A 128,857-nucleotide genomic window follows, 5' to 3' on the forward strand; every position below is an offset into this window, starting at 1 on the left:
TCATTTTACCCATCCCTAGACAGCAATGAGATTACAGTAGAGACGTAGTAGCACTCCTTTCCTCATTTGAACAATCCTGTAAGCCCACATATGAGAAATATAAATAATGATGCTTGAATTAGCAAGCACCACTAAAAAGACTGACTCTGGAACAGTTGGTGGAGGCCGAAGGCTGTGGGAGTCTACAGAGGTCTGGCACGATGTTTTGCCAGAATCAAAAAGACTAGGCTGGGAAAGACAACGGGAGGATTAGTGCATGCCAGCACACAAATGTCTTCCCACAGTAGAGAGGGAGTGGGCAGCCTTTAAAATCATGCTGTTCAAAAGACCATCTTTTTCAATACAAACGGAGTCATAAATGTTAAGAAGCAGTTGCAAACATCTGAAGTCTGAGGTATAAGGGACTCTACTTGGTCTAGATGTTTATTCGCCAAACTCGCAATGCTTTTTTGTCTACCAGTTTCTTTGTCTGTAGGTATGTGTGCTTCTTTTGTTCTGTGTGTGTTGGTATTTCTTGGAGCGCGCACGTGTGTGTGTGTGTGTGTGTGTGTGTGTGTGTGTGTGTGTGTGTGTGTGTGTGTTTGTGATGCTTGTCTGCCTCCATGTAGGAGGTTCTCAGCTTGTCAGCCATCACCTGCCTGTGACAGCCAGCAAAAACTGCATGGCTCCAACCTGCAGATACAATTAAGAGATAGACTCTCATGCTTCCCAGCTGTGATGGAGGCTGAGATGGAAGTTACGGTCTGACAGCAGGGAGGTCACACCGACAAGAAAAAAAGTCCCTCCACCTGTTGGGGAATGAAGAAAGAGGGATGAGAAGAATGAAGACAGATAGGTGATAGAGAATGATGAGGACAAACAGGAAAGTGTGACTGACACTGGCTAGTTTGTATACAGGTCTTGCTGAGACTGGGAGGAAGACAGGTCCGGCTTTGAGAAGACAATTAAAAAGAATCCTATTTTCACACAACCTCTGATGGAATTTGTTCTCATGACTTTCATGCAATATCGTCATGTTAAGTAGGGATGCTCGATCATGCCAAAAATCATAGTCACGATTATTTTGGTCAATATTGAGATCACAATATATTGAGAACAATATTGAGCACGATTATACAGACTCATAGAAACATATTGAATTTATTGAACTTTTATAAAAAAGTTTTTTTTAACAGTGGATTTCCTTGAACTTGAAATGTAAACTGCACTGGGTAGGGGAGGAGACTACTGTCATATGATAATTATTTTGTTACGTATGGTAGTAAAAATAAAGGAAAGCCTCTATCACCACCATTTACAACAGGGATGCTCACACATCTATAGAATGAGATCTACTTTTTCATCATGTTATTGCAGCAAGACCTACCATCTACCTTGGAAGAATGGTTACAAGATCTCAATAAATAATTCAAGACTAGTAAACAGTCTATAACAATAAAAAACAGCAATGAATAAAAGATTACAAATAATAGAACAAAAAATACAAATTTACATTTACACTTACGAGTCCGACATTTTAATACAAATCTCTGCTTTTAAGTTCACTTTAGACATCACTCTCTGTGTTTACATGAACACTTCACCAACATGGGCATTTTGGCGTAATTACGTGCATGCTCAGCACACACATACGTCACCTGTCAATCAAACAGGGCACAGCCGTTACTAGATTGCTAGCGACAAAGGCCTAGGCTATCACAAATACAGCCGGTTATTTTTTGGTTATTGGCATTTAAATCAGTCTGCATGTCTGGTCGGGCAAGTAAAATTCTCTTTCACTTGCTCCTTCAAAAATCTACTTGTCCGGGGACAAGCAGACAAGCGTTAATGTTGAGCCCTGATTAAATATTGTTTTCAACATTCTCCAATAAATTTTTTCTTCTTCTGCAGTATTGCTCCAAAAGTAAATGTACTTTGTTTTAAAGTTTTTTTTTACAGTTTTAGATTTATTTTGGAATAAAGCCAAAAAAGTCTGATCAAAATCGTATTTTGTTTCAGTGTATAATGGGCGAAGACTACACTCTCTCACCTTTGTTCACTTCAATCCATCTTTATCTCACAAAAAAAAAAAAAAAAACTTTCTCTTCTTTATAGAGATGCATATCTCTGATTTTCTTCATGATAAGACATACACAGTGAACGTGACACATATCATTATGACATAAGCATCAGATTATAATGTAGCTGCAGCAAATGCGCACGTGTGACGAGCATCCCTGCGCCAGAGTGTGCATCAGCCGAGAGAAGATTCAGTCGCTTCCCCAGTCACTTCACACAACTCATAGACACAACACTGACCACAGAGAGAAATGCCAGTTTCGTAGTTTATTAAAGTATTATTTGAACTTTAATAAAGGATGCTTTAAAGATATAAAGTTGGGGTGTTTCATTGCGAAATGGAATGCGGCACAATAATCGTTTCTCATTTTCATAATCGTTGGAAGCTAAAATCGTAATTTAAAGTAAAATCTGATTAATCACCCAGCCCTACCTGTAAGTTACAGGAACAGTCCCTTGAACAAACATAAAGTTAAGTGTTTTGCCAAAGGGAAAAATGGGAAAAGGGTCAGTGATGTGATGCTATTTGTTTTTATTTTTTGAGTGCCTTGATTGCAATTTCCACTTTGTCCATTTTTGTGGCCAGAGAGCAAGCGAAACATTAGTGTTTGCTTTCCAGTCATCGACCTCCTTCTATGTGTCACAACATGGTTTATATATCACTCCGTTGATGAGGGTGATCAGCTTCAACTGTTTCCAGTCACGTTGCTCTGACCTCATCCAGGTGTGAGTGATTACTGATAGCTGTATCTATACATACTGTATATATTGTGTTATATATATATATATATATATATATATATATATATATATATATATATATATATATATGAGAGAGAGAGAGAGAGAAGATAATTAATTAATAGACCACTGCAAAATGATCAGTTACTCTTCATTTACTGTTTATGTGTTTGATTAAAATGAAAAAATAAAATAATAATATAATAATCTATAAACTACTGACAACATTTCTCCCAAATTCCAAATAAAAATATGGTCATTTAGAGCATTTATATGGTCAAAATAACAAAACATATGCAGTGTTTTCAGACCTTGAATAATGCAAAGAAAACAAGTTCATATAAAATTTTTAACAACACAATACTAATGTTTTAATTTAGGAAGAGTACAGATATCAATATTTGCTGGATTAACCCTGATTTCATGCGTCTTGGCATGCTCTCTACCAGTCTTTCATATTGCTGTTGGGGGATTTTATGCCACTCCTGGCACAAAAATTCAGGCTAGTAGACATTAGATCTCTCCTATGATAGAGCCGCGGAGGTTGTTTTCTCAGTAAATAAAGGAATCTCTACACACACACACACAACAGTACCTCTTGATGCTATTTGTTGTACAAAACAACCCCAGATGGGACCTGTGATAGAAATCAATCACAGTTCTTTTCAGCCTATGTTAGGTGCATTTTAATTACTGCAGAAGCGTGTCAAGTCTTAACTATCACCAAAACGCAGAATGAGACATTTTTATGTGGAGTTCAAAGCAACGAATCATGAACACGGCTTCACGATTGCTGTAACAAAGTGGATAGCCACAGTCTACCGGCAGATTAATATTGTGGAGGATGAGAGTTTAAGAGATTGATTGCCCATTGCAATGAAAATGCAACCTATATGGGGGACCAGTTCTTTCAATTAATCAAACTCACACTTAGACTTTGGGAAACAATGTTACTTGACTTGGTGACACTTTCTATCTTTATACTGTGAAAGGCTTTGTTTGGAAAATGTTAATAAAGCATTATATTGTTTTGTTTTCTTTCCTAAGATGGAAGTAAATGCACTGTGACAGGAAAATAAGTATGTATTGTGTTTAATCATGATTAACTACAAAAAGTATGCTTAATCATGTTTAAACTTTTTAATCATCTGTCAGCACTAGTTTAAATACATTCAGCAAAATTCCACTGACTATGTTTCCTGTTATGGACTTCAACACTGCAACCTTTTGGTTACCAGCCCAGATCTCTATCCACTAGGATATACCTGCTGACCAAAACCTGTGTATCATTATGTTTCAAAGCCAGCATACTTTCATATTTCTGTAAAATGGACAGAGAATCCATACCTTAGTCTTTATCATGGCACTCGGTCAATCATTGATGGTAGCTATAATATGGAATCCATTTAACCCAACAGATGAGATCAAATTAATTTATAGACATGAATTGACTATGTGTTCACAAACAAACCGATTGTCTCATTCATTTTGATGCACTGGAAAGCTTGCCTTTCTGTTTGTCCTTGCACTGGTCTTTGACTCAGAGCAGGTGAATGGGCTGCAGTAACATACACCAGTTATCTGTGTCCAGTCTCTCAGACAGCAGCTTGTATTTTGCCCTTGGCCACAGTGAGTCAAATCCGCTGCATCTATTATTTACTGAGGGGCCCTTTGTCTCACTAACACTCAGTTTGTACTAAAGACTTTCTGCCTGCAATAATATGGAATGGAGTTGTCAGACATTTGTCTACTTTGCAGCCAAAAAGCATGAAAACCAGGTTGCGGGATTTGTCTTATTAGCTGGATGTTATTATTGTAAATATATTTATCTATTGAATGTGTCATATCTACCCCTTGATTATTGTTCCAGAATAGATTTACCCTATTCTGACTTTTCTGAGGTTTACCTCAGAAACAAATAAAACATAATAATTGTGCAAAAGAAATGATTACACATGCAAATACAACAATGACTAAAAGTATACTTTCTCTTCAAAGCATGCAGTCATGAGTAATGAGATCTCATTCAGTTCCATTCTGTGTCATTTGAGCCATTGAGTCTGTTTCATGTACTGGTTGCCTTATGTAATTATAGTGAACAATCTTCTCTGCCCATATTTGGATGACTTCCACCTCTGGTTGAAGCGATCTGAACCCTAATACCACTGGTTTAGCATTCCAAGACGTTGGACAATATGCTACATTATTGTACATACATCGGCGCCTATTCACAGCAGTTAGTTCACAGTTTCACAGTAGTAAACAGGAACTTCATCTAGATTGTTGTTGCGAAGTGGTTACTTATTGGCCCAAGTCAAAAGAGCCAACAGATCTATGAAATTCTTATCCATAGATATAATATTGCACTGGATCCTCTTTCAATATAAACATTGTTTCATTGCCTGGCAACCATAAATTGTAAGTGTGATTGCTTTGAAAAGTAATATTTATTTTCCAGGATGATCCAGGAAAAGTTTTGGGGTTTGTTCAAATCCCTAACCTTAAGTATGAGCACTAGCAATAGTCCGTTGATTGTTTGATCATTAGTTTTCACATGATTGATATTTATAATAAACCAAACTCTCTGTCTTTCATTTTCAGGATGCTGGGGGAGCTCCGCTTGACTGGGCTACAGTCTCTTCTGGCTGTGTGTCTTCTCTTCATCCTAGAGCATGGTGAGTCATTCTCTCCTGAAACTGAGCATTTATATATCCTTATCTGTCTGTGATTATATAAGTGTAGGAAGCACACTTATCGATGAAAGCATATCCTAAATTGTACAATATTTGCTGCTAGATGTTGCAGGCCATACAATGGTTAGAATAAGGGGACTTTACCGCTCTTGGTTCCCCAGAATAGAAAAACTACACCCTAGTTTTTGCCTGTGCCATATAGATTCATCTCAAGGCCAAAGTGTTTAGTTTTCTGCATGCCGCTACAGTCTGCATCTGTAAGTGTTATTTGCACATATGTCTTCCATTTAGTGTGCTAACAAAATTATCACAAAGCAGTCGTAGTGCACTTGTTTTGAGCCGAGACGTACTGGCTCATACTCAAAAAAGTATACTTTGAAAGAGTGTGAGGGGGAAAGCCATGTGAAAAAACAGAGTGTACCATTAAGACTTTATCCTTTTATCTTTTGGTATTAACCATAGCACACTTTTTCCTGACCAGACACTGATGAGCCTTTTTGGACATCGGTGGCAAATCCCCACAGCTGGATTATACCCTCTGTTGCTTCAATCTGCAGTAAATAGAGAGCCCATGAAGAGCACTTTTACCTGCAGAAAGCCTCATTTCCTCACATTGCCACCAAAAGACTTGTCATCACTCACTCTAATGCCTGCACTGGCACTCAGCAGCGGTGATATTGTGCCCACGTTCCTGTGCATAAAAAAAGAGATGCTGACGCAAAGCTCAATCTCATGAGCCATGCAGAAACTCTCGCTTGGTGCTGTGTGACAGTACAGCAAGTTCTACACTGTCAAATTCATGTTATACACTGGCCAAGCCCTGCTAGCCCTACTAAGTCATGCCTTTGGAGCAATGTTAGTCTCCTCAATGGAATCACTGATGAAAAATGTTAGTTGACAAGAAAAACTGCATCAGGATGATTTTAATAAAAACATACTGTTGTATTAACTGTGAACTAACAATGTTTTTTCAGAATTAATTAAAAATAAATTCCAGTCATAATAGCTGTGTTGGGGATTTGAACTTTGTGAGCTGAGCATTGGAAAACTGAACCCCTCTTGACATATCATAGTAAATGAAAGTGTGCAACATGATTACATGGGAACTTGACATTTTGCTACTGAACGCTTCAGTACCCCGACTCGACCCCATTCTGCCGAGATACTGACAAGCACCATCTCACATCATACATATTTGCAACAATTCAAATGTGTTTACACATTAGTTTGTATTAAAGAGTTACACAGCACATACAACTTCAACATGACACCAATAATTGATAGTTCTCCAAAAAAAAGCCAAGGTTTAAGCCATCAAGTAATCCATATATGCACAAAACAAAACTTTCAAACAAACAATCCATATGCTACAAACACTCATCGTTAACAAAGCAAAAATACCAATGACTAACAGATGAGCTTCGAACTATAAAGTGCCTCAAATGGGGTAAAAAAAAAAAGAAGTCCTAAACCTCCATGAAGGTAGAGAATTAAGTTCCTACCGTTTGTCCTTCTTTGCTTCCTTAAATAGGTGAACTCTTGTATTTCTTAAGCAGAGCGCCCCCTAATGCTCAAGTGAGTAAAGACAATGCTGCACCGAGAAGACTACTGGTATATCACTAACAGGAAAACTGTTACAATACATTCCTGTTGACTATTTTAAATAATTTACAACTAAAAGTAACTCAGCTCATTTTAGCACCAGTCTGGAGTGATTAATCACATAATTTTTCATAGATAATCACAATTAATCACAGATTATAAAAGTGCTGAAATTTGACTATATATACTCTATATAATTTCCTGTAAAAATGCATTGCAGTGCGGGAAATGTAGTCAAGCCTCTGGACTTGATGTATTTGTATGTGCATGGGTGTTTGAGGTAGGAGTGAGAGGAAAACAAGGAGATATTGAGCACAGAAACCCTGGGCTTGGTTAATATTCATGGCGCTATCAATATAGTGGGAACCTCTGGGGGTTTTGGTGTAATCTCATGCAAGATGGTTTGAGAATGGGAATGTCATTAAAAATGCTCCTTGTGTCTGCATTGAATATACATGTTCATTTTTAATCCGATGATTTCAGCATCTTATGATGATTTTAGAGAAGTCATATCTGTGTTGGCAGAGTAGGAGATACACCAGTGGAGTCCAACTTAAGACCAGATCACACTTGTTAGGAACCAAACAAATAGTCCTTCTTAATGTTCATGATTTAGTGGAGATGGCTATCGACTCCCATAGTGAAGGTTTGCTTGTATTATGAGTGGTTTTGCCCAATTAGACACCACAGGACTTGCGGAAGCACAATCTTGCCCTGTGGTTATGTTACTGAATGAAAGAGCAGGGGGAAAAATACTGCTGTTACATTTGGCATGGCACATTGACAAAAATGGCCAATTTGCCATGTGGTAGCTTGCAAATGTTTGGCCACCCTCGACACATGGAGATTTGTCAAGGCACTAAAGAGTAGGGATGGGAATCTGATTGAATTTAAGGATTCTGAATGGTTCCATTAACAATACTTTTAGTACTTTTGAGGAAGAAATATTTGGAATAAGAGATGCAATTCTTTTTGGATTTATTGTCATTAGCAGCCTGTTGGCAAACGACAGAACAGATTTTTGCAAAAGGTGTTTAATAATGATATTTTATTAATTAATTCATTTTAATAAAATACCAATACAACAAACTTAAAATTTTTATCCTTAACTAAACATGGACATATCAACAAATGCCCAGTAATCACACTTATTTAAATTTACAAGCCTTAAGTACACATAAAGGCCAGTTCACACAGGCAGCAACACGCAGTGCCAAAGAGACAATATCTCGTTATTTTTCAATGAGAGCCGAGTGATTTCCAGCAACACGAGAGTCAGCGGTTGCTGGCAACAAGATGTAGGCGTGGCAAGCAACAGGACAAAGTTGAGAAAAATTTAATTTAAAGGGATAGTTCACCCAAAAATGTAACTTCTCTCATCATTTACTCACCCTCATGCAATACCAGATGTGTATGAGTTTCTTTCTTCTGCTGAACACAAACAAAGATTTTTAGAAGAATATTTCAGCTCTGTAGGTCCATACAATGCAAGTGAATGGTGACCAAAACTTTGAAGCTCCAAAAAGCACATAAAGGCAACATAAAAGTAATAGATATGACTCCAGTGGTTTAAACCGTGTCTACTGAAGTGATCTAATTGATTTTGGGTGAGAAAAGACCAAAAAGTAGCTCCTTTTTCGCAGTCAGGTCACTCCACTTAAATATCATGACACACCGTTGTTCCCCTACACAATCGCCAAACAGAAAATTTACAAAGTTATCAGAAAGATCGAGGAGCGCCTACAAATGTGGGCAAGTTTTGAGTCGCTCTTATTAAGATGACATCTCCTCACGTGGCACCCACAGAGAAAGCTGCGAAAATATTGTCAGATCAAGATGAGTTCAAGTAAGTCAGGAAAATAGTTAAGATGTGATGTAGCGGTGAAGATTACTGGAACTGTGCACATTCTGTCTATCAAAGTGGCATAAGTGAGTAAGTTGCTTACAGACAACCGCTCTGACTGTTGTACTGTCATGCAGTTTTTTCATAGTCCAATCTTTAATAAATAGAAAGACAACAGTTAGTATGATGAATAATGGTCAGCTTGACACTAATTTATTGATCTTATCTGTAGTGTGGAAGCTATTATTAAAACTTTTACCATGGCAACCAATATTTTCTGCCAATATATATATATTGCTGAACTATGGTTGTCATGGTACATGTTTTTAGTAGAATATATGATGCTTTTTAGAGTCTGTGAAATAATAATTTCTATAAGAGTCTGTCTATATCAGAATTGTTTTAGTTCTAAAAAGTGAATAAATTAAAGGATATAGCAAATACAGCATATTGCATGGTTTTTTGTGTGTGGGTCACAGGTAAACACATCATTTCTAATTTGGGTCCTGGGCCGAGAAAGTTTATGATTTACTTTCTGATTTAAAAGAACCAACTTATAAGAGACATTTGTTCAAGAATCAGGCTACACTGGTCGCAATGTATGTTTCACACTATAGATTTAAAAGAACCGACTCATAAGAGTCGTTGGTTTGTGAATCGGACTACATTGGGTGTGCTGAAGTACTGCTGAACTGTAGCGCAGGCAACAACATCAGAGTATTACATTTTTTTTGTATGTGTGATTTATACTTTTTATTCGCTTTCTTTTCTCAAGGTACAAACATACCAGTGGTGGCAGGAAGTTACACACAGAAAGGAAAAGACAGAAAAGAGATAAAGTTATAACAACAACATCTTTGCAATGACATCTTAATATAGATACAGACAATTAATAATATAGTTCTGATTAAAATTGGTCTCCCATTTGAATGGTGGAAGAGAACCAATAACTGAACTTAAAGTCATGCAATTTTTTCGGTTCCAGTATTTTTTTTTAAATTGTAATCAGTTCTGAATAAGAACTGGCTCTCAATTCCCAGCCCTACTAAAGAGAAATACACATTCAAATTAGTAATTTTGTCAATATTGTTGACAGAAGAGATCTTTGCATCATTTCTTGGTGTCTCTGTTGCCACGGCAATCATTAAAGGACTGTGATAATGAGGAGGGCGGAGCCGGGCCGTGAGGACACATGGCCATCCCTGAATCAGGCTAGTCAGCCTAGAGGAGGATAAACACGAGCCAGAGGCGCCAGCTCAAGAGAGAGAGAGATGCACGAGGCAACGCTGCATGTGTATCTGGCCACTGTAACAGTATAAGGATGGGCAAGGAGGAGGCGGGAACAGGCTAAAGAGTCAACATAAAGGTTTAATGATATAAATTAACTTAAAACAACATAAAACATAAACAAACAGACACCCATGCAGCATGGCCGCGTCGCTCTCTCTCTCTCTCTCTCTCTCTCAAACTGGCTCCTCGGGCTCGTCTTTATCTCCCTCCCAGCTGATTGGCCCAATCCAGTCCCGTCCTCCTATTCATCACAAGGACGTTTTAGGAAGTAGCTAACATTCACCGCTCACATTAACATTAGCAAAGGTTGTCTGTGTGTGGGAGTCGATGTGTCTTCCTTTTGTTCAGAGGAAGGTCATGTGAAAAAGGTAGGCGGCTGATGTCTATTTGACAGTATTGGGATCATTTAAGGTCTGTTAATGGGGAACAGAATCACCACAATTACAATGTCATTTTTTGCACTTACACTAAAACACATTAATTGCTTTGTTCCTTTTGGTTGGAGTGGTAATAAAAGGCCCATCACTTCATAAAATCCCTCAAATATCACTATAAAAGACGACATGGTTATTGTCAGCACAACCCCTGCCTTCAATCGATCAGTCTTTTCTTGGCTGCTGGGTAATTGAAGACAATGGGGCCACTGTCAGCAAGCAGCCAATTACATTAGCCTGCAGAGAAAGAAAGGGAGAAAGAAAAAGCATCCAATGTTGTCCATATATTGTGGAGAAGATTCATCCAAGTGATGTTGCCTTGTGTTCCCTCCTCTGGGTAGATAAAGGCTTCTGACAGTACTTATGCATTTCAGGCCAAGGAGATGGAAAATGTGACAATAGTCAACAATCACAATACATCCATATTAGACAAGAAGTGGCGAGTTTGGTCTCTCTCCATCTTTATCCTTTTGTATGTTTTTCCTTCACAAAAAGAGTGCATCATGCACCAGCTTTCTTGTTAGTGCAGCTTACACCCCCATAACCCCCTCAAAACCTTTAGTATTTTCACTCTATATTGACTCAAGCTCAGCTGAATGAGGAAAGATTTAAAACAACAGCAGATTTTCAAACTAAAGGGCGATCTCTAGGGGGTTATGCTTGTAAAAACATTTCCATCTAAATGCAGATTTGCTATATCTTCTACAATTTCACCATGCTTCAAACATTCATTATTTACCCATGTAGGACCAAAGCTATTTTTGTTCTTTGCTCTGAGGCATAATTTGTTTTTGTTTTAAAAGCATGTATGTGCAACTGATTTATTTTTATTTAATATAGTAAATTGGACCAAGCTTGGAACAGAACACTACAGACAAAAGTTAAGAAACCATTTTTGCACAAGATTGGCACAGTTTTATTTTTAACTCTATCTGGAGAGCAGCCTAATTCACGTACATATATTTTAAAATGAATCTGAGCAACCTGCATTAATGCAATAAGGATTCCTGAGCACATGGGACTGCGTTGAGTGCTTGGGGAAACATATTCATGCTCTGGAGTCTGCTAACGCTCTCCTGAAGCATGAATTCAGGCAGCATGAAGGTAATTCCAGCAGCTTTTCCTTATTACAAGCACTACTTCCCTGGAGATGGACGGAAAGGATGGAAAATGTGGGGTAGTATTGGAGACAAGTTGTCCTGGTGGAAGAACCAGAGAGCAGGATTCCATCCCTCCCGAGCCAAGTTATGCTTTACAACAAAACACTTACAATTGCAAATCCGTTCCACTCTCTTTCACCTTTTGGAATCCCAATGGATGACAATAAACCCTAAAGCCGGACCATTCTGTGACCACCACCGCTGATTCTGGATCCTCAACATGAATCTAACCTTTAGAACACACTCAAATCGAATAACTCCTATTGGTTTACTAATTCGCCACACTTCCATGTTTTTGAAGATGGTGTGTCTTGATTGAACAAGACAAGATTGAACTCCATTTTCCTCTCGCATTGGTGTCAAGCACTCTCTGGGTAGCTTTTTCACCTACAGTTTGTACAGTCCATTCCTCTGAGGAAAGAAAACTTCAGTGGATGGTGGATAAGTGGTGTTCATCAGCTATAGTTAGAAGAGTGGGCTGCCATCATCTCTACCTATATAGTCGTTACCCCTCTAAGTGACTGTCTCTTTCAGGAGATGACATAATCCTTCATGCTTTAGCTAAATGTCATCCTGGATGAGTTAACACTTTCATACTTAATATTATAATGCACATTATAGTTTGTCACCTAAATTAGATAATGTTGTTTGAATTCATGCTTAGCAAGATTCAGCTGTGTTTGAAAAGTTGGACATGTCAGAGAATTTTAAAATTGGGGTTTCCAATAAATCATTTGAATCATTCTCAAATCAATCCGAATGATTAATATAAAATATCACCATAATCTAATATTGGTAAAAAGTAGCAGCAACAAGTTTTTTCTTCTCTTCTAACATTCAAAGAAAACTAGATTTATTTCTAAAATGGAATCCCAACCTCACTCTCAACTTCCTCACCAAATGATCAATGTGTGGTTTAAATATCAGACTATTATCTAATAAAATACCTAAACATTTAATAACTTGAACATTGGACACAATCTCAATTTCAGCACCCTTGTACAGTCTTTATTGGAATATTGAGATATTTTGGATTTAGTAAAAATCATAAATGTGGTTTTGGGTTTTAAACAAATTTTAAATATTGAAGTTGGGTTTCTATTTTTTCAAAAACTAATTGTAAATTTTCCAAAGCAGTTTTCAATTTAAAAGCAGAACAATAAACAACCATAACATCAGCATAAAACTTTACATTTGCATCTTGAACATTACATGGCAAATTATTAATATAAATAATAAACTAAAGGGGATCCAACACTGAGCCTTGTGGGACCCCTTTACAAACAGATAAAACATCTGGAAATGTTATCATATTTAACACACTGTGTTCGTTCTGCAAGATAATTAATAAACCATCCAACTGCTTGTTCAGACAATAAAAACTTAGTCAATCTTTGTAGCATTTAATTGTGATCCACTGAATCAAAGCTTTACATAGATCTATAAAAAGAGCACCACAATGCTTCTTTTTATCAAGTCACTGAATAATATCATTGCAGTTATCATAAAATGATGCTTTCTAAAACCTGACTGAAAATTATTTAAAAGAGCAGAGCTTTCCAAATACTCTTTTAGTTAGTTACCTGTCAAGGTCTCCAGGAGCTAGAACTGACAGATTTGATATTGGCCTATAATTATTCATAAGTGAGGGCTCATCGCCTTTTAACAGTGGACAAACAAATAATTTTTCCAAATTCTAGGAATTGTATTACTGATCAAAGTAAGATTAAAAAGATAAGTCAATGGCTCTGCGATATAACCTGCAGAAAGTTTTAAGAAGTAAGGATCCATACCGTCACTCCGTGACCTCTGTGTGTGAGACGTCACTGATGTTATAAAAAAAAAAAAACTTCCTCATTTCTCTTCTCATGACTGATTTCAGATCAGAGGAAACAACTACAGCCTGGTTACTTGTTTGTCGGAGCCACAAATTAGTTAGTCCTCCACGGGCTGCTGTTAGCGACCATTAGTTTTTTTTTTTTATGATGATGATAAAGATCAACGAAGCTTGTGTTAAGAGCGAGTAGCAGCCCTAGAAATTAAGTGGCGCAAAGCGCAATTTGAAAATTTCCTGAGAAATAGGTTATTGCGCTCCTTTCAAGACATTTCAAAAGTAGGTCTGTTTGCAGCGCAAAGTAGAAACTCTGTTCATGCATTTGCAGTTTGGAGATTCCACCAGCAGTTGATAATAAAGTTAATGTACAAACATATGAAAAAATATAGTGGAACATCAAATTATGAACATGACAATCACTGTTGTACAGGTTTTATGAAACCAAAATGTATGAGATTTGGGTTAAACTATCTCTAGGTCATGGTTTCTTTTTTATTTATTATTATTACGTTTAAATTTACAATTGTATTTATGATCTAATTTATATTGGTATTTTTCCACCTGTTGTCGTAGAGCGATAAGTCCAGGATGGCTGCCGTACTGCATGTTGTGTTGGTTTCCAAATGTTTAACATTGGAAGACTGAGTGTTTTATGTGTTTATGAGCTTAATATGTCTCATGGATGTTACTGGACTGAAACTGCTTGATGAAAAAGACTTCTTCGGAAGCCGTTTACCTGCCTATGAGTCTTATATATTTGCTGACTATGATTGGACATCTCCTACTGCAGTTCAAGCTAGCATCCTACATATCTGTCTGTGGTGATTCCTGATTTTATGGTCCGATTTTCTGGTTATGAACTTTTTTGTAAAAGTTGGCACATGAAGCATTCCTGTGAGTGTCTGGTATTAGTCACGGAAGGATCCGGATTTGAGAAATCTGATTGTTTGTGGCACCGCTAGTCAACGGTGCCTTCCAAACTTAATCTGCATCGCTCCTACAGTAGTCTACTCTGCAACGAAGGGAGCTTGAGACATGGCAAAATGTGAATTGCAATTGTGTCGCTATTGCAGTTCCTTCTGATGACAAAGGCCAAATCTCAAGAATCAAGGTTTGGGAAAAATGATTTATCATGATTATCTACAGACATTACTTGGACATATTTTATACAAACAGACTCTTAAGTATGTCAATGAAGGACATAATCAGTTCTTACTGCCTGTTATGATGTGTCATTATGTGTTAATACATAATTTCATTTTAAAGGTGGGGTATGTGATTTTCTTTTTTGACCATTTTTTCAAAATAACTTGAAATCCTATTCCTAACCCACTTACTGGCTGTAAATTAGAAGCACTGAAATGAAAATTAAGCAATTTAATCATCTGTGGAACGGGCAGGACTCGAAAAACTCCAGCCGATCATTTTCAAGACCATCTAGAATCATTGGACAGAAAATGTGTCAATCAAACGGTCGTACCATGCCCCCCTCCCCCCACCACCCTGGCGCGCGTGTCCCGTTCGTCATCAGCTGCTTTCAGATGGAGCGGCATTTACTACACAGAGCTGTAGTTCATCACTGACAAGCTGGGCAATTTACCCTTCATTATCACGGCCCAGCTTGTTAGTGAACTACGGATCTGTGTAGTATACGCCGCTCCATCTGAAAGCAGCTGATGGCGATTTACTAATCAATTAATGCACTTTATGTTATGTGCTTTACTGACGAGATCGCATAACAATCTCATCTGATAACGTTATATCGGTCAGCCCTATATTTAGCCATAAACTTTGGTGACAACCAGGACGTCCAATATATTTTTATATATTTTATATTTATACAATATATATTTACATTTCAAAAACATCAATTTTCTAACAATACTAATGATTTATGTGACTGTTGAATGTTAATAATATCTGGTGCAACTTACCGCTGAATGTTGTGCCATGTTGACGGTCTTAGCAGGTAAATGGTGACGTCATGCAGAAACTCCAACCTATGCTAGCCTGGCTCGCTCTCGCGCATCTGAGTTTTCGCTCGTGCATGATTGCGCGTCCATGTTTTTCGAATGGGTGGAGTCAGGGCCAGCGTTGGAGGAGAGAAGGTAGGACCTTATGAGTTGTGTATTTTCAAAATCTGCCGGCCGTTTTGCAAATCACATACCCCACCTTTAACAGGTAGATTTTTATGAAACTCCACGAAATAAACATGAAGCTTAAGCTCTTAATTGCTTTACTTTTGTTGATTCTGGTAATGTTAAACCAAATTCTGGTCCTGAAACACAGTATTCAAACACCTTCTGATTTTAAGACAAGGTCTGGGCTGGGAATAATTAATTTAAATGTTCGCAGCCTTTTGCCTAAAATGGATATGGTTTGCATTTGGGCTCAATTAATTGATGCTGATATTATGGTGATCTCGGCGATTTAGTGTAATTTTTTATTTAATACATTTAATAAGCAATCAGTGACAGTGAGGTTTCAATTTCAGGGTATCAGTTAAAGAATACTGACCACAGGCCCGGTTCCAGATCAAAATCACTGAGGGTGCCTCTGAAAATAGTGGGGGTACACTGTATGAAGTAGAGATGTATCGTAATTACAATTTTTTTAAAAAATATATATTAAATAATTTTTAAATGCTACTAAAACAATGTAAATAACCATTTTTATGTACAAAACATTTACTTTTTTTCACATGATCTGTCACTGAAAATGACAGCAAAATTGTGCACCTGCAGATTAGGACATACTGAGTTGCACAATCATACATGTTTATACATTTTGATGCAGAAATTTTGTGTTCACAAAATGCATGAATTCTTTTGTGTTTGCTGGGATTTAAGGAAATCTGCTTGACGATTTTACAGTATTAGTCTTACATATTCAATTGAGCAGAAGTGTGCAACAGTTTGGGTACAGGGGCCACATCAGCCGTTAAGTTGATCCTGGAAGAGAGAAGATAAAAAGGTCTGCATAGTTGTATCTTTAAGCCCAGAAGTAGTAGTGCACTCACGCACTCAATGAGTGATGCACAATTTTCTGAAGTGTACATAGACTGATGGGACCATTCTGCGATTGCTTGAAGTTTTGCTGCTACTTTTCTATCATGTGTTTGAAAAAATTAATTAAGAATGAGTATGTTTATTTCACCATACTTAATTGCAGTGGTAATTTAGTATTCAATTTAACACTACATCAGGAGTCTGGTTTCATTTTAAAATGAAATATTCTGAAATTATAGATTCTACAGTCTTATTTTAATGTTGGCCACCAAGTGGACCCATTTACATGTTTTATTCTGAAAACATTATCTGCTCATTTACACGCTCGTGGGTCATGATGTGGGTCTCATCAATGGTTTATTTGGCATCCCATTCAGCACACAACTGAATAAAACAGGCTGCATAAAACTGATAAATGATTACTGCCAGAGTAACATTCCCATACAGGTGTGAGGGACATCAGCATTTCAAAATGCAGTTAACATTTTCCTCTCTCACTTGGATTTGCCCATGTGTCCCATCCGTGTGTGAATAATGCGAACATCTATTGATATTTTACTAAAGTTCAACACTGAAAGGGTTTGCTCGCAGAATTGGCACTAAACTACACAAGCAGCCTCACAAATGGACACGGAGTGGCTGCATCACACTTTTCTTTGAGCAAAATATTGCACTATTGAGCGATTAGGTGTTTTTTCTATGAGGAGAAAGCACGCTCTTGCATACAAATTGCATAAATTAAATATGACATAGGGTGAAAAATTTCCTATTTGTGCATGTATAAATCTATGAATGGGGTGTTGCATATATTATCTGGCAACCCTGAGCATATTAAAAGCTTGTGGATGCGCGATAGGTCCCAAAGCCAGATAAATGAAATCTAATAAAAAAAACATTCATTATAGATCGACCCACAGGCAGCAGTTTGCCCTGGTCTGCAATTGGGGGTGCTCTAAGGTTCGTTTGATGGTGCTTAGCACCCTCAAGCACCCCTGTAGAACCGGGCCTGGCTTACCATCCACGGAGAGGCGATGACATAGCTATTTATGTTCAAATTAAGTATTATGTCAATGTCTTATCAAAGAAGTCTCTCTCTAAGCAGTTTCAATTGCTTCTGTTAAATGTAACTATAAAAAGGATTGTAGTCTATAAGTTTTAGGCTGTTATAGACCACCATCAGCTGTTAAGGAATCCCTTGCCTCCAACATTCAAGGCAAAATAATTGTCATTGGTGGTATGAATTGGGATTGATTGACTGCAGCATCAGACGTTTATAAATCATTATGTGATTCATTGAATTTTACATAATTAATGTTTTCTCCTACACATCCAAACACTAAAGATCTGACAAAATCATCTCTTATTGACTTATTTTTAACAAATACTGAGGCTAGGAAATCAAACTCAGATGCACATTGGTCACAATGTAGAGATCTTAGGAACAAGTTTACCGCACTAATTAGAAAGACTAAGGTGGATTATTATTCAACAGATTCTATAGAAAATTTATGTAAACCCCAAAAGTTTGGAAAACTATTAAATCACTGTCATCTAATAGTCCTACCAGTTAACCTGAATTTATTGAAGATGGCTCTGTTGAGGTGTGCAAGAGGGTAGATATGTTGAATTGTTACATTTTGTACCATCTGGATTACTTTCTTCTCATGTTATGGATTGTTCTGTTTCTCATGATATTAATGAAACTATGAATAGGCCTGTGGAAGTTTAATTTTGTAGCCTTTTCAGAAAATGCTAACTTTGTGGCCTTTTTAGAAAATGCTAGTTACGTATGTAACTGGTTATATGAGTAGTGGATAACCATCAGGGTGTTGCTTCATAGTGGATGTTCTCTTGCAGTTCCTGCAGATCGAGAGCTGTATACCAAAAAGGTCACTCCGTGACCTCTGTGTATGACATCACTGGTGTTATAATATGAGGCGTCACACAACAGACTTCCTCAGATACCTGGTCTCTTCTCACCCACTCCGCGTGACCACATAACATAACATAACAGCTACATACATACATAACTAGCATTATTTTTCGTACTTCCTGACTGCCAATGAGCAGCCCAGGATGTTGCAACACCTCTAATGGAATGGCCTATGGCAGGAGCAGGTAATGTGTAATCAGCATGTTCATAAGCTCTCTGTATAACCTTGTAAGGGGGTTAAGATGGGCAAGGAGGAGGCGAGAACCGGCTTGTCAATATAAATCATATTTAATTAAACTCAAAACCAAAACACACAAACATAAACACACACATGACGGACTGCAGGCATGTTAGCTAGGTTGCTCTCTACCACCTCCTCCAGCCTAGACAAGGTGCAGACTGCTGGGCTCCCTGTGTTCTCTGTGTCTCTGAACTTGAAACTGTTGAAAACTCAGAAACAAAATCCTTACACACTGGCACAGAGAAATCACTAGCCACCGTTCCTTGGGCGCTGGGTCCTGCCCCATGAGCAGGCCCAGCTTTGCAAGAGCTATCATCATAGCTGTCTGCAGGGGGAATGTATGGCTTTTTGAAGAACCAATTTCCTCTTGCATCGATGTCAAGCACTCTCTGGGTAGCTTTAACACCTACAGTTTGTACAGTCATTGTTTGAACAAATTGTGCATCAGATAATGACAATGAGAACAGATTGCGCTGAAACTTGGTATTTTTGAAACTTGGTATACAAAAAATGTGGGAACCCTGGAAAAGGCTTCCAATTTGATGACATAAGGTTATGTTTATATTAGGAACAGTCTGTATAAAAACAGCAGATTTTGTTAACAAGGGAGCACAAAGCAATTTATTTGTAGTAATGCAACAAGACTTGCCAACATCACATGAGACTCCTAAGCAAAGACATGAAACATTCAGCATTCCACGAGCGCGTAGGATATTTTTAACGCAAGTTTTATTGCGTTATTGATTCTCATATGTAAGAGCAATATACAGGATGACAATGAAGTACATTTAGAGCCCATGCAATGCTAGTTGTTTTATGGTTAACATGCGCTTGATGACAACCATAACGTCTATTGTTGCCTGCAGAAAGGCTGTAATCGAGTGGAGGACATGGAGAATTATGTTTCTAAGAAAGATGGAGCATAGCAGAGCATCCATTCAAAGCCATTTGAAGTAAATGGAAAAGAAAAAAAAATGCGTTAAGCCAGGATGAAGCCATTGCCACCACCCAGCTGTCCAATCTCTCTCACTTAATTATGATGGGGAGTTGCTGGACCGGGAGAGATGCAATTTCCCCCTCTCCTCAACTGGTAGAAGACTCCTTTTTTAACATTAAATCAAATCAAATAATTGTGGGGCAGGTCCAGACACAAGGTGCTGAATGAAAGCAACTCTAATGAAAATAAATCAATGAATTTTTGCACTCTTGTTCTGAATAGTTGGTGCCCTCTCTTCTTCAGCCATGTCCTTCATTCAGTCTGGGTTGCAACAATTACACTCTCACCTTCCTATATGCAAGATAGAATGAAGAGTGCTTTGTGCATTGTGATAAGCTCTCATGCAGGTGTACATAATTGGAATTGCATTTCACATGCGGGTGAGAATGAACCATCAAACCCTGTTTTGTCTATGCCACCTATTGATTTATTCCCCTCCGAGGCAAAAGGGATTATTACCAGTGAAATAACTCCATTGAGTCATTCGGTTATTGCTGGTAGGGTTTGCTGAATTGTTGCACTGTAAATTCACTGTAAATACAGAGAGTATAAATAATATATTATGTACTGTTGTATGTTGTATTGTTATTGAGTGTAGCAAAACAACTTATGTCTTTCTCAAACCACACAAATCCTTAGTTATGTTTATATTACTCCTCAGGATCAATAATCAAGCTTCAAATAAAGGAGCTTGTTCCAGAAAGTCAAGCTTTCTGTAAGGATTTTGTTTTGTGTATCACTGGTTATGGCCAATGTTGGGAAATTTGAATGGAAAACTACACTACTGCTGACTATATATTGCACAAAATACACTGTATACTGTTTGCTATATTTAAAAAAAATGGTATGTAAAACAATATGAATTATGCAATGATAAAGGATTCAAGCACACAGTAGTATGCTTCATTGTTGTTAAATTAATGTATCATGTTGCATGTTTAATTCAACATTTTATCCTCTAAAAAATACAGATAAAAATTATAGCATTTTTAATCCTTCAGTTTTGGAGAAAATTCCAAATAATCATTTGGTTTTCAGGTCAGAAAAGTTCAGATCCACATCCACTCCCTTTTTATTATAAACATGAACATAGGCTTGTTTGGAACACTAAACACAAGCTTTTTAAAATAGCATTTCCTCTGGAATGAGCACCACCTAGATACCAATGGTGGTTCTATTCTTTTACAGTAAATATTTAGAGTATACCCTTCATATTGAGTAAGAAAATATATTAATTAGAGTACTTGTAAATGTTATCTATTTGAAACAATTTCATGGTTTTTATTCAAAAATATTTTTATTTCAGTGCATAAACGTTTGCCTGGTGAAAAAAAAAATCCCATAGAAACTTCAATTCAAAAGGTCCCCACACATTTCTTGGGATTAGAATGTCATAGACTCTTGAGGATGGTCACTTTTGAACTCCAAAATGGGGTTGAAATCTCCAAAAAATGGCGGGGTTACTCAACAAAAGGTTTAGGTTAGGGTCTCCGTATATTTTAGTTATATCCTTCTTAGCATGACATAATCTTATGGAAGCGGGACTGAAAAACCTATGTAGACCTCTACTGTGGGCTTTTGTGGGCAGGAGCGGGACAATACATCAAAGTTGCGGGCAGCGGAACAAAATGTGACATTTTTGCGGGAGCGGGACAGAATCTCGTAGAAGCGGGTGGACACGGGTCTGAAAAATCTATCCCGTGCTGACCTCTAATACAGTATTCCACAAGGTGTTCTCTGTTGCCTACTGCACATTTTGACAAATGTACAGTAGTAGTAAATTCTGATATTGGATGAATACAGACAATTAGCATACTATGCACAAAATACATAAACTCAGCAAAAAAAGAAACATCCCTTTTTCAGGACACTGTATTTTAAAGATAATTTTGTACAAATCCAAATAACTTTTACAGATCATTATTGTAAAGTGTTTAAACAATGTTTTCCATGCTTGTTCAATGAACCATTAGCAATTAAAGAACATGCACCTGTGGAACGGTCGTTAAGACACTAACAGCTTACAGACGGTAGGCAATTAAGGTCACAGTTATAAAAACTAAGGACACTAAAGAGACCTTTCTACTGACTCTGAAAAACACCAAAAGAAAAATGCCTGCTCATCTTTGTGAATGTGCCTTAGGCGTGCTGCATGGAGGCATGAGGACTACAGATGTGGCCAGGGCAATAAATTGCAAATGTCCGTACTGTGAGATTCCCAAGACAGCACTACAGGGAGACACGAAGGACAGCTGATCGTCCTTGCAGTGGCAGAACACATGTAACAACACCTTCACAGGATCGGTACGTCTGAAAATCACGCCTGCAGCACTGGTACAGGATGGCATCAACAACTGCCTGAGTTACACCAGGAATGCACAATCCCTCTATCAGTGCTCAGATTGTCTGCAATAGGCTGAGAGAGGCTGGACTGAGGGCTTGTAGGCCTGTTGTAAGGCAGGTCCTCACCAGATATCACCGGGAACAATGTCGCCTATGGGCACAAGCCCACCTTCGCAGGACCAGATAGGACTGGCAAAAAGTGCTCTTCACTGATGAGTCACGGTTTTGTCTCACCAGGGGTGATGGTCAGACTCGCGCTTATCTTCGAAGGAATGAGCATTACACTGAGGCCTGTACTCTGGAGCGGGATCGATTTGGAGGTGGAGGGTCTGTCATGGTCTGGGGCAGTGTGTCACAGCATCATCGGACTGAGCTTGTTGTCATTGCAGGCAATCTCTACGCTGTGCATTACAGGGAAGACATCCTCCTCCCTCACGTGGTACCCTTCCTGCACGCTCATCTTGACATGACCCACCAGCATGACAATGCCGCCAGCCATACTGTAGCAGATTTCTTCAAAACAGCAATCGAAATGTAGTCAAGTCAATAATTTCTGGAGAATTAGTTTCTGGTTTCAAAAGAAGATTTTTATTATAGAGTAACAAAGCCGAGGTGGTCCATGGAGCATCTGAAATTACACTTCAGAATCGTGCATTTTTATACAGTTTCTGCTCACCTTAACTCTTTTGGGGCTTTTCCACTGCACGGTACAACTCGACTCAACCCAACTCTGCTCGCTTTTTTGAATCGTAGAATAGATTTTTTGAATACCAAATCTGAAACAAACACTAGTATCTCTCCTCCTTGTGCTTCAGTTCCAGTTACCTCTAAGAAAAGAGAGATTTAAGCCATTTTGACCTCACTGTAATAATCAGGACCATTAACTCAGTGCTTGCGCTGAATTTGCCAAACTAAGTAAGTCTGAAAAGGCTAATTGGATAAAGGAAAAAGAAAGGTGTTGGAGGTGTGGTTGTAGACACAGCCCTGATAAGTGAACTCTAAAGAAACCTTGTTCCTGCTGTGGTGGGCAACATCTCGATGTGCTACATGAGACTGCAGCTACAGAACCCCTATTGTCCTAAATCTCAGCACACCCTGTCGCTCTATCTACATGGAATAATTAAGCCATTCAGTGAGTGATGTTGAAAATAGGCCCTGTCCAGCTCCACAGTGGGAGGATAACACTTAATACATATGCTTTATTGGATGATGGATCTGAAAGGACAGTTATATTGGAAGCAGCAGCAAAGCACCTTGGCCTGAAAGGTACTAATGAAGTATTGACGCTGAGAACAATCAGATAGGATATTGTTCAGCAAAATGAGCTGCCATATCCTTTTGAAGTGTCTGCCATCGCAAACCCAGGGGTTTAGTTCCAGATCCTAAATGCCAGTGAGCTGAATTTAGCACAATAACCATGTCCAGCAGACACTCTACAACAACGATATGAGCACTTGAAATTCTATTGAAAACTTTCAACAATATGCATCCTATGGTGCTCATTGGAATCATATCATCCACATTTGATAACCCCAGTCAAACCTGTTCAGTTGGGTCCACCAGGCATTCCAGTTGCTGCTCGTACTCTGCTGGGATGGATAGTTCAGAGTCCTACTACCTTCCTTCAGCACCCTATAGGTGAAAGCTCCTGTCTGCACACCATATTTCTTTCCCCTTTTCAAACCCTACCTCAACATGTGGAGCAAGTGTAGCAGCTTGATTCATTGCCTTTCCAGAATGCCAAGGAGGTAACTCACTCCATGCATGATCAAACTGCTGTTGAAATGCTTGAGAAAAGAACTGTTTGTCACAGTGGATGGAGTATGTTGTTATGTGACTCCCCTTATTTGTCGTAAGTATGCCGCACATCTCCAAGCTTCCCCCACTGCTGTGCCATGGAGCCACGGAATGCTGATTGAGCCATAATCCTGAGCAAGCTGCCATATATCACATTGAAATGTAAAAGCTGGAGATAGCTGGTTACGCTGTGAAAATCACCAATGACAAAGTCAGCAAATCCTCAGAATCTTGATATAAACCCCATCACATAGTATATCACAATGGAAATGCTAGCTTAGCTTTCAACTGCTCCTTCTGCTATCAGAAAGCCTGTCTGAATGATAACCTGCTGCCAGTCCCTACCCTCGGTCCATCGCTACTTGGGGTACTCCTACGATTCAGAGAGCATGCAGTGGCTCTCTGTGGGGATGTCAAAGTCATGTTCCATCATGTGAGAACCAGCCCCTAATTCACTTCCTGTGGAGGAATATGGTGAGAGAGCACAGTCCAGACATTTATGAATGGTGGGTGTTGCCTTTTGGCACAACATGTAAATCATGCTTTTTGATTTACGCCATCCAACGATATGTCAGAAACAACATATCAGGCAATGAGGATGTGATGCATTCTGTACTGTGTGCTTTTTATGTAGACAACTGTTTCCAGTCGTTCCATACACCACAACAAGTCAAAGACTTTATCAATAAGCTCCGGGCTCTTCTTGCTGGTGGGGGCTTTGAAATATGGCAATGGGCTAGTAACATTACAGATGTCATAGTTCACTTTCAACTAAAGCAAGATCACAAAATTGTGAACTCTGGCTGATGGAAGACAAAGTTGACCCTCTTGTAGGGGCCACAAATTGGAGGTATGCCGATTCAGACAGCAACCCTGCAGATGAGATTACTAGAGGTAAAGCATTATTAGAATTGTCTTCACCATGCCGTTGGAGAGATGGTCCTGCTTTCCTGCTTCAGCCTCCAAATCAATGGCCTACATTTCCCTCACTTAACTTGCAGTTAAAGGAGGAGCTTCGTAAGAATACGTTCTGTGGTACTATCTCAGTTGATACTCCAACTCTCGATCTGACAACCTTTGATTCTTGGGAAGAACTAGTAAATGCTGCATACAGAACACACATTGGGCGGCCACACCATCCATGTCTGCTGAAGCCCACATACAAACTGAGATTTCACTCCAACACAGAGCACAGTCAGAACATTTTCAAGAGGACCTAAAATCCCTGCAACTTCATAAACCAGTGCCCACTAGCATCCGTCTGACTACTCCTTCTCCAATCTATGATCAGTCCCTTGGTCTAATTTGCATTGGTGGCCGACTCCACAAAGCTGAATTATTGGATGAGGATCCAATCCATCCTATAGTGCTTGAACCAAATTACCCAGTCACAAAGCTACTGATAAATTACTTAGACAAACTCCTTCTCTATGCTGGCCCAGAAAGAGTTTTCACAGAGTTAAGAAGGATTTACTGGACCCTAAGGGGTAGTCACAAGCCTACTGTGCCTAAAATGGCTGATTTGCCCATTGCACAATTACGTCTAATTAAATCTCCCTTTTGGTCGACTGGAGTTGACTGTTTTGGTCCATACAACATAAAAATTGGAAGATGACATGAAAAAGGGCATTATCTTCAAATGATTAACTACAAGATGTATACACTAGGCTCTCATCTGTAGTATGGAAACCAACTCCATTTTGCTGGTGCTTAGGAGATTGGTTGCAAGACAAGGAAAACCTTATGAAATTCACTGTAATAGAGGCACTAACTTTTGCAGAGGAGAAAGGGAATTTCAGGAATCCTTCGCTGCACATGAGCCTACTCTGCAAGAATAATTAGCAGGACAAAATATCACTGTAACACAGTTAAAGGATGTCAACATAAATAATATTTAATTAAACTTAAACCAAAAGCACAAACATAAACACACATGACGGACATGCCCGTAATTCTCTCTCTCTCTCGAACCATCGTCACCGGCCGCCTGTATCCCTCGCGCGCCTCATCAGGCCGATTGGGGACCGGGCACGCGATATTCCGACCCGGCCCCACCCCCCTCCGCTCCACACTCCTCCCGGTGTTATCTCAGGCTGGGGTGCCACCGGCATGACGTACACCCCCCCCCATCCCTGGGGCGGGGTGTACCTTGCGTCCCGCGTGGTCATCCCCGCCTTCCTCACCCTAAAAAAAATAGGCGAGGGAAAAGGCCAACACGGTGCGAAAGAGAGAGAGAGAGAGAGAAAAAGCTCACTCACCGGTTCTCTGATGTACCGTCGCGTGGTCCTCGAACACTCCTCCACACTCAGGCGGACGACAGCCGCTCCAACCCCGGACGAACCGGAGTGAAACCTTCGACCTCCAGTGGGCAGAACGCGCCTCCGCTTTTCTGGCAGCAAATGGGGACACTCCTCTGCCCCTGGCAGTGACCCTACCATTCCGGGCGGTCGGAGAGTTTCTTCCCTCCTCCCCTCGCGGACGGTGGTCTCCCTCGACCCCTCCGCGTCTCTGGGGAAGGCAGGGCACTCCTCTGCCCCCGGCAGCGGCTCCCTCGCTCTAGGCGGTCGGGGTATCCCGTCCCCACTTGCCCCGCGGACGACGGCCGTTCCCCGCATCCGGGCGGTTGGGCTACTCCGTCACCCGGCAGATGGCAGCGGCGCTCCCCAGGGTGGACGGCGTGTCGAGGACTCTGCGACGGGCATCCCTCCTCCTTCCCGGCTTTCGGCACCAATGTAACACAGTTAAAGGATGGGCAAGGAGGAGGCGAGAACCGGCTTGTCAACATAAATAATATTTAATTAAATTTAAACCAAAAGCACAAACATAAACACACATGACGGACATGCCTGTAATTCTCTCTCTCTCTCGAACCATCGTCACCGGCCGCCTTTATCCCTCGCGCGCCTCATCAGGCCGATTGGGGACCGGGCGCGTGATATTCCGACACGGCCCCACCCCACTCCGCTCCACAATCACCTTCAGATTCAACCCACCACATGCTCCTCATTTAAGTGGGGCATGGGAATGAGAGATAAAATCTATCAAGGCCTCCTTCCATGTAGTCTAGAAAGACTTGATTGTTCCTGAAGAGGTACTAATTACTGCGCTGATCGAAGTTTAGGGCATTTTGAACTCAAAACCTTTAGGATATGTGTCATCGGATATCAAAGACCCAGATTCAATCACGCCCAATGGGATTCTTGACTTCTGCAGGCTGTATTTGGACCTGGTGGTCTTTTAGGACGTCGGCACTACCGACATAGCCATGTGATAGCCGACCACTTTTGGGGTCAATTTATTCAGACATACTTACCCAGTCTGCAAATGTGCCAAAAATGGCAAAACTCTCCTCCCAACCTTGAAGAAGTGCAAGTGGTCCTGGTTGTAGATCCTCAGTTTATAAGAGCCTTGTGGCCTGTAGGTCGGGCTATAAGGATCATAACCAGTGATGATGGCTAAGTACGGACTGCAGAGGTAGGCATCACAGGTCATACCTATACCTGCCCTGTAGCCAAATTTGTGGTATTACCTGAACTTCCTAATTATGTGGACAACTCCTAAACCTTAGCAGGGTCCTTTGTTTAATAATAAATATTACTAAGTATATTTGTAGGATGGCTGTACAAAGTTCCCAAAGCTAACACAACCTTGCCAACAGGTGGCAGCCTTGGACCGCATATAGTTCAGTGGGGTGTGGCATATACACACCTGGTAACTATTATCATACAGTTCAACAGTTTCTGATTGTTTGCATTGGTTGTGTGGAGATCGCTTGATTAGCATTTTCCTTGTGCTGTGTTGTGTGTTGATGACAACTGTTTTCTATATTTCCTGTAGAAAACCATGACACTTCACAGCTAATCCTGATCCATCACAATCCTGTATTGATCATCAAACAGATTAAATATTCTGTTTAATCACAATCTGTCTTGCACCTCTTTTTGACTGAATTGCGTGGCCAGAAGGCTAAAGCCAGTTAACCAACATGCACCATATCGCACACCTCCTAATTCCAGTGCAACATGAAGTGTATACTTGTACTTAAGTATTTTTGGGTTCAAAATATTCTGATTATTCTTATTATCTCTAAAGCGTTTGTTGGTTTTCTCTTTTCCCAGGCACGGTGAGCTGTGACACTGTGGTGAACATGCGTAAAGTGACCCACCAGAGGGTCCAGGAGCCTCTGTCGGGTATGGCCCTTCTGCCTTGTGTCTTCACTCTGCACCCGAGTCCTTCTAACGAACCCCCCCGTATCAAGTGGACCAAACTGTGGGGCCAGCAAGGGCCATATGGTCTACAGAAGCAACAATCAATTCTGGTGGCTAAAGACAATATAATAAAGGTGAAGAAAGCATTCCAGGGCCGCGTCACCTTGCCGGGATACCCCAAGAACCGCTACAATGCCAGCTTGGCACTGACAGGCCTGCGATCCAGCGACTCGGGAATGTACCGCTGTGAGGTTGTGGTCGGCATTAATGATGAACAAGATACGGTGCCCCTCCAGGTCACAGGTAATGTAGTGCACCACAGAATACTAATGTACGCAGCTGTGATTATAGGGGTAATTTGATTTGTGATAAAGCTTTCGTTTTAATGTTTGTCTTTTGTAAAATATACTCACAAAATGATAAGACATAGACTATTATTTAATCTGGAAAAACCATATATAATTATAGTCATCAAGTGGCAAGGATTCATTTTCCTGCACATCTGCTGCTGTTTTCCACAGTGGAGTCACTGTCAGATCAGACACCGACACAGACCAAAAACAGCTGTTACATTAGCTGCATGCTCAGATGTTTGCCAAAATTAAGATGTAGTTAGACTTGGTTAAGCAAGCAAAGTGCCAGTATGCACTGCAATGTGGGCATTTCTGTTTGTGTGAAAGAGAGAGAGAGTAGAGAATTACAGGATGAAGCAGTGTTTATTTAGTATTGCTAACTAAAATGAAAACAAAATAAATTTTCCCGGTGCATACAGTTTCGTTAGGGATGCACCGATACGATAAATGATTATTTAGAACATTTGCCGATACAGATAGTTTAGAGGTTCTGCTTTTTTATGCTACCTTGTTTCAACATGGCAGAGGAGAGAACGCTTTCTCTGTCGGAGGTCCCCAAGAAATATACAAGAGCAAAACACAATATATCTGACAACAAAACACTTGATTAAAATACTCATAGGACATTTCCGATAGCACGTATGACAGCATCTCACCTGCATTACACCTGATTGCTAATAATTATATGCGTTAGCATGATTTAGTGTGATATAGTCAAGGATTTACTGGAGTTACAGCATTTACCAGATTACAGTGTTTACCAGTAGGACTGCAACTAACGATTATTTTGATAATCGTATGCACATCAACATGTTTAATGTAGTATTATTATTATTATTACTTTCAGGACATATGCAAAACAGTTTACTTGTTAAACTTAACAAAAAATGCTCATAATTAAAGAGTAAAATGATCCAAAGGGCATGGAGTGGGACAAAAAGAGGGCAATAGTGACATGAGATTGTGACATGTGACATTATTTTGCCCATTTGAAAAATACATATGCTTGTACACTGTCACTGATTACATAGATTTAAGTATTTTATATATTATAGTTTTTTAAATAGTATTTTTTCACATGTTTCTAAACTATTCTTTGTAAAACATTCTGTATGCTTATTCAGTAAAATAATGTTTGCCATAGTATAAATTTACTAATGTAATCAGACATTACATCAGGAGGACTTTCAAATATCAGGACCCTTAGTATTATTGTACATTATATTCAGCATTACATACAGTTTAATTCACTTTCGCACTGAAAAGTCTCATCCTGGTGCTCAATGTATTACATGCGTTCACATGAGCAGGAGAAAACACTCGTAAAATCTAGAACACCTTGACGGCTGAGACTTCAGTCTGATAAAAAGCTGGACAATTGATTACATTGAAACTGAAATCATGGTATGATGTTGGACAGTTGAATCAAAATGATTGCGCTCACTTTCTCCATTGCGATCGGTTTGATTGACGCAGATGCACATGCTTGCTCATTAGAGTTTAACGGAGATTCGCTTGTGGTAAGAGCAAACAGTTTTGCGAAATACTCGGCTGCTTTTGAATTCATAACGTTTAAATTATACAGAAAATAGCAGTAAAATGTAAGTGATGCGCAGCAAAAAGTATGATGATTTTTGAATGATTTATAAAGTGCTCTTGTGTGCTGGACAACTTGGGTTATGCTTTTTCCACTTCAACTTGTCTCCGCTGATTTTCAAACAAGTTTCATCATGCAGCACATTTTTTCACTGGCCTGTGAAGTGACGTCACTGGCGGGGCTTCTCCGTGCTTACTGCAAATATCCAAATATTCGATAATGAAATTAGTTGTCGATGATTTCCATTATTGATGATTATCGATTTTATTGATTAGTTGTTGCAGCCCTATTTACCAGTGCCATGTCATCATGACAACAAAGTTGTAATATTGAAAATTATTTTACACAAATAATGTAAGCAATGTACACTCGCAATCATGCTGTATTTTTCCATCTATCAACACGCGCTTACTTCCAAATCACAGCCGTGCTGATATATGGACATACAACATTCTTGCTCAGCTGATATTGCTTCAGAAAATAAACTGTATATATTTATTACACAGCTGTCTGGAATACTTAATTCTGATTGGTCAATGGCACCATCTAGCAGTTTGTTATTGCTCTGTAACAGCCGCGTATTCATGTATCAGTCCGCTCATAAGGGTCAAGCGAGCCTTCCCTCCTGCTTTTCGGATTACTGTGCGATCTATTCAAGTAATCTAATAAAATTATTTAAACTCAAATCAATGTTTCATGTCCATTTATTTGTTTATTTAGCAAGTTGTCTTGTAATAGCCTGGATAATGAGTAGTCAGATGGTCATTTTCACAAATAGAAACCACCAATAGAACTCTGATGCAAACTCTAGGTTGATTTCAGCTGTTCAGCTATTTCTTTCTTGTCAAATTACTAATTTTAATGCAAATCAATATTTTATGTCCATGTATTTATTTATTTGGTTAGTAGCTGTGTAATAAGCAGGATAATGTGCCGTCAGCCGGTTGGTATCACAAAATAAACCTCTTCAGGGTGATACGAGACTCCTCCGAAAACCTGCTGTCAGCAAAACAATTATCTTCACATTATTGTTGAGTTTTTATGGAAACAGTAGTAGCTACAAATACAGTGCCAATTAATGCACTCGGCAACCTTGGACTTTTTCACACCTTGTTGTGTTGCAGCATGAAACCATGGTGTATTTTAGCCATATATCAACCAAACATACATTATAATAGAAGGAACATAACTTTTCAGACCATTTACTCTATTATTAAAAGGAAAACAAGACAATATATGGTAGGAGAACATTTAGCAACAATAAAACCTTTGGGTAAGTCTCTATCAATGTTACACTTATTTATTTTGGAATTTTTTGCTCATTCTTCTTGCCAAAAATGATCAAGGACCATCAAGTTTGATGTGTACTATATGTGAAAAAAGTTATTACACAAATGTACCTTATTACCTTTTGGCAAACTCCAGCTGAGTTTTCAACAAAGGCTCTTTCCTGCAAGATTTATGAAGTGTGCATGTGGTGTTGTTGTCTCATACACATCTTTGTTGTGGAGTACTAACACCTTCAGACTTACCAGTGGCCTGTAGTTGAGGTGGCCTCCCTTCTTGCCTGGATTTCTGGACAACAGCCAATTCAAGGCAACTTTATAGTTATTATACAATGTCTTAACTGGATGTATTTTTGATGGATGTCAAAGACATATTAGACATATTCTTTGTTTAAAAGAATGTTCCGGGTTTAATACAAGTTAAACCTTTCTGCAGCCTATCAAGTCCTATCTCTCAGGTAGGTCCTTCAAGGTAGCTTGGAGAGGCGAAGTGTCCAATTCATATAAGCTATTTTCTGGGGTACCTCAGGGCTCAGTGCTTGGGCCACTTCTCTTCTCTATATACACAACATCACTGGGACCTGTCATTCAAGCACATGGGTTCTCTTACCACTGCTACACCGATGACACACAGCTCTACTTGTCTTTCCAGCCCAACAACACCACAGTGACTGCTCAAATCTTGGCCTGTTTGGCAGACATCTGGGCCAGGATGAAGGAACACCACCTGCAACTTAAACCAGCTCCAGTCTTTCTAGCCAACCCTGCTGTTGAACACAACATCACAGTTCAGCTGGGTTCAACTGCAATAAAACCTTCCAAAACGGTCAACCATCGATAACCATCAATAGCCATCTCAATTTCACAGACCACATCTCAAAGTCAGCACAATCATGTAGATTCTACAATACACTCTACAATATAAGGAAAATAAGACCCTTCCTCTCTAAACATGCCACACAACTACTTGTTCAGTCACTTGTCATAACTAGACAGTATTACTGTAACGCTCTCATTGCAGGCCTCCCTGCATGCACAATTAGGCCCATGCAAAATGATCCAGAATGCAGCAGCACATCTAGAGAGTGCATGATACACAACTCCTTGTCTCTCTTCACTGGCTGCCAGTTGATGCAGTTATCAAATTCAAAGCTCTGATACTGGCATACAGAACAGTCACTGAGTCACTGAGCTATGTTCTCACCTGAAGCCTGCGGTCAGCTAGTGGGCGGCACCTTGTTGTACCAACACAAAGAGGCACCAAAACACTTTCACTTACTTTCGGTTTCACTGTACCTTGTTAGTGGAATGACCTTCCCAACTCCATCCGTGAAGCAGACTCACTCTCTGTCTTATAAAACTGCAAAAAAACATTTCCATGCATACTTTATCTGTATGAATATATTTTACATTTTACAAATTTGTTGTCATTGTCATGATGACATAACAATTGTAAACCCTGTTATCTGGTTGGCCTAAATGCTGTAACACCAGTAAATCTTTGACTTTATCATAATTAAATCATGTTAAAGCGTATGTCGTTTACACCTTGAGATGGAAATGGTGGAGTCTCATACTCAGGCATGTTTGTTCTGTTATTATGGGAAAAAACTGCACACAGGTGCGCTCCGGTTAATTAATTACATAATTATGTACCTATTAATATATTCAATACATCATGGTTCCACAAGTTAACACAATAAATTGCCTGGGGGATGAGAATTTGAATCTTGAAGTCTTTTTAACAGTGGATTTCCTTGAACTTGAAATGTAAACCGCACTGGGTAGGGGAGGAGGCTAATGTCATATGATCATTATTTTATGTCACATATGGTAGTCGAATAAAGGAAAGCCTCCATCACCATCATCTACTTTTTGGAAAGAGATCTACTTTTTCATGTTGTTGCAGCTAGATCTACCTTGTACAATAAATGCTATACATTCTCATAATACCAAAATTTCAGTAGTCTGTAGTGAAATTTGACAATTCTCGATACCAGCTTCAAAGGCCAATGGCCTTTGGCCCAATGATTACCCTTGGGCCAAACAAGGCCAACTGGGAATCGAGGTGGGGTCAATGTCAAATGCGAAGTTAGGTCAGAGGGTCAGCACCAATATAACAAAAAAAGACGTGATGAAGTATATTTTCGGACTTGCCAGGTTATGTATCCATTGCATAACGGTACGAGGTTCCAGAAAAAAAAAATTGCAAGCACAATTAAAATTCTTTAAGACGCATAATGGACAAAGCTGTGCCCAAATGAAGAACTTTCCATGGTTCAAGATAAAAATAACTTGATACCTTAGCTTACACTTGTGAAATGGGAAGTTTTGTGGCGTTAGCATCAGGGTAGCATATTAATGGCGTGTTTTGGGGCAACGCTGCGGGGCTATTGGCCCATTGGGGCTATTGGCAGATCGATTTGGTCTCACGGCTAGAGGTCAGAGGCTATTGGCCCCTGCTGGTCAGTTGATAGCCCTGGCTCACACTGGCCAGATAGTTGAAAAGTGTCTACTGGTAACTGTCATAGCTGGGTAAGAAATGGGGAATATTGCTCAGGAAACTGAAATCTTCCCCTCGAGACCTCCTCTGAAATGTTCTGCAATAAATTGGCCCACCTAGCTTTGAGGGTTTCCTTTGTCCCTTTCATGTTTGTGTGTTATTCAGGGACATGAGGTGGAAATTGTTGTGAGAGACAGTGAAGGTTATGGAAGTGAGATGTAGGGGAGGGGGAAAAAGGACTGGCAGTATGCCTGTAAGCAGCTGTACAATGCTTTGAGCTCGTTTCACTTGAGACAAGAGCGTGAGCTGTCAATTGCTCATGTGATTCTCAGTGGCCATTCTGAAGGAGAGATCAGACACAAGATGCTCGAAAGCTGCTCAGAAAAAGTTTCAATGAGAGTTACAGACGAAACTGAGAGCGGGATCCCGTAAAGGCTGACAGAAGAGTGAGAGCACCTGTGAGGGAGAGCTGTGAGGGCGTGCGCCTAGAGAACGACTCCTTGCATGTCTCCATTAAAACACAATTGTAACTAATATTGTACACTGTTTTGTCAAATTGCGATTTATTAGATTTTTAGCCATTTAAATCAATTATTGACCAACACTAATGATTCTCGATACAAAAATCATATTTCAAGATTGATGCATATACGGTCGGCAGCATAAGTATTCGATGTATCGAGAAAACGAGTGAATGGACTGCCGGTATGCCAAACAAATGATCTGGGAATAGCAGATGGACATTTCAAAAGCAACCCCTGTTCTTTATACATTGGACTAGAAGCCCGTCCTCTCACTGGTCAAATAACTTGTGCTGGGATTCCGTCTCACACGCCTCTTGTGTTCTTGTCTTATTGTACTGTGATCTTGTCCTCTGTCATTCCCTGTGGATTGAGGAATTCAGTTCAATTTGTTTGAATAGCACTCTACAGAGCAGCTTTAAAAAGAGTAGTGCATATATATAATGTTACATTACCAAAATGACAGTAGTCTATAAATACCAGTGAAATTTTGCGATGTTCGAAACTAATTTCGATACCCATGCAAAAACTAATACTACATAATTTCTAAATTAAGTAAACATTGTTTCAAGTTCTTAAGCTAATTTTCAAGACAAGCAAGTGTAACAGGAGCCAGCTGTTAGATAGCTGTGCAGTGTGTGCTGGTAGATAGCTGTGCAGCCTTCCAAAACTGTCAGAAATCTAGGGGTAACCATTGATGATGAGCTAAATTTCACAGACCACATTTCAAAAACTGCAAGATCATGTAGATTTACACTCTACAATATCAGGAAGATAAGACCCTTCCTCTCTGTACATGCCACACAACTGCTTGTTCAGTCACTTGTCATAACTAGACTGGACTACTGTAACGCTCTCATTGCAGGCCTTCCTGCATGTGCTATTAGACCTCTCCAAATGATCCAGAATGCAGCAGCACGTCTGGTCTTTAATGAACCTAAGAGAGCACATGTTACACCACTCTTTGTCTCTCTCCACTGGCTGCCGGTTCATGAATGTATTAAATTCCAGGCCCTGATGCTGGCATATAAAACAGTCACTGGGTTTGCTCCAGCATACCTAAAAACATTTATGCAGAGCTACGTTCCCACCAGAAGCCTGCGGTCGGCTAAGGAACGTCGCCTTGTCGTACCAAAACAAAGAGGCACCAAAACACTTTCCCGGACTTTCAGTTTCATCATATCACGGTGGTGGAATGACCTTCCCAACTCAATCCGGGAAGCTAACTCACTCTCTGTCTTCAAAAAACGGCTAAAAACACATCTTTTCCAAGAGCACTTAACCGGTCACAAAAAAAAATAAAAAATTATTATTATTTACATTTCTTGTTGCACTTAAATCTGTTTTGTATACTATTCGGATGATAGTGAAACTTTGTAATATGGCACTTTTTGTACCACTGTCTCCCTAAGATGATTCGCTGATGTTCTTCCTCTTTTGTAAGTCGCTTTGGATAAAAGCGTCTGCAAAATGAATAAATGTAAATGTAAAATGTGTGTAAACCTCACTCTCCTGACCTCAAGTGGTGCACTAGCGACTGACGCTAGAGGCTGTAGCCTTTAGCCTCCTTGTTAGAGCACCCACCTCCCACGTCGGTTCGAGTCCCGTTCGGAGCGGGGCGATTAGGACCGGTTACATTGGTGCCGTGACCCGGATGGGAGTGAGGTTTAGGGGGGTGAGTGTAACGGGAGCCAGCTGTTAGATAGCTGTGCAGTGTGTAAACCTCACTCTCCTGACCTCAAGAGGTGCACTAGCGACTGACGCTAGAGGCTGTAGCCTTTAGCCTCCTTGTTAGAGCACCCGCCTCCCACGCCAGAGACGTCGGTTCAAGTCCTGTTCGGAGCGGGGCGATTAGGACCGGTTACACAAGCAGTAATAAAAATAAAAAAACATGGAAACAAATCGCAAAATAAAGTTGATAAATATTGAGTATATAGTGCTTGAAGCTTTTCAGGAATCGAATTTGTCAAATATAAAATTCATTCAGATATTGAAAGCCATAAAGACTCATTTACCTTTGCACAGAGATATTCCGCAGGCAAACAAGGAGTTGGCAGCTGTTGATCAAGTGTGATACCTGCAAAAACTACTTGCAAGCAGCCTTTTTTATGCTACACTTTATACTCTGGGATAGTACATTTATAAAGAAACTTGCTGCTAAAATGATTCTCTTGTACATTGTGAATATTCAGTGTTGCCATATATGAAGGGCTGCACACAAATAGGTCACTGCCAAACCAAGCAACTTCCTATTAGTTAATGCTGCAAAATGTTGAACTCCATACAAATTTCGTCTAAATAATTCTCATGAAATTCCTCATTGTGCGGATTCTCTTTGAAATTTCTATATTTTACACAAGACAGCTGCCGTGCAAAGGTAAATATGAATGCCCCTTAATCAAATTTTAAAATCAGCAAACTCCGCAAAATCATGTTGTGTCCCGTATTTTCTGTTGACTGATTAGAATCAGAACTCTTGATTGAATCAATTTTCTGAAAAGAAGGGGCAAAGAGATGAAAAGAAGGGATGATTGCAATTTGTTAAGAACATTTGTTTGTGAAAATGCTTCAACTGTTAAGGTGTTAAAAATTGTTGTCTCTCAAGGGACCTGCTTGGTTTTATTAATCAAGTTAAACAGCTATAATTGGAGTTCAGTATTCATACGGGGAATAATTTGTGAGGAATAGATTGTAATTTTGTGTGTGTCAGTAAAAGACTATGCACAGTTCCCGCTGTACTTTTCATTCTCAGTTTCCTCTTCACACAGGGGTGGTCTTCCACTACCGTGCACCTCACGACCGCTACGCACTCTCCTTCTTTGATGCCAAGAGAGTCTGTCTGGAGAACTCCGCCATGATTGCCACACCTGCCCAGCTGCAGGCCACATTTGATGACGGCTATGACAACTGTGATGCTGGCTGGCTCTCGGACCAGACTGTGAGGTCAGAGCGAATGATTGATTGGTCCATTTATTCAGCAAATCCATTCAGACTGCATATATTCAACATTACAGATGTCTTTGAACATGGAGCATTAGTTCAATATTTATGTAAATCTGTTCCCTAGAGTGGTAGTTCCCAACCCTGTTACTGGAGACCCCCCAACACAACACATTTTGGATATCTGCCTACTCAAACACACTTGATTCAACTCATCCACTCTTTAGTGGAGACTCCAAGACCTGAATTGGGTGTGTCCAAAAGGGAGATATACAAAATTTGCAGCGTTGGGGGGTCTTCAGGAACAGGGTTGGGAACCACTGCCCTAGAGCATAATCTCTTAATCTGTCTTTTACTTTGACTTTTACTTTGAAACTGATACTTTGTAGATCAGTACATTTAATACGAGATTTTTTGCCGTCTTGCTGTTAAATTAGTCACCCTAGCATTCTAATCAGCTTCATTCTGAAACAGAATAATGCAACATTTTCGATCTCTTCCGAAATATGCACGGAAGATATTCAGCCCATTTAATTAATCTGATATCTAATAGCCTTATAATTTATTGGCTAAATAAGATCCCATTACCAACTGCACCTGTACAGCATCCTGATGCTGTCGAAAGCTTACCTCCTCCAATCACTTCCTGTGGCTGACTGTCTGACAGCAATTGATTTCAGTATTCATATCTTCCACTTATTGTCAGCTAGTAATTGAGTTCAGAAGCTTAGCCCTCACTGAATGAAAGCAGGAATGGTCTTTTCCCTCTCCGCCTGGGAGAACTCAAACACCTGTTTCACTTCGCAAGCATGATCAGCGCGTGAGCAGAGCATATGTTTTTCACTGTGCATAATAACAGATCAGAGCATTTGCATCGGAAGTGTCAGTAGTGCATCAGAGCATAGCGTGAGCATCAGCAGTGCAGTCGGGGTTTCGGCTCCGAGTCAGTATATATCAGTAGTCTAGTGTGTCTTTATATTGTATGAATTAGAGCACATCTGAAAAACAAATGAAAATAAAAAAAGAAATACCAGGAGATTTAATAATTTAAACCAATTATAAATATTTTAATTATCTTAATCAGAAGTTTTATCATTTAAAACTACAGTAAACTACAACGTATGAGCCTGAAAATATGGGACAATTAATTTTATGTACTATTAAACATAGAATAGGTTTTTAGGCTTCAGTAAAACCCACTCACAGCCAAGTTTGCTTTCACTTGTAAACACATGACAAAAATAGGAATAGAAAATGAAGACTGCTACTTAGGCTTAAAAATGTATGCAAAAAGAATCATGAGGAGAGGTGTTCATTGCCACATGGGGTTCATTCAACACATCAAATGCAAGTTAATAGCAAATGAGCAAGGCACTCAATCTCCAATGCAGAGTGTTTATTTCATAGGCAACAAAACATTAAACCCAACACGTATTGGCACACTAGCTGCCTTCATCAGAGCATGAGAATACACATACACCAGTTCCTTATTTAAGTAATACTCAATTGGCAGAAGCCAATTGACACTCTGCATTGAAGATTGAGTGCTTTGCTCTTTTGCTATCAACTGGCATTTGATGTTTTTTTTTTTATTATAATTTTTCTTCTTCTCTTTTTCTCACCAATTTGGAATGCCCAATTCCCAATGCATTCTAAGTCCTCATGGTGGCGTAGTGACTTAGAGCGCATTGGGTATTGGGCATTCCAAATTGGTGAGAAAAAGAGGAGAAGAAAAATAATAATTAAAAATAAACATAAAATGCCAATAGTGGCCATAGTGGCCTCCATTTCTGAGACTGCCAATCCACGCATCTTTACACGTGGCTTGTTGAGCCAATTACCGCGAGACATAGCGCCTATAGAGGCTTCACACTAGTCTCCACGGCATCCACGCACAACTCACCACGCGCCTCACCGAGAGGGAACCACATTATGGTGGCCACGAGGAGGTTACCCCATGTGACTGTACCCTCCCTAGCAACCGGACCAATTTGGTTGCTTAGGAGACCTGGCTGGAGTCACTCAGCACGCCCTGGATTCGAACTCGCAACTCCACATGTGGTAGTCAGAGTCAATAATTGCTGAGCTACCCAGGGCCCTGGCATTTGATGTTTTGACATGCACGTGATGTCGGTAAATTCAGAACTTAACTAATTCGTGTTCAACAATGGATGATACAAGACAGATTGTGGAGGTGGTGAAGCACAAAGTGCTCTATTGTTTACATTTTAGATTCAAGAATGATCTTAAATGCTACCAGTGTGAAAGGCCTATTCACTCTACATCTGCAGTTATGCTGTAGTTAAGCTGATGCAATGCTCATGTCTCGCTCAAGCTTGCAATGTGAAATGGGCATAATTGGGCCATCTCCAGAGAATATATGTGGGCTGTTTTAATGGTTTTATGTTACTGACTTTAATATTTGGGCTCTGGTCTAGGATATGCAAGAGAACCCCCATCTGCTACTATTCTCTAAACCCAGGAGTGCCATGCATAATCTTTGTAGACTTCAGCCTGCACTCCAGCACACTTTGAATCAATGTTCTTTTGAGTAATTGTGCAGTTAGTCTTTCTATATTGATCTCAATTAAGTTCTTGATTTGACTTGGCTGTCACTTCTACCCAGGTATCCCATCCAGTCTCCGCGGCCTGGCTGCTATGGTGACAGGGACGACTCACCTGGCATGAGAAACTACGGCAGTAGAGCCCTTGATGAAATGTTTGACGTGTACTGCTTTGCTGACAACTTGCAAGGTACCATATTTTCCATCTGTTGCAGCTTAGTCATACATTATGCTTCTAAAAGCAGTGTCTTTAAATGTCATCGTGAGCTGTGACCCAGACACAGTAGATGCATATACATGTCCCAAATCTCAAACATATAAGTAGGTCACCCTATGGTTTGTGCCAGAATGGGTAGTGTAACATGTCTCTCATTGTGTTTTTAGGGTTATTTCATGCAGAAATGGCAGTCCTGCCTCCCGCTGTGAATTATTATACCAAACCGACTTTATAAAATATATTCATATTTAATGTTTAATGTTTGAAATATTATGCTCTGTCTCTCTGGCTCAATAAAAAAGGCCAGTGATGGACTGATTTTATTATTTTTTTATATACGGAATATAGTTTTTATCAAGATTTTTTGAATTATGGTAAATTAGCACAGATAACTAAATGCTTACTCTACAGGAGTTTATTGAACATTGAGCAGGGTTTCTTAACCCTTTAAGTTCTGAGGGTGTTTTTAAAGATTTCCTGTTTCACCTCCATACCCAAAACTTAAGGCTTATAACTCTACAAAAAATAAATAAATAAATACTGCTTTTTATTTTGTTCCCAATCTTGTCACCTGTAACTGATTGAAATTGTGTGTTGATTCGACAAAGCAATCAAAAATAATTGCATTACAGAAATTATTTATCCTAGTGTCCAAAAAACATCTCCATGTGTCCATAAGCCTCTCCAAAAAACAAACAAACATAATAATTGTACATAAGAGCTACTGACACATACAAATACAACAATGACTAAAGGTATGTGCTCTCTCCAAAGCATACAGGCATGAGTAATGAGATCTCATTCAGTTCCATTCTGTGTGATTTGAGCCATCATTGAATCTGTGTGTGCATCCCATTCCGAAGGGCTCATCCCTATGCCCTGATCTCTTCAGAGAGTTTACCCTCCTTAGTGAGAGCTTCAGAGGGTTGAAGGGTTTAGGGCTCAAAAATATCAGTAATTCGGAACACAATTCAGCATCATCTATCCAAGCCATAGGAGCCAGTTGCAAAAAGGCTGTCGCTAATGAACACATGCACCTAATCAGAAATATTTACACATGATTTTGCATCACTAACTGCTTTCAGAATAGAAACAGAAAATAAATTATTGAAATCTTTAAGACTTTATGAAAATGTAAGCTTCATGTTTAAAAAGTTTTGTTTTATTTATTTTAATTAAAAAGATTTTGTATTATTATTTTATTTTAACTCCTTTAGAATAACTGATCCAGTGAATTCACATTAAAATAACCAAATTATTAACCAGTTTCAAACTAAAATCCAGGAGATTAAAATAATTTTAAAAGTTAAATTAAAAGTTAATTATTATAATTAAAAGCTTTTATAGACTATGAAAGCACATGTTTTTGTTTATAGAAACATATTGCAGTTGCAGCTGGTTTAATATACAAAAAAAACCTCCATATTTGTAAAGTATGCTCCTGTTCCAGTCTGCTTGGCAGCAAAGTGTCCATCTGTTTAACCCTACGGAAATGCCGGAAGCAGCTATTTATGAGCTCTTCAGTTTTTGGAACAACCCTTCAACATGGCGGTCACCATCATTCCCCCTAAGAAGTGCCCTTTGGATGCAGATTTACTCTGTTTGGAATGCAGGGTGTGTCATGTACTTGGCGCCATCTCCTGGTGGCCATATATGATTAGAGTGAATAATCCTCTCTGCCCATATTTGAATGACTTTTTCTAACACCAATGATTTAGCATTCCATGATGATGGACATTTTTTCCAATTATGTCATCTGATACAGGAAAACACAGCAACACTGGTTTACATGGAAAATGTACAGTATGTCAAAGCCATATATTTTTGTCTGTAAGTAGGCGGGTTGTATTCTACTATTTGAGAGCTTTCCAGTGACATATGACACATGGCTTTTTGATCAGACTGTTGTTTTTACCGATCACAAGAATATGTGCAGTGCAAATTAATTAATACATTTTCAAAACGGAACAGTTCTGATTTGCCTGTGAATTTCAAAGCTCTTTTTCATTTTTATTAATAATGCCTAAATGCTCTGTAAAGTACAGCTTCTAATCTTTAAAGCGATACCTATTTTGTGTTGGCAAGATTGTAGTTATTCATATTTTAATAATTATTTATTTCTCATCGTCGGGAGCATCCTAGCATCTATTTCTACCCCCTACTGGTCTGTAGGAATGGATTAAGAACTTGGGGTAAATTGGCTGTTTTTTGTCCTTTCATCTCAATGACAAAAGTCATGTTTACACCTGCTATTAAGATGTGTTTTGGACTGTCCGTTTGAAATTGGACGACACCAAAGACAGGTGTAAACAGGTTCCAAATTGTCTTGAGATTTTCAGCCACATACAAAGGTGGTCAAAACCATGTTACATGTACACACTCATCCCTTTGATTATGATCATATCACCCAAAACACATCTTAATACCCAGTGTAAATCAGGCAAAAAAGGGGCCAATTTACCAGAATTCACCCTACAAACAATTTTCTAAAATTAGGCATATGTTCTCTTCGAAATGAATGGATCTCATACTTTTTCACTACCTCAGTCTTTCAGCAGTAACCCTCCATTTGTATCCTCTCTCCCGTTCTCCTCTCTACAGGCGAGGTATTCCACTCAAGTGTGCAAGAGAAGCTGAGCCTGGCATCGGCCTCCACTCACTGCCACACTCTGAGTGCTCAGCTGGCCACAGTCGGGCAGCTCTACCTAGCCTGGCAGGGTGGCCTAGACCGCTGTGACCCCGGATGGCTGACAGATGGCAGTGTACGTTACCCTATCAACCTGCCTCGGCATAACTGTGGAGGAGATGAACCAGGAGTGCGGACCGTTTACCACAACCCCAACCGTACCGGCTTCCCTGACACTACTAATCTCTTCGACGCCTACTGCTACCAAGGTTTGCTGAACTTCTGAATGTGGGTTTGCTCATAAATATTCACACAAAGTCCTTTTTTTGTCCCAGATAAGATCTTTAGATCTTTTAGAGCCTTAGGATTTTGACCCTGTTGATGAGCTGGAAAAATGCTCTTTTCCACACGTACTTTTTTCACTTTGAGACGTTTCATAAAGAATTCTCTTATTATATTTATAGCATATTTTAGAATAATTTATAGTCCGTAACATCAATAGACTCGCCCTGGTCATGAGTATATTAAATATGTATGACATGAGGTTAAGGTTAGATTATTTGTCTGATGAAATTATGAAAAAAGCACCTAAAACATACATCTTTTTCCTTATATATTCATATACACTTTAACATCAAATCTTGATGTTGATTAAAAAAAGATGAATGGACATGTAATGCTACAACAACCCATGTTTCTGTATATTTTTTCAATAAGTGTATATTCTGAAGTCATTAACAAAAGTATGTAACTATATACTTTCAGAGAGGAATGCTGATGAGCAGGCAGTGATACTCCACCAGACACTGGAAACCTCTAATTCAAACTCTTCAAGTGATGAAGAAGTCCATCTCCAAAGAAATGGAGCCTTCCCTGAACCTTCTACCTGGACCGGTCTGGTTGATCTTGAGAAGGAAGATTTCCAATCCATCATAAACAACGAATCTTCAGAAATCTCAGAGGAGCATGTTGTAATCCACCTTAGGCCTAAAGATAGGTCTGTAAACCGGGAAGATGATGGCTCCAAATATACTTTGGATAAACAAGAGAACCTTCAAGGGGGCTCAGCAAGAGAGGAAACTGATGAGAGAGATGAAGCAGAGGATCTTAAGGCAACTTCTGACCCCTTCTTGTCCACGCCATCCTCCTCCACGCAAGATCAGACCAGCAACAGCATGATTTCCAACTTTTTGAACTCAATCCTAAAGCCCTTGAGGTACTGGACCGGGATTGGAGGGACTGAGATACCAGCCACAGAGTCCAGCCTCTACAGAGGAACCTCAGAAATTGTCCCATCAGCCAGGACAAAGCCAAGTAGAGGGAACGCAAACAAAGGAGATGCTGATAATGCCACATTGGAGCCTAATACTAAGGAACTTTCATACATCCCCTCCACATCAAATCCAGAGGAAGGCCCCTTGGAACAGGTGAAAGAGGTGGTCTTTGTGGCTGCACAGCAGGAGATACAGAGTCCAAACAAATCCCAAATGGAACATCCAAATTCACAGACCGATAGCTTAACCGGTCCATCCAGAGGTAAGGCCTAAGGCTTTTTCAGCCTGCTCTATGTGTTGCGGAACACTAAAGGAAAAATTAGCATGAATATCCTGGTCCGTCTTTTCAATACAGCAGTGCCTCAGTTTAAAGCTTAAAAAAAGCATCATAAAAGTGGTCTATTTGGCTCTTGCATTAGAGATGGCCAAAGTCTTCTGATGGCATAAGTCAAGTGTAAGTCATTTTTCAGCTAAAATCTTGACATCCGTTGCACGTTCATGAGTGCTAAGAGAGAAGAGAGCATTTCAGATGCTTTTGACACCCTTTCTAATAACCGTCACTGCTCACTATTTTGTGATATTGTATTTAACAATCATGATAAGTTCAATAGGCTACATTTTCCGGTAAATTTACAGTAACATGTTCACTAATATATTTTATAACATTGCTGCAGTTTCGAGATTCCCTGTATGTGACCTTAAGTGTGTGTGTGTGTGTGTGTGTGTGTGTGTGTGTGTGCCACTGTTTTCTTATTTATTTAACCCCAGTCACAGAAATGCACAAGTTATATCACATTCTATTGCCCTTTTAACAGATGTTTAAAGCCACTAGTTGCCTTATGCACCAGAGAAACTAACACACAGCATTTTGAAAATTTGGTCTCAGAACTTCTGTTCTAGCAGTTCAATATAGATATCAGTTGTGTTGATGTAAAAGTGTAATTAGCTAGCGAGGTGGATTTACAAGTAATAGAGTTGTCAAAAGCCATTATGCGCATTTTAAAGTGTTCAGGGGATGTCATAACAACTGAAAGCAGAGAGTTGAGATTTTAAACACAGGACTTCATTCATAAATACACAAGATCATACCTTTATGCAGTGGACTTACTGATGTGCCTCTGTGCTCATTAAACGCCAAGAGATACCGCTAGAGAGCCCAAAGTTCCATAGTGCAGCTTTAATTATGAAGTCTACTCTTAATAAAGTCAATTGGGTGCCAAGATACATTTAGCCTTTAAAACTACTTCTCTGTATCTGTCGTAATGCTTGCATTTGAATGTTTCATTGTTTCTGAGAAAGAAAACAATGGCACTGCAACAGGTACATCAAAGACCATTTTTGAGCAAACCAGGGGGGGACTCTTTGATAATTTTTCATCAGAAGTTTCTGAGGCAACACAAGGACAATCTAGCTGGGCAATGACCCCAGCACCCCCTTAGAGCTGGCCATGCACTGCAAACTGTACATTGTTCCTTAGGCACATCCACTGTGGTGAGAGGTTACCACCCAGACGGAACTCATTCTCTGGAATACGAGAGTGGGTTGCTGTAGAGGTCACAGTGCTGGGATTTGTTCCTGCACCTCTGCTTAAGGGCTTTTAATGGATATCAGTGCCTGTCATATTCATGCCAAGTAAAGTGGAAATTCTGGTAGAATAAAGCAAAATGGGCTTCAGCCTCTGAAAATGTAGTGTGTTGCAAGCCTTAGGCCGAGATTGAAGCATGTCTATCTGGTGTGGGTATATGCAAAGTGGATTTTGGCACCATTTCGTACTCAAGGCATCATCAATACAAATATCCTCCCCGTGTACCAAATTCAATAGGGAGCATTAATGTTTAATGTCAGGTGAAAATCCAGCCTTAGTCAGCATGCATTATTTACATCCGAATCTAATTAACAGTGGCAATTTCTCAGCAATGCCTTCTCTGCTGGCCTAACATGCCAAATAAATAAATATTTTTCATTCTTTCATTCTCAATTACCTTTTATGCATTTGAATCGCTTTCCACTCTTAATATTTACAAAATATTAACAAATGAGAAAAATTCAAAGTTTATCCAGTCAGAATTTATTCCTTGATGCTTACAAGCAAAGTGTAACAACTGTTTCACAAATCGCATGCCCAAAGCAGCGTGTGAGTTTGAGCTCCACCCCGTCAGCCCTTCAGAATTTGTACAGAATCCCTCAACAGTGCAAATGAATGAGCAACTAAAGTCAGATTGTCAGATTCATCAGCCAATCAGATTGATTTATTTGTTCTTGGTGGGTGTGGTCTTTAGTATGTAAAGGCCTTCTAGCAGGCCTTGAGTGATGCAATCATGCTTTTAGTGATGTATGTAATTCGAGAGCGAAAATCGCAAGATCAAGCTGTCTGACGAGTCGGCTGTCACTGCCACATCACCATTGAGAAAGAGATCCTTATGAATTTAAAAACACAAGATGTTCTGCATGACCGTGTGATTGCTTAAATTATTAATCAGGAAAGGAGGACTGATTTTCACTTCAAGCTAATTGTGAAGTGCTTTTTGCATTGTTATAGCAACATCATGAGATTTATAAGTGTAAATTAGGCTGCTTGAGCTTTCAGTGTCAGATCAAGTTTTGAAAAGTAGCGCTGTGTCGGATTTTACAACTTCCTACTAGGAAAAGTGTAGAGGAATGCATCTTTAAGGCAGAATTACAACTTGTAGTCTCGTGCAGAAATTCTCAACTCTGATTTTGCCGAGATGCAGAGTTCTGAGAAAACCTCTAGTATAATTTTTTACAGATGCCACTACAATATTTTGATATGTAAGGAGCCAGAACAATAATACAAGTATTTGAATCTGAATTGTTCATTTGAATTCTAGACATCTGACACATGACAACATTGAATGTTTCTGTGGTATGTTTTCTAAACATGAAAAAAATATATATGTGTGTGTATATATATATATATATATATATATATTAGGGCTGTCAATCGATAAAAAATTTTAATCAAATTAATTGCATGGTGTCCAGATTAATTAATCGCGATTAATCGCGTTTAATCGCATATACATATATTTGCTGAGAAAGCCCCTCATTTAAATGTAATTATATATATATACTGATGAAATAATGATACATAGTTATCTTAAAATATAAAAATATATATAATAATAATTATTATATATATATTTTTACAGATTATAGATTTCTTGATAAATTTTTAAAGGTGGCATTCCGTGTTGGGTGTAATCTGATTACAACGTAATTAGGTACTGTAATCTAATTACTCTTTGTTACAAAAGGTAGTGTAACATATTACAATTTGAATACTTGTAATAAGTTTACAGTTACAATTTCAAATTACATATAGTAAATGGGTGACATTACACATATTTCTAAAATAATAATAATATTTATTTTTAATCCAATTTAAAAATGTATTGTGTTCATATGTATGTCTGTGTTTATGTGGCAGCTGAAGCAACAACAATAATGAACGAGGAAATATAGACATTATTTTGAATTCGTTCAGCAGAAAAACGAAAGATTTTCTGTCAAAATTGTTTCAGAAAGTAGCTTAAAATAAAGTAATCAGTGAGGTAATTACTTTCCCCATAAAGTGATCAGTGAATTAATCTGATTACGATTTATAGAAGTAATTAGTAATTTGTAGTGGATTACTATTTTGAAGTAGTTTACCCAACAGTGGTGGAATTAGCTGTAAATATTGAGATTATGAAATTTGGCCTAGTTTGTTCACGGAGTTTCTAAATTTCTGAGATCTGAATGTGAGCTATTTGTTTTTTGAGTTCTGAATTTCCTCCTAATCTGAAAATTAGAACCTGTCATTTTATAATCTGAATATTAAAAGCTAATTCCACCTCTAAGAAAATCTAAACAAAAATCTGGTGTTTAAAAATACAAATGCCTCAAAAATATAAAATTTTGTTTAATGTCACATTAAAATAAAAGGAATATATCTGTCTACACTATCGCTCCTGTTTATAATCGACAAAGCTGTCAACGTTGCAATTTGCAAGCGAGTGAGGTTGGAGCTTTTGACGCCTTTAAAATCGTGGCTTTTCCTTATCCTACATCACATTTGACAATAATTGCAAAGCTAACAGAACAACGCTGCAGAGTCACAACTGTTATCTCTCATCTCCATCTGTCTAGATCTGATTTACTGTATACAGGTATTTTCTCTGCCATCTGAATACATTTTTTTAATTTTGTAATACTATACAAAACAATAATAATATAATTAAATAAATATTATAATATTAATAATATACGTAATATATATGATCTATATTTAATATTTGTATATAATCTGTTTTCAGTATACATCATAACTAATTATGCAGCACAGTTCTCTTTCATCATTTAATCTGTTAACATTTTCAATACATCTCATCAACTTTAAGCTGGCATTTTTAAGGTAACTGACAAGTTTTTACTTTTACTTAAGATATTTCACACAAAAATACAAAATAATTTCATGCTTTTGCAAACTAGAAAGACTTTCTTATTTCAGTCGATATCAAAAGGAGATATTAGGGAGTCACAGTCACCATCCTTTCATTGAATGAAAAAAGATGCAGTGACAGTGAATGAGACTAAACGTTTTGCTTATCTCGTTTTTTTTCCACGGCAGAGAAAAATTCATACAGACTCAAGGGTGAGCAGTGATAACAGAAATGTCATTTTTAGATGAACTGCCCTTTAACTTCCTGTTTAAGGATTTGTTAAAGGTTTCTGCTAAATATATATATATATATATATATATGTTATAAATGTTATTCAGCACATGCTAGACCTTATTCACAGCAGCACCATCCTTGATTTTTAATAGGAATGACAATGAGGCTGTGAGGGATAGACGTGTAGTCTCTTCAATGGGATTCCCATTAAAAATCAAACATGGCGCTAATCTGAATAAGGTTGTGTTAGATTTGACAGATTTGATGATTAAAATATAGTATGCCACAAAACCATCATAAATACAAACATATTCTTAGCAATATAATTACTATAATGAAATTAGTTAATAACAAACATGTAATAATTTTCACTATAAAGTTTTGCTGCAAAGTTGTGTTGAAATGATCTCCTCAGTCCAGTCAGCTCTGTTGATGGCTTGAAGCCACAGCAGTCAACAAGAGCCCCCAGAATAATTTTTCAACAATGTAATCCAAAAAGTGTACTTTTTGCAAATGGTTTTCGCCACCACTTCCACGTTTGACATAAGCGGTGATGTTGTCAAAGCATTTGTCTATTGCGTCACATCTTGCTGGAAAGCAAATTACTAAAGAGAAGGGTCACAATAAAGGCTACATACTTAAGGCTACATGCATTCTTAATTAATTAATTTAGAGTTTTAATGTTGTATTAACTTATTTAAAAAAAGAAAGCACAGAAATGCACAATAAAATATAAAAACGTGTCCAGAACATTTAAAACCCTTAAAAACATTTGCCCTTTGAGGCAAATTATGTTACCTGAGAAAATATCTGAATAATCCATACACGCGTGTTTCACAATTTCTCACTAAATAAATTTAACCATACAGTATGATGCACAGGGTAGGTCTCCACAAAGCCTATTATCTGACATCTTAGTGAAACTCTTCTGTCTAGCTTTCGTGAATTGCTCTTATGCCGAGTCACTGCATACATACTAAAAATTATAAGTCCAGTACTTGCAGCATTTTTACTTTATAGCACTTTGAATAAGGGCACGAATACAGAGAAACTTAATGCGTAAACCAAGACAAATTATGTGCTGAAGCTGTTAGCGCATGATGATACGGATGCATTATTCTGGTTTGATTTACAGTTAAAATGCATTGGGAATTAACTGCAGAATATGTGTGTAATATACAATTTATACTTTGCCCGTGGTATTGCCAAGGACAGAGGATTCATCTCTTTGGGACTTTCAAAACAAATGTACATTGCAGGAGTCAAATATGACCCTTAGGGAAGAAAATAGAGGTCACTTTAGCTACGCTTGTACTTACATTTTCACACCGAAACACAGTTAGATTAAACGATAGGTGTGTTGAGACAGTTTAATTGCTGGATATCTCTAGGGCATTGATGTATATACAGTATAATGACAGTTCTATATCAAGCTACACACATGAAAGTTAATTACCATAGTTCTGAGGTGGTAGTTAGCATATTTTGCTAGCTAATTAAACATACTTTTAAATTAAATGATCTCCTCCCCTCACTATGTTAATCACAGTGTGTTGTCATCCCTGCAGGAATGATTGGATCAGGCGCAGTAGATCCCACTGTTTCCTCAAGTCCCTTGGCATCTAAGAGCAACTTCGGCTCTGCAACAGTGCGGAGCAGCCAACAACTCTCGGCACCAAAGTCCTTGAAAGGCTCAAAGTTTGGCTCCTCAGGCAATAATGGGCACTTCATAACTCAAACCAGTGGTCCTATGGAAGCCAAAAGGGGAGGCTTGAAGATCATGACCATCCCCATCTCAAGGAACAACCCTGAAAACTTCTCAGGGGAAGGGAAAGACTTGAACGAAGACAGTTACCCACTTCTAAAAGGCCCTGCAATACATTTATCTTCAGAGGATGAAAAAGAAACAGAGGGAAGTGGTGGAAAATATTTGCCATTCACCGTTGATGGCCAGCTGATAGAAACTGACCATTCCAGTGACCAAAGTGTTCCTGTGGAGGTGGTCAAATGGCAGCTAATGAGTCTCCAGACAACTCAACCTTCTCTTGGATCCAGTTCCTCTGAACCCAAGCATCTGGAACCAGATAACATGGCTGAGGAGGCCAGGGGAGAGATTGTGTATGTCTATCGGCCCAGTGAAAAACACAAAAACAGTCTGTCAAACAAAGTAAAGTTGCCTTTTCTCGAAATGAAGCAAAGCACAAATTTTACCAACGCACCTAAAATAAACACTTCTAGCATGGGTACCACACCAAACCCTGTCACAAGAGCTGCCGATTCAATTCACGGTGAACTGCCAATCACATCAACCATTGGGAACACCCATTCCCAATTAGGAGATTCCTACACTACTGAAGATATTTTGCGTACTACAGATCCATCCATTTCTAGCTCATGGCTACCAGTTGTTCAAGAGGAAGCGGATACGCCAACGGCACCTGTTCCTATCACAATAGTGACTAAACCTGGACCTCAGATTACGCAAAATACAGTTCAGCCAACAAGTATAGATCATATGGAGACTTCACAACTGGCTGAGTCCAGGTCAGAAGTGTCGGAGTCGTTTCTGTTGGCTCGTGGCTGGACAACTTTTTCCAGACACATTTCTACAGAGGATCCATCGTCCCAGACCACAGGAAGCTCAGAGAAAGATATTGCAAACAAAACTGTCACTGGCTGGGAAAATACCTCCAAAACATCAGGTAAATCTGTCTTTAGTTGCATTGTTTTAAATTGTATTCAAATTTTGTGTCAAATTTTTAATTTCCAAGGGGTTTTTAGGCAAATGTTAATACTGTATTAATTATTGGTGTAAATACGTTTTTAAAGCTCTCAGAATAAAGCCACATCAGGGTGTTCATTTCTTTCTTTCTTGCTTGCTTGCTTGCTGGCTGGTTTGCGTGCCTGTTTGCATGCTTTCCTTTGTTTGTTTGTTTGTCCATTTGATCTTTCTTTCTTTTGTTTTGTTAGTTCCCTCTATCTTTCCTTTGTTTGCTCGTTCACTCTTTCTCTTTTTGCTAGCTTGCTTTCTTTCGTTTGTTCTTTTATTTGCGCTTTCTTGCTTGCTCTCTTTTCTTTCTTTTGTTTATTCACCTTTTCTATGTCTTTCTTTCTTTCTTTCTTTCTTTCTTCGCCAAAGGTGAGTGTAAACAAAGATTGCAAATACCTAAATTGCTTTAGCCTTAAAGTAATTAGAGGGTTAGGGTCAGTGCAATTAGAGAGACTCTGTAAGGTAGTGATCTCAGTCTAAAACAAATCAATGCTGACAGAAGCCAGTAGATGTGTTTAGTAATTGACTCCAGTCTCACTCTAGTCTATACGCATGTTTAAAATGGTGCTGTATACATAAGCTCAACCTACCCTTGTTTGGATCGATTTCTCTTGCTGGGTGTCAAAGCTTTTGCAAGACCCCAGATGTGCACTTCAGCAAACAAAGTAATGATCCTTAGTATATCTGTGGGTCTCTGGTATTGAATGACTGTAAACAGACTTGCATCCTTAAGTATACAATGAATGTCTAAGAAAATTAATAAATGAACTCATACAGCTGCTCCTAGAAGAGACTTTTTGTGGCTTTAGGTGCTTCTGATGATTTCTACATCTGCAACATTGTTTTTCAGAATAAATACATGGTATAATTACTCTGCTGAAAAGACCAGCTTAGACCAGCATGATGGTTTATACTGATTTGGTGCTTTTATTGTGAAGATTATTGACTATTTTTATTGATTATTTTCATCCCTTTAACTATATCTATTTTTAAAATGATGTGAATTTATAACGAAAGGAAGTAACCCAAATCAGGTTTTTGAAGGTCAGACTGTCTGTTAAAGGCACCGTTGTTAGAAAGCTTGAAGTTAAAAATAAATGTTTGCATTGTATGGCAACAGACAAGACTTTGCTCGTCATCTCTCTTCAACAACTGTTCTCAGCCCCAAACAGACAATGCATCTCAAGAAGCGACTATCAGATGAGAGAATGTTTGTTAAAAGATTTCCTTCTAAAAAACCCTTTTGAGAACAGAGAGAAGAGAGCCCTATTTGTCCTCCTTTTCCTACTGTGCAGGTGGAAGTTCATAAGCTTTTTTTAATCAATGAGAGGTGTAGAGTCCACCATTCTTTGCCTCTCCCCCGAGGCTTTTTAGGCATCAGAGAAGTGCTTTTTGAAAAATAGCCACCATCACAGTAGTCATAACACCAGCACCAGGCTGGCTTGCTCTTAATTAGAGAATTGCATCGCACTGTGATAACACGAGGAGGAGCTGTGTCTTGCAGGACTTTGCTGTTCCATCACTCTCGCTGACATGGCTTGTAGCTGTTTGCACATGGAAGCAGACATGTCCGTCAGTCTTAGTAGGACAGACGAGTACAGTTTACACACACTCACATACTAGATTTGCAGCCAGTTCAGAAGTTGTCCTCTGCTGGTGCTTTTGACACTGTGAGAAAGACTTAAGGCTCGGGTATACTTTGTTTTTCTGTGTGCTGGTTCGTCTCATACGCATTCGAGTGCGAATACAGACAAAATTTGCATCATGTATACTGTGCACGATCCGTAGTATACTTTGGCCTTAAAATTCTGCTCACTGTTAGACTCTAAATTATAAATCCTCAATCTGGAATTTGGACAGAAAATAGAATGAATGCCTGTGAGTTATTATACTCCAGCTCCTTAAGATTGATTACACTGCCTACAAGGTAAAATGCAATGAATGCATGATCAGTTTGGTAAATTAAGTGTGAAAAACCATCATCTTTGCTAACACTCATTATTGTTTCCTAAGTTGTCTACAACTTAAATGATGTGTCTTCAGGCAAGGGTGATGAGGTAACAGATATCTCCTCACTAGTTCATCCTCTTTCTTTAACACCAGATTTATTATTGGCTCTTATACCTTCCCCTCTCTTTATGAAGGCACCTCTGCTCTACCAGGCTTTGCAATCAGGAATCAGCTAAAATCTTTCACATCCTATCGCTCTAATTGTAACATATTGTAGCTGGCAATGGCAATGACGAAGACAATGAAATGAAGAACCCACGTGCAGTTTAATAATCAATGTGAAAACCAAAAACCCTAACTATAAACATGAATAAAACATAACAAACTTGAAACTTCAACATGAACATGAACTTGGTAGGCAAGGCTTAAACTTGACATGAACTTGAAAAGTAAGTGCTACACAGACTAACATCAATACTAGAAAGGACAATGGTAAACATGAGGGCTTAAATACATGACATGGGGGAACATAAAACCAATGATGAACTAGAACTGATAACAACCTAATGAAACAATAAACCAATGAAAACAAGACACATGAACATGGAGGGAAAACAGGACATCACATGACTTGGGTATCAGGAACTAAACTTCTCAAAATAAAAGCCAAGAAATCAAAACATGAACAAAAACACATCTAAACATAACACTAATCTATAACAAGGACATTTTGACATCAGCTTGTAGTCTCATCGATTTACTACCAATTTAATCGAATCCCTCCACTTTAATTCCAGTTCTGCTTTAGGGTAGTGGTGAGGATTTTGAAAAGATAAGACCAAAAAGACAAGTTCAGAGTCATTCACTGATTCATTTGGTGAAAATTTCAGCAGTAGGTGGTGACCATTAAATGCCAAATAAATGAGATATTCACTGAATCATTTATTCAACTGATTCGTTATAAACACTAGGTATATGTTCGGAACATAGCCACTATGTAGTGCTGTTGATAAAAATGTTTAATCACATAATTTTTTGTCATTCATTTGTTTCCATCTTAGGAAAGAACACAAAACATTATGTAACAATATATATAATAATGCTTTATTACCATTTTCCAAACAAAGCCTTCCACAGTTTAAAGATAGAAATGAACTCAAATAGCATCAATTCAACTAACATTAAGCATTTCCCAAAATCTAAGTGGTAGTTTGATTAATTGAAAGAATTAGTCCCCCATAGGTTGCAAGTTCGTTGCAATGTACGCTAAATCTCTAAAACTCTTATCCTCCACAATATGAATCTTTGGATGAATCTATCCGCTTTGCTACAGCAATCGTAAAGCCGCGTTAGTGATTTGTGTTAGAGTGTCAGTGCCAGCGTCAAGCGTCGCTTTGAACTCCACATAAAAAGTGTCTCCTTCTGCGTTTTGGTCATAGTTAAGTCTTGGTGTGATTTGTTTGCTTCGAGTCTCTCTAATTGGTGGATCTTTCTCTTCAGGATTCATGGGTAGTGTAGTTATTCAGCACAAATTCCACAATTTATATTATAGATTTATTTAAATCAAGTAGTTATTACAGGAAATGATGGCTTCAACAGAAGCATATACCACTGATTAACTTTTCAGCTCAAGGTCTGTATTTAAAGGTTTATAAGCTAATGTAAAAATCAATTTGTCTTTGGAGAAAATGAATGGAATTTTTACTTCTGGAACCAGATTTTTGCACTATTGAAAGGGAGAGGACCCTGTTGACATGCCTACAGCATTGAGGAGCTTCACCCATTAACTGTGTGTGTGTCAGAGACTCTCCATAAACTAACAATAGAATGAAAACACTCTCTCTCTTTATTCTTCCATATTTCATATTCGCAGAGAGATGAAACCTGATATAGTCCATTGCTAAGCTCTCAATGAGCGACAAACTCTCTCATCTGATCACTTGGATTTAGTTTCAAACCTATTAAAAGTGATGTTTAATGTGAGATTTGGAGATTTATGCAAATCTTAGGATGTGTATGACACCAACAGCCTTTAATCTGTTCTCTATAGATTTGAGGGGTATTATTAGAATGCTGGAGTGTTCCATGTCAGGATTATTTTAGGAATTTAGCTGTTATGATGTAGAAGTTAGTGCCTTTAAAACTTTCTATCTGAAATTTGACCTCAGAACTGTGTGTTTTAAGTGTTTGACGATTATGTGCCCTTGAGCACTCTTAAGTTTTTTTTTCATAACTGTACTTGACATGTCTATTTATAAAAAAAGATCTATGAAACTGTATGCAGGTAGAAAATTAGAAAAGAGAACACATCATACTGTTTTGACGTGCCGTCAGGCTTTGTTTGTTTTATTCCTTTTTTATAGATGCCATAATCCGTGGTGTAAAATTGTAGGTCTTTTGCAACCAGCGTTGTTATGCAGGGAGACTTTCAGTTGCATTTAGTCATGTTAACATAAAGCATAGTATCAGATTTTGACAGGCCTGCTTTTGCCATTTTAAACTGAAATATGCAATAACTGGTTTTAGACAAATTCCTCAGACAATCAATGATCATGTTATTGCTTTTATTGCAATGAACAGAATTAATATCTACTTGCATGTACTAAAATACACCAGTGAGCCAAAACATAGACCACTCAGAGTTGAGTGCCTAAAAAGGCCACATGTCAAGGTCTGGGTAGATTAGATGGTAATCAAACAATTAGTTCTCTTACGAGAGGTTCTCTCGTATTGCGTAAGCTAGCTTACGCTACGGGAAAGATTCATCTTTTCTGAGATATTGAAGCCAAAAAATTATCCTTAATTTTGTATCCATTGTCAACGCAGTGCAGCAACTGCATACCTTGAGCGGGCTAGCTAGCGAGCTCATAGGTTGCTCTGCGGCAACTGCTGCAGCCTATAGACGAACTTGAGTGAACTTGCGTCCAATGACAGGCGCGCGCGTCACTGTATCAAAGCCCGCCAAAATGGGCGTGGCTAGAGTGCATATAAGCGTAAGTTCAGTAGGCTGGAACCCTGATTTTCATCTATTCAGCGAAGCTCTTCGCATCTCTGAACTGCAGAAGCCGCGTCGCCGTTCCAGGGGCATCTAGCAAGCTTGGACAGCGCTCGAAGAAGCCGGCCGTCTTCGCCACCTTCAGCCATCCTGCGAGCTACGCCATCCGGCGACGTATCCTTTTTAGAGCAAGCAAGTTCCTCAGCGAACTTCACAAAAAGAGCAACGAGCGTCTTTTTTAAGATGCCTCGCACCACCTGCGCCTCATGCCGCGCCCCCCTCAGCGCCGGAGACCGCCACCTCATCTGCGCTCTCTGCCTGGGACTGGAACATGCAGAGCTCGCCCTCGCTGACGGCGGATGCGACCTCTGCGAGGAGCTTCCGATGTCGACCCTGCGGGCTCGACTCGAAGCACTCAAAACCGGAGCTTCTGTGCGATGTGTTGCACCAACAAGTTGCAATTTATAGGACTTTAAGGATCTGCTGTTTATGTCTTAGTGCCAGATACCACAGGACACCTTCAGGGGTCTTGTGGAGTTCATGCCTCGGTAGGTTGGTGCTGCTTTGGCGGCATGCATAGGACCAACAGCATATTAGGCAAATGTCATCGGTGTATAACCTGAGTTGATGCAATTTGTTTTCATGACTTTCACATGTTTTTGCTTAAAATAGTGCCTTGAATCCAAATCTTTATCTGTCTAGGATTTAATCCACCAACATTTTGGTAAACAGATGTTCATACATGTAAATGTTCTTGTAAACTTATAAATTCTGAGTACTATCATAAACCATGGTCAATCCCCCTGCAGCGCAAGTCACACCATCCCAACCGTGGCAAACAGAAACACCAGCCCTACACAGTCCACACCTCAGCTGCATTCTTCCTCCAGCTTTAAATCAGTACTTTTTCCGTGCTGGCCAGTAGATTGCTATGGTCCACAGGGATGCAGAGTTATCTGTGCTGCACAAGAAATAGACCTCTGCATCCCAAGGTGCACACTCAGCTTACCTTCACAGTAATTGCCACTTCACAGTCAGTGAACGATTGCACTGCCTTTAACTGTATCATAAGAGATGAACGATCATGGTTTGACCTCCTAGTCGATGAGGATATTTTTACATTTAAACTTCATGCCATGTATATCAAAGTCTACAATCAGAAGTCAGAGATTTAATTATGAACTCCTAGCTTACTCGCTATATTAGCCAAGACTAAACTTTCTGAGGTTGGCCCACATTATTATTGGTGCTCTTTACTTTTACTGTATTTCAATAATTGTCTCATTTGATTCTATTATTATTTCTCCTAAGGGATATTAGGAGAAACATCTGAGACAAAGTTGATACTTCAATGAAACATATCTGAGACATAACATTGAGTCAGCTGAGCTATGAAATAGCAACCTCGCAGAATCATTGATGTAAAACACTGTAATACAGCTCATATTGCTGTGTTTGTTCTAAATTTGCAAAGAGCTTGTTTGTATTGTGACTAATTGTAGCGTTTAATTGACTTAATGATGCACCACCCACAACAGTTTTGTTTACAGCAGTAGTTTCTGTTCAGCAATTCTGTAAAACCAAGGCATCTGAAATCTGTTGTTTTCATTCATTCCGACTCCATGAAACTTAAATGGTGATTCACTTGCTAAATCTAGCTGTATTGCTTTTGCATCCAATGTTTTCACAAGCAATCTGTGCACAACTCAATTATAAAGGGAGCATAAGATCATTAGGTGCAGATTAGCTGTCCTGTGTGGTAAAAAATGTGAGTATTGGACATTTCATCCATTAATGGAAGTTGGTTGTGAAGAGACCATTGGTGGATATATCACAGTGCAAATCTTAACTGCATATTCATGTTGAATAAGACATGGCTGGATCAAATTTAATAGTTTCAGAAAAACAATTTTTTGTACTATTAATTGAGTGTTCATAAGGAATTTCAATTCATTTTACAATTCCTGTTAACGATTCTGAGATGATCATATTATAACAGAACAGATTCTTGCAGGTGTTTACATGGCTTTTTAAGATATTTAACAAAACGAATAATGTGATTCTTTAGTTACTAAGATTTAAGTCTCATAAGCATTAAGTAAATGTAACACCCTTGCTAATCTTGGTTCATTTTGAGTCGGACATGTCAAAATTAATGACTTTTTTCACCAAAAAATTCATCATTCAATCGAGGGTAGCACATTTACCAGTTTTATAAATTACTTATTGTGATTGTTTTTACTGCTGTCTAAATCTCAAATTGCCTCTTGAGGACAATAAAACTTGAACTTGAACACTGTGTGTTTTGCAGTGTAGATTCAAACAAACATTCATAAGAGTCATTTGTTCGAGAATAAGACTAGAGTTTCACACAGTGGATTCAAAAGTACCTGCTTGTAAGAATCAGTTTTCGGGAATCGGACTATACTGTTCATGCTGTCTGTTTAACATTGTAGATTCAAAAGAACTAGCTCATAGGAGTCATTCCTTCCTCTTGCATGGCGGACCCTAAACACTAGAGCATAAGAAAAAACAAAACAAAAACAAAACATTGCCATTTATCAAATGCTGAAACTTTGCTAGGTGCAGAATAATCTGGAATAATGTAAAAAATTGTAACAGTCACCTCTTTACAACCTGAACTTGTCCAGAACATTCAATCTTTGTGACACCTGCACTAAGTCTAGAAATGCAGGTGTCTCGACATGTGTTTTTGAGACCTGACGTTCTTTTTAACATAACATAGTGTCTAAAAATGTGCCGGTCCTGTGTGAGACACTGAAGAAATAGCGAGACACGGTACAGCAGTCAAGGACGTTCGTCCAGTGCATGTTTACATAGAAAAACAATGGCAAAACAGAGTAGATGCATGCAAAAACACGTTCAGTTAAAATAAAAGTGAATGAATAAACACGTTTAGTGATCCGACTCATAAAAGTCATTCGTTCATGTCTTTACTTCAGCCCATTTCTCCTGCATTCAACACATTGACAACGAGAACTACTTGTTCGCTTACTACACTGGTATAGCTGTATGCTTAGCGCTGTAGATTAAAAAAACCTGGCTCATAATAGTCACTCGTTTGGGAATCGGATTACACTGATTGCGCTGTAAGATTTGCACTGCAGATTTAGTAGCAGTATTGCAGTGTCGCTGAATGATAGTGCAGGAAACACTGTCAGTGTATTTTAGTACAGTTTTCCAGCCACTTCGATAGAAGAATGCACATTCGAGAAGCATTTACAGAACTGAAAGTCATGAAAATCATTTGGTTCCATTTTTATTTATTTTTTGTATGGATCTCAGTTCTTGGTAAACGTGAAATGGTTCTTGGTTCCCAATCCTAATTAGCAACCAGTGTGCTTCATCACATGCTGCCTCATCATTTTAAGTTCTCACAGCACTTTATTCCTTGAAAGATATTTGTTTGCAGTGGTTTTCATTTTTCTAATGTTTTCAAGTGTGAGGTTCTTGGAGAGATGTGATGGGATCTGATCTCAAAAGAGCTTTTCAAATCTTTTTCATTTAACAAGGGGCTCGGGCGTAGAAACATTAACATCTTGTTTATAAAAAAGTGGATAATGTACACTAAGGAGTTAACTTAAGTTGACACAATGGAGCTACACTGAATCAGTAGTTTATTGTCCTGTAGGCTGTCCCTCATGGCTACTGTGTTTTTGAGAGCTAAATTCTCAGTTAATATTTTTAGAGTAATGAGATCACGTTTTGATGGGTCAGCACTTAAAAGGGCAGTAGCATATCTTGCTCTTAAAAGTTGCAATTTCAGACATGAAAATACTTGGGCTAATGTCCATTTACTGTATATATAAAAAAAAATGAACACAATTTCCAACCGTAGTTAGTGTAAATAGATGGTTGCTCTGTATTTCCACACTTATTGGAAGCTGTGAGCACACAACCCTACAAAAATGTTGTATCAAGGCTCTTAAGTGATCAAGTGTTTATGATGACAAATGAACCATTAGCCACTTGTACATTATGTGTCATGTTGATAGTTTGTGCAGTCTGGTTGTTTTCAGAGTGGACTCCATTCAGAGTCTGCTTAGACTGCAAACCACATTATAAAGAGAGCTTACTGGTTGATCTGTTCATCACCAATGTGCATACTTCTCTGAAAAAGTCTGGGAGAAATAGAATAAGACAGAATCAGGGAAGGGGAACTATTTTAAGCTCACTGTGTAATTAATCATAAGCCAACGGCACAAAACAGAAAAAGCTTTTAACTGCAATTGCTTTCATCCCAGACTTATATATTTTCCTTATTCTTTTGTTTACCCCCTCCACCTACTCTTAATAATTCACAATTCACAACACACAAACCCATACAGAGGAAAGGTCTGCTTCTTTCAATAGGTTATTGATCTGTGTATCTCCATATTATCCACAGCCAAAGGAATGAATCTGCACTGGAAACAGCGCTCTGTGCAAGAAAGCGCCTGTGTCATCACTAATTGTTTGTGAACCGCAAGTTTTTTTCATCTGCACTGGTACCAGTTTAGTGATGAGAACACTCCATCCTCTCAGAAAATTATGCATTTTGATGGGATTTGGGATGAAAAGCTCTCATGTGGTCACTGTAGAATTTATTTCATCACGTTGATGACGAGGAGTCCTTGAACTCTGGCGCTCCAGTTGAGCTGTGTAAGTGGAGTCTGGGGTCTGAGCGACATTCATTGAATTGGTCAACGCGGATCTTGGTTTTACCGTGCCCTGCTGTGAGACTTCACTATAGCTCAGCTGCTTCTCTCTTTGAGATCTCAAGAGAGAGCAAGAGAATGTTTATCCATTTATTCTTGGTCACTCACGTGTCGTATATTTGTCAGTCTCAGATGTGCAACTGGGGGCTCTGCTGTCTGTTATGTATTGAATATGATTGATGGGAAGCATTAATTGTTTCTATAGACCATTTCAAGGACTGTTCATTGGTGACGTCAAGTTCCGTGAACATTTTCTGCTTGTCAGAACAGAGACCATTTAGCAGAGATGGGCCACTTCTATTCAAATGAATGGAAGAAATTGGAACGTCCAAAGGCAGCCAATGGTCAACGCCTTTAAACACAAGCGCACCTCTCCTCGGGAGACTGGTCTCTACCTGTTGGCATCTTCGCGGGTCCAGGAACGGAGAGGTGAGGATCTGGTGCGTGTTAGATGCGTCCAGATCACCCCTGGCGTGAGTTAGATGTGACGCCAGGGATTGGAGCATTGGCCGTGCTGCTCGAGAGAAGCTGACGCCACACGTGACTGGGACCAATAAAATTTGACTGCTTATTTGAAATATCTTCTTTTATCGTAATCTTGACCAACAGTTTTGGAGATTTCGGTCTTTACCCATTCAAGTAGATTGAAGCTGCACTTTTATGACACTTTTTTACATAGAAAAAGCTGCTCATGAGGACCAAAAGCATTCTAAAATTGGCCGCAGAGTGGACTTACGGTACCATAATAAAGAGACTTTGTTTAAAGAATCCGGAAATACATTTGGTAAATCCGCCGGAACAATAAACTTTAAAATAAAATTTGAAAATCAATATAAAAGTTTATTTTTAAAAAATGGGCATTCATGGTTATTTTTATTTATCTTTTTTTTTTTTCATGTTTTTATTGTCAGAAATGGTAGAGAGGGGTCAAAACAGCTGAAAAGGACAAATTTCAGTCAACAAGGGGCATGTATATATATATATATATACTGTATATATATTTTGATAGCATCGAAACAACACAAACTTCAGTCATTTGGGACTCATTCATAAAATGTAAGGAGAAGAAAACATAAGCAGAAGAAATTTCCATGTAAATCTGAATTTGTTTGTAAAAAAACTTTTTTTATGTTGGTTGGACGAAGCCAAAATACTGTCATTCTACAGACACCTCCTAGAGCTTTCATGCTACATCTTCTAAACATTTACATTTACATTTATGCATTTGGCAGATGCTTTTATCCACAGCGACTTACAGTGCACTTATTACAGCGACCTGGAGTTAACTGCCTTGCTCAAGGACACACTTATGTTAAACTCGACACAGGCCTGCAGTCTGTTCTGACGTAGATCATGTCCACATTCTGTTTAAGTTTGAAACCTCCGTTTTCAGTTTCCTAACGTTATCAATTTCCAAATTATGAGACAATTCTCCATTTCTGTGAACGACACTAGTGTTCCAGCGTGGATCAAACGTATACACCTAGCAAAATCGAATAATTTTTCAAACTAAATGGATTAGTGTAATCCTGGCCTTACACCCTGTCTACACCAGACACGGGCAGTGCATCAAGTTGCGTCAAAAAACAGTAGAACCCATTATAATCAATGATGCTGTCTACACTGGAAGCATCCGTTGCATCACATAGCACCAACAGTAAAAGTATGTCCCATTCCATTTTGTGATGCATGCACTGGCGCTACTATTGCCTACAACACAGATAAACCGTATTCATGTATCCATGTAGTCCCATCAACGGAAGTGCCTGGTGTAGACAGGGTGTTAGTGTTTTATATCCTTTCTAACTGATTGGATTACAGTTTTTGCACAGTGGGCATTCAAAAATCTGAAAAATCCCATAGAGTTACATTGATGGTCCATTGGTTCAAATGGACCAAGACTATTCAAATTCCAACTGATTCAAACTTCAACTGTCTAAATTTTTTTCATGTAAACAAACAAAGTCTATCTCTTTCTTTCTCTCTGTTTCTTTTCTTTCTTTTTCTACACTCAATGAGCACTTTATTAGGAACACCTGTACACCCACTTATTCATGCAATTATCTAATCAGCCAATCGTGCGGCAGCAGTGCAATGCATAAAATCATGCAGATACGGGTGAGGAGCTTCAGTTAATGTCCACATCAACCATCAGAATGGGGAAAAAATGTGACCTCAGTGATTTCGACCATGTCATGATTGTTGGTGATAGATGGGCTGATTTGGGTATTTCTGTAACTGCTGATCTCCTGGGATTTTCACACACAACAGTCTCTAGAATTTACTCTGAATGGTGCCAAAAACAAAAAGCATCCAGTGAGCGGCAGTTTTGCTGATAGAAATAGATACAGTGAGTGTATCTATATGTCTGTCTGTCTTCAATACTTTATAGAAAACGTGGCAAATCTGGAGGAACATACAGACTCAATTACTTTTTATCCATTTTGGCTGCTGTCCACTAAACTCAGCTGAATTCCGTGTGTAAGATATACACACAACACAATCAAACAGAAGACATAAGCAAGTGTACACAGTAACATCAGAGCACGACCGCAAGCCATACCTTTAATCTGCTTTCATAACTTGGCTCTCTCACACTTTCATTTAGCTTTTTATGTGAGTTAGTTTTATTATGTGTCAATCTTTTGATTTGCTAAGGGATTGTAAAGAAAAATGTGCTATAGGAGAGAAATAAAAGCTGTCACTGCAGACAAAAAAGATTGTTGTTTGTTCTTCCTTTTATAGTTAATTTGTGTTGAATAGTCCCCAAGGCCTCAAACAAAGTTAAACTCGATAAGATACACACTTCCACTCGATCTCCAATCAGCCTTGGGCCTCACAAAGGCTTTTTTTTCAATCTTTGTTGAGATTTATCTCCCCTGCTGTAAATAATTACGTGTTTGGAATTATACTGGAGGAGACGCTGTGTGTTTGATGCACTGTCAGATTGTGTCTTGTGGTTAGAAACAGATTATAAAACAGCAATTAATCAATTTCCAGAGCAAAGCAGTAGTCGCGCGCTGAGACGACGTCCTTGCTAAAGTTCCCCCATCCATAACTCAGATGTAAATATGACTTAATCTATAAAAAATTTCCATTTAGCGCCACACCTCAAAACATTACTATGCACAAGTTTGTCAAGAGTTATAGCTCACAGGAATAAAGTGTGTTTATGACCCGGGAACAGTATGATAATGTGCCATAAAAATAGACGAAAATGTGCAGCACTACTGTAGGCAATGATTGGGTAATTTATGAAGACTCGGATCATCAGAGACAGACATGGTGAATCGCATTGTCCTTCCCTGCGGAGCATCTGTCATGATGAACGGGGGATGACATCAAACTTGTGCTAATCTCTCACCTTGTGGAAAGTCATGCGCTCTGGCTCCCCTAGGTTTTTTCCCTCTTACAGTTGGGAAAGTGGAAGCTGTGCAGAGTTCTATTGCGAATTTAACCCTCAAGTTTTTTCAATATGATCGCACAGGATATCGTTATGTTGCTTCCGATAGTTTGTGTATCAGGAAATCAATCCCATTCAGCCGAATTACTGAGAATCACCATACACAATCAGACAGTTTTTGCATAATTTCAAGTTTGAAAACATTTCTCCATAGTGCCACTGAGACACGGGTACTGGTCCTATGCGAACCAGGAAGTAATTGTGTATCCCTAACTGTAACCCTGGATCAGTATGTTTAGAAACATATTCCTAACTCTATCACTAACCGAACCCTAACCATTAACTAACATTAACTCTAAAGTCAGATGAAAGTTATAGGTTGATTATAATGTTGTTTAAGCCCCAATGAAGCCCCAAGTGTAACTCTTCCCTAACCAATCCTAACCCTAAAATCTGATTGGTTGATAAGACAAATTTAGTCTTTCTAAGAAAATTAGCAGTTTCTTGTTTTTGGTCCGTCAATGTTTTTAACAATGTTCAGCTCTTTCAGTTGCAACAACACGAGTGATTCTCCTCATCCATCCTAAAATGTGCGTTCATAGCGTTCACCATGATACCTCCACCTTGTTTGTGTTGCTTTTTACTTCAGGGTTAAATACACATCACACGTCATCTCTGACTTTCATAGTATACACAACGCAGAGGCTAACGCCTCTGATTCGATTTCAGTTGGACTTAAGACCAAAACAAACTTTACGCATGTACATGAAAACAGAAGCAGCGTGCTACACAAACTCGATTTCACACATTGTTACATTCCAAAATGCACAATTCACAACCCAATGCAAAAACAAGTTGCATTCTCAGAATTGCCGCAAGGGGGCGCTATAGCGAGATTAGTGTGAACTGTCCCCTTCTACAGTGAATTTCTTCTATGGTGAGTTTTCTCTTTCAAGCCAACTGCTGACATTACGGAGCAACAGTTTTAAGAGAATATGATGAGCAAGTAAGTTATAGTAAATATATTTATAGCAACATACCAGAAAAATAGCACATGCAATTTAATGGCTCATATGTTTAAAGGAAACTCTATCACCCCCTTGAGTACTGAGGTTTGTTCCCGCCACGCTAACACAGGAACGCACTATAAGCATTTTCAACATGACCGCGCGGTGGCTATGCGGTGGCCAAAAGTCATACGTTTCGACCTTTAAGTGTTTTAAAAAGACGAAGTATTGTTTTAGTCCTACTGAAATCAAACTTTTAAAATGCATGTAAATGTACTGAATGTGTCTGGAGCACATCCACCAACCACTAGGCCATGGCTGCATGGCAGCATTTTGCATTGTTCTACTGCCCTACAAACCTGATTGTTGGAATTGCTCTTTTCTTACAGTTCCTTTCTTTGAACTGTAGCCTTGAAGGTTTACGTATGTCCTCGGATGTTTTAAACCTGTCTGATTCATTTCCTTGTTTTTTACTCTCTCTGCAGCTGAGGATGATCCTTGCCAGACCAACCCGTGCCTGCATGGTGGGAGCTGTCTGACTGAGGGAGAGGGTTATAGTTGCCTTTGCCCTCAGGGCTATTCTGGAGAGAGCTGTGAGATCGGTGAGTGGATTAAGAGAGAGGGCAAGGGTCAGGGCATATGAGGTCAAGGACTTTTGAAAGAGTCACTTGGCCTGAATTATGAAGAGGGCTAAAATTAGAAACAAAACTGCTTGGTTATATCTTTGATGCCTATGGTAGAAACAATGAATATGATAATTACAGAGACAGTTCACCCAAAAGTGAAAATGTGATCATTATTTACTTGCCCTTTTTGTAGTTACCTGCCCATATGCTGTTTTTTTCTTCTTCTGTGGAACAGAAAAGCATACATTTTTGAAAACTGAAATTCATTAATCACTAATAATCTTCACTTCCACTGAAGCTTGCACCTAACTTGCATATGTATTAAAAATGGTGCATTATTGCCAGTGACATTGAGCAGCATAAAGATTCTTAAAAAAAAAAATGATACTTTGATGTTTCATGGAACATCAGTTTGTATTGTTGTGTTTAGCCAGTCGATGTGGCATGTTCGATGGAAGCTCTGCAAAGTAGATGGTTTACAGTGGCAGAGAGACCTGAGAGCAAACGACGCATTGGCTTGTACAGGAAGTGGCTGCATGATCTGACAGGGCTGAACACAGCTCGTTCTTCTCTGTCAGACAAGAACAGGAGCAGGTGAAGGGGGAGCTGCTCTGGAGTTTGGCAGTGTTTTGAGAAAATGAGTGCACACTCAGAACAAGAGGGCCAGGCTGTGCTGTAGAAATAAAACAAAGGGACATATGGAGGTAGACAAAGAGACAAAAAAAAGAGACATGTACAAACTAAAATCGTATACTTCCATAATTTGACATACAGTATATCTGAGTAAAACTGAATATTCAGTGGGAAATAATGGAAGACAGGACTTGATTTTTCAGCATTTGGTTGGATATTGAAAATTGGCCCTCGGTATTATTAATGAACTGTTCGTACTATGGCTATTTTCACACTAACAAGTTTTGGTTTTGAAATCGTTTTCCAAGGTATGCTACACTTGAGAGAATTTTTGAAAGTCTCCATTTTCAGTGGAGGAACATTCAGCTTCAGTTTGGCATAAACGTAGCAAAATCAATGCGTTTTCAACCGAAAATGTAGGTGTGGCCTTAGATTTAGGGTCATGTTGACGGGTTTTGCATTGTCAAAAACCTTTCACAGTAAATTTGAGATCTAAACTTTCACCCTATGATTCATCTATTTACAATTCTACCAATGGTTTAGGAGGGCTTGCTGCTTTTATGGTTATCATGACCATTATAATGGAAACAGAGCAGAAGCCATTATAAGGTGTCATTACTGAAGCATGATGGAAAAGGCGTCAAGATGTGAGAGGTCACATCTGTGTATTGGTAGAGAGGTCAAAGGTTAGCAGAGCTGTATTATCCCATGTCTCATTATCAATGTTTTCACATGGTAACCGCAGAGTCGATATGTGAATTATGCTAAACCACAACAAATGGTTGATTGGTCAGTAGCACTTTAGCCAGTACGAAGTAATGCTAACAACTGCAGTATAGGATAATCATTTGTAAACCAATTTATGGATTCAAATCACAAATTCAGATTTGTTTACCATTGTGCACAGCCTTAGGGGTTCATTTTAGGTTTCTGACTGAAATGGTTTTCAAGAAAACGATTTGGTGTTTATGAATTTTGGCATTTTTAGGCATCGAAAGTTCCTTGAGGTGGTGTAGTAATTGTTTTTTCCTGGCTATAAGCATAGCGTTTGTGAAGTAATTTTGGAAAGTGGTGAGTGTTATATTAGTGACAGCCAAAGGCACTGGGTCAATTGCATATTATTGCAAACTTTTGACTAGATTAGTACTGACCTAACACGCAAACTCTTCAGTCAACATAGAAGAGAGAGTAATGAATTATGTCATTATATTTTAGTGGTGCTTGCCAATTACTACTGCTCATATTCAAACTTTGTGCTACAAAAATGAATGCTACCTAAAATTGTATGTCTTGTGTTATTACATTTCTAAGCGATCTTGAAAGAATGATGATTTTTCCTGGTGGATGTTGAAGTGGAAAAAGAAAATATTCTAATGAACTTGCATTGAAGGAGGCACCCAGGCACACATCTTCTTACCAGAATATCATTGAGACTTTGGGGTGGGAAATGAACATGCTGTTTCCAAATGTTCATGTAACCTATAATCTACCATATTCTTCCAAATTATTGATTATAGGCATCCAACATCAAATATTTTTGTATCAATTCAATCATGATTACCTATTAGTGGCAATACAGATCTCCTGTGGAAATTTCGGAGACATGGGTTCCGATCCTGAAGAAACCAGGAAATAACTACATTAACAATGGAAAGTGTAATTTGTTAGTTGCATTTTTTTCATTTTTAATCCACTGACAGTATGATTTAGGGTTGGGGTTAGGGTAAAGGCATATGGTTAATAAAATAAGGAGTTCTGTTGACTGTATTGCATCATTTACATCTATAACTACAACTCACCTTTGGTGCCACCCTGTGGATGTTTCACCCTGAAACTGGTAAACAAAACTTCCAGCTTCAGCCACTGGCAGTGGTTCAAATTTCGGTAAGTACAGACTGATACTTTACCAATTTCTTCAGAAAATTAAAAATTCTTTCTATCTTTGTAAGAAATTTTTAATGTGCATTGTTTTTCACTGTACTCTGTGGCTATGTATGATGCTGCAACAGGATATCCTTGGCCACCATCCTTTGGGACTATGCTTGTGCTCAGCAATTATTTGGGAAGAGGCATTTAGGATCCTTGCATAATTTATTGACTGTGCATCTGCCGGGCAATTGAAACATTTATGAGAAGAACAGAGAGGCTTACTGCAGGGACAAGATCACTTTCTTCACATGCACCACATGCCAACAACAAAAGACAAGCCTGTCCATCAACCTCTATGGGTCTCTCAATCAGACTGGATTCAGACACATCCATAGTTTGGTGATGTTGAATGATTTACAGAACTGTTGAAGAGTTTACACATCCATTTGATGTACAGGAATGGTGTGGAAATATGTTCAGGGTTTTGGATTGCTGTCCATAATTGGGCATAAGTATGAGATACAACTCAAAATTCAAAGCTTCCTGATTTCAGACATATGATGAGAAAGAACAGAAATAAAGACATTTTCTAGGTAATATACAACTTTAAAGAATAGCACAAAAAGGATAATTCTGTCATAGTGTCATTCCAAACCTGTATGACTTTCTTTTTTTGATGTAACGCAAAAGGAAACATTTGAAAAAGTCTTCATAGTCAGAAAGGACAGAAAACACCATAAAACAACAGAAGTAATCGATAAATGTTTTCCAAAGCCACTTAATTTTCAGTTCCAGTTTGGATGAGAGGCATAAACGTAGGGAAATAAATGCCTTTTCAAATTAAAATGTTTTCGTTTGGATTTGGTCTTATATTCTGTCATAATTGATAGTCACAGCATCAGTTAACATTAATAAACAGGAGGGACATAAACATCTATTTACATACTCCCTTAATTTTGTTATTGGTGGAATTATTTGGAAAATGTTCTTCCTAACATTAACTAACAATTAAGCTGATGGTATTCATCTCTTGAGTTCATTCTCTACATTTTAGAGTTTAAGGTCCATTAAGCTAAACCGTAAATAAACCGTACTGAGATCTACTAATGAAAGTGGAGGTTACTGAATGACTTATGGGTCACATGTATGCAAATAGCAAATGGGAGGTTTATTGTTTTATTAAAACAATTAAAAAAATACTAATGCTGTTCATCAGATTTATTCAGGTTGCAACAGAAATAGCTAATGTTTCTATTGGAGCTGGATAGTGCAAATACAGTTTTAGGGTCAAGGCTTACTAAAATGCTTTCTCTGTCGCACACAAACTCTGACTCATTTTGTTTTTCCTATTCAAGGAAAGGTAAGCCAGACTGATGTTTATTGATTCAATGCTCTCCCATTTGATTCAGTGTCAATACCCATTCAGTTTGTTTCAGGCAGTCAATATGTGTAGCCTTAGAAGCAATTTAATCTCACCCACAAATCATATACACTTGAAAGGGTTACATTTTCATTGGATGGATTTAGAATGAGTCTATAAGAGTCATATAAGTATAAGTGTCATTTGGAGTGCATTTTTGGATTTCTATTATTTACCATTAATGTTATGATGCCATTATTTACTATTAGGGTATACTGTACCTGTATATTGAAGCAATAAGCCATGAGAGGTCTAGAGTTACAATTTTACCCCAGTTAAAGGGTATTTCTAGGCACAATATGAAGTAAAATTCTAAAAACACCCTTAATGGTGCTAAAATCACAGTAACCCCCACTAAAAACCAAACACCATGGTACTACCATGGATGTTTGAACATGGGAATACCATGTTTTTTTTTTGTTGTTTTCTTTCCCCTTTAGAAATACATTTGAATACCAAGCAAATACCATGGTATATGAATATGGTAATCATTTAGTAACATGGTATATACAGATCTATGAGTACCATGGTATTGCCATTTGTTACCATTACTGTTCCATGGTTCCAACACAGTACTTTCTTACTTACATTGTCTCAAGTTGTTGTATAATGGTGGCAGAAACAATGTTTATTAAACCAATGTTCAGATTAAGATGGATGGATGGATGGATGGATGGATGGATGGTCTTGGTCCATTTCAATATTCCATCAAGTCTATGGGTTTTCTAGGATTTTGTAAGCAGGAAAACCGTTATTATGATCAATTAGAAAAAAAGACATAGCAACAGGCTGAAGGACTGTGCCAAGTTTGAAGAATTTAGCTTGAAAGCTTTAGAATCTGAGTTACTATCAGAAATGTTGGTCTTAGTTTTGGGATTTTGAAAAACTCTTAACCATATCTGTAGAATAACAGAATGTTGGTTTTGTCAAGCCAAGATACAGTAATAAAGAATTCTTCTGCCAAGTAAAATTGTTCATTAGCTGTAGGCTGCTTTTAGTTGCCAAGCAACTTGTTGCATTAATTAAGAACTCAATTTAAAGCGTGGTCACAGTTCTGTGTGTATCAGCTTTTTTTCAGTGTCTAAAATCCAATCAGATTTTAGAGCCAGAACTCTCTGCTTTCTAAATATATATTATATAGTATTTCCACTTCTAATATATAGATTTATCTCACTCAGTCTTTCTCTTTCACTTCAGTACTACTCCATTCTCTTTCTTAGTACTGCTCCCCTGACCCTTCTCCCCTCTGGCCTGTTGTTATTTGCCAGAGAGAATGTATGAAAATTGCAGTGCACTGCCAAAATGGAGTGAAAGCAACCCTTCTGTCCCCAAAGCCTTTTTCTCCAGTAATATGTTTCGTTGACTCCATATATTTTCTCCACCTTTAACCTTGTATGCACTTCCTCCACAGCTTTGTTCGGTCCCTCTACACCAGCAAACATGCAATACTGTATATTGGAATACATGCAAACACATTTACAAACCAGCATCCCAGCTAACAAATTTATGTTTTATTGAACATTTTCAAAACGTTGCATTGTGGTTGTGGGAATGTGAAACAGTCCAGATTTCTTAATGTGAGTAGAACATACTCATAATTTTCCAACCTATTTATTTTTTTTCAGGAATTAAAAATGCAAAGAAACATAGTTTAAATTATGTACAAATGATGTTGCACTACCCGCGACCCTGTACACAGGATAAGCGGTTGACGATGGATGGATGGATGATGTTGCACTAAGAACTATGTGTCATGTCATAACAATATGGGTTTAACCTTTACATTGGAAACTTAAGCTTTTTGCTTTTCGAAACAACATGAGGGTGTACTTTAAACTATGACAGAATTTTCCATTTTGGGTGAACTACTCCTTTAACATACCACAATAAACACTTCAATGTTCTAATAAGGGGTGCCAGTGACTGGTGCTATTGCAATGACATCAGCCTCCTTAATAGCATTTGAAAGATGAATGAAGTTTGCCCTACTAATATTTTTGCCCTGAAACCCCAGGGCTGTGGATTTGAGAGCAACTTTCTTATTCAACATTTCCCAAGAGAAAACTGCAGCCCACTGCAGACACACAATGGTGTGCCCGGTGATTGATAGTCTATGTGGGCAAGCCAATCCTCCTGTGCACAGCTGCTCTTTAAGGGAGATGATCGGCCCTGCCTGCCATCAGCAGCTCATTAAATCATCCCTTGGCACATTCCATCCTGCATGGAGAAGTGATCAACAAATCATTGAGAATCATTCTTCATTTGATGACAAGTATTCCAGCACAAGGGGCTATGTGGACCTGAGCACCCTCAGTCTGTCAGAGCAGACCGGTGTGCACAAACATCCTCAGGTCCATCTGGTCCATCAAACTAATATTGGCAAAGACAGGTAGAGGGCGGCCCAGTTGGCAGCCCAACAGGACTGTTAGAGGCGGAGCAAAAAGAAACACACTTTCAGAGATTAATGTGCTGTTATGAAGTTGGCTGCCTAAAAACAACAACAAAAGACAGCCACATTGCTACAGTTTACACTGCAGATAAAGCAATACTGATGAAAGTTGACGTAGATATAGCTATGTTCATACTGTCAGTATGTTTACATGCACTTTAAAAGTTACATTTCAGTGTCTTTTTATAAAGCCATTTAATGTCACGATATTTGCGGACTCAGACCATGATAATTCAATAATAGCTCAGTTTTGTCCAACATGTATTCACTGTAATCGAACCGCAATTTGCCTCGACGTTTTGTGTGTGTTGTTGTGTGACATGTTTTAAATGTTTCCTCAGCTTATGTCCTTCCTTTAAATATTTAATTACACATTGGGTCATGTATATTTGGGAAGACATATGAAGACAAGCTGTACTACGCGAAAACCAGCTTTATACAGCTCGATTATAACTGCGCCTGTAACTGTACTTAGTCAGTGTTTTGGATCGACAACCATATTTACTAACAGGTGTGACTCTCCAATTGTCCTGTACATAACATTAAAAAGTCTTATTTTAATTGACATGATGGTATTTAATAAATGAGTTCAATTAAGGTGCAAGTTCATCCATCATATCTTAATTAACAGACAGTGGCTTCAAATGCTTTTAAAAGATTGTCTTTAAGTCTTTAGCTGTCACTCTAAGGTTCTTTTTTACCTCATTGAACATTCTGCGGGGTGCCCTTTGAGTCATCTTGCCTGGACAGCCTCTTCTAGGGAGAGTAGCCACAGTACTAAATTGTCTTAATTTATTGACAATTTGTGTAACTGTGGACAGATGAATATCTAAACTCTTCAAGATAACTTTGTAACCCTTTCCAGCTTCATGTAAAGCAACAATTCTTGATCGTAGGTCTTCTGAGATCTCTTTTTTTGCGAGGCATGGACCACATCTGCAAATTATTCTAGCGAATAGCAAACTTAAAATTGTTTGAGTGCTTTTTATAAGTCAAAGTAGCTCTAACCCACACCTCCAATCTCTTTTCATTAATTGGAATCCATGTTTGAAAATTCCTGAACGGTATTAGCCTAGGGGGTTCACATACTTTTTCCAACCTGCACTGTGAACGTTTGAATGATTTATTCAGTATGTACAAAATACAACAATTTGTGTTAATAGTTAAAACAGATTATGTTTTTTCATTGTTGTAACTTAGATGGTCAAACTAGATTTTAAGACAAATTTACACAAATGCCAGTAACTCATACTACACCAAACATACTTTTTCTTGCCACTGTATGTGTAAAGACTAGCATTTGTGTTACGGTAGGTACAGACCATAAAAGTGGAAGAAGCAGATTGCTCAGGATATCATTTTATGATTTGACAGTGCGAAGTTGTTAAATGTCAATTTTTCGTTTAGACAATACAAGTTTGTTGAACTCGCTCTCAAAATACTGGTGTAATTCCTGAAAATTTGAGGTCAGTTCAGTTAAAGGATGCAAGTGTCACTCTTGTATAATGTATATATCCGAACTTTGTGTGAATGTAAACATATTTCAGTTACATTTTTCACAATACATGTTGTTGTTCACAATTCATTTAGCACTCTAAAACAGAACTGACAGATATATTCTTCTGCTGTGTGAATGTAGCCAATGTGTGCAGGCCTCCGGTTGCTGATTCAGCAATGCCATCCATCCTCTATGTGATGGTGCTCTGCAGCAGCACGGGAATGGAATTTGTAAAGCCCAGTCTTTTACTGTACATTTGGGGACAAATTGATTTTCTATGAAGTCAGCGCCTGGGTGTTGGAGCTTCTTATCACTCTGGCAGGCAGGACATGTTGTCCTGGGAATGAGTTCTGGAAATGAATCACGGGTTGGGGGAGTGGGGGGTCTCTTATCTCAGAGCTACCGGGACCACTATCACGTGAATGTGTGCCGGGGTTTTGAGCTTTCGCCCACTCTGCGGTAAATCACAAATGCTCATCATAAATGTCCGTGAAACACAGAGGAAGAACAGAGAAAGAGAGTGTGTAAAGGAAAGGGGAAAAAACTCAAAGATATTTAAAGGATGGAGCAATCCTTCACTGCTTATACTGTTGTATGCTTATACCAGTGTTTCTCAGTCCTATCCTTGAGGACCCTCCAGTGCATTTTAAGTCTCACTAATCTAATGTTAAACCCAATGTGTAATTTCACATGCAATTTTTGTGTTGGTTTGGTACATTTCTTTTGTGCTCGCATTGTTTTACTTGTGATGACGAGCTCTGTTCTACAATTTAGTGAGCTGCCTACATAGACAGGCCTCATGTGCAAAATCCCAATGCAATGGCAGTTCCAAAAGGTAGGCAGCAACATTATTTTCGCCTTTTGGCCAAATTCTAAAGCTGGGATCACATGTACCTTTGCACAGTGACATTTGTGGGCAAAAAAATGCGTAGGTGGATGTAAAGCATCCAAAACAGAGACTTCCAAAATTAGCTGTGCTGGGAGGCACCTAAGAACAGGATTGAGAAACAATGTGCAACACAGCTTTCTTGATCCTGTTCTTCTGATCCAGGTTTAACTTTTCGGCTGATATTTGATTGATTTTGATGCAGGAAAGTTGGCTCTTTTTGCTCATACTGTACATTTGTCTTTATATAAAACAGTACCTGTGTTTGAGAGCAATGTCTGAACTCAAGTATGGATTAGGGCTTTGTTGGGTTTCAGGAAATTTTCCCACGTTCTCTATAACCTGCAGAAATATGGCAAAGCTCCTCATTCCTGTGTGAGATCCTAGAGGCCGTGTGGATTGAATCACCGTCAGGGTTAGAAGGGTTTTACAGAATCTAGCCTCAGCTCCGTAAGCCCTCTGGCTGTCTAGAATGTCTGGTCTGGGGAAATCTTTTGCCCTGACTGCTGTATCTCACTCTATCCCTCTTGCATCTCTCTTTCGCCACATTGCATTCTTCTATTCCATTCCCCCTCTCTGTCTCTTGTTCTGTGTTTGAAAACAGCTTTGAGAGCAAGTTTGACCTCCCCGTGCCACAGAGAGAACAGAGACACTGTCAGATCTGAGGAGCAACAGTTTGAAATGTTGCGAGTCTTGTGACACCTCTGCTCATTAGCTTCTGCAATGCTCCCCAAATTGTTGCACTAGCCCTGTCAGGAGTGGCCTGGATACTCACTAGCTTCAGCTCACAGAGATGCTGCCCTGGGCTGAAAACATAGTGCTTAATATCCTACCTAGACCATCATTATAAGCCTTCCTGTTGTTTTCATCCAAACATTAATTTGATTTGATACACTTCAAAGACCTCGGTAATACCCCTGAAAACTGTCAGACTGATCAAACTGTAAATTCATCAACAGGAGGAGGAAAGTTCTGCTGCTGAAATTGGTCTGTGCTTACCGAAATTTTAATTACTGCCCCAGTGGCTGTAACTGGAAGTGCTGAAAGGTCCAAAGGTTGGCGCCAAAAGCCTGTTGTTTTTAGTTGTAAATGATGTAAATCTGTCAACAGGAATGCATATTTTATTAACTCTACCCCCCCCAAACCCCAACCCTGCACCACACCATCAGTGGAGTAAAAATTCTATCAGTCGTCAATTTTAGGGTACATGAAAATTCGGAAACAGCATGCCGATTTTCCATGTAATGGCAGTTGCTTGGTTGGCTGCATATTTGCTTCTTGGGAACACAGGTCCAGGAAAAATCTTTTTTGAACCTGTCATCTGAGCTGCAAATGCCATCACTCTGGAGCTGCAATGTGTCCTGACTGCATTTATATGCTGATAGCACCACAATAACGTACATAATCCCAAGCCCTTCACTACCGAGTATCCTGACCAGTGTTTTCAAAGGCAGCAGATAGGGGGAAAAAAAGTCAATTTCATGCTTGTCACTAGTGAAACATCTAATATATCATAATTAAATTTGATCATGAAAAAATAACCATTGTAACTGCAGTAAACCTTGAGGTCTACCTTCCATATTCATACTATCTGCCTATGGATGTCTGTTTGTATCTCAAAACTATCAATAACAAAATTATTTTTATCGGCTAAAGCATACCCATTGTCGTTTGCGAATCCGAATCTATCAATCTCTCAGCGTGCCTGTAAATGTCAGTGGTCTGAGATCATTTAAATTAAGAAATGTCAGGGTGTTATTGATGCATGTTGAAGTTGGTCTGCATTCGTAACACTTGGCTCTCAAGAGTGGCCAGCTCTAATTGTGCAGATATGTAATTTTTACTGACATATTCTTGCATTCCCTTCACCCACAATACATGGCATGCAAACATTGGTATCTTCAAAAACATTATTGATCAAAACAAGATTTTTATTAATGAAGTGTTATTTTTATTCCATGATAAGGACCTTTTTTGATCTATCATATACATTTTTTGAAGTCCATGATGGGCATTCAGAACACACAGAATGGAAACAGCATACAGATACTGGGTATTAATGGGTTAGTTCACCCAAAAATGTAGAAAAAAAAAAGAGGAAAAAAAGTGTCTCAGTCAAATAAATGAGTAAGAATTTTCAGAATTTTTATTTTTGGGTGAACTTATTCTTTAAAGACCAAGCATATAAATGAAACACTGTGCCCTGAAATTTTAAGACCAAACCTGAAGTGGCTCGCCAATAGCTCACTAAGCTCTGACTCTTACGCTCTGATCCTGCAAAGATGATTGTGTGCCTGTGAAAAAGGGGTTATATTCAAATTAAAACATATCATATTTATAATAATCATTTGCAATAGATTAAGATCCAAACAGAACTACGTCCGTAACACTTAAGGCCACTTGCAAGCACTTGCCCAATCCTTGCCAGTTGTACAAGTTTGTTCTTGCATTACTTTGGGTCTAACAAACCTCAGTACTGAAATCGGTCTGTGCTTACCGAAATTCTAACTGCTGCTCCCAGTGGCCAAAGCTGGAAGTGTTGTTAAGATGAAATGTCCAAATGGTGGCAGCAAAAGCTAGTTGTTTTTAGTTGTAAATAATGTAATACAGTCAACAAGGGCGCATATTTTATTAACCGTACTCTCTAACCCAAACCCCAACCCTAAATTTGAATGTCAGTGGAGTAAAAAATTATGTTATAACCTCTGAATGTCTCCATTGTTTATGTGATTCATTCCTGGTTTCCATAGGAAAAGGTGAACATGTTTGAATTTATGCAATAATGTCTTACGTGGGAAATATAGGGTCAATTTCACAGTACATGAAAATTCGGAAGCAGCATGCCGATTTCCCATGTTATGGTGGTTGCTCTGTTGGCACATGTGCCCCTTAAAGTTCACAATCTGCATCATGATATCTGAATGACACGTTTAAATGTCCCATTCAGTTAAACTCCGACCGTTTCGCTGAGTCGCACCACAGGCCGCACTGAATGCAGTTACTGAAGAGTGCGTGAATAAACCTCAGTACTCAAGGGGGCGATAGAGTTATATTCAGAAACTCTGTCCCAAACTAGATTTGTTATTTTTCAGTGCAAATTCCTATAAATACATTGACTTTAACTTCCTTGTTCGGCAATATTCTCTTCAAGCTGTTGTTCCACCAAGACAGTAGTTGAATCGAAAGAGAAATCTCACCGTGTGGAGTAGTGGTGGCATAGTGGTCTAAAGCACATAACTGGTAATCAGAAGGTTGCTGGTTCGATCCCCACAGCCACCACCATTGTGTCCTTGAGCAAGGCACTTAACTCCAGGTTGCTCTGGGGGGACTGTCCCTGTAATGAGTGCACTGTCACTTAGTCACTTTGGATAAAAGCATCTGCTTTTGTAAATGTAAACTATATCGCCCCTTGTTGCAATGTTGACAATGCAAAATGTACATACATTGTGTTATGAATTGTTGTCTCGCAGATTTTGAAATGCAACAACAGTAGAAATCAAGCTTGCATAGTTAGAAGCATCTAGAAATGACGCCACGCATAATATAAATGCAGGCTTCATTTGGCTAGGATGCTTTAGTTCGTCCCTTAATTGTATATATTAGGATTTACAGTATATATTGTTCAGTTTTTGTTTTCTCATCCACTGCTCGCTTTTGCAGATTATCCCATTCCCAGAAGCACTCCATAAAGCTCTCCACTCTGAAACAGCTATTCTTGAACTGCCAAAGCAATTATGAATAAGACAATCAACAGAAATAGGATACACGCTCCTCTGAAAGAATGTAATTTATCTTTAAAATGTTAAACAGTAATAAAATAATGTCACTGAAAGCTCTGAATTTCAATGCGCTCGTTTAGAATGTCATCGCCACTGACAACTACAATTCTAATCCTTAAAGGAAATGTCAGGGATGTCTTGTCGATATCATACATCTTCAGGGCTCTCCTAAACTCCTTGCTTCTTAGGGGGACTTAGTGTACTCCATAAAGTTTGGAAGGACAAAACCAAATTTAGAGTGGAATATAAAATACAAATACATTTTAGTGCTTTTGTTTGGTAAATATTCCTTTTTATCAAAGGTATTTTGCAGTCGTCACCTCCCATGATGTACTTTCTGAGTCAGCACAAATCAGCGGAGCACACAGTACAACGGTTCAGTTTCTGTTTACATGGAAGAGATGGAGGACTTTGATGGCTTTCAGCAAATGCTTAGAGGTGCTAACCCCGAGGATATAGAGGCACCGATCAGAGGCGTTTACATTTTCAGTTATTATTATTTGAACCCAGAAGCACAGCATCATAAAATATAATCTGAGGGAGCATTTTGTGTTTTTTGGGGGGAAAGTCGTTGCTTGTGGTATTGATCTATTTCTTCTTATCGGCCCTTTATTAAATTCTACATTGGATGTTCATGGATCATTGATCATGAAATAGTTGATTGCATTCAAGGTGTCATTTATAAAGGGTAGGGAGGTCTGTTTACATTTGATTTGGCACATCATTTACAAATGTCCCAGCAGCCACTGAAATTAAAAACATAAATCTGGTCAATGTGAAACTAAGCATCTTCCCTTCGGCCCTTGGTAACTGCAGAAAATACTCAAGAGTGTGGCCCAGTGTAGAAAAGCCAATGTCAGATGGTTCTGTCTTTTGGGGACAGGGTTGAATGGGTATGGCTGCCCTCACAGCCGTATTGTAAAACTGTTGAAGTTTTCAGCACAAATACTGCCAGAGTTTTTCCAACGTGGCCCCTCTTGCTGATGAATGTCCTATCTAATCTGGGAGGGGGTCAAGCACAACAACTCAGTCACTCTCGATAAAGGCGGCTGAAAAACATGAGAGGAAACAAGAGTTTTGGGGCACTTTGCTGTATATCAATCATGGGACAAAAGTTTGAACATAAGAAGTTAGTGAAGGTGATAGAACAGTTTGCAAATCACAGGTTTTGATATTTTGCTAAAAGTTTTGAGAATGAAGTGAAATGGATGGAAGCCTTCAGGTGGAGAAATGATGAGAATCAAATGATATATTATCGTACTCTAGCAATCACAATTCAATACCTCATATTTTATGATGTTACTTTAAGTTTAGTTTTTAAACAGGAAGAACAAAATGGCTTACAAATAACTAACCACTCTACCCTTAACAGTAAACATAATGGGGCAGATTTATCAAACAGTTGTGCCACTTTTGCGCGTATACCATGCGAAAAAACCTTCATCTTATTCTCTAACCACCTGCAATCTATTTAAGCTGCCGTAATCAGCACTGTAATTGCACTGCGTCTTGAGTATTTAAATTAAGTCATTGTCATTGTTTTCCGCACAAACACACCTTCTTTTTATGTAAATTAGGCCTATTGTAGATTGCACTTCATTCACAAAAATGGTCTGCCTTAATTTAGATTGCGCTATTACCACGAATTAATGTAAGTGATACAATACATTTTATTTAAAAGAGATGTTTGTGAAAGTTTTTAACTGATCATATCAGCAGTAAATGTAAATCATTAAATATTGATCAAATGATGGAGAAGGGCATTATAACCTGGTGTACACTCAATGAGCACTTTATAGGAACACTATGGTCCTAATAAAGTGCCTTACGTGGTCTTCTGCTGTTGTAGCCCATCTGCCTCGAGGTTCAACGTGTTGTGCATTCTGAGATGTTATTCTGCTCACTACAATTGTACAGAGTGGTTATCTGAGTTACTGTAGCCTTTCTGTGAGCTAAAACCAGTCTGGCCACTTCTCCGTTAACTTTTCTCATCAACAAGGCGTTTCCATCTGCAAAACTGCCGCTCACTGGATCTTTTTTGTTTTTGGCACCATTCTGAGTAAACTCTACAGACTGTTGTGTGTGAAAATCCCAGGAGTGCTGCCACACGATTGGCTGATTAGATAATCACAGTGATAATGTACAGTGTATACTGTAAGTAGGTGTACAGGTGTTGCTAATAAAGTGCCCAGTGAGTGTATATCCAGATTTGCGGTGATGTCAATCGAACTTTCGGCATGTTTAAGAGATGATTTTCTGTCTGGATCAAAGTGATGATGTATAGTCCCTGCAGGGTGTGTCAAATACGGCGGTCTGTGGCATTCTCCACATGCAAATTGTGTTCAGCAGCAATTTTGTGGGTGCATTTTCACCATTGTCTGATCTGGCATAATTCCTTTAGTGAATCAGGTGCTAAAAGAACACAGACAGCATGTACCAAAAAGCCACTTTTACTGGGCGCAATTCATTCTAAGTGAATTCCCCCTAATGAGTTCTATAATTGTTTTCAATGATGTGCGACCTGTACTTATCTGTTAACATCTCAACATTTTCAAAATGTTTTGGTGTTTCATGACCATTTAAAAATGTGTGCTATTAACAGATCTATGAGTTGCTCATTTGAGCAGTGTGGGTTCAACACACTGTTCTGTCTTGTATTCCAGAAAAGAAACATTCTTAAAACACAGATTAATTTACTTGAGAAGCAAAATTGTTTAAGATAAAGACATTTGTTTTCAGACTATAAAAGTTAATTTTTCTTACCCAAATGGCAAACAGTTTGTTCTTGTTTTAAGCATAAAACTCGGCAAATTTTTTTGTTGTTGCTATAAATATTATGTTAATGAACAGAACATTTAATTCTTTAATTGTTACCAATTAAACAGTATATTCTTTGAAAATAAGTCTTAATATCTAGAGACAACGTTTAAAAAATTAAAATTCGAAAATTTCCTACAGGAATTTTTTAAGACTCTTTATTTGGAGGAGGTTGCTACAGGGATGTATTAATGAGTCAAGACAAGCAGGAATGTGTCATCCACCCTACATGATCTCAGGACTGGGTGTCTAGACAAGCCAATTCTGTGTGAAATCAGTTGGCCCTTAGTCTCAAGATAACATCTGCCTCTGCGCTGCTTTGATACAGAGGAGCCCCTTTTTCATCCCAGCATGTTTCTTCTCTCACTAAAACCTCATTAATCCAACTGTAGATGTTTCATACTCCAGGCAAAGTAGAGATGATCCTGCCGCCCTTTTCCTTTGCCCTCTTTGAAGCCCAGGAGATGCACTCACATTTTTGGAAGGCAAGAGGTTCTCGTTTGCCAGCTGTGTCTTAATTGATTTTGCCCTCAAGCTTGGGATGGTGCAGGCACATGAAAACCTTTGGATTCAGAATATGTGTGACTATGTATACTGTACTGACCTGTGTGGCTATTTTTATATATGAGAGTTTGTGATTTTTAGTCTTTGTGATATAATTTCCAGTTTACCATACAAAGTTCATTTGCATAAACATTGCTGGCAAATCTCAAGATATTTCAGCTTGACAGCTGTGATGTAAACTTGACATTTCGTATGAAATGAATTGATCATAGAAGTTTAAAGGTGAACGTGACATTAAAATATTGAATTCCTTAATTAATTATGCTTGGTTTACAAAATGGGTTACTCACTTTTATGACACTCTTTATGATATTGATTAAATAATCTCCTTTTGTTTTCTGCTTAAGAAAGCCATACATGTCATACGTGGTGACATTCATTTTTGGGGGAACTTTTCTTTTAAATGGATAGTTTACCCAAAAAATACAAATTCTGACATCATTAGCTCACCCTCTTGTTGATTCTTAAAGCAACAGCCGGAGTCTAGAATGTATTTTCAGCAGAAATGTTTGGCTTGTTCTCCCCTGTGTGTACAAAGATTTGATATTCACAGGTGGTCCACTCTCGTTCCAATTTGTCTTTCGCAAACGTATTTGTTAAAGAAATACTTATTATTAAAGTAATTTCAGGCCAAGTGTTGTACAAGTTCATTTTGATACACCAGCAAGATATTTTTCTTCAGCAGCATTTCCAACTTGACAATGTAGTTGGAAATATAGCAATGTTAGGACTTTATTAGTTTGAAAAGAGAAAAATAATGAGCACAGAATCTCAACTTTGTAGTGTGCTATTTTCAAAGCACCTGTGATTGTCTCTCAGTTCTGATGAAAATCTCAACACAATATATTGGTTCTGAATTGTGAATTGATAATAACTCTGTTTATATTTGTCCTCGCAGATATTGATGATTGTCAGTCTAATCCGTGTCAGAATGGAGGCACCTGTATTGACGAGATCAACTCCTTTGTATGCCTGTGTCTGGCCAGCTATAGCGGAGCCACTTGTGAGAAAGGTAATGAACTAACAAACATACACACACACCAACACTCACACAGACTTTTTACTATATTGGTGAGGTTATGTCATAGACCATAGAATTGGTTTGTCTGACCACCCAGATCACCACCAGATCTTAGGACCAGCTGTTCATAATTTCCAGTTTGTTTGATAAAATGTCTTAAAGGTACACTCAGTAATTTTGTCCTAAATGTAAAAAGTTTTTTTTTAAAGAAATGAACAGTAATTTTGAAGCATATGTTTAAAATCATGACCATTCAGTCATATCAGTAACCTTAAAAAATCTCTTTTATTCTACGTGGAGCAGGGGCGCCTCATGGGGACGGCCATGTTAAGACCAAAGTATGCTTCGCTCATACTGAACGCTGAGCATCTACGTACAGGACACGTGACTTAAATCTCATCATTAGCTGAGTGCGCAAACACTGAAAGTGTGTAGCACGATTTTTTTGAACACGCAAAATGCGCATGCGCCTGGAGTTATTTGCACTAATTAGTGGGTCCACAAGGTGGCAACACTTTCATTTTGAGCAGTTGATATCACAAAGAAGCGCTAGAAATAGATGTAATCACTGATAAACATCAGGAGATGAAGGTAAAAACAACAACAGTGGTTGAGCAAGTCAAGATAGCAAGTGTGAGGAGGTCTGGAGATACCTGCAACTTGAGTCTGAAGGAATTTCAAGACATCTTTATGGGTCTAAACTCCTCAAGAGAAAGACCGGTGTCTAATAGCAGTAGTAGCACCCATCGCCAAACCCCCAGTTATATGGATTATACTTTGTAGGCTCACATTCAACAGTATACAAATGCTGATTGTTCGTGTCACATTGGAAGTATACCATGACCAGCTGATTACTACTTGATCTCAGTAATTGCCCTGTTATTGTACAATTTAAGTTATGGATTAAATTAATCCTGGTTTACTGTTCATAGTGAATTTCTACAATGGCATTGGTAACTACATCATTTAAACAATGTGTTTAAATGATGTAGCATCCAGGCCACTAGGTGTCAGTGTAAGCCATACTTCGACAAACTTAAAAAAATTACTGAGTGCACATTTAAGATGGTATAAAATAATAAGGAAATATTTTAGTAGCTTGTTTTGTGATGTTTTGTGCTTTAAATGGGTTTTCTAGTCTGTGGTGTTGATACAGGTGATATCTGTGCATGTCTGGATGACAACTCGTTATGATACACCTTGCATTACATTTTATGTTTTGATTAAATGAGTGAGTACACTCAGGAAAGGAAGTCTGAACACCTGGACGAGAACAAACAAAAAATGGAGCATTCACACATGGAATGGATTGATAAACTACCATACTCCATTCTGGGTCATTCTGGCCCAATTGAATCCCTGTATCACTTGGTATTCAAAAAAACACTACTTTATTATTTTCTTTTTTTAACATTAGCAACACACCTCTCAAGTTCAAGTCTTTACTCAGACCACAATAGGTGCCGATACCTCAGGTGAGTCTTATCAAACCAAATAAGCTGCAGATATACTTAGACGCTGCACATTTAAGCCTGGTGTAATCCACAGCGAGGTCAGACCATCCCACCATGCTCGCTTTCCGCAGCCTGTATATGTTTGGTGTACCGTTCTACGGCATTACACCGGAACATTCTGCTGCAAGGCAATGAAGCTTGGGCGATCAATCCTGACCCAGCCATGAGTTGGAGAGTGAGTGAAAAAAAGAGAGAGAAATGTGAGTGAGAAAATAGAGCAAGCAATAGGAGAGGTTCACCCAGGAATTTGGATCGCTCTGTTGGAGCGAAGCGTAACTTCTCCCGAATCCTCCCCTCCAATAAGATGCCATTGGAGACCCGGCTCACTCACACAGTCAGTCCCCTGAGGATGCACAGATTAGAGCAGGGGTAAGCCCTCCCATCATAAACACTCAATGGACACACACTTCATGTGTTGTAAAGTGGACCAGAGAAGGCCCTCCTTTGGAGTAATTGAGTGACAGCAGTAGACTGGAGTGGGACTGTGGCTGCTCCCACTTGGTCCTCATTTTAAGTAGCTAGATAAATGATTAATCCCATACAGTAAATTCTGCATGATACTATGCTTTTTGGTATCTCTTGCATTATATCATGTGTGGAATATTACATCTGTACTTATCCAGTTACTAAACATTTTTGCCCCATTATTAAAATTTGTCAAGACAAACTTTAATGTTGGCTTGACAAAGCCTTCTCTGTAAGTAAAAACAAAAAATGAATATGCCTTTAGGTTAGACAGACAGCAAAGAGAGAGAGAGGGCACCTAAAGTCTTTCTAGCAAGTCAGTCAATTGGCAGCCATCTTTGGAATGCTATCTACTTAAATGGGAGAACATCGAAATCTCAAAAACGGTTGGTCAAATCAGCAAGATGCAAGATCTTACAACACTCAAATTATAAATTGTGCTTCTTTACCTCAGATTACACTAAAAAAGCAAAATTGTCCTGGCTTGTACAGCTAATGCGCATGTGTTTTCTTGAGTTGATTGACAGACTATGTCTGTATCTAATAAGTGATTCTTCATTTTTGGGCATTCCAACAGTTGGGCATTCCAATATCTCCCATTTATTTTAGTAGAAGTGGCCCATCTCTGCTACATGGTCTCTGGAGCAACTCAAAGCAGATTAAAGGCTTTGTGTGGGTTTGTTTACATTTGAATTTTTTTGTCAGTTGAAGTTTACATTTAAAAAAAACATTCCGTTGGCTCTTTTGACAGTTGCCATGTAGTCCACAATTGTAGCAGATAATAATTTTAGAAACATTACATCAATATGAACCTATGGGATTTTTCATAGTTTTGATTGTCTGCTGTGCGAAAACCTAATTCCGATCAGTTCGAAAAGTCCTAGCATACTATACCAGAACAGTCTGAAGGTCCATGCCAAGTGTGATGAATGTATCTTGAAACTTCTAGGAGGTGAAATTTTGGTCTTTGTTTAGGGATTTTGGCAAAAACGTAATCACCTTATCCACAGTTTTCAATCCACAGATTGCGGCTGCACTGTTATCTGGTTCCGGACACGCATATAGGACACATTAGCTTTACACCTCAATTGTGATGAGGTCCCATGCGTTTTTGACTACCTCCATATGTGGTTTCAGTGATCCGATCACAAAACGTTTAAGACCACTTTTAGACCTGTATTTAGAGTTGACAACTAAATACGCACCAAAAATGAAACTAAACGCATGTCAATATCAGGTGTAAGCGGGGGTCATAGTGTTCTACTAGTGTGTGCAAGTACATTTTGACAACTTTTTCATTTTGGGTGACCTGTCCCTTTAATTGTGTATTTATTTGTTTCATTCTTAGGAGGTGGGGGGGACTCATCTTGAAGCACATATTAGTGTTGCATCACTTGCTTGCCACGATTTCTGTTCTTACAACTGTCTACATGAATATGTTTTATTCCTCACCTGGAATGACATTTTTTAATTAGACCTCAAGAGGAACAATCTAGATGTTTGTAGGCGAGAACTGTGGTTAATGTACAACCAAATACACCCCTTCAATAAGAATGATCAAAGAGGCACCGAATCCCATGTCAGGTTAATTTGTTTGCTCGCCCAGTCTCCAGTGTAATGTGATTCAAACCCTGTCTGTTCACATCACAACCACATCAGTCCTTTGAAGCTCACCTGCCCCCACCACAACCCCCAGTTTCCATGGAGACCACTACTAGAGTAAAAAAAAATGTACATCACTACCAAAGTTGTCAAATGGCCAGGGTTCAGAGGCCTATTGTCCAATACAGAGCTTAATCTGTTTATCAACATTCCCAGTAAGTCAATTTGTATGACATGCTACACAACACTTATGGACACTCAAATCGAAGTAAATGCACCAGGTATAGTTCACCCAACATTTTTTATTCTGTCATAATTTACTCATGATCAATCCCATATGACTTTCCTCTGTAAAATATAAAAGATATTAGATGCATCCATGGTCTTGTAAAGATTTAACTCTATTTGTAAATGTTACTTTTAGCGCATAAAACCTTAGCTCAAAAGCTTTCCATTCCCAGCAGGTTACTCTGTCAAAACCTACTCATGTCAAACCTGTATGACTTTCTTCTATGGAACATTAATGCCTCCCATGACTTACCGAGCCACACTATAAACCGATGCATTCAATGCCGTACTGCTACATTCTGCACATGAAGCAGCCTGCCAAGACTTGAGCACCACACGCAATTTCTGCATATTTCTCTCCCCTTCCTGCTCATAATTTTGTGAGAGCAAGCAATTCCCAGCATATTAGGCTTACTATGAAGTAGTTGTTATGTCAAATGCACAGGGAAGATTTATGAGCTAGAGTCATGCCTGATGTTTATTAAATTAAGCCCACCAGGAAATTATTTTGTTGTCGCAGTCAAAATATGTGGCATTGGTGTAAACACCCCAGTCATTTCTGTGGTATTTTTACTCATGGTTAAGGATATTGAAATAATGTTAATTGTGGCCTTATTATTAATTATCCAAAGTCCATAACACATTTCAATCACTTCATTCATATATATATATATATATATTATTTTTATTTTTAAATCAGGGTTATTTTTACCTCTATGAAGGAATTTCTTTTCTAAACACAGATACTTAAAGGAATATTCTGGGTTCAATACAAGTAAAGCTCAATCATCTGCATTTTGTGGCATAGTGTTGATTACCACAAAAAAATTAACAGAACATAAAATATCACATACTGTTTCTTATAGGAGAGGATTCTCATTAAAATTAGCCCACACAAAACATAATAGGATGTATAGATCATTATATAATATACAAGAAGCACAATGTGCTGTCTGGCAAAAACATGTTAGCTTTCTTGGATCAGATGACTTCATCAGAAATTATTTAGTAGGTTGTCCAGCATCATGTAATGCTAAACCAATCATTTTAGGATTCAGATCGCTGCAACCAAAGGTGGAAGTCATCCAAATATGGGCAGAGAGGATTGTTCACTATAATTACATATGGCAACCAGGAGATGGTGCCTAGTGCATGACACAGACTCAATGATGACTGTTGTGTTTGCATGTGTAATTAGTTTTTATGTAAAATTATTATGTTTTATTTGTTTGGAGATGTTTTTGGACACTGGGATCAATAATTTTCATGATTGTCATATCAACACAGAATTACAGGTTACATGAATGGAAACAGAGCAAAAGCAGTTTTTTGGATCTACCTTATTTACACCCTAAGATATATATATGAGAGACTCATAATTTATCTTAATCTATATCATTAAAAATTTGAAATGTTTTCTTTAAAATGATAACAAACTATTGACCCTCTTTGTGTTTTTTTGTAATTATAAACCTTTAATTTTGGGTATGCCACTAAAACAAAAAAACCTTCAGACCTTAAAGATGCTGTAAGCGATTTTAGCGTTCTTAAGATTTCACGTGACTGAGCCGTTGAATTAGCCACGCCCCCTCATTCCAAAACCCCACCCGCCAAAGACAATTTTGAGATAAAAACCAAGCATTGTATGTCCCTGTTGCTGTCAAATTCAACAGTGGCACAATAGTGCCCTCAACTGACAAACATTATGAATCATAACCTCAATGATCCGCTTCAAATGAGAACGAGCAAAATGATTGACAGGTGAAAGCGTCAATGTCCGCTGTGCATGGACACATTTTTGTTTTCTGTTTACAAAGTCTACAGCTGTCACAGAGACTGGTGAGATATCTCTGGACACTTATTTTATTAATATCTTTAAGTTTGTTTTGCATACTTTTCCATGAAAAAAAATCACTTACAGCACCTTTGAAGGGTTAAAAAAAAAAAGCAAAATTGTTATTACAGTAACACACTTACAATGGAAGTTAATGGGGCCAGTTAATAAACATTAAAATGTTCACTTTTTCAAAAGTATAGCCACAAGACGTAAACATTATACATGTAAACATGATTTTAGTGTGATTCAATCGCTTACAACCCTTATGTTTTTAAAGTTTTAGCGATATGAAACTTTGTTGTCATGACAATGTAATGCGGTAAACCCTGTAATATAAATGCTGTAATAATGGTAAATCCCTCATTTATCACACTAAAATCATCTTTACACTTACAATGGTTAGGTCTTACTTTTGAAACTGTGTATATTTGAATGTTTATGGACTGGCCCCATTCTCTTCCATTGTAGGTGCCGCACTGTAACAATTATTTATTTATTTTTAAATAAAGAAGGGTTGTTATTTTTTTTGGTGATTAATATAATGCCACAAATGCTGTCAACTGAACCTGGAACATTCTTTTAAAATGAATCGATTAAATGATACCTATAATATTAAATCAATATCATAAAGCAGCTTTATATAATCCACAGCATATCATAACACCGTATATGATCGCCTAGAATACATTTTACATAATTAGTCACTCTGTTAGATTACTGTCTACTATCATGAGAGATTTCACTTCACATTTTTCAACATTTTCAGAACTGATTTTAGTTTTTCCGTCAAAAACCACTTCATATTGGTTTTATTCCCTGGTTCATTTCTGACCTTCATTTCACCGGTTTGATTCCCTAAAATTGACGAGTTATTTGAGTTGTTTGTGTGCTTGTAGCAATCAAAAACTATGTACCAATCCAATCTGGCAGTCTTTTTCTTTATCTGGAAGGAAGTTTTGTCAAGAGTAGCAAATTGATTGACAGCTGGATAGAGTGGTGGGGATGTTACATGCCATCTAGTCTAAGCTAGAGGGAGACACAGATCTGAAAATAATCAAGGCCGACAGTGAGTTGCACCACTGAGGTCCTGCATCAACTAATACTGAGCACAGCCAAATTAATCAGTCTTCTGGGTCTTTAGATAGCGTTTGGACTAATGAAGATTTTGTAATTATAACATCACATCAGCAGGGGTGTGTGGTGAAGATTACTAAACACAGTAGATGGCTACAAATTGCAAGTGATTTTTTTTTAGAGTTTTTCACAGCTTTGCATCAGCATATTAGTTATGGCAATAATTAACATGAACTCACACTGATGAGCCAAAACATTATGACCACCTGCCTAATACGCTGTTGTTCAGTGCCTGAGGCATGGACTACACAAGACACCTGAAGGTGTTCTGTGGGATCTGGCACCAAGAAATTAGCAGCAGATCCTTCCAAGTCCTGTAAGTTGCGACATTGACCTTGGATCAAACTTGTTAGTCCAGCACATACCACAGATGCTCAATCGGATTGAGATCTGGGGAATTTGGAGGCCAGAACAACACCTTGAACTCTTCATCATGTTCCTCAAACCATTCCTGAACAATATGTGCAGTGTGGTAGGGCGAATTATCCTGCTGAAAGAGGCCACTGCCATCAGGGAATACCATTGCCATTAAGGGGTGTACCTGGTCTGCAATGATGTTTAGGTTGGTGGCACGTGTCAAATTGACATCCATATGAATGGCCGGACCCAGGGTTTCCAAGCAGAACATTTCCCAGAGCATCACATTCCCTCATCCAGCTTGTCATCTTCCCAAAGTGCATTCTGGTGCCATCTCTTTCCCATGTAAAAGGCACACACGTACACAGCCGTCCACATGATGTAAAAGAAAACGGGACACATCGGACCAGGCAACCTTCTTCCACTGCTCCAAGGTCCAGATCCGAGGCTTGCATGCCCATTGCCCATAGTAGGCACATTTGACGGTGGACAAGGGTCATCATGGGCACTCTGACTGGTCTGAGGCTACGCAGCCCCATACGCAGCAAGGTGCGATGCACTGTGCTTTGAGACAAATTCCACCTGTAACCATACTTAAAATTTTCTGAGACTTGTGTCACAGTAGACCTTCTGTCAGTTCGGACCAGATGGTATAGCCTTCGTTGCCCTCGCGCATCAATGAGCCTTGGGCAACCAACAATACATTGTCAGGACAGCAAAGTTGTAATATTAGAAATAATTTTACACAGATAAGGTTATTTAGAGATTTTATCACACTAAAATCATGTTAAAGTTGGAGTAATTCATTGTAATCCAATACACTTTTTGTCAAATTCCATAAATATCTCTTCACGGTCAGCTAGCTATCCGTTCTGTGTGTGCGCTGAAAACAAATCCGGTGTTTGTACACATGCCTGGCTCTGTAAACAGGAAAATAAACAAATAAACAAAGTGGATCGGACGACACTATTGCGTGTCCATGAATTTGTGGGGCAGAGCTTCTGAAGGAGCACTGAAGGGAGGGGTGTGTTTGTTTGGTTTGTTTGGTAATTAACATTATACCACAAATTCTGTTAAACTTTATCAAACCCAGAATATTCCTTTAACAAATAGAACCTTGTTGTAAAGTGTCACTGTAAATGAAATAAAAACTTTATGGAATAAAGTTACTAATATCATTTAGATCAAATAATACATTTGATTAAGTTGCTGGAGAGTTTCATGACACAGTTCTACGTCTGTATGCTATTACTGCTATTAGACATACTGGGGGTGGATCACGTATTCATTATGCATCGGAGACCCACAGTGCTTGGATGTGTTTTTTTCCCCCCTTGTTTTAGATTTCCAATCAGGGCTGTGAGCCAGTGAAAATTGCTCCCTTCTGCTAGGGTGAATATGAATGAATGCTGCAGAGTGCCGTGGACTGGGTGTATTTGGCTGTTAGTGAAGCAGCTGGGAAAGGACATTAGAGAAGGACTTGGCTGCACTTGGCAACTTTCCTAGTCTGATTGTTTCAGCAAAGCAATTGTAGAAGTTTGTTACTAACAGTCCACAGAATTCCCAAGAACTTGGCTTGCCAAATACATTTTGTACAGTGGAAAACCTAAATCAGATCCTGGACGGTACTTGCACTTGCTGCCTATTGCTCTACTGAAGCAGAGCTGTAAGCACAAGTATCTTGTAATAGGCTGCCCTGTGGACTGTCTTTAATTGCTCTCTATAAACTTAGCTGCCGAAAGCTGTTGATGCACCTTACAGCTATGAGTGTGAGTGCATGAAATCCAAGTCCGTTCGGCTTGCTTCAGCCTTAACAAGCAACCGCTCCTTTAAAGTGTGCCAGCAGCCCGAGATGCTGTAAACATGCACCTTCCTGTCTTCGTTTCCTTCCTGATATGGATGGTGTCTGTACACAAGAGGAAATGGAAACATGTTCATTGCCTTAGTGGCAAAAATCTACTTATGCCAATAGTTTTTGTTTAATCGAGCATGTTTAGAATGTTGGGGCTGGTTTGACTTTGTCTGTAGCGCTTTTCAGTAAAATTTTAATGGTTGCATAAGTTCTGTGGTCTGCGGCGGGATATTGAGGATAACCCTTTTGACACGCGTGTGCTCTATATACATTTGGCAGGGCGGAGGGCGGGGCTAGGTCGTGATTCTACACACCCAGTCCCTTATCAGGCTAATCAAGCCTCCGAGAGGGATAAAGGCCGAATGCGGAGGATTGTGCGGGAGAGAGAGATAGTTTACGGACATGTCCGTCATGTGTGTGTTTGTCTTTTAAGTTTAGAATTAAAATATTGTTTACATTTATCAAGCTGGTTCACGCCTCCTCCTTTCCATTGACTGCTTTACACTGGTGCCGAAATCCGGGAAGGAGGAGGGATACGGCGTAGTAGAGTTCTTGCCACTACCGTCCATCCCAACGGAGCAGCCGCGGCCATCTGCTGGAGGATGGCCGCCGACCGCGAGGGGAGAAGGGGCTCCTAACCGACCACCTGGAGCAGTCAGGGCCGCTGCCAGCGGCGGAGGATTCCCCTACCAGCCGCTGAAATGCAGCAGGGTCTGAGACCGCCAACTGCGAGCGGGAAGGGGCTCACTGCCGACCGCCTGGAGTGGGAGAACCGCTGCCAGGGGTGGGGAGACCCCTTCTGTTCCCCAAGAATGCGGTGGGGCGTTCCGTCCTCCAGGGGCTGGAGGACTGCATCCGATCCGCCTGGAGAGGCGCGGCTGTCGTCCGTTAGAGGGTGGATGAGTGGCCGAGGAACAAGCTATGGCATATCGGAGAACTGGCGAGTAAGTGTTTTTCTCTCACTGCCGCTCCGCGTTGGCCTTTTCCCTCTCGTTTAAATTTTACAGTTTTTTGGGGGGGTACTACATTGTTACAGGAAGTACCCCCCATTTTTATTAGGCTATTTCTGTTTCCCTCCCCTTGTCCCCTCCCACATCCAGGTGGACGGGGATGAACTGCCAGCAGACGGGGCTTCGGGCACGCCCCCGTACGTCATGCCGGGGGCTCCCCCGCCTGAGAGAACGAGGAAGGAATGTGGCAGGGCGGAGGGCGGGGCTGGGTCGTGATTCTACATACCCGGTCCCTTATCAGGCTAATCAAGCCTCCAAGAGGGATAAAGGCCAAATGCTGAGGATTGTGTGGGAGAGAGAGATGTCCGTCATATGTGTGTGGTTGTCTTTTAAGTTTATAATTAAAATATTGTTTACATTATCAAGCCGGTTCTCGCCTCCTCCTTTCCATTGACTGCTTTACAATACAGTACAATGGAGCAGAGTGGATCACATGCTCGTGCCACACTTAAGTGAAAAACAGACTTCAATCGGGCAACACAAATGTGCGTTGCAGATGTAAAGCATATATAATGCTTAATATGATTATATGCCTGATAAAGGAAATCTTATTACTTATTGAGCATAATCTTTGGAGGAATATGCATGTAAACACACTCACACATGAAGGGGTAAACCAGAATATGTGTCTATTGTCTCTTTTTTGTCTTAAATAATAAAATATTTTGCAAGGAATTGTTCTTTGGATTTGCAAGCTGTTTTGTTTTTTAAACAAGAACTGTCTTCCCAATGGTGAAGTGCCGCCCATCTTCACAACGAGAGCATCAAAATGTTTCATCTTGAGGGGTCTCTAAGCTGCAGCACTAAAATATCACATCTTGATGGGGATAAATGACCCTATCACTCAGTTGGAAGCACTTGCCCTTTTTGTTTTTAACTGCTGCTCATTCACTTTGCCCAGTATTAATCACAAAAATGTGCCAGCCATTCAGCATTCCTCGCTTGAGAGGAGCACCAGATAAAATATAAATATCTGAGCAGAGCTGTGACAGCCAGTAATCTTTTCAAAGTAGAGGAAAGAAATGAACAAGGATGCTCACAGATCTTGCCGACACTTGGTCACCCTTCTGTGGATCCTTTTGTGTCTTGTTTTGCAAATATAAGTGGAAGGACTGGTTTAATGAGCACAGGATATGAAAGTAAAGCCTGCAGTGAGCAATATCATCTGCATTGAACACCATCAAGTGCTTCTTTTTTCAGAGAATTGCACCAACCACATGGCTTTGTGGCAAAGGCTTACAGGTGGAAGCCCAGTAATGGACTCCCATTACCTCGCTCACTGACTTGGTATCTGGGCAGTGTTCCAGGGTGTGCCAATGGTGACTTGTAATGCCTCTAGCATCTCTATTCTTTCTTCGACTGGAGATAAGAGAGCAGGCTCTGTTGGGCCGAGCCAATTTGGACACGTTCCCACTGTATTAAAATTATGCGTCAACAGTGCTGTCAAACTGATTTGGATGGACTGTAGAAAGGAGGTGGAAGCTTGTACACTGTGTGGTTCGGATCTTTTGGACTGTTCAACATATATTCCTGAACAGAGTCTGCAGTTTTGTCTTTTAATACTCGCGATTGACATACCTTTAACGAGCAGCAAGGAAGTTCCCATTTTTCATCAGCTCTCAAATGTCAATTATGAACACTTAACACTTCATTAAAAAAAGTGTAGATTACTTATAGACTAGCTGGTGCTATGTTCATTTATTTTCAAAGTTAAAATAATTACTTTTATCTAGGAATTGGAACCGTAAGGAATTTAAGGCTCCTGCTACCAATTCCATTCTTCTGAATGATTCTGGTTCATTATCGGTTGTTTTAGAACTGTTGAGGAACAAAACATTTGGAAATAATAAATGCAATTAATATTGGATTTACTGACTAGCAGCTTGTTAGAAAATTATGAGGTAATTTCAGAACAGAATCATGCAAAAGATGTGTTTACAGATACTTAAATATTTTATTAATATTTTATAGTTTGTTTGATCATCCCGAACCAGCTAAATTGACTGAGTTTGGGGTAGGACTCTGTGTTTGTTGTCTCTGTCAAGCTGAGTGTTGGTTCTAGCCTCAGCAGCAATGAAAAGCAGCCAGTCTGTTTCTCCCTGGAGAACAGTAAGCAACTTGAATGCTAAAATATATGTTTTTGTTACGGGAAGGATTTTCTTTCAGGTTCAGATAGCTTTCTCTGACTCGGGTTAAATGATGCTGACCTCAACATTTTGCTCTGAACCCTCTTGTGTTGGTGAACTTCAAGGAATACAAAAATGTGGAGTTTGCAAAAAGCAAATGCCATGCTTTTGAACAAAAGAGGCTGTTTTATATGACATAAACCATTTTTACCATTGTGTGCCTTATGCTGCAGTAACTAGTCTTTTCAGGTGGGAAGTTTTTATTATGATCAAGAATATGTGGATGCAAAATGGACGACAGATAATGTTCAATTACAGTATTTGAGGCACGTAGACCCATAGCGATTTACGGTCTCCTTGTCTTACCTTAAATACTTTCTTGTGATACATTCTGATCCTCTGCCCCCACCCCCTCTGCATGCTAAACAGAACTCCATACGGCCTAGTTTGCAGCAGCCAATTTACTAACGTCGCTTTAAATTTGCTGAAAGTAAAAAAGGCGGCGCAGTGCTTTAGCAGTCTGGAACGGCAAACCGGGGTGACAGATAAAACCTTCACCCTCTTATACATACACACATGGATGAACCCACACACATGCATAAAAGAGCAAAGATGATCTGTTCTTCATTCGCCTAGATGTGGAACCATGGTAACAAATTGACGGTTCTGACAGAATTGTGACAGGGCTTAATTAGCCGTCACATGTTGCGGCAGTTAACAATTCAAAATTGTTGTCATTTGAATAGATTAAGCAGGGTTTTCTGCTAATGCTAAGCAGCTCATGCTAACAGCAATGGATTAGAATGACACAATTAAGAGGAGCAGATGAAACGCATAGACGTGTTACTTTAGGAAGGTGAGTCTGAGAATAGAGCTGAAATGATCTTAAACATCCAGTTACCATATACAGTATATCTCAAATAACACACTGCTATACACAGTGTACCTACTCCATATGTTTTGCAATGAATCATCTATAGTGCATAAAATGTGGAGGGGTATCATCTCAAATGGAACACCACCGTTTTTACTACACAAAATCATTCACTGTTATTCTGCTGATGTAAGTGATATTTAAAAAGCACGTGAGGTGCTGTGCGTTATCCAGCCTCAGTTAAACACTTATATCTCAAATGATTATATTCACACAAAGTGGGGTGATGATAAAACTTTCAACTTTCAACATTTGTATGGTCTTGTCTTCACAGAAGTTTCGGTTGATGCCTCGGCTGCCATTATGTCAATTAATTGGTCATAAATTGTGATCTCATCTTCATCAAAGACATAAGTATAGACGATCACGATGTGCATAAGCTAACAACACCTAAACCATTTTTATATTTTATGTCTTTCTTGAACACATACCATTTAACATTCACAGTGTTGTGGAAAAAGTAAGTGAACCCTTGGATTTAATAACTGATTGATCCTTATATAACCTCAACGAAGCGTTTCCAGTAGCTGCAGATTAGACCTGCCCAACGTTCAGAAGGAATTTTGGACCATTATTCCTTACAGAACTGCTTCAGCTCAGCCATATTCTTAGGCCATTCCAAAAGGTGGATTTTCTTTTTTGAAGCCATTCTGTAGTGGATTTACTTCAATATTTAGGGTCATTGTCCTGCTGCCTCACCCAACTTCTACTGAGCTTCAGCTGACACAGCCATCCTGACATTATCCTGTATGATATATTGATAAACTAGGGAATTTATTTTTGCCTCTGATGGCAAGTGGTCCAGGCCCCGAGGCAGAAAACCACCTCAAACCATGATGCTCCCTCCACTGTACTTCACCGTTGAGAAGATGTTTTCATGTTGGTATGTGGTGCCCATTTTATGCCATACGTATTGCTGGGTGTTCTTCCCAAACAATTCAAACTGAGTTTCATCAGTCCAAAAAGCACTTTCACATTAGTGCTGTGGAGAGTCAAGTTGGTCTTTGGCAAACATCAGGAATCTTTATATTGGATAGCAGCATCTTCCTTTGTGGTGTCCTGCCATGGAACAGGGATGTTAATCAGTTCCAATGATTCCTTCAAGATTCCTTAGCTGTCACTCTAGGGTTCTTTTTTACCTTATCCATTCTGTGGTGTGCCCTTTGTGTCATCTTGGCTGGACGGCCACTTCTAGGAAGAGTAGCCTCAGTACTAAATCATCTCCATTTATTGACAATTTGTCTAATTTGATTATCTAACAAATGATTATCTAAGCTCTTCGAGAAAACTTTGTAACTCTTTCCAGCTTTATAAAAAGCAACTATTCTTGATCATAGGTCTCCTGGAATGTCTTTTTTTTAGGCATGGTCCACGTCAGCAGATGCTTCTTGTGAATAGCAAACTCAAAATGTGTGAGTGCTTTTTATTAGTCAAAGTGTTGTTGCAGAAGTACGAAAATTGGAAAGAAGCTTATAGCTGCTTCTCATTTCAGTCACTGTTAGCGATGTGAATTAGTATATTGTGAACATGAATTTGGGCATTTGCAAGGGTGCTGATCCTCTAAACTTTGGGACACTGTTGACTTAATTAGTTGCAATCTGATTGTGAGTTTGTGCATTAAAACGTAGATGGTATTTATCAACAACATCACTGTAAAACATGCAATTGTTCATCTCCATTGTAGCTGTTAAAGACAGAAAACGAAATCTGTCTTTTTATATTTATGCTTGCGTTTATCCTTCAACTACTTAATAAGACATGATGAAGCTAATAATGACAAGTGAATATAGTGAGCAGCTGATGCTCCCTGTTTTTAAAGTGCATTCTGTGAATTTTTAAGGAGCAACCATTTTGGTGAACTGGAATGATTTTGAAAATGTGACAGCCCTAGAAACTGAACTAGGGAACAGATTGAGTAACATGCTTTCGCTCACATCTTTATTTGTTCCTCTCCTGCTCTCTATTTCTCACTCACGGCAGACACCGAGGGTTGTGAGCACAGTTGGAGGAAATTCCACGGTCATTGCTACAAGTACTTCACTCGCAGACACATTTGGGAGGATGCCGAGAAGGACTGCAGAGAACACAGCGGACACCTTGCCAGCATCCATTCCACACAAGAGCAAGACTTCATTAACGGTCAGTATATGCTCAAGTCAAACAGCTGTTATGTTTGTACTCTCAAAAGATTTTCACCACTATGCTGTTGCTAAAAAGATGTGTTGGCTTGTAAAAAATCATTTTGTAATCTTATTGTAAGTCCCTGAATCTAAATCTGATAAATTGTGATGTGCCTAAAAATTCACACCCCTATTAGAGAGCATCACACAAAGTCACATGTAAAACCTATTTATTATAGCTTAGTATCAGTTAATTATTTTTGGTACATTGTTTCACATAAAGGTATATTGTAATCAGTTTTTCAATGCTGTCTGTACACTCGTATAATCAATGTTAGCAAAATTACCCAGTTTGCTTTCTTAATAAATATCCCTAAAAATGTCCCTCTGAAAAGGCTTCTGAAATGACAACAAAGCCATACATGCAGGGAGAATCAGATCAGAATCAAGTCTTTATTCAATAAATTAAAAAAATAATCAAAAATGAATGAATTTATTAAAAAGAAATCTGTTACTACATTATTTCTCACTGACGATTAAATTTCATGCCAAAATGCTTCCCATTACCAAAGTTAAATGCATTGTGAATGCTGTTTCCTGATTTCTTAAAGGGATATAAAACAGCAAATGGCCAGTAATGATGGCTTATCATTGTCTGTTTTCCACAATTAGCTTTAACTAAAACTGTTTGCACACATAAGATGTGTAAATAAGTAGCAGGATAGCTGACCTCCCACTACGGTACAGATTGCATTATGTCTACTGCTCTTAGTCAGGCCAAAATCTGGTGTTTTGATACTAAGTGTGGACTCTCACTGCATGCTGCCTGCTACTGTCTACCCTGTCTGCATACAGAGCCACTGTGCTCACCAAAAGTGTTTAATCGCCTTGAAAATGGACATCTCCACCCCTTCAATAAAGGGCACAGTCATAATGAAGACTAATGGGCCCTGTAATGATGTTAATCAGTAACACCATGATTGAAATTCCATTACACCCAGGCCAAAAATCCCCACAAATGCATCTTGGAGATGATCTTGTGGCTTCTGCCCTGAGCTTGAAGTGTGACTGTGATAACACCATTGCTTGGGCTCCCAAATGGCTGTGTAATGTGAAGGAGACAGAACGCAGGGAATGGGGAATGCTAGAGGAGGCATTACGCACTAGTATGATGCTGAGGCCCCTGTATACACCTGGTATTAATGCCCATCTTGGGTGATCCAATCACATGTGGTCAGCCAAGACATGTGTCTAAATGTGTCTTCATTGATTGACTGTGATCAGATTTCATAGAGGGGATAAAAAAAGGAATAAAATAGAAAAGAAAGAATGTCATCAAAACTTAAAAATATGACTGATATAAATATTAAATAAACATACAAAATTACAAAGAATTTATTAATCTGTGCAGCCATGTTTCTACAATTTTTTTTTTGCCAATGTGTGAACGGCTTGTAATGCAATTAAAAAAATTCCTAGGTTGCCTATTAAAGCCTGTAGACTGATTTTCATGTGAAGGGAGTGGGTTGGTTTTGCCGAGAAAATCCAAAGGATGTGGCGTTTATGCGCGCTCCAGAGAGCCTTGCTTCAGACAGTATCTTCTCTTCCACTATTCAACAGCGACAACAAACTGCAACACTAGGTAATGTTATCTTAGCGATGGAATCCAGCAACTCCTACACAAACCAAGTAAGCCAAAAATTTAAAATAAACATTTATCTACTGAATCCCATATGGCTAAGCGTGAACGTTATCGTGGTCGAGTGAAAACTAGAGGGAACATCGGAAAGGCATTTGATTCCTGGAGGGAACTTCGTTTGGTTTTGGAGATCAAAACTGCCCCTGAATTGGCGTTCTTCTTATTGGACAGGTAAGCTTACATAACTGCAAAGCATGTAAAATATAGTGCCATAAAGACTAATCTGTGTAATTTTAGAATTTTAAAAATAACTTGATCTTTCCTGCAAACGCTAACGAATTACAAGCTACATTGCTTCGTAACTTTCAAATAATTTCAACAATATTCTCTTTATACTAAAAGTCAGGTATACAGGATAAATTTAAGCAAATACGCTTAAAGTTTCTTGGTCGTAGTACAACATATGACATACAAAACATACAATAGTGCAACATAACAGTGCAGTGCAATAGTAAACTGTCTGCTATAGTTCGGTAGTATGCAGCTGTATGTGCGTATCAGAATGCTATGTTAGCTGATAAGTAGTTTTCATTTAGTCTCAAAGTTTGTTGTAAAGCAATCATAACTGTGTCATTTTAATTATGCTACCTCATCTGTCAGCATGATGCCAGTGGATCACATTCAGTTTCTTTGTGCTTTACGTCATTGTTTTGGTCGATGCTCACTCGCTCGCGTCCCTATGGAGTGTGTGCACAAGCTCAAGCATGAGCAACAAATAGCTGGCTGCAGTTCACTTAACGGCCACAGGTGTCAATAATAACAAGGGTTTCTGAATCTTACAGACTGTACCTTTTAAGGAAATTATCTGGTTAAGTCTTTACTGCAAAATGATTTAAAAACCGACAATGTGGAAGCAACTATAATTGACACAGGTAAACTGTTCCAAAGCTTAGGGCCTGAAACAGCAAACGCTCTGTCCCCTCTGTGCTGCAACCTGGATCAAGGGACATATAGCAGCCAGCTACCTGATCTGAGGGAACTGGAAGGATTGTGTGTGCATAGTAAGTCTACAAGATATTGTGGAGCTAAATTATTGAGGGATTTGTACACAAATAATACATGTTTTAAATCAATACGATATCTGACTGGCAACCAATGCAGAGAGCACAGAATGGGGGTGATAAGATCACATTTATGGCTGCCTGTCAGAAGTCGAGCAGCCGTGTTTTGAACCATTTGGAGACGAGAAATGGAAGAATGGGGCAAACCAAGGTATGAAGAATTGCAGTAGTCGAGGCGCAAGGAGATGAAAGCATGAATAACATTCTTGAGAATGCTCTTCCTGCAAAAGAAGGGTTTAGTTTTCAAGCTCGATCTGATGACAGCATTAATTTGCTTATCAAACTTACGTTTGCAATCGAAATAGATGCCTAAATCCTTGATGCAGGAAGACAAGTAGGGAGCAAGGTTTCCCAAATCGAGATTGTTCCAATTAATTTTCTCATTTGGTCCAAACAAAATAATTTTTGTTTGTCTTCATTGAAGTTTAGAAAGTTACGAGTAAACCATAATTTTAAATAATGTAAACATGCTACAAGTTGTTCGAGAGTAATGTCATCACTCTTCAGCATAGCAAAGATATGACACACCGAATTTAAGTATAGAGCCCATAGGTAACATATATATCTAGAATCGAACCACACCAAGATAGTGGTGTGGAGGATGAGTGTTTGCCAATATCGACAGAAAATCTTCTATTTGACAGATAGGACTGGAACCATTTCAGAACTGTACCCCTAATTCCAACGAAACAAAAGAAATAAGAATATTATGATCCGCAAAATCGAACACAGAGCTGAGGACTAAGAGAACCAAAGCCATAGTGCCAGTGGTCATTAAAATATCATTATAAACTTTTAAGAGAGCAGATTCAGTACTATGCAGTGTTTTAAAACCTGACTGAAAAATCTTGAAAATTGTAATTGTATTCAAAAATGTTTGTAATTGAGGAAGAACCACTTTTTCCTACATTTTAGATAAAAGCGACACGTTTGAAATGGGTCTAAAATTAGCAAGGACAGCAGGGTTAAGAGTGGGTTGTAAGAGTAACATTTAAAAATGGGCATTTGAACAGATACAGATACAAATACAGATAATGGTCACAGGGCTGAGACAGGGTAAGGAGGCCTGGGAGGTGGCCACAGGACGGGGACAGGGTCAGGTGTTGGAGCCACTGGAGGAGGGGTGGGCAGAGCTGCATTAAGAGGAGTCTCTGGAGGAGTGGGCAGAGTCACTGGAGGAAGAGTCTCTGGGGGTGGGGGCGGAGACGTGGAAGAGGCTGAGGGCGGAGACATGGAAGACACTGAGGGCGGGGACGTGGAAGACGCTTAGGGTGGAAATGTGGAAGACTCTGAGGGTAGAGCTGGGAGAGGCTCGATGAAGGTAGACGGAGCCGGGAGAGGCTTGATGAAGGCGTGGGCGCTGGCTCCTTGGCTGTGGCAGGTGTGGGCGCTGGCTCCTTGGCTGTGGCAGGTGTGGGCGCTGGCTCCTTGGCTGTGACAGGTTGGGTGCTGGCTAGTTGGCCATGGCAGGCTTGGATGAAGTAGCCGTGAAAGGCTTGGAGCAAGGAGCCGTGGAAGGCTTGGAGCAAGGAGCCATGGAAGGCTTGGAGCAAGGAGCCGTGGAAGGCTTGGACGAGGGAGCAGAAGATGCAGGTTTGAGCCCGCAGTTCCCGCCATATTCCACTGTGTAAAGGGATCCGCAAAGTTCCAGAGCCTTCTCCACATATTCGCAGAGCGTCCAGTGAGGATTAGCCGGAGGCATCAGTTCCTTCAGTGCACATTCAGACCGGTCCGGCAGAAAACCACCAGAGAGCAGTCTAGATAGTGCACTAAATTTGCCTGCTCTAAAAACTCACAGACGTGATCCTCAACTGGACGGTCCCTTTGCTTCAGAAGCAAAATTCTGACAGCCGCTAGATCCATTTTGGTCAGTCTTTCTGTGACAAGGCAGGCGAGAAATGAGGATCTAATTGCAGCTTTTAATAAAACAAAGATTAACAAAGTAACTCAGAATAAACTAAACAAAAACACAGGTAACCAGGCACAGAATATGACAACACATTTGATGACTGGCAAAGAAACCTGGGAAACAAGGGCTTAAATAAACAAGGGCAAACAAGGGAATGAGGAACACCTGGGGAAAATAATTGGGAAAACCAATCATGAAAGGAATCTACAAAGCACTTCAAAACTGGAATGGGGAACTAAACAAGAATTTCAAAATAAATGTCTAAGCACAAAAACAGGGAATACGTGAAATCCATTCTGTGTCATTTGAGTCATCATTGAATCTGTGTCATGTACTTGGCGCCATCTCCTTATGTAATTAGAGTGAACAATCCTATCTGCCCATATTTGGATGACTTCCACCTTTGGTTGCAGCAATCTGAATCCTAATACGATTTATTTAGTGTTCCATGACTCTGGACAACGTACTACATCATTTCCGATGAAGTCTTCTGATCCAGGAAATCAAAAAGCAAAATTGTTACTAAATTATCAAAACAGAACACTTCTGATTTGTCTGTAAATTTCAAAGCACTTGTTCAGTTTTGGCCATAATACCTACATGCACTGTAAAGTAGAGCTTCCAAGCCACCTATTTTGTGTTTGTCAAGATTGTAGTTATCATACAAATCATATTTGTATAGTTATTTTAATTATTGTTCTTCAACAGGTATGAGTCATGAGAACACGTGGATTGGTCTAAATGACCGGATGGTGGAAGATGACTTCCAGTGGACTGACAACATGGATCTGGTGAGACTGCTATTCTTAAGCAAGACAATTAAAAAGCTGAACTAATACTCTTAGGGGCTGTTCAGACGACCACATTCTTGCATTATAAAAAGATAAATGCTGCACAATGAATATAACACAATGCAGGCATCTCGAGACATGCTTTTAAAAGTAAAAAGTTATTTTAAGTTGATGCGATGTCTGAAAAGCGTGGAGATCCTGCGAGAGATGCTGAAAAAACAGCGGTCAGGAACATCCATGGACTCAAAAATGCTTTCAGTGTGAATGGCCCCTAACATGTGCTTTATTCCATCAGGTAGTGTCGTAAACGTAAATGAATTAACTAATGCAAAAACAGTTTAGCGTTTTTCCTTCTGTTATATCTATTAGTTCTATAAAATCATCTCTCCTTGTACATTTCAGTACATGCAGCAGAACATGAATCACTTATGGCTAATCACAGTGTGGTATTGCAGCAAATATGCTCAGATGGATTATGCAAATGGATGTACAAGTCTCTCTTTATCAAACCATTTAAGAGTCAAACAAGTTTATACAATGAGTAGAATATATCTGAGCCATTAGGTGTATCTGGAAACCCACTCGTAATGCGTTGGATATGTATAGTAAGACGCTACAGCAATTACCCTGTAAAGCCATGGGATTGGATTTAGCCCTGAAATATCCCTGTTTCCTCCTCCAGCATTATGAGAACTGGAGGGAGAACCAGCCAGATAATTTCTTTGCGGGCGGAGAGGACTGCGTGGTGATGATCGCCCATGAGAACGGCAAATGGAACGATGTGCCCTGCAACTACAACCTGCCCTACATCTGCAAGAAAGGCACAGGTGAGAGAAAGAGAGAGAGAGGAGGCATTGGAAAAGAGGACAGATACTGTACCAACTCGCTTTGTACCGCTGTACTGTACTGTTTCCTCCAATGCTGACCTCCTTTTGTTAACTTCATTCAAACATCCTCATGTTCTTCTATTCTTGTAACCAAGACCCATATTCCAAATGTCATCCTTCATTTTCTTTCTATGTCACTCTGAACTTGTCATGTCAGTTTGTATGACTCAATTCAACACTTTCCTTTCAGTCTTTTATCTCATACATTGCACCGTCAGATAATGGCTTCAGCAATAATTGTCACTCATTTCATTCTGATGAGAATCATCCTCGGCAATGGTGAGGTTTATTGATGGTTGGTTCTCGGGAGGGCTGCTTGGCTTAACGCAGCCTCTATTTCTCTTCAGCCACTCTCACCTGTCTTGCTGTGACACAATCTGTTCCACTCACACATTCAATGGACTCGTTAGACTTGTTTTGTCTAGCCATTTGCATATGAAGCATACTGCGGCTATGGAATTTGTCAGGTCAGATTGCCCTATCTAGATTTAAAGAGGCAATTTGGGTTCACAAGGGCCAACCGGAGAACAGGTCCATCAGAGCAGACCTCTCAGGAGGCCCAGACCGAGACAGACCTACACTTGAGAGCCAATAAAACATGATTCAGACTTCCCATTGAATTCCTGATATCCCTTTCATAATTTAAAACTTACTAAAATATAAAAATTGTCTTAAGGTGCGTTCACATTTACCTTTGCACAGTGAAATACAGTCATCTCGTCCATGGACTTCCGGTGGCAAAGTATTTTCCCTTGCAGATTTCGGTGAACTTAGAGTAGAACTTTGGTTAAATTTGCCATGTTAACCAATAGGAAGTTGCATAGTTTGGCAGTGACCTCTTTATGGGTGGTGCTTCATACAGCAACACTGAATATTCACAATGGACAAGGTTATAAATGTAGCTGTGAGTTTAGTTTTTTTCACTATTCAAGAATTTAAAGTGCAGCATTGACCTAACCTTTAGAGACAATTCAAGTGATAAAAACGTCATTTTTATGTTAATCAGTGTTAATCACGTCAATAAAATTACTGACGAAAATGTTTGTTGATGAAGGTTTTTTTGAATTAGTTAACAATAACAAAGATGAAAGAAAAAGACGCATCATGACCATAATGAGAAAAAAAATGATTTATGTTTTTAATCCCTTTAATCACTCAAATGCATACTAAATACACTCACTGAGCACTTGATTAGAAAAACCTGTACAACTACATATTCATGGGATTATCTAATCATCCAATCGTGTGGCAGCAGTGCAATGCATAAAATCACGCAGATAGAGGTCAGGAACTTGTCAGGAAAAAATTAGATTTCATTGATTTCGACCGTGGCATGATTGTTGGTGCCTGATGGGCTGGTTTAAGTATTTCTGTAACTGCTGATCTCCTGGGATTTTCACACACAACAGTCTGTAGAGTTTACTAAGAGTGGTGTCAAAAACAAAAGACATCCAGTGAGCAGCAGTTCTGGAGATGGAAACACCTTGTTGATGAGAGATGTCAATGGAGAATGGTCAGACTGGTTCAAACTGACAGAAAGGCTATGGTAACTCAGATAACCACTCTGTACAATTGTAGTGAGCAGAATAGCATCTCAGAATGCACAACATGTCGAATCTTGAGGCGGATGGTGTACAGCAGCAGATGACCATGTCGGAAACTTTATTAGGACCTTAGTGTTACTAATAAAGTGCTCAGTGAGTGTATATTAAAATAATTAGCTATGCAGGAGCTAAACATAAACTTAATATTACAACTTATATTTGCACAGACAATGAAATAAAACAGGTTGACTTTTAGTTAAACGCCAGTCAGAATGCATAACTTGTGCTGTACATATGTAGTTTACTTAAAATGTGCTAGATGTAACACAATATCCTAAACTTTAAATGTGAGGAATTCACAGCAGAGTAAAGAATATTTCAGTATATTAATTATATTCTATTATTATTATTATTATTATTAAAATATGTTAATATTTGGTTAAAATTAGGTATTTTATAGTTTCATTTTGCACATTATCGTCAATTAAAATGATTTTTTAACCAAAATTATATAGCATTTTAGTCAGAGTAAAATTGACAGAAATGTATAAACATTACATGATGATAAATTGACTGATTTTAAAGAACATTTTTCATCAAATGACAAAAATAATGACTAAAATAAAAAATAGTGTGCAAATTAACATTGCTTGGCATTAAATTATTAAAAAAATATATGTATTCTGGCAGACTAACAAAGATATTTTGCTGAGTGCTCTTTTCCATACAAGGAAAATTAAAGAGCACTTAAGCTGTTGCTCCAAAAATGACAAAAAAGCACAGGAATATATTGTTATTTTAACAATGTGTGAATAGGACTTAACTTTGTGCAATTGCTACAAAATTCAGGAACAGAAATGGATGATTAGCTGTTCAATTTTGAGCAAATAGCCAGATGGCTGGTGCACATACACTGCTCAGCCAGCTGTCATATGCACGACCACCTGGGAAAGATTTTCGACCACCCCCCACCACCTGCCCCGCTGTCCCCTTTTGTCCATCAACCCTCCCCCAGTCATTCTATCATTCAGACTGTCAACTCTATTGATTGTCCAGTGCCTTCAGTAAAGCCCTAATACGGTAATATAATTACTTAAAGGGCTAGTTCGCCCAAACCGTATGACTTTCTTTCTTTTGCGGAACACAAAAGGAGATGTTAATCCAAATGTAGCCCTCAGTCACTATTCATTCCTATGCTGAGCTACAGATTTTGCTGGAGGTACAGATGCCTAAATGTAAGGTGTTCAGCTCTAGCCCCAGGGTGATGATGAATGCTGACTGAATCCCATGTCTGTTATTGAATCACATTGACTTTTGGCTGCCAGCTTTTGACCGGCTTTGATAGTTGAATGAATGTGGCAAGACTTCCTGGGGCATTCTGCTCTGTACGTTCAATATGACAACTTAGTCATAAACTACTTTCACTTGGCCTCTGCAAATATTATATACTTCACTTTTCAGCTGAACTGAGGGAAGTCATTAACAATCACTTCAAAGCCCTAAGTTGCCAATTGCATGTGGTATTAAGTTATATTAACAATATCGATTTAAGAAAATAAAACTAGATTGTGCATTCAAAATCATCTAATGAAAATATTTGAAAAATAAATCTGGTTGTTAAGTGCTAGTGAATCATCCCCAACACTTCACATTTTATTTGTCTCACTAATCCGACAGGAATGGATTGAGATACCCTTATCTAATACAATGACATTGATGCATTTTTTTAAGTGTGGATTAAGTGTACACATATATTTTGGGGCCACTGTTTGGTATCTAAGTGAACAATGTGAAAGTGTCCAACGGTGAGTATTGATTTATAGTCTGTTATTTATTTATGATTTATTATTTGCTGAGTCTGAGTTTGGCTTGTGCTGTCCTCCTCAATCATTTCACTGCAAGAGCCAGTCTTCTAAGTTTGACATTTGTCTGCTGTCCTCAGAATAGAAGGTCAGTGCTCTCTCCAGGGGCCAAAATTGACTTTTTGCAACAGCTGGCAATGGCTGGTGAATTAAGGAAAATGTAGGCCATATTTATATCTTACAGGCCATGAAACTCTATTTTGCATTATTTTAATTCATATTACCATATAATGTTAATGATTAATATATTTATTTTATTTTGTTTTTCATGCATATTTGTTTTGTTTAAGGTTTTCCTTGTATATTTGCTGTTTAATTTTTTTCCTTGCATATTTGTTTAGTTTATTTTGATTTAAATGAATATTTGTTTTGTTTATTTAGTTTTTTATCATTGTTATTCATTTTGTTTACCTAAATAATTGTTTAGTTTAGTTTGTTTTTCTTGCATATTTGTTTTGTTTATTTTGTTTTCCATTGTTATTCGATTTTTTTTACCTACATATTTGATTCATTTAATTTGATTCCTTTCATATTTGTTTAATTTATTTTGTTTTCCTTGCATATTTTTTTTGTTTATTTTGTTTTTCTTGCATATTTGTTTCATTTAATTTGTTTTCCTTGCATATGTGTTTGTTTAATTTTGTTTTCCTTGCATACTTGCTTAGTTTATTTTGTTTTCATGCATTTTATTTTCATTTATTTTGCATCAAACAGCACAGGTGATTGTCACTCGCAAAACATATATGAGAAAAGACTGTCCCTCTCAGTATGACTGCTTCTGCCACACAAATGTGATGAAGACACGTTGTGATTTTGATCCTCATATCTTCATTTTGATGGTTTAAAGAGATAGTTCCCCCAAAAATGAAACTTTAAAACACTGCCTGGCCAAAAAAAGTTTCCGATTGGATTTAAATATGCATATACTTAAGAGCTTATGATTGGATCATTATTGCAGTGATTAATATAGCTTCTCATCTCTTAAACAACCATGTTGTCAGGGGTGTACTGGCCATCGGGAGCACCGTGCATTTTGTCGGTGGCCTGCTGATGCACAAGTACCTGTCCATCCTACATGCGACATAGACGGCCACCTTGTGATCCAACATGCCTGCACGGACCTCATAACAAACGAAAATGTAATAAGCTCTGCAAGACAAGGCAATGTAATGGCTTTTATTTTGAAATTACTTCGAGTGCAGATCTAGATGGACGTTTTAATAGTGTACTTCATGCGGAACTCATTATTTGGCATGCAAATCACAATAATGGTGACAACCAAAAACAACATATTAAGTATAAGATGAGCTCTGAATAATCACAAAATGACAAATAACTACAAGTTACAACAAATACAATAACAGCAGCGTAAATAAAATAGGCAAACAGTAAAGTAATGAGAAGTACATAGCATTTGCATAATTTATTCATACCGTATAGCATTTCTGGGAGCTGAACCGTGACTTGCTGAATAATGCTTATGCCTGATAAACATGTTGATAATAAGTCATGAAAATGTTACTTTGTGGCTATTTGAGTCTTTGAGGCTTACTTTGTTTAAAGGATAGCAGAAACAGCGCTTGACAAAGCATTGGGCTTTTCACTTTTTCTAAAGAATAATCTGGGGAAGAAATAAAAAAACTGCAGGTATTAAGACACAACAAACTCACATAGAGTGAAAATATGATCAATTAATCTGCAGAATATCTACAAAGATCTACACTTTAAGAGGTATGTTTATTTTTATTTGTTTTTTATTTATTCATTTATATATATACTGTATATATCCATCCATCCATCCATCGTCAACCGCTTATCCTGTGTACAGGGTCGCGGGGGGCTGGAGCCTATCCCAGCTAACATTGGGTGAGAGGCGGGGGACACCCTGGATATATATACACTCACCTAAAGGATTATTAGGAACACCTGTTCAATTTCTCATTAATGCAATTATCTAATCAACCAATCACATGGCAGTTGCTTCAATGCATTTAGGGGTGTGGTCCTGGTCAAGACAATCTCCTGAACTCCAAACTGAATGTCAGAATGGGAAAGAAAGGTGATTTAAGCAATTTTGAGAGTGGCATGGTTGTTGGTGCCAGGCGGGCCGGTCTGAGTATTTCACAATCTGCTCAGTTACTGGGATTTTCACGCACAACCATTTCTAGGGTTTACAAAGAATGGTGTGAAAAGGGAAAAACATCCAGTATGCGGCAGTCCTGTGGGCTGAAAATGCCTTGTTGATGCTAGAGGTCAGAGGAGAATGGGCCGAATGATTCAAGCTGATAGAAGAGCAACTTTGCCTGAAATAACCACTCGTTACAACCGAGGTATGCAGCAAAGCATTTGTGAAGCCACAACACGCACAACCTTGAGGCGGATGGGCTACAACAGCAGAAGACCCCACCGGGTACCACTCATCTCCACTACAAACAGGAAAAAGAGGCTACAATTTGCAAGAGCTCACCAAAATTGGACAGTTGAAGACTGGAAAAATGTTGCCTGGTCTGATGTGTCTCGATTTCTGTTGAGACATTCAGATGGTAGAGTCAGAATTTGGCGTAAACAGAATGAGAACATGGATCCATCATGCCTTGTTACCACTGTGCAGGCTGGTGGTGGTGGTGTAATGATGAGGGGGATGTATTCTTGGCACACTTTAGGGCCCTTAGTGCCAATTGGGCATCGTTTAAATGCCACGGCCTACCTGAGCTATTGTTTCTGACCATGTCCATCCCTTTATGGCCACCATGTACCCATCCTCTGATGGCTACTTCCAGCAGGATAATGCACCATGTCACAAAGCTCGAATCATTTCAAATTGGTTTCTTGAACATGACAATGAGTTCACTGTACTAAAATGGCCCCCACAGTCAGCAGATCACAACCAAATTGAGCATCTTTGGGATGTGGTGGAACGGGAGCTTCGTGCCCTGGATGTGCATCCCACAAATCTCCATCAACTGCAAGATGCTATCCTATCAATATGGGCCAACATTTCTAAAGAATGCTTTCAGCACCTTGCTGAATCAATGCCACGTAGAATTAAGGCAGTTCTGAAGGCGAAAGGGGGTCAAACACAGTATTAGTATGGTGTTCCTAATAATCCTTTAGGTGAGTGTATATACTGTATATGTATGTATTCTGGACAAATATGTTTTCATTGATTTTTTTTAAATAAACCTTTAAACATAGTTATGTGAGTAATTGATATTACATTTTAAGCATTGTCATTGGTGTCCTGCTGTGTGACTTTCTTCATGTAACTATTTTAAACAACATTTTATGATCTTGTATAGCTAATATGTAATATATTCTTATTTTACTTTCTGTTTCCACAACCTCGTATTAAGACAGTTGTTTATTTGCACTTGTAGAAATAAGTTGAAAGGTGATTAAGATCTTTAAAAACTTAAAACTTAAAAACACAGCACCTAAAATACACACTTTCTAACATCTGTATATTGGGGAAAAAGTTTTTTGACATGTTATTTGTCTGATCTATGAAGTACTTATTTTTAGTTCTTTCTCTAAATTTACAGTGGTTTTATATGTTTTAAAGTTTTTTGCACTGGTGGGGCCCATTGTCATGACTTTACAAAAATTGTATATTGAACCAAATAATTGGTGGGCCACTCTGGGCCAGAATGTCCACGGACACTTTTTAGTCCCAGTCCGCCCCTGTATGTTGGAAAATGTATAGTTGAAAAGATGTTACTCTGTTTCCGAAGGGGCAAATTACTGGCCTGCATCAAGCAAAGCAAACAACTAAGGAGATTGCTGAAATCACTGGAATTGGGTTAAAAACTGTCCAACACATTATTAAAACCTGTAAAGATAGTGATGAACCGTCAGATTTGTAGAAGAAAAGTGGTTGGGAAAAAATCTTTAATGATAATGATCGGAGATCACTAAAACGCTTGATGAAGTCACATCATAAAAAATCGACAGTAGAACTCACGGCTATGTTTAACAGTGAAAGTAAGAGTATTTCCACATGTGCAATGCGACAAGAATTTACAGGATTGGGACTAAACAGCTGTTTGGCCACAAAAAAGCCACTTGCATGTGAGGGTAATCTTAAAAAATGGCTTCAATTTGCTAGGGAGCATAAAGATTGGACGGTAGAGCAAAGGAAAAGCAATGGTCTCTGATGAGACCAGATTTACCCTATTCCAAAGCGCATCGGGGTAAGAAGGGAAAAGCATGAAGTGATGCACACTTCATGCATAGTGCCCATTGTACAAGCCTGTACAAGCCATGTCAGTTGACTACCTGAATGTACTGAATGACCAGGTTATCACATCAATGGATTTTTTCCCTTCCTTGATGGCAGGATGACAATGCCAAGATTCATCAGGCTCAAATTGTGAAAGAGTGGTTCAGGGAGCATGAGGAATCATTTTTACACATGAATTGGCCACCACAGAGTCCTGACCTTAACCCCATTGAAAGTATTTGGGATGTGCTGGAGAAGACTTCACGTATTGGTTCCAATCTCCCATCGTCCAAACAAGATCTCGGCCAATAATTAATGCAACTCTGGACGGAAATAAATGTTGTGATGTTGCATAAGGTTTCCGAAGCAATCCCATGACGAATACATGCTGTAATCAAAGCTAAAGGCAGTCCAATGAAATATTAGAGTGTGCAACTTTCTTCTTCTTTTTTTTTTCTTGGCCAGTCAGTGTATTATCTCATCATTTACTCACCTATATGTTGTTTCAAACATGTATGATTTTTTTCTGTGGGTCACAAAAGGAGATGTTGTGGAATGTTGCCTCGGTAGCCATTTACTTTCATTGCATCTATTTGTTCATACAATAAAAGTGAATTGTGACTGAGGCTAACATTCTGCCTGTTATTGCCAGACCCCATCTTTAGAGCCAATACAACGCTGCACGGGTGAGCATAAAACAACACTCATCAGGCTCCAACTGGCACCTGACTTCCCAGATCAATTCCAGTTCGTACTGTCACTGATTAGGTGGCAAATCCTGCCTGTACTGGGTGACCGATAACCTGCAGTTCCTCACCAGAATTGATTTGATTCTGAATGTGGTGTGAAATCCTGCACGAAGGTTAACAGCATGACTTTCTCTGGCAAGCTTGATAAAGAAATTCTTAAGTGAAAGGGAAAAGCTAAAGCATCAAGGCCATAAAGTCTGTGTTTGAGTGAAGACATTAAACTATCGGATCACAGGTCAGCTTTATGAGGTTTCGCTCCAAATGAACAAGCTGAGATGTAATGTGCCGTGCAGCCTTGGATTGTAGGTTTGCTGTTCAAAGCACCTGAATGCAGGGAGCTGTGTGCCACAGGCTCTAATTGTTTATGTCTAAGCCACTGATTGGTTCCCTGCAGTGTTTACTGGCCCACCACAACAAAATAACAGACTTGAATTGCCACAGGTAAGGTTGCATCCTCAGTTTAGAGAAATGCAGAGTTTCAGGGTGCCACCTAAAGAAAGAAAAAGGAATTACGATAAAACAAGCTCTTTGAGCTTAGTTAATTAGATAAATGTCACTGTGAGGCACTGCTGCAGACCTGTGCTATTCTGTCACAGGGCGATGTCATGCCAAAGTCGACTCTGATTGAGTCAGTGACCTACAGTGTTTCTCTTTTCTACTCAATTTCGGACACATATAAATATATATATATCTTCATTCCACCCATTTTACTTCCATGATGTAGTGTAATTCCAAATATAACAGTACTTGAAAATAGCTTACAGGTGGTTGGAGGGGAGGAGTTGAAAAATAAGAGGGCTTGGTGATGTCAGCCGAAAAGGAAAGTTATTTCAGAAGCAGAACATGTTACTGAATTTGGCTGAAAGATTACAACAAATATTTTTGCACTAAAGGGAATCTTACAATAAGACCAGGAACATACAGTATATTAAGAAATAGGGCCAAAAATATAAGTCAAAATAGATTTTATGTTGAATTATTGCCACTATGAGAATTCATGTTTGTGTAATATTACATTATTTTCTTTGCAGTACTGTGTGGAACTCCACCGAACGTGGACAATGCTTTCCTAATTGGTCGGAAGCGTTCACACTATGACATACACTCTGTGGTGCGTTACCAGTGTGCTGATGGGTTCTTTCAGCGCCACATCCCCACCAGCAAGTGTCATGCCAACGGCAAATGGGACCGACTCAAGATCGTCTGTACAAAGTGTGAGTGACAATCAAGTTCTAAAGCTAAAACATACTGCAAAATTTGCACAAGAAATGTACATTAAACCTCCTGAGGCCCGAGTGTGACTGATGTTTGCATTTCCCATTCCTTTTTTGATTTGTAACTAGAAGCGTCTAAGAACATATATATATATATATATATATATATATATATATATATATATATATATATAAGTTGTGAAATTTTACCAAGCTATAGACATTTTTTTTATAAAATTGTTTTTCCAGTAGTGTTGATTATTCATGTTTTTGAGACGTTACAGACATTACATCAGAAATTTGCATAATGAATTATCATTCAAAGTAATGGCTAGAGTCATCCAATCACTGCCAACCATGTTAAAATAAAATTATACATTATAAAATCGGAATACACTGGCTGCCTTGGAATAATGTACACATTTTGCTGTTCCTGAAGGAAATTGGTACTTTAATTCAACAAAGTGGCATTCATCTGATCACAAAGTATAGTCAGGACATTACTGATGTAAAAAAACAGCACCATTACTATTTGAAAAATGTAATTTTTGATCAAATCTAGACAGGCCCCATTTCAGCAGCCATCACTCCAACAACTTATTCTTAAGTAATCATGCTAAATTGCTAATTTGGTACTAGAAAATCACTTGCCATTATATCAAACACAGCTGACAGCTATTTGGTTCATTAAATTAAGCTTCACATTGTCTTTGTGTTTGTTTTTGACTTGCCACAGTGTGCAATAGACTGGCATGTCTTAAGGTCAATATTAGGTCAAAAATGGCTAAAAAGAAACAGCTTTCTCAAGAAACTCGTAAGTCAATCATTGTTTTGAGGAATGAAGGCTTGAAATTACCAAAAAACTGAAGATTTCATACAAAGTTGTACACTACAGTCTTCAAAGACAAAGGACAACTGGCTCTAACAAGGATAGAAAGAGATGTTGAAGGCCAGATGTACAACTAAACAAGAGGATAAATACATCAGAGTCTCTAGTTTGAGAAATAGACGCCTCACATGTCCTCAGCTGACAGCTTCATTGAATTCTACCTGCTCAACACCAGTTTCATGTACAACAGTAAAGAGAAGACTAAAGGCCTTATGGGAAGAATTGCAAAGATGTGCTGTTTGTCTGCATTGGTCTTAGAACTGTTTGAAATGCACCTTATTTTCGTCATAACTCCGTATTCAGCCTCTGAAAGCAACATTTTCCAGATTTTGGATGAGCCCATTGATTCTCAATGTGGTAATGCACAGTGAATATAGGATGAGCCTATAATGTGTTTAACAGTGTACTGTTTCGTGATATATCAGTTACATTTTTAAAATGGCAACGGATGAAACTAGAGACTCTTATCTTTTGACTCTTAACAGGTTTCAGTGTAAAGACTTAATTTGATTTCTTACCAGATGTAGTTTTGTTGGCATTTCTCCCAAAGACAAACTCTGCTGTGATCGACGCCATGTTGTTTTGTCACATGACTCGTGCATCGAAGGTTTAACCCTTTAATGACAGCCTAGATTTTCCTAAACTGAGAACAGTTGGTTTAAAGTAAATTAAATTATGCATAGCGAAGCCAAAACATTATGTCCATGCATGTGGATGTGGGGTCTCAGGAGGTTAATTATAGCCAAATGTAATATATTTTAACATCAGCTAACTATGTTTGGTTAAGCAGGCTAAATATGGGATCCACCATTGTATTTGATCCATCTGATCACTCATAGGATGTTAGCTTGCTCTATTTCCTCTTCATTCACACTTCATTCTCGATTATATCCATAGCACGGAGATCTCACCGCTACAGACGCCATCACCACAAGTCCCATCATGAGCGCAGAAAGCACAAGAGGCATGGTTCAGGAGGTCATCGAGGTCAACAGGAAGGTCACGGCCATTTCTAACCAAATAATCCCCTTGCCCATACCTGTAAATCAAAATATCCTTTTCCAACAGCCCAAACCTCCTTATCTTTGATATCCAATGGCTTTTCACCTTCCCCCCTTACTTCTGGATCAGTCTACCCCCAGTATGATCAGAGGGATGCTGCTGGACCTCACAAGGACTATGACTATTTCACTCATTCATTCTCTTTATTTGTTAAAGTTGCTCCTCATTTTCGTGGATCCTTTATAATCCCACAGAAGAAAGTTATTTCATACCTTCAATGTAGTAAACACTCTAGATAACTGTTTATGTATTTTTTACATAAGCATTATAAGAGAGGGTGGGTTGGTTCAAAATGTAAATAATGTATTTCATTTCAAAATGCCGGACCAAATCAAACGGATCGAGGAATACTTTTCATGTTGTTTACTATGGATTAGCTCAGCTAAGAGTATTTCTTGACTGTTTTGATGTTGGTTTACTCTTTTAAGACATTACCCTGATTTATACAGTATTTCAGCGTATCTTTGATGTGTTTTTGGTTGAGAGGAGTGGTGCTCATTCTGATTTTTAAAAACTGGATACAAATTTTTTTGCTAAATATTTAAAAGGGATAGATCGCCCAAAAATCCTTCAAACCGTCATGTTGATTAAAATCCTTTGTTGTCCTTTCTTTCATGGAGCACAAAAGGAAATGTTAAGCAGAATATAACATAAGGACGGATGCCGTAAAGCTCCAAAAACGACTGTAAAATCACTATAAAAGTGCCATAAAATTAGTTCATATAACTTGTGTGGTACATTCCAAGTCTTCTGAAGCTTTGTGTGAGGAACAGACAGAAAATCTGCTGTGTTCCATGGAAGAATAAAAGGTCAGACATATTTGGAACGATACAGGGATGAGTAAATTGTCTTTTTTATGTTGAACCATCCCTTCCAAATAATTCAACACATTTGAACAGTGTCTGCAAATAATATGCTCAGTTGTCTCGCAGTTGTCCCCAATTCTAGTGAACAGCCTTCATCAAGCAAACAATTGGCCATTACTGTTGTCACACAGATTTCAACCATTGAGCAAAGTTTTTTTTTCATTGACTTTGAGTGACTTGTCAAGAATTAGTTAGATAAAAAGTGTCACTGTAAACTCCCTTGTTAATATTGGTCCCTGTGTCTGTTATTAATGGTCTTTGTCATGATCTCCCACTTTCTCACTCACAGAGGAGAAATTGTCCTGTCAGGCCCTGTCAGCGAGAGAGTGGAAAGTGAGAAAGAATAAGAGGATGGAACGAGAGAGACTCTCTGGTCCTAATTGCACTCAGCTACATACAGTATATGCCACATCAAACAGGGCAAGTGACAAGGTACTCTTAACAGCCTTGGGGTTGCACGCTATGCCCATAATTAGCTTCTAAAAGTAGCACACTAAAGGAAGAAATTAAAGAGGTGTGGATTTCCATGGGTGGAACAAGAAAGAAAGAAAGAAAAGTGAATGGAGAAAAGGAAAAATAACTAAACTAACAAAATATCAGATAAATGAAATAAAGAGAGGAAGAGAAAGCCAAGCAGAAAAAAGACATGGAAAATGAATGGAAAGAAAGAGAACGAACTAACAAATTATCGTAGTCACTACGCCTCCATGAGGACTTAGGACTTGCCAAACAATTGGGGAGAAAAGGGTAAAAAATACAAAAATTAAAACAATTTACGATCTATCAAACGTTGCTTGAACAAATTATCGGAGGAAAGAAAGAATGAACAAACAAATGAACAAATTATTAAACAAAAGAAAAAATGACTTTCAAACGAAAGAATGAATTAACAACTATCGAAACAAAGAATTAACAAATTAACGAAAGAAAGAAAGAACCAACTAACAAACAATCGGACAAACGAAAGAAAGAGCAAATTAACAAACTACTAAAAGAAAGAACGAGAACGAAAGGGCTAGCATGAGCAAATGTGTGAAAGATGAGAAAGGAAAGAAAGAGAATAAACTAACAAACTAATCAAATGTACAAAAGAAAGAAAGAACAAATTAACTAATTGAATGAAAGACTAAACAAACTATCGAAAGAAAGATCAAACTATTGAACAAAAGACAGAAACAAACTATTACATTTAAGAACAAATTAAAGAACTATCAAACCATAGAAAGTATGAACAAATTATAGAAAGAAAGAAAGTTAAGTTCATCCAGATGTTGCACAAAGTCAGACGTTGCAAGTGCTCATGGGTACATTTCAGAGGAAATTGTACCTCCAGCACTGAATATCATGAGGTTAAACAGGAGAAGCTCATACTGAACACAGCCCATTTGAGATGCAGGTTTTGGCCTTCTGTTCCCCTTAGAGTGGAGAATGTGGTCTGGTCTCACTGCGGTTTAAACCTTTTTATCTTTCGTACCAGGTGCGTGTCCTTTTTTTTCAAAGAGAACAGTGACAGCAGACTCAAATGAGTACTGCTCCTTATTCTACTTATTCTCTACTCTTTCAGCTAACCTCCTTACCTTAAAAGGGGGCAACCCTGTACTTTATTATGCATGTGTCTAATGTGTTTATCTCTCGCTGCCCGTCTTTCAATGTCCAGTGTCAGCTCAAGACAGTCAAGCCTATTTTAAGGACCATTAAGATTTTTTACATTGTGACATTATTATTATAACTAAGCACATAATTGTCATTTACATAACACATTCAGATGATTTATTACAAAAATATACATGTATTGTTTTATTTAAATGAGCAAAAAGTAATTAATTATAATTAATTAATAATATAATGACTTTTTTTTCCGCATTACCGTAATTAGATTTATTGTTCATTACAGTGATGAGAATTTTCTTTAGCGAAATACAATTTCAAATTTGTTTTGACCTGGACAGTTTCTTGATGTTCTTGACAGGTTTTGTGAGATTCATCCTAATGTCCACCGCTGACTTGCATCGAAACTAATACCAGTGCTGTGCAGTTTTTCTATTAAGACTGGAGTCTCAGACTGATTCTCAGTATCGTAATAGTCCATATTAGCAGCTAATATACCTCTGTATCACACTAATAGCTCTTTACAGTCCTCAGCCAAGGTTGGTGAAGGAAGGCAGATGGCTAACAATGTGGCAACTTAATTGCAAGCCTTGATTATGAAAATGAACCTCTAAACAGAGGTTGTTCACAGCTGTCTTTTGGCAGGCTTTCTATAGAACCTTGAGTGGAGGCTGCAGGGTTGACTTGTGGCAAGTTTTCTGACTAATTGCCACAGAAAAAAATTGTGGAACAGTACACTTGCATTTTAAATGTTGAATTTAAGTCAGACTAAACAATAATATGCTTTCTTATAACATCATTTAAATGGCTTTAGTTTGAATGAAATTGTACCAGTCGGATATTTACTTAGTTGGACTAACAGACCTAGATAATGCGATTATAGCTCGACTAACAAACTATTAAACAAAAGAAATAATGAATGAACTATTGAACAAAATACAAAATGAAACTACCAAACGAAAGAACAAACTATCAAATAAAAGAACGAATGAATGAACTATTGAACAAAATAAAAAACTACCAAACGAATGAACAAACTATCAAACAAAAGAAAGAACAAATTAATGAACTATTGAACAAAATAAAAAACTACCAAACGAATGAACAAACTATCAAACAAAAGAAAGAATGAATGAATGAACTATTGAACAAAATAAAAAACTACCAAACGAATGAACAAACTATCAAACAAAAGAAAGAACGAATTAATGAACTATTGAACAAAATAAAAAACTACCAAACGAATGAACAAACTATCAAACAAAAGAAAGAATGAATGAATGAACTATTGAACAAAATAAAAAACTACCAAACGAATGAACAAACTATCAAACAAAAGAAAGAACGAATGAATGAACTATTGAACAAAATAAAAAACTACCAAACGAATGAATAAACTATCAAACAAAAGAAAGAACGAATGAAAGAACTATTGAACAAAATAAAAAACTACCAAATGAAAGAACAAACTATCAAACAAAAGAAAGAATGAATGAATGAACTATTGAACAAAATAAAAAACTACCAAATGAAAGAACAAACTATCAAGAAAGAAAAAAGAACAAATCTATGAACTATCGAACGAAAGATGAAACGAATTAATAATCAAATGAAAATATGAACAAACTATCAAAAGAAAGAAAGAACAAACTAATGAACAAACTTTCGAAGAAAGAAGAGAACAAACTAACGAATGAACAAACATTCGAACAAAAGAAAGACTGAACAAACTAGAAAGAGAACTCAGAAAGAACAAATGAATGAACTATTGAACAAAATACAAAATGAAACTACCAAACGAATGAACAAACTATCAAACAAAAGAAAGAACGAATGAAATATTGAACAAAATAAAAAACTACCAAACGAATGAGCAAACTATCAAATAAAACAAAGAACGAATGAAAGAACTGCTGAACAAAATAAAAAACTACCAAACGAAAGAACAAACTATCAAATAAAAGAAAGAATGAATGAAAGAACTATTGAACAAAATAAAAAACTACCAAATGAAAGAACAAACTATCAAGAAAGAAAAAAGAACAAATCTATGAACTATCGAACGAAAGATGAAACAAATTAATAATCAAACGAAAATATGAACAAACTATCAAAAGAAAGAAAGAACAAACTAATGAACAAACTATCGAAGAAAGAAGGGAACAAACTATCGAAGAAGAGAACAAACTATAGAAAGAAGAGAACAAACTAACGAATGAACAAACATTTGAACAAAAGAAAGACTGAACAAACTAGAAAGAAAAGGCAGAAAGAACACATGAACAAATCACTGAACGAAACAGACAAATTAATGAAATAAAGATTAAACATTTGAAAGAAAGAAACTGTCGAACAAAAGAACAAACTATTAAACAAAAGAATGAACAAACTATCAAGAAATAATTAAATAAAGCATATAAACATTATGATCATATTTAGCATAGCTCATTCAGCACGATTTGCATTTCTCACAACAGCCTCGATTACAATTTTTTGTCAAAGGCACATCAGTTGAGAATGGCATTTTTGCATGTACTTCATTGTGATGTAATGTGAACGTTGTAACAAGGTTAACCTTGAACTTTTCTTATTTACATGATTGTTGGAGGTAAAAAGGAAATGCTGGTATGAGGCAGGAGCGCAGTGTCCTCTATTTAATCAGGACTGCACATAACACGACACATCCATCATCACCTTGCTGCCGCAATCAGTATTAACAGCAAGTGTAGCACTGCTGAATTGTTTGTGCGTTATCTTCGTCTGATGAAAATGTTGGAAGAGATTTAGCATTACAAAGAAGCAAGTTGAACCTCTAGAGGCAGTGCGGAATGTTCTGGAAGCCACAGCTGCTTAGTATACTTAACCTGAACCTCCGGTGTTCCCTGTTCACCTACACTGTGGTTTCATAGACTGCCCTTTACCTAATATAAGTCTCTACCATATGTCTCCATTGGCACATAATCCTATCTGTAAATTCCATCCGAGCTGGCTGTCTTATCATTACAACCGACCTTGCCATGCTGATGGGTCTTTTGATGATAGCTCTGTCAGAGAGGGAAAGAAAAGACTTTAAAGAAGACTATGTGCTTTAGGCTGTTATTTAACATTGTAATGTAATGCAAGAAAAGGCAGATATACATTTGCTTGTTTGGAGTTCACAGTTGCTAAGGCAAGCATTACTAATGCTCTTAGTTTTTGTGCAAATCCTTAACATGATATCTCAAATCGTTCAGCTTTTTGCTTCGGAAAGTTTGTGTACCCTGAAATCATAATGATAAATCTGAATTACTGACAAGCGCCCTCCACCATCAGACATTTTCAAGCAACCCCAGAGACACGGGTTCTGGTCCCGTGGAAACCAGGAAGGAATTGCATTCACATAAACGATGATAAGCGTGATTAGGTTACTGCATTTTCGCTCTAAAATTAAATTTATACTCCACTGACATTAGGTTTAGTGTTGGGGATTAGGTTAGAGATTAGGGTTAATATAAAATGCATTACTGTTTACTGTATTGCATCATTTACAACTAATAATTCAACTTACTTTTGTGCCACTCTGTGGGCATTTCACTCAGAAACATTGAATTACAATTCGGTAAGCACAGGCCGATTTTAGCAGCAAAAACTTTCAACCTAATGTCGCCGAATTCACAGCGCGAAAAACAAGATTGTTATCCATTTGGACTAATTGGTGCTCCAGATACTCCAGCCACATTTTTAATTCTCACTTTACAATTTTAACTTTGATATTTTGTCCAATCTTTCTTTACTTAGGCTATGTTCAGACTGCAGGTAAATCTGTAATTTTCTCAAATCAGATCTTTTTCAGGCAGACTGTCGACACTATTAATTGCAAGTGATCAAATCAGATTTGCACGTTTAGACATAACCAAACTATCTGCATGGTTTGCTTTGGTAACGACGTAGGCGTAACCATGTGACGATGCTTTCCAAACCGATGCAGGGAAAATGGAAGTGCATCATCTCGCTCTCCAAATAAGGGCCCTGTTCAATCGCAGTGCAGAGCCCCTCTGTCGCACAAGAAAAACTCAGTGACGGAGGAGAAATATTATGATGTTCTGTGCTGCTGTCACCGATTTCTGCCGTCATTGTTGTGTATTGCGCTAAGAGTGACGCAAAAGGCTGTTTGAAATCCTAATTGAGCGGCCAGAGCGTCCGGACTGAGACGCGTCTGAAAAAATCTGATTTCAATCACATTTGAAACCACCTCCAGATGTGGTCTGAATCAGATTTCATGTGGTTTTGTGCTGTCCAGACTATCAAAAACTTATCTGGATACAATCTAGATATGATTTGTAGTGGCAGTCTGAACAAGGCCTTACTCTTTTAAAAGAGCATATAAGAGTTTCTCTGTTTTCTGTATAACAAAAACTTGGGAAAACAAAATATTACAGTTATATCTCTTCTGTCAGTATATTTATCATTTGTATGCTTGAAGGCCACCCCGACTTTATTATTACCCGAAACTTTCCTGGGGTTAGAAGCAGTAAATTCATTCCTCCGGCAGTAGCAAAACAACTTTTTGGCAAAACCATTAAACCTTTGACACCACTCCTCCGTGATGTACAGACTTTGTTGACTTTCAATTTTTAACTTATGATGTTTTCACTCATTTATTTATTTATTGTTTTATTTGTCACTTTTTCAAATGAAATCTGGATGTGTTTGTTGCTTAAAGTTCCTGGATCTCACTCACACAGTCTAACTCTCCATCCTGTCTCCATTAAACACCATCTTCTGTAGATGTCTGTACTGAAATATGATTGTTCATGGCATATTCCTTTTTTTTTACTATTTCACAGTATTCGGAGTCAGGCTGTGTGAATACGGTCCATGTGTGTTAATCAATATTTATTGATGTTCTTATGAATTCTAGTTCTGTCATTGTATTATGTTCTTTACCAAGCAAGTGGTCAATTAAAATCATTGGATTGGATCTGTAATATTGTCAGATGTTTTTATGATCTTATTGGATATTGAGTGCACATTTTTGTGGACTTTATGGATCATTTGCCATCAGAAACTCAAGCCTTATGATAAACTATTCAAAATATAGCACAAGTTGAAAGACCCTTTAACATAAAAGCACATAAATGTTTAGGCCGAGTAACATTTTGCCATGCAGATATTGTTCCAAACATTTAAATACACATAAATAATAAACTGTTTTTTGGCTTTGGCTTGGTCAGAAAAACAATTGTTAGCATCACCATATCTTATTTGCCACTACAAAATATTTGTTTATTTAATCTTTCTCTTTCTTATCAGTTCATTGGCGGCTCACAATATACCTGCGGTGAATAATTCATACATATCATGTATCTCTACTTTACTACTGCTTTATCTCCTCATGTCAGATTCAAGGTCTTTGATGTTCCACTCTCACACTGAAGCATGGAACATTGTAAATATTCCTGTATTGGCTCCTTTTAGAGATATGATTCTCACATTTAATAAACAGGCTAGATCAAGACTTAGAAGGGCACAGGATTGAATGTAAGAGAACATGGAGTTAGTCATGCAACATCAAAAAATCGGTCATTTTATTCACCTACCTAACATTTAGAAATGAATGTTTATTGAAAATGCTACCTTTTGAAATCAGCAGTTTAACCTAATTATTTACTGAAAGACATTTCAAACCTGTATACCATAATTTGTTTGCGGAACTCAAATGGCGAAAAGATGGAAGAACATTTAGGTGCCGTTCAGACCATCCTTGCGCTAAACAATGCTAGACACAGCCAGCGTTGGCTGTAATCTAATTACAAAGTAAATAAATACTCTTATCTAATTCCTGTTTTAGTACAACAACAAAAAAAGTAGTGTAGTGCATTAAATGTGAATTCCTTGTAATCAGATTACAGTTAATAACTTTTGAGTACTTGTATTATTTTTTTAGTAAAATACATTTAAACATTACTTTAATATTAAAAATACATCAATATGTAAATCCATGTATGTTTTGTGATAGATGAAGGATGTGCGTCCCTTAACGAATCAACAAACAAGGTGGAAATATAGACGTAACTTTGAATTCCTTGCGTGAAAAAAAAGAATTTTTTCTATGAAGTGTTTTAGAGAGTAACTTAATTTATTAGTAAAGTCATTACTTTTTTTAATGAAGTAATAAGTAAAGTCAGTAATCTGATTACAATTTTAGAGTAGTAATTACAAATTTGTAGTAAATTACTTTTTTAGTAACTTACTCAACGCTGGCAGCACACTAGATAGAACAGAACGAATGTTACGATTTGCATTTTTAAAAGTTAAAGTTTTAACTTGACAGCATCTAAAAACATTATGCTCATGCATGAGACACAGAAAAAATTACGAAACATGGCACAATGGTCAGAGTCATCTGTATAGTGCATGTTAAAACAATTTTAAAGAATTTAACAAATTGACACAATCACGCATTCGTTGTGAACGGCACTTTACACTGCTCTTTTCATACAATCATAGTTTACAGTGACCACTGTAAAAAGCACAGTTAAATACCATAAAGTAATCCATATTACTTGTGCACTATATTCCAAGTATTCAAAACGATGCAGTAGTTTATGTGAGGAAAAGACAAAGTCATTATGTAATTAATCATGAATAATCCTGACCCTTGCCGAAGCTCTACAAACTTGATTAAAAAACGGTATATCGACACATCGCACCAGGTTTGGTGTCCTTGTCAGCAATGCCATTGTTATTTGCATTTCGTATCCAAGCGCTTAAAACAGTAAGCTACCACTATGGTTTTAAAAAATACAAAGCGAGTTTAATTTCATGGCTTTAGAGGGAGATCTCTCTACGTGTGCAAGACTCTCCCAGTGTTCCAAGGGCACATTGTCCTCATTAGAAGTCATGCTGTGGAATCTATTTAGTGTTACTCTTAGGATGACCTAGGCATTTTTCCAACTGCAAAAAAAATGATTTCTGATTTACTGTGGAGCTCCTGAACTAGTTACTATTCTGGGAGGGTAATCAATTTGAAGTATAAACCCACTTCTTGCTCTATAAATATTAAGCATGTCATCCAAGAACTTTTTCGCTGACTGAAGGCTTTTGCTTATAGCATCTGAATCGCCAGATTCTCACGGATTTACCTTCTGCACATTCTGAAAATGTTTACCACAGTAAACAGGCAGCAATATCTTCAAACGTGAGTAACTAGACAACTTTACGAAACATGGATGCTTGGAGTCACATCCACCTCATTTGGGAAATGCGATTATGCTGTTGCCATAAACATTCACTGCTATCCAAAGGTTAATTCCTATTCTCAAGCCCATCTGTCATTCCAGTAGATAAATTGACGAATACAGAAGGTCTGATAAGCCTTTGCAAGAGCCGGATTTAACAGGATAATGATGTTTGTGCAGATGGCGTGTCCTTTAACTCTAATAGCCTTTTAAAGTACTGTAGTATGCAAAGCAAGCCAAAAGTAAATAGCTAAATAAATAAAAACATTGCTTTCCTCAAGCCGTTCTGGGCTGGCGTGGCTATACGTCGTGCCAGCTGCATATGCTCGATGTACCTTTGTTGTGGGTCTACGGTTGATGATCTGGAAATCTACTTTATTAAGCAGCTTAGTACATCCTAAGTACAACAGGATTTTCACACACTGTGGCTTCGGGGATAGCTAGTCTATCAGGAAAGCTGGCTGCCTGCATTTCCTCTTACTTCTGGTCTCACTCCAATTGGGCAGCACTGCTGTGCTCCAGGGCAAAGTTCAGCCTTCATGGCTTGGAAGGGTCACATCTCAGTGGGTGTTTTATAAAGCAGGTTGTGGGTTTTATTGCTGTGGCTACTGCATCCAACATCCTGAGTCAATCAGGGCTGACATATTCTGACTGCATCCCAGTTTGCATACTTGTACTATACACTAAAAGTTTGTACTACACTGGTGATGGAAAAGTACACTTACATATGTTGTAAGATCAATTCGGCAACTGTTAATTTGAGGAGTATGATGTGGTCTGTATTCATTTCAAACAAACTAACCCCAACTTTTAACTATTACATACCCAGTATCAGATAAGAAAACAAAAACAATTATGGGGCCAAGCACACCAGTGTCAGAAATAGCAATACAATTTTCACTGGAGATGCTACTTTCATAGTGGTTTAAAAGCCATGTAAGAATTACATGTTTACATAAAATGTAAACAAAATGTATTATAACCTTTGACCAATAGGTGGGGCTGTCAATAATTATGTTTCAATACATCAAAGTGTTGTAGAGATAAACCCTAAGATTTGTTTGTGTGACTCGTTTGCTCTATCAAAAATATTTCTATAATTATTTGGCCAAAATGGTCTAAAGATGGTTTGAACCCAATTTTGTGAAGATCCAATGAAAAAACGTAGGTTTCCAAATAAAAAATGGTAGACAGGAAAAATGGTTATTGCTATCATTGTACTCTGTTTGACCCAAGGAATATATGGTAAACAGGGTCAAGACAATAGGCCAAAGTAATCAAACATAATAAGTATTTTTAAACATTTGGTTATATCTTTTGGCCACCAGGTGGTGCTATTCCCAAACATCCTGGGTATCCTAGCATGGTGCTAATGATACATACCAAGTTTCGCCTCATACGCAAAATCGTTGGTAAAATAAATAATTTTATGACAAATTTCACAATGGCCAACACGCAAGATGGCTGATCCAGGAACAGCGGATATCACCAGAGACTATATAGCAGAGACGGGTCACTTCTATTAAAATGAATGGGAGAAATTGGAATGACCAATGTTAACGGATGTAGAAATTAAGTCCCGCCTTACAGGCAAAAGAGCCAATCACCTTTTAGAAACAGACATTGCCTGTCAATCAACATGACAACGCACATACACATTAGCTAGACAAGCAGGGAAATTTTAGTTTTTTGACATAATCTGAGGTAAAGAAGCACAATTTATGACACCAGTGTTGTCAGATTTTACTGCTGATTTGAAAAGTTTTCTTTTATCGTAATTTTAACCAACCATTTTGGAGATTTCGGTGTTCCACCCTTCAAGAAGGAGCTGCACTTTCATGACTGAAAATAGCTTCCCTGGAGTGTTCCAAAGATGGCCGACAGTGGACTGACTTGCTTGAAAGACTTTGGTATCACTCAAGCGTGTGAAATTACAAAACATTATTTAAAAAAACATTTTACGAATATTCTGTCTGCCGTTCGTTGAACTAACAGATAGTCCTGACCTGGTGATGTAACTTTCTTTCCTGTTTGAGTTATGTTACATATTCAACAGTTCAGAGAAAGAGGTACTCTAAACAGTTTCATTAACCCTCTGCCCTTTATTCTCCACTTCAGTCTGAGTTTTCTCAATACAGGTCGGCGAGTAAAAGCAGCACGCCCACTCTTAATGTGTACTTGCGTCCATTTTCAATCGCTAAAAACCAGCAGGATCCCTGTTCAAAGCTTTCAGGCTCTAAACAAACAGTGGACGCTTGCTGTTCACTGCTGGAGGCATATTCAACAAAGCAGAGCCTTTGTACGCACAGACTTATTACCCACAGAAATGAGTCAGTCAATGTTAAAAACACTTTAACCTATTGTTTTGTTCTTAATTTTCTCCTAATGCATTATGTAGAGCATTCTCTAAGTTAACAGAAGGATAATGGCATGAAACATTAGTTTGATGAGACTGGGGTGTTTGTTTGAAGCATGCAATTGTTACCGGTCATGCTCAACCCACTCCGAGTGGGATTTGAACCGGGGTCTCCGGCATGGGAGGCGGGTGCGCTAATAATAAGATTAAAGGCTACAGCCCCTAATGTCAGTCGCTTGTGTGTCTTGAGGCGAGGGGAATGAGGTTTACACACACTGCATGGCACATACCAGCTGGCTACCATTACACTCACCCCTTAAACCTCACTCCCATCCGGGTCACGGCACCACTGTAACCGGTCCTGCTTAATCCACTCAAATCGGCATCTCCGGCATGGGAGGTGGGCACAATGAGCAAAATATAATATTGCAGAATATACAATGCAGAATCAACATTTGTCCTATTATTTTAGCTGTTTATTTTTACAATTCTGGTCATTTAAAGATACTGTGCATTATCAAATTGACATTTCACCAAA

At 38.5% G+C, this 128,857-nt stretch overlaps 1 protein-coding gene across 1 annotated transcript; it reads left to right on the forward strand.

The window, feature by feature from the left end:
- The first annotated feature begins 5,401 nt into the window (after positions 1 to 5,401).
- ncanb (neurocan b) lies at positions 5,402 to 116,223 on the forward strand. Its single transcript, XM_052123733.1, has 14 exons — positions 5,402 to 5,474; positions 28,093 to 28,485; positions 37,211 to 37,385; positions 40,009 to 40,136; positions 42,765 to 43,058; positions 43,555 to 44,325; positions 50,308 to 51,441; positions 66,068 to 66,184; positions 83,022 to 83,135; positions 98,244 to 98,402; positions 103,761 to 103,843; positions 104,526 to 104,670; positions 114,136 to 114,318; positions 116,105 to 116,223. The coding sequence occupies exons 1-14, from the start codon at positions 5,402 to 5,404 to the stop codon at positions 116,221 to 116,223; spliced, it is 3,888 nt and encodes a 1,295-aa protein (XP_051979693.1).
- The last annotated feature ends 12,634 nt before the right edge of the window (positions 116,224 to 128,857 follow it).

Source organism: Xyrauchen texanus, chromosome 50 (genome assembly GCF_025860055.1).
Source record: "Xyrauchen texanus isolate HMW12.3.18 chromosome 50, RBS_HiC_50CHRs, whole genome shotgun sequence".
Taxonomy (NCBI): Eukaryota; Metazoa; Chordata; class Actinopteri; order Cypriniformes; family Catostomidae; genus Xyrauchen; species Xyrauchen texanus.

Bases quoted from the DNA above. Each gene is read 5' to 3' on its own strand.
- ncanb (XM_052123733.1), top strand. From the start codon at position 5,402: ATGCTGGGGGAGCTCCGCTTGACTGGGCTACAGTCTCTTCTGGCTGTG. The intron at 5,475-28,092 runs GTGAGTCATTCT...CTCTTTTCCCAG, and splicing joins TCTCTTCATCCTAGAGCATG to GCACGGTGAGCTGTGACACT. The intron at 44,326-50,307 runs GTAAGGCCTAAG...TCATCCCTGCAG, and splicing joins CTTAACCGGTCCATCCAGAG to GAATGATTGGATCAGGCGCA.